This window comes from Saccostrea echinata, unplaced genomic scaffold (genome assembly GCF_033153115.1).
Source record: "Saccostrea echinata isolate AGI-Se365-2 ecotype Australia unplaced genomic scaffold, CSIRO_AGI_Sech_v1 ptg000040l, whole genome shotgun sequence".
NCBI lineage: Eukaryota > Metazoa > Mollusca > Bivalvia > Ostreida > Ostreidae > Saccostrea > Saccostrea echinata.
The window spans coordinates 6,053,689-6,197,867 of NW_026889789.1; the positions used below are offsets into that span (position 1 = coordinate 6,053,689).

Sequence of the window (144,179 nt, forward strand, 5' to 3'; positions counted from 1 at the left end):
GATTTGAACAATTTAGAGTGTACACTACTTGAGGATGCTTCCACATAAGTTTCAGCTTTTCTGGCTAAGTGATTCTTGAGAAGAAGATTTTTAAAGATTTCTCCTATATATTTCAATGTAAAACTTGGATTCCCTATTGTGGCCTCGCCCTACCCCCGGGGGTCATGATTTGAACAATTTAGAATCTACACTACCCAGGATGCTTCCACATAAGTTTCAGCTTTTCTGGCTAAGTGATTCTTGAGAAGAAGATTTTTAAAGATTTCTCCTATATATTTCAATGTAAAACTTGGATTCCCTATTGTGGCCTCGCCCTACCCCCGGGGGTCATGATTTGAACAATTTAGAATCTACACTACCCAGGATGCTTCCAAATAAGTTTCAGCTTTTCTGGCTCAGTGGTTCTTGAGAAGAAGATTTTTAAAGATTTTTCCTATATATTTCAATGTAAAACTTGTATTTCCTATTGTGGCCCCGCCCTACCCCCGGGGGTCATGATTTGAACAATTTAGAATCTACACTACCCTAGGATGCTTCCACATAAGTTTCAGCTTTTCTGGCCCAGTGGTTCTTGAGAAGAAGAGTTTTAAAGATTTTTCCTATATATTTCAATGTAAAATTTGGATTCCCTATTGTGGCCCCGCCCTACCCCCGGGGGTCATGATTTTAACAATTTAAAATCTACTCTATCCCAGGATGCTTCCAAATAAGTTTCAGCTTTTCTGGCCCGGTGGTTCTTGAGAAGAAGATTTTTTTATGACCCCACCCTATGTTTGTCTTTTCTTGATTATCTCCCCTTGTAAGGGGACTTGGCCCTTTATTTTAACAATTTAAACTCCCCTTCCCCCAAGGATGCTTTGTACAAAGTTTGGTTAAAATTGGCCCAGTGGTTCTTGAGAAGAAGTTGAAAATGTGGAAAGTTTACAGACGGACGGACGGACAGACGGACGGACAGACGGACGGACGACGGACAACGGGTGATCAGAAAAGCTCACTTGAGCTTTCAGCTCAGGTGAGCTAACAAGTATACAGTTGGAAAGTCTTAGCAACAAATGTTGAAATGTTATGGTCAAGGTTAACGTTGTTGTGGAGAAACATACGATATACAGACATACAGACAGCCCAAAACATATGTGCCTTCGAATCTTTAATTACAGGGGCATAAAATTCCAGGCTATAACTTTAGACTTCAAACTTGCAACATTATAGAAGGGGGTAAAGATGGGATCCACTGTAGCAAACACTTTGATTTGTCGTCCGAATTAAAATTATTGACGATGTAAAACTCTATATACATGTAGCTATTTTTAGCAATATGCAGGAAATAACACCCCTGCATTCTTTAGAGAAAACCAAACTCTGATTTGAAGTAATGTTTCTTTTAGATAAAGCAAAATTATTAACTTTCCAAGTTTATTGAAGATTTAATTATTTCTGAATTATTCTCCTAAAAATGCATCATCCTTTATTTGAATAAATTTAAATCATCTTCAATCAGGTTTTCTGAATTACGAAAGGAATATAGAGTAGACGACTTTCAATTACATGATAGTGTCCCCTGTATTTGTGGGCATTATAGGATATCAGAAGATGCCAATTTCAAGACATAAAAGGTATTAAATAGACTATTAATCGATCGTTTATAAAGAGTCTTTGTCTTTTCTGTTTTTTTTCAGCCAAGGGTTTAAAGAAAACAGAAGTGTATCGATGCCAAAAGAGAGGACTGCATCTGTAAAGGGTATATAAACCTTTAATTATTCAGCTGCATATATTCTTCATGTCAATTGGGAACTGAGAAACTATCCATAATGTTAGAAAATATGTTTAATGTGTGTAATCAGGTTATAGTTGATGCTAATATAGATAAAGAATTTTTTAGTGTAACGACTAATGTACTATTACATCATGAATAAATAACCAACAGATAGACTGAAGAAAGTGGTCTTAAAAATATACTTGTAATACACAGTGAATCCTCTTTAATCCAAATTATCCAGATGCTTCACTTTCCAGTTTGTAGAAAAACTTGTATTTGTTTGAATCTTGAACAAATCCTAACCAGAACAGAAAATCTGCCATTTTTATCCTGTCCTCTGCTTTTAACATGTCAAACGGCTCAGTGTACATAATCTTTCCTGGATCCTCTGATGTTCCTTTGTCTCCTGAATGTAAGCTCTCTGAATGTTCTTTTAACATTTTCAGGAGAACAAAAATCAACTACAACAGAAGGCATAGCATGTACTAATTGAAGATGAACGTTAAAAAAGAGGCCCATGGTCCACAATGCTCATCTGAGTAGCCTTTTCTCATCTGTTCTTCAGAGGATTGTATAAAATTTTAGAACTTTCTAACTGGGAAAAATTGTGACTCCATATAGTGGTCCAACTAATCTCTGAATTATTTTTTCAAGAAGGATGATTAAATATTGATATGACAAGCATGGTTATGTCTTTACGAAAATAGAGAAGATTTTATTCATGTTTTCATTTACATGCAGTGTTAAAAATTTGATCCCTAATTTTATGCAATCCTAACATATGGTACTTTGGGGGGGGGGCGGAGGGGGGCTTGAAAAGAAAATTTTGAAAGGTTTACTAAAAAGATATCTTTAAGAGTTACTACTGGAACATAATACATTTGTTTTAAATACCCATGAAGAAGTCAAAAAGAAATAAACGTCAAAAGTCTGTACTTTCTTTAAAGGAGATTAGAGTAAGCTACAGAGTTTAAAACCAAAATTGCAATTTAGTAATTTACAAAAAAAATGCATTTGATAAGGCCAAAAAAAAATTAATGAATAGTGTCTCGTTCACCGCTACATCAGGTCAAACACTGCCGCATTGATCAATTTTATTGATCTATTGAAAAAGGAAATAACTCATTTTTCTATTTTTCCAAGTTGAAAAGAAATTTGAGTTATTCCCCTTTTCATAAATGCAAATAGATAGACGTTTTTATTAGATAAACCATACATTTCTTGTTAATACAGTAATTTACGAATTAACTTTGTTTGGAATAACATTATTTAAAGTAGAATACATATTATAATTGATGTAAGAGAACAAAAAAGTAAGAATCGGATGATTTCATTCAATTTGTTGAACAATTGACATGAAAAAAATGGTATAACACCTGCTTCAAAAAAAAAAAAAAAAAAAAAAAAAAAAAAAAAAAAAAACCTGCCTGCCGCATTAATTTTTGAAATTTTTGGCCTGAGAAACTATCAATTATTTTTTATGGCCTAATGTATGTAGTAACATCTTTGTAAAATGACACTGAAACAAAAAAAAATCTAAATGTTCTTAGAATTGTTATATTATTTCGTATACTCTATTGTCACTCAATATATTGGTTCATTGAAAAGAATTCAAATTCAGAAGATAAGTAGTCCACGTAGAAAAAAGCCAAAATAAAAAAATAAAAATTAAAAAAAAAAAAGATGTTGAAGAACGTCAAAGAGCAGCAACTAGCACTACAATTTATTATTGCACATGGATAAACTTCAGGAAAAAAACTCGGAAAAATGTAGAGGAAGCGGTAAAGATGTCAAAAGTTAACAAATAATGATAATGTACTAATCTAAGATTTCTTGATTTTAATCCATTAATCCAAAAAGATTGCCACTGTCCCTGAATATTTTGAACAGCCCTCAAACACTGTAATAATGATGAAAATTATTGATACTTTTTTTAAAGAGGTTAGCCTGAAAAATGCAAAGCCTAGTCGTCTTCGGGCCCTTGATGCATATACTATACAAGGAAGCTTAAGCTTTCATACATTTTTTATCTTTTCTAGCAATTTGCCTGGTCCTGTGGCTCTTGAGAAGATTTTTAAATGACCCCACATTATTCAGTTCATATCTTTATAATCTCTCCATGAAATCAATGGAGAAAAACTTAATCCCCTTCAATATATAAAGCTTTGTGGCATGTCTGGTTGAAGTTGGTCCTGTGCTTCAATCTTGAGAAGAAGTTGAAACAGAAAACACATGACAGAAACAGGCACCCTTTGATCAGTAAAGCTCACTTGAGCCTTTAGTTAAGGTGAGCTAAATACAGATTAAATTTACTATTATCTTTTGTTTGTACTATGAAGGCAATTCTTACTTTTGTTTCCATGCAAAGGATGTCTAGAGAACTGGGATAGAATAAAGAGTATTTTAACTGGCCGAGTAGCTCTCCTCCAACTCGTCCCATAATGTCGTCTCCTACCAGCTGTCTTTTATTTGTTGCATCTTGATTTAATGGAGCTTTTCTTACCTAAAATTTAAAAAAACCATATCTGACTAAACCTTTTCTTCCGTTCAAAAGCACTTGTCAGGAAGTTCTTACTTGAAAACTAAAATATCTATCTTTGCATTAGTCCAAAATATCTAACATCAAATATCAAAATCGTGAAAAATGTCTGGAAAAGTAAGATATTTCGGACCTTAAACTTGGAATACATATGCTTAATAAGTGAAGATGGACTTTATACAATCATTTTAATTATTTTACTTGATAATAGTGAACTTATTACTATGTTTATTAAACCATGAAAGACATCTAATTGTGTAACAAATACAATGACCGAATAACGTAATTATTAATTAATTAATTTTATGAAAAATTATTATCTGCTAAAATAGATTGGCACATATTGTTGGTACAAGGAACAGTAATTTGTAATGTTATTTTGTAAGGGATTGGTCGGAAGAAAAAAAAACAAACGAACTCTTGGATACTTCGTAATGAAATTTGAAAGGAAATGCATAATTGCTACTTCTGCTACTATTTAGGAAGAATAAAACTGAAAAAAAGTGAGAAAAAAAACCTTAGAGCCAGACTTCTTGCCATGATTCAAAAGTCACTGCAGAACTCATGAATATCAGTAATAAATATACCTTGATTGGGGGACATTATCATGTGTGGGATCATTGTCAACAGACAGAACTACATGTACTGACAAGCGAAGGTACATGTAACAAGGTGGTCAATAGACAGCAAATAAAAATTACTTACAAAAATTTATATCCAGGACCATGTATAGATGCCCTATTTGCTGGGAAAACATACTTTAGAAAGTAAATTTCCCATCTCTTTTAAATATTTTGGCTTTCTAGAACCTTTTGGACTTATTTGCTCTTTTGATTTTAATTCGAGTTTTACAACCCTTTTGGACTTATGCAATATTTGGAGTTTAATATGACAAATTTTGTATATAGATTTATTCTGATGACATTCCAAGACTGGTGTTAAAAAACGTATAAAATTACTGTGATATATTAAACTTTATAATAAAAACTGAGATCTTTTGTAACAAATCTAGTGTTCTTTACAATGTAACATCTGCCTGCAGTTTAACATGATTGATTGATTATAATACATTTACATTCATATATCAACAAAATTTACCTCTATAATAATAAACAAGAGTTCTTCAAAACTCTTTCCGCAATGGTAATGATACATTAGATCAGGTGTATTCCTCACAGTGTGATTCTTAAAAGTAAAGTACCTCTCAAGTAAATATCTGAAAGGAAAAAATTATAATTATAGTATTTTAAAAACACAACTTAGATGAAGATATCAATTTTCAATGTAAATCGTTACATAGTGACAAAATTGGGAATTCTTTGGTACAAATGATGAAGAATTTTGTCACAAATTTTACAAAATTGGGAAGGCTACCCTACAGTACCTCCACTGATCATTCTGTAAGAAACCTTTAAATTGCGTTAAATCTGATATTTTTAAAATCCAACATCTATGCTTTTTTGGGTTTTTTTCTGAAAATTTCCTTTACATTCCCAAGTAAAATGGTAAATACCTATTCCAGCATCACCCAATTCCTAAGTGCCATAAATTGAACAAATATGAATTTGCATTACAAAGACTTTTTGCCTTACACACATATATTCCATTTAAAAATTTGATTAAATATTGTTGCTCCACAGACTACAGTTTGAATATATTTAAAAATGCACTAGGTTGGGTTAATTACATAATAACAGTTATTTAAGAAATGAATTTAATTTTTGAAGATTCATGAGGACATGAACTACGACACTTCACGCCGGCATATTTCATGAAGCGCGTTAGCGTTTCATGATAAATATGCCGGCATGAAGCGTTGTAGTTCATGTACCTCATGAATCTTCAAAAATTAAATTCATTTCTTATATTTACATTATTTTTTTCCACAATTTACGCCATTCAACTGTCATTTTTAAAGTAAAATGGTTTGCACTTTAGTTTTGACGTCAAGTACGGTATTATGACGTAACAATGGAGATATTCCTGCTCATCCATGGTAGTTCATGAGAAAATGAACAGTCTTGTAATTTGAAAAGAATCGTAAGGAAAAATATTTGGAAATGTAAATATAACATTATATACTTACCCTTCTTTCAAAAAGAATATCTTTCCAAATGATCTAACATAATGCAGGCATATGTTTTCAGTGGTGTGTGCACACCTTGTATCATCATAACAACCATGTGACCATTCTTGCCCTCCTCTTGACCTTTCACCTCTCCTTTTCCTTTTTCCCCTCTCCTTCTCTATAAAAGGATACTTTGGTTTTAGAAATTTTCCCATTTCCATCAATGCAAGAGTTTCCTGTGCAAAATCCCTCACAGCTACATTCAACAAAGTAACAGACTCCAAAAGAAATTCCTCTGTAGCAGGTTTCAAGGCACTGTGAAATTGTAACAGAACAGAAATATTATTTGATTCCCCTTATTTGCTTGTGTTTTTTCTCCATCAGCCATTTTTTGTTATGTCAACCTATTATTAGATTATATCAAATCTAATAGAGAAGTTGCACTATATTTAAAAGTTCTACCAATGGATTTTTCCTTTTGGCTGAAACATTCATGCCTTATATTCCTATAAGTGTATCCTAATCTGAAACAAACTCTTACTTAACATTATGAAAAGGAGAGTAAAAACTGAAAGTTTACCTTGTACCTTCATATGTCCTGACACTTAACAAAGCTCAACTCTTTAACAAAGAATCTTGCTTCAATGATTTTACATACAATATTTACCAAAAATTGTTTGTATAACTGGTCAGCAATAACATAGTAGCCACTGTGTCCCTAGGGTGCATGATTTGAACTTGGATCTGCTATCATTTGTTAAGGCCAAAATGAAATTATTGCTTGTCAGGAATTATTGCCTCCCACCTCACGGAAATGACATAGGTACTTGTGGACAGGACCCCCCTCCCCCCCAATATTCAACCCCGGGGATTTTTGGACATTTTTTTCACAAATTATATTTATTGCACTTATTCATCATGTGTTCCATAGGAAAAAATCGTGAAAACTCCGAAATAATCGTTCCACACAAAAATATCCCACTATACATAATCAGAAAGAAAGGTATGCCACTCCAGTTTGTTTATGCTGTACCCCCAATGGTCTTTCTGGGTTTAAAAACATGTATTTATTTTATTTTAACCTTAAATGTCGGTTCACACTGTCTCTACTTACATTTCTGTCTTAGTTCATGCTATTGGATTGACTCTGCATCTCGTAAGAATCCCATAATTTCTCCTTAAATAGCATTGCAATCGGTGCATTGAAAAATCCTTAGGTACATGCAACGGAAGTGCATAGAGAATATATTACCTATTATGATAACACCTGAGAAAGATTATTACGTCAGGCCAAAACTCTCTCGGACGTTATCATAATAAGTGATACATTCTTAGTGTACCTCCGTTGTGTTTACCTAAGGATTTTTCCTTGAAAAACTTACTTGTAATCAAAAAGTGCATCCATCTTTTTCCATGTCATTTCGATATTTTTCGTAACCTCCTTTTTAACGTTCTCTGTCTCTCTGTCTTTATGCTGAATTTTAACCAATTTTTCAATTTTTCTCATATCATATGAAAATGTCAAACTTTTTTCAAGTTGTTTCTTGAGAATGTTGGTAATTTTGCCGGGATCAGGAGTAAATTTTTTTCTCATTTCTAAAAGCATCCTTCACTTCTTCAATAAATTTTTCCAGAGGTTCTGGCATATCCTCATAAATGATATTTAAGTTCAAAAGATCTTTATAGGTCAGTTCGCTTGCTGAAAAGTTTCCTGAATTATAACTTGCAAGTCGACTCTTTAAGCAGTTTGAATCTGCTTCATCTTCATCCTCACTCCAAGTACTATACTCTGATGAACTTGATGGTGCATGTTTTTTTCTTCGCTGCATGGATGCCTTACAGGAGCTCAGTGTTTCATGTTCCATGTCCTTTTAGAAAGAAACAAGATGTCCAAGGGCCTTAATGGTCACCTGAGTACAATACAACAATTTAGAGGATCCATAAACTGATAAATGAAGCTTCATTGCTCAAAAGCAAGAAAAATAGTATAATGATTAGCATCAACAAAATAATTGGTCTAGTATCTATCTGTCCCCCATTTATCACTATTACCATGCAGACTATTTAACAAATTGTCTATTTTTTAACCCCATACTATTACTTCTCACATTGGCCTCTCTTGGCCTTTGAAGAACATTTAAAAAGATAAGTTATTTTTGTCTTATTTTTATTCATCTATTATTTCCAAGTCTATGTGATCATTAAAACCGTGAAAATACTTACAATAAATATTCTTGCATAATTCTCGTATTCTATTAACCTTTCAAATTCATGTTTACAGTGATTAATTATCAAAGGTTAATGGCAAAAGGGAATAACTTTGCTCTGCAGAATACAAGTTAATAGAGCCCTGGCCTGGACCAGAATGCATGACTAAATGGTCCAGGTGTCCAAAATTCTGGTAAAAATACTTTAATTTGCATATTAAAACTTCTACTCTGTTTGCCTCGAATTTGCCCAGAAGCATATAACATTTTCAAAGAAATGCATCTTCACTATATTATAAAATAAATAAAGCCCCAACCTTACACCAGAACATCTGACCCAGGGGCCATGAACTCACTTTCTGGAAGAAGCACCTTCGCTCATCATAACTATACACTTGTTTCTTTGCTTTATAACCAGTAGTAGAAAACAACATTTTGAAAGAAATTATGCATTTTCACTAAATTATCAATAGAGCCCCCCCCCCCACCCTTCACCAGAACCCCTGACCCAGGGGCCATGAATTTCAAACTTTTGGAAGAGTCATTCTTCCTTATCATAACCATGCACTTCCTTTGTTTGAATAATATGGTACCCAGGAGCAGAGAAGAAGATTTTGAAAGAATTTATGCATTTTACCTATATAATCAATAGAGCCCCACCCTAACAACAGAACTCTTGATCAGGGGGCCATGAGATTAACAATTTTGGAAAAGGCAACCATGCTCATCATGACTCATTGTCACTGTGTACTTAGTTAATTTAATATCCAGGAGCATAGAAGAAGATTTTCAAAGAATTAATGCAATTTTACTATATAATCAATAGAGCCCCACCCTAACACCTAAACCCCTGACCCAGGAGTCATAAAATTCACAATTTCTGAAAAGGCAGCCATGCTCATCATAACTATGTTCTTATTTACTTTATTTAATATCCAGGAGTGGAGAAAAGATTTTCAAAGAATCAATGCATTTTAACTATATAATCAATAGAGCCCTGCCCTAACACCAGAACCCCTGACTCTGGGGCCATGAAATTCACAATTATGGAAGAGGCACTCTTGCTCATCATAACTATGTACTAAGTTACTTTATTTAATACCCAAGAGTAGAGAAGATTTTCAAGTAATTAATGCATTTTTACTACATAATCAATAGAGCCCCACCCTAACACCAGGACCCCTGACCCTGGGACCATGAAATTCATAATTTTGGATGAGGCACTCTATGTACTTAATTACTTTATTTAATACCCTGGAACAGAGAAAAGATTTTCAAAGAATTAATGCAATTTTAATATATAATCAATAGAGCCCCGCCCTAACACCTAAACCCCTGACCCAGGATCCATGAAATTCACTATTTCTGAAAAGGCAGCCATGCTCATCATAACTTTGTTCTTAGTTAGTTTATTTAATATCCAGAAGCAGAGAAGAAGTTTTTCACAGAAATAACACATTTTCACTCTATAATCAATAGAGCCTCACCCTAACACCAGAACTATTGATCTAGGGCCCATTAAATTCACAATTTTGGAAAAGGCAACCATGCTCATCATAACTATGTACTTAATTAGTTTATTAAATATCCAGGAGCAGAGAAGAAGATTTTTAAAGAATTAATGCATTTTCATAATACAAGAGGCCCAAGAGCCTTATCGGTCACCTGAGGACAACAATTTAGAGGATCCATAAACTGAAAAATGAAGCTTTGTTGCCTAATAGCAAGAAAAATACTACGATTATGATCGACAAAATAATTGGTCTAGTATCTTTCTATCTGTCCCCCATTTATCACTATTACCATGCAGACTTTTAATAAAATGTCCATATTATTACCTCTCACATTGGCCTCACTTGGCTTTTGAAGAACATTAAGAAGATAAGTTATTTTTGTTTCATTTTTATTCATCTATTATTTCCAAGTCTACCTGATTATCAAAACTATGAAAGTACTTTTTGTATTATACAATTAATGTTCTTGCATAATTCTCTTATTGTATTAACCTTTCAAATACATTATCCACAGTGATTAATTATCAAAAGTGAATGGCAAAGGGAAATAATTTCACTCAATAGAATACAAATTACATGTAATAGAGCCCTGACCAGGACCAGAACACTTGACTAAATGGTCCAGATGTTCAAAACTCTGGTAAAAATACCCTTGCTCATTAAACTTTTACTCTGTTTGCTTCCAATATGCCCAGGACCAGAGGAGATTTTCAAAGAAATAATGCATTTTCACTATTTAGCACGGCCCTACCCTAACACCAGAACCCATGATCTTGGGTCAAGAAAATTTACAAACTTGGAAGAGGTACTCTCATCATCATAACTATGCAATTTGTTGAAGATTTTCAAAGAATTCACACATTTTCACTATATAATCAAATAGAGCCCCCCCCCCCCTTTAGAGAAACAACAGAACTCCTGGGACAAGATTGAAAAATTTTGTAAAAGCATCCTTGTTCATCATAACTATACACTTAGAAATTATGAATTTTCACTATATAATCAATAGAGCCCCCCCCCCCCTTCATCAGAACCCTTGACCCAGGGGCCATGAAATTCATAATTTTGAAAGAGGCAGCCATGCTCTTCATAACAATGTACTTAGTTAGTTTATTTCATACCCAGGAGCAGAAAAAAAGATTTTCAAAGATATAATGCATTTTCTCTATATAAACAATAGAGCCCCACCCTAACGCCAGAACCCCTGATCCACGGGCCATGAAATTCACAAATTTGGAAGAGGCAGTCATGCTCATTATAACAATATACTTAGTTTATTTCATACCCAAGAGTAAAGGAGATTTTCAAAGACATATTGCATTTTCACTATATAAACAATAGAGCCCCGCCCTAACGCCAGAACCCCTGACCCAGAGGCCATGAAATTCACAATTTTGAAAGAGGCACCTATGCTCATCATAACTATGTACTTAGTTAATCTATTTAATACCCATGAGTAGAGAAGATTTTCAAAGATATAATGCATTTTCATTATATAATCAATAGAGTCCCGCCCTAACACTAGAACCCCTGACCCAGGGGCCATGAAATTCACAATTTTGGAAGAGGCAGTCATGCTCATTATAACTATGTACTTAGTTAATCAATTAATACCCTGGAGCAGAGAAGAAAAATTTCAAAGATATAATGCATTTTCACTAATATATAATCAATAGAGCCCCGTCCTAACACCAGAACCCCTTAACCCCGGGGCCATGAAATTCACAATTTTGGAAGAGGAAGCTATGCTCAACATAACTATGTACTTAGTTAGTTTATCTAATACCCAGGAGCAGAGAAGAAAATTTTCAAAGATTTAATGCATTTTCACTTTATAAACAATAGAGCCCCCGGCCCGCCCTAACACCAGAACCCCTGACCCAGGGGCCATGAATTTCACAATTTTGGTAGAGGGCTCAATTCTTATTACAATCATGCCAACAGTTTGACTGCTTGATGTCCAGGAGTAAAGAAGAAGATTTATAAAGATTGCATCAATTTTGATGGTTTTAGCCCCAACCCTCAGGCCCCAGGGTCAGGGACCATGAAATTCACAACTTTTGTTCCCCTTTACCCATAGTTGCTATATACCAAATTTGGTTGAAATTGGTTGCTATATACCAAATATGGTTGAAATTGGTTGAGCGGTTTCAGAGAAGAAGCTGAAAATGTTTAAATGTTAATGCACGACGGACGACGACGGACAAAAACAGATAGCAATAGGTCACCTGAGTGACTCAGGTGACCTAATAATCAATAGAGCCCCACCCTAACACCAGAACCCCTGACCCTGGGGCCATGATATTCACAATTTTGGAAGAGGCTCTCTTGCTCATCATAACTATGTTCTTAGTTACTTTATTTAATACCCAGGAGCAGAGAAAAAGATTTTCAAAGAATAATGCATTTTCACTATATAATCAAAAGAGCCCTGCCCTAACACCAGAACTCCTGACCCTGGGGCCATGAATTTCACAATTTCGGAAGAGGCACTCTATAGACTTGCTCTTCATAACTATGTACTTAGTTAGTTTATTTAATACCCAGGAGCAGAGAAGATTTTCAAATAATGCACTTTCACTATATGATCTATATAGCCCCATCCTAGCACCAGAACCCTTAATCTGGGGCCATGAATTTCACAATTTAGGTAGAGGGTTCTATGCTTATTACAATCATGCTAACAGTTTGACTGCTTGATGTCCAGGAGTAAAGAAGAAGATTTTGGAAGATTGCATTATTTTTGGTGGGTTTAGCCCCATCCCTCAGGCCCCAGGGGGGCAGGGACCATGAAATTCACAAATTTTGTTCCCCATTACCCATAAATGCTATATGCCAAATTTGATTGAAATTAGTTGAGCGGTATCAGAGAAGAAGCTGAAAATGTTTAAATGTTAACACACAGTGCACGACGCACGCCGATGGACGAAAACGGATAGCAATAGGTTACTTGAGTAAGTCAGGTGACCTAAAAATCCACATCAGAAATTTATATCTGAACAACAGGCATGTGGGGAATGACAATCATCCAAATAACCCTGTTTTTGGAAATGTTGAAGATTACAGCAAAAATTATATATGCCTTTCCTTGATGATCACCTGCGTGCATTAAGTTTCTTAACGTGCTTAACCTATGGTCACTTTGGCCACACACAGGGCTTAATTCTGGATTCCAGAAACAATTTTTTTTTTACTTTGATGAGGTCTTTATAATCATTATAGAATCTATGCAGTTTATCTTTGCTTGTCTGCTGGAAGTTACCCAACTGGGGAGCCTGAATCATGAATCAGGAGTCATGCAATTAATGCTTTGATCATGTTGATATATGCATTTCATGCTAACAGGTTGACTGTTATATTTTTTAAACATGTTAAAGGCTGCATCCATTTTGGTGGGTTTTGCCATACCCCTTAGACCCTTGGGAGACAGAGAGTGATTTTAAACAAGCTAGGATTGAATTGATTAAGCATGTTCTAAATGTGCTTGATATTATGTAAGTATATACACATGTATGTAGCAAAATCTCTAGCAATGTACTTAATTTAGCCAATGCTGCCTTCCGCTAGAGGTGCTAAACAGGATTCACAACCAAAAGTAAGGTAACCTTTACAGCATATCGTACAATCATAAGCAAAGATTTTTTTAAGTAAGCTCAAATAAAGAGAATAACAATTTACTTTCCGCTTCAATCAGAAACAAGAGGCCCATGTGCCACATCGCTCACTTCAGCACTTTTGCTAGGAAAAAGCAGATATAGGTTCAGTAGTTCCAAGTCAATCAGAAACAAGAAGCCCATGGGTCACATTGCTCACTTAAGCACTTTTGCTAGGAAAAAGGAGAAATCGGTTCAGTATTGAAAAGTTTAAATATTAGTGGGGGGGGGGGGAGGAGGAGGGGTTGTGTATGATTTGAACAAACTTGAATCTACACTACCTGAGGACTAATAATGGCATTTTCCATTCTTAAGAAGAACATTTTGATTGAAATATACAATTCCTTTTTATAGATATCATCTATAACAGTTATGGCCCGTCTATACTCTTGAGAGGTTATGATTTTTTACAAATCTGAATCTACATAACCTTAAATGATTCTATATTATTATGATTAATCATGGCTTTGCTGTTCTCGAGAAGATTTTTAAAGATTTTTCCTATGTATTCCTATGCAAAACTTTGATAACCCATTGTGGCCCAAACCTACCCCTGGGGATTATGATTTAAACAAATTTGATTGCACACTACTGAGGATGCTTCCATATAAATATGACAGTAACTGATCATGGCTTTGCTGTTCTTGAAAAGACCAATTTTAAAGATTTTTCCTGTATATTCCTCTGTAAAATGTTGATTCCCATTTGTGGCCCCATCCTACCCCCGGGGGTCATGATTTAAACAAACTTGATTCTACACTACTGAGGATGCTTCCATATAAATATGACTAATCATGGCTTTGCTGTTCTTAAGATGAAGATGATTTTTTAAAGACTTTTCCTATGTATTCCTATGAAAAACTTTGATCCTCCATCGTGGTCCCACTCTACCCCCGGGGGTCATGATTTGAACAAATTAAAATCTACACTACCTAAGGATGATGCCATAGAAGTTTTATATTTTCTAGCACAGTGGTTCTTAAGAAGAATATATGTAAAAGATGCCATTAATTTTCACGATTTATAATTATTTCCCCTTGGAAGAAGATGTGGCCATTTATTTAAAAAACAAAAACAAAAACAAAAAAAAAAACTTGAATTCCCTTTACCCAATAATACTTTGAGGCACGTTTGGTTAAAATTGGCTAAGTGGTTCTTGAGAAGAAGATGAAAATATGAAAAAGTTTACAAAGACAACAACAATGATGACAGACAACAGACAAATTTCGATCAGAAAAGCTCACTTGAGTCTTCGGCTCAAGTGAACTAAAAAAAAATGGTATTCTCTCTAGACGTCACATTTGCTTTTGTGGTATTATACTTCGTGAGAAGTACACATTCAGGTACATAGATGTATTCAATCTACAAGATTTATCTTTTCTGGTCCAGTTTTTCTCGAGAAGCTTTTTAAATGACAAAGGTTGCTGGACACACTTCATTCAGAAAACCTCCGTTGAGATTTTGGTGGAGATAAGCTAGCTATAGTAAGCAGGCAGACACCAGTGAGACTGACTTTGAAAAAACTTCAACAGTAAACCCTCACCTTAACCTCAGTGAGCTTATAATCATAAAGGTTCAGATGCGAAATAGTTTACCCTTCAAAAAGAGTGTTGCTATATTTTGAAAATATTGTTACACTGGAACGGAAAAAATAATATAATTGAACAAATCTGAATCCCCTTCACCCCAGGATGTTTTGTGGCAAGTTTGGTTGAAATAGGCCCAAGTGGTTAACTGTTATGGAGAAGAAGTTCAAAATGTCAAAAAGTTTACAAATGTACTCGACACTAGAGAGACAGACACACAACTACCACTCTTTGAATAGAAAAAAAGCTAATGACCTTCAACTGACCTTGTTCTTAAAATAAATCGATCAAATTAAATTTTTTCACGTATCACTTAGTAATCACTTAGTAATGTCTTCTTGAATCTGTGAAAATTTGGTTAAATTTTAAATAAAATGAATTTGAAAAAGAGTCCCTCCATAAGCCTTTGTCTAAGGTTACTCACTTAAATCTTTGTCTAAAGTTAGCTGACAAACCCATTATTATTACCGAGCTTGCATCTTTATCCTCTTTAAGATCACTTGCTGTCCTTTTCCGACTTCTGTCTGCTTGTGACGGTACATATTGTCGTTTTGTACATATTGTCGTCGGCGACAATATGTACCTACCCTCACTGCACATACTGTCGTCCAACGGTACATATTGTCGCCGGATGAAAAGTTACACATGTACATATTGTCGCTGGCGACATTATGTGCCTCACCCTCACTGTACATATTGTCGCTCCACATATATTGTTGCTTAAAGATTCCTTTTGTTGTTTTTTAGTAATTTTGTGAATGTAATTGGTGTGTGAATCACACTGACGTGTCTCGTATGTTATTTCATGCAGCGTGTTGTGACAGTACATTTTGTCGTCCTGTTCATATTGTCGCCGGCCACAATGTGTACCTACCCTCACTGCGCATACTGTCGTCCATCAGAACATGTCATAGGACAATGCATGGCAATGCTCCATGTACATATCATTAATCATTGCTTTGCTCTTTCTGAGAAAATAATTTCCATATACATGATTGTATTCATATATAATTTACTTCTGGTTATAACACGGTATTTGATTGGATAAAAAATTTACTTTATATCGTATAAATTGGGTTGCCTACGTCACAATGACTTGCGTCAAAAACGTATCGATCCGCCTTACTTTACATTTAAATTTTGTACAACCTGAAGTCATTTTTTAAGGACAATAATCTTTTTTCTTACACTAAATGAATGAAAATAAAATTATAAGGAATGAATTTAATAGCTACCCAATTTATACGGTATAAAGTGGGTTGGAACAGTTTACGCTTTTATTTAAACCGCTTCGCGGTTTATAAAGCGTAAACTGCCCCAACCCACTTTATACCGTATAAATTGGGTAGCTATTAAATCCATTCCTTAAGTAAAACTTTAATCGCCCATTGTGGCCCAATGTACCCTAGGCCCGGTTTGATTTGAAGATACTTGAATCTGTACTACCTGAAGATACTTCCATTTAAACATCACTAATCACGGGCCTACTGCTGCTTCTCAGTGGCGGATCCAGAAATTTCAGAACGGAGGGGGTGGGGGTGAGCGGCTCAGTATTGTTTTTGAAAAGCAAAAAAGAAGTCATTTGTATGTAAAGGTGTGTTACTGTATATGCTAAATAAATTATGAAATTTTAGCTATAGACTAAATTGAGAGTATAATTATTATACAATTTTTTACCAAAACCACAAAAAAATCAAACCGCCAAGAGGGGGTTGAGAAGGGGGGGGGGGCGTTGCGCCGGTGCTTCATCTGTCTTTGGTTTTTTAGAAGATTTTCTGTATATATTCCTATGTATAACTTTGATTACCCATTGTGGACTTATCCTACCCATGGGGTTATGATTTTAACAAAATTAATTTTATTTTTGTTTGTTTGTTTGTTTGTATGTATAATGTCCCTCTCGAGTATTTTTCATTCATATGGAGACGTGACCACTTGCCGGTGGAGGGCTGCAAATTTATACCTATACTTGACACACAGGGTTATTGAGGGATCTTTTCCGTGCCAGCACCTCAAAATTGAACGTACGCTATGTAATGAATCTTTCACATTACTATCTTCTGACCCAGTAGTTCTTGGAAAGAAGATTTTGAAAGATTTTTTTTTTCAAATATTCTATGAAAAACTTTTATCACCTTTTGTAGCCACACTCTTCCCCCTAGGGACATGATTTGAATTAAACTGAATCTACACTTCATAATGAACTTTTCACATAAGTTTCAATTTTTCTGACACAGTGGTTCTTGTGAAGATTTTTAAAAGATGTCACTAGATTTTCTGAACTCCTTCCCTTGAAAGAGGACATGGCCCTTCATTTGAACAAACTTGAATCCCCTTTATCCAGGATACTTTCAGACAAGTTTAGTTGAAATTGACCCAGTAGTTTTTGAGAAGAAGCTGAAATTGTGAAACGTTCACAGACGGACGGACGGTCAGACAAAATGTTATCAGAAGAGCTCACTTGAACTTCCAGTTCAGGTGATCTAAAAATTAACCCTAATACCAATTATATCGGCACATGATTGTATATATAAGAATAACGCAAAAAATAATTTTCAAATCATCATTACTACTGAACAAAAAAAACCCTAATACATTACATGTATTCAATCTCCATGTATATATTAAGAAAAAAGAATAGGCTGACTTATCATATATCTGATGAATTACGGTATCTTGACATATATGTATCATAGTGATGTACGTCAATTCTGGACAAAATTTTTTGACCAAAAAGTTTTCTTCCTACAGTATTGCTAGTAATGCTGTCTGTCTCCTCCGTGTGTGTGTGTGTTTGTCAATCTCTTTTTCCTTTCTCAAGTAAATATTCGTCAAAACAATATATCGACGACAATATATGCCGACCTTGACTGCACATATTGTCGCCGACGACAATATGTGCCGGTGCTTGACTGTACATTTTGTCGTCCATTATGCAGGAGGAAAATAAGGCTCGTCTCGGTACATATTGTCGCCGGCGACAATATGTACCGATGGACGACAATGTGTGCAGTGAGGGTAGGTACATATTGTCGCCGACGACAATATGTACAAAACGACAATATGTACCGTCACACTGCTTCATTTGTCTCAGGTACCTTAAGAGACATTGGTTATCTACAAAATTATATAACAAATTTAATGCCTAATCATTAATTAATGTCAACCTTATACACAAAGGCATTATAGTATTTTTTCACTCCAATTTGTTAAGTCATGTATTGAAATAAAACATGAAAATATATTTCCTTAGATGTTGAAGCACATGAGTTTGTTCACGTATTGTGCTTTGCATGACAAGCTTCACATTTTGTGAAAGTGCAGAAAAGGGAGAAGAGAAATCAAAAAATGGCCAGTGCAGGATTTTCTGACTGATCAATCAACCTGCAAACTTTTACATGAAAATACACAGTCCAATCCATTAGAAAACAGGCCGTTGGCCACATTCAGCTGTTCCCAGCACCTAGGGTAATATATTCTGGTGTATTGACTGATCAGACATGAAATAACTGCATACTATATGAGTAATAAATAGTGTTGATACTAAGGAGAATCATGCTTAAATTTGCACTATACAAGATTTTCAGATCAATATCATTACACTGTAAAAGAATTGTGAATCATCAGAATGGAGTCATCCTTACCTTAGCACACGTGTCTGGATAAAAATGAGACGGCTACTGATCGTTTTTATTGTAGTAAATAGTTCCCTGTCCTTCCCGTGTTTCCCACAAGACGGTGAAGACCATGTCAAGCTGCACGTCAATCGGGATCGGAATACCAATATTTGCTTACTGTATGTAATTTCGGTTTGCCGTTTATAATTTTTATTTTTATTCCATATGATATGATATCTGCGTAAACTGGACGTTAAGATCATGGCCAGTTTAAGAAAATTTTCTGCTCACCTGCTCAGAACACGAATATGTCATCCAATGTTGCTTGACCGATGTGACAGTTACAAGTATAAATCGGTTACACCTGTAAAATATCTGACAAATTCTGTACAAGGAAATCAACAGTCTTACACATTTAATATGTCAAAGGTAATTATGATTGATAAAAATATTAACTTGTTCCATTGTAAAATGTTCTAGTTGTAAGTGTATAAACTCCAGATTTATTTGATTTTAGAGTTATTTTCACAGGCATTTGTTCCGTAAACGGGGCACCCCTACTTATTTTACATGTAGTAGGGGTGCCCCGTATACGAAACAAGTGTCTGTGGTTATTTTGCAAAATTATATATAGTGTTTGTACCTTTTAATTATAGTTAGTAAATTTGATTTAACTGATTAGTGGATAACTTGATTTTTTCTCATGTAAATTAAAGGTACTAAACTTTAATTATGATACATGTATCTTTGAATTGCTACCTCTGTACATTTATGACTGAAATTCTAAAAATATTTTATTTTATTTATTCATTTCTTTATTTTTGCCTGCAACACAATGATAACAACTAAATATAATCTCTTCTTTTTGTGAACAGAATTATACAATAAGTAGACCTCTCTTATCTGATGAGGTTAAACAGGTCTGGGCGGCCTCCGTTTTTGGAGGATAGCTAAATTCAATATGGCTGCCGAAATTTTTACCATATATGGAAACCGCGTTGCATTGTGGGATAGTTTATCCTCCGATTTCAGAGGATAACACAGGTAATTTTCAAACACCTCGTGCCTACCTTTAATCAAAAAGTGCAAGCACCAGAGTACATGCAAATAAAAGTTCAAACATTAAACTATCGATTGTATGTGGCGATTTGAGATTCTAAGTCTAGATATTTTGCAATTTATTTTCAAAGTTAGCACTTTTTGCGCTCCACTATTACTGAATATTTCTTGTTATTTGTTTTATTTTTTATGATTTTTCTCTATTTAGACAAATAGAAAAGGACTTTAATGTTTCTTTTATATTTTCTTTTAATTAAAAAAAAAGGAAACAAAAAAGGAAACGCACATTTTAAACGTATTTAAAACGCAAAATATACTCTGCTTTATAATTTAAGCAAATAAAAGTATAAATGTATTGAATGAATTATTAAAAAAATAGATAAATAAATTGAATAGCATAAGTAAATAAAATAAATAATTTGACATGTTTACTAAGAAATTAACATATATTCATACAGCCATGTGTATACATAAACAAATAAAATATTACAAAGTGATGTGCTTAAGAATTATTAAATGAAAGAAATAATAAATTATTAAACTTAATTTTTCAAAAAAAATTGTTTATCAAAATTTCTAAACTGCTTATCACATAATTACGGTACTGGAAAATCAGCTGGTTCAGATAATTAACCTCAGTCACAGGCAGGTAAGTGCAATATTTGTTTTCCAAGCTGTATACCGAATAACTGATTGACGGCAATTACAAAAATATAGTTATATTAATTTAATATCTGGAATTACATGTATCCATCATCATATGAAATTGTACCTTTTATTTGTTTTATTTCGAAATCAGCGTACGGTTCATAAATGCAAGAGTTGCTGTTATTTGTTTGGTTAAGAGTTAACTGCCCTTAGTTTTGAAAATTCCGGTAGGTGGCAAGACTGCTATCCTCTGTTTTCAGAGGATAAAATCTATCCTCCAAAAACAGAGGCCGCCTAGACCTGTTAAAAAGGCCCAGGGGGCAAAGAGGATGGGGGAACCAACCATTTTCTCTAAGATTGTCGATAAGTCAATCCCAGCAGATATCATATATGAAGATGAACTGGTTTGTTTAGCTTTTTTGCCATACATGTATATTGACAGATGTAACTCGTACCAGAGACTCAACTCAGTCAAGTGAGCTTTTCTGATGAAATTCTGTCAGTCTGTCTGACTGTATAGTTTGTTAAATTTTCTTCTTGACTTTGGGTTACTGCAGAAAAAAATCAATTAGATCCATGTCCAGCAGTCCAAAATTTATCTTTGCTCAGGCTTTGCTTAAAGAGATTGCGGCAGTCACTAAAACTAAAATCTAAGGTTCATTCGTAGTTATCAACGTTATCAGTAATAGAGATTGTACTACTCCATTTTGAAATTGTATTTTAGGAATAGGTAGTTTAAAAAAAGGTCAGTTACATGAAAGTCGAATCTTTGATTGCATGATTGCAGAGATTTGTAACATTAGAAGGAAAAAAAAATAGTTCAAGACAGACAGAAACCAGAGAGTCTGTAACTATCATGGTAACTATGAATGTCCAAGATACAGTTTATCTGAAGCATGTACTTTGTAGCATAATTAGATTTATTTTATTGAATTGATAAAGATGATAATCATACTATGATTTGATTTCTCTGATTGTTTTATGTTCTGCTTATTTCTGTAATTCTATTTTTAGTGTATGGCTTTCCGAGACATTTCACCACAAGCCCCAGTGCACTTTTTAGTGATTCCAAAGTCCCCAATACTAGGAATCAGTGATGCAGTCATACAGGATAAAGAGGTCAGATAACTCATAGTTTACACTAGTGAAATTTTACAATATGTTCATCATTATGTATTATTAGCTCACCTGAGCTGAAGGCTCAAGTGAGCTTTTCTGATCAAAATTTGTCCATTGTCTGTCGTTGTTGTTGTCATCGGTGTCGGCGTCGTTGTAAACTTTTCACAATTTCATCTTCTTCTCCAGAACCACTGGGCTAATTTCAACCAAACTTGGCACAGAGTATCCTTGGGTGGAGGGAATTCAAGTTTGTTCAAATGAAGGGCCACGCCCTCTTTCAAGGGGAGATAATTACAAATTAGTGAAAAATTAATGGCATCTTTTAAAAATCTACTTCTCAGGAACCACTAGGCCAGTAAAGAAGAAACTTATGTGGAATCATCCTCAGGTAGTGTAAATTCAATTTTATTCAAACCATGACCCCCGGAGTTAGGGGGGGGGGGGGGGGCACAATTGACAAGCAAATTTTTACATAGGAATATATAGGGAAATCTTTAAAAGTTTTCTTCTCAAGAAACAGCAAAGCCATGATTGGTCATATTTATATGGTAGCATCCTCAGGTAGTGTAGACTCAGGTTTGTTCGAATCATGACCCCTGGGGGTAGGGTAGGGCCACAATGGGGGAGCAAAGTTATACATAGTAATACATAGGAATTTTAAAAAAAAAAATCTTCTCAAGAACATCAAAGACATGATTGGTCATATTTATGTGGTAGCATCCTCAGGTAGTGAAGATTCCAGTTTGTTCAAATCATGACCCCCAGGGGTAGGGTGGGGCCACAATGTAAGAAAAAAGTTGAACATAGGAATATATAAGAACAATCTTGAAAAATCATGCTCTTAAAAACCAGAAAGCTAAGATTGGTCATATTTATATGGTAGCATCCTCAGGTAGTGTAGATTCAATTTTATTCAAATCATGACCCCAGGGGGTAGGGTGGGGCCACAAAGGACGTGCAATGTTTTACATAGGATAAATACGAAAATTCTTCTCATGAACAGCAAAGTCTTGATTTGCCATTATCTATTTGGAAGCATCCTCAGGTAGTGTAGATTCCAGTTTGTTCAAATCATGACCCCCGGGGGTGGGGCCACAATGGTCTAGCAAAGCTACTTATAGGAATACATAGGATTTTTTTTAAAAAAATCTTCTTCTCAAGAACAGCAAAGCCATGATTAGTTATATGAAAGCATCCTCAGGTAGTGTAGATTCAGATTTGTTCAAATCATGACCCTCTGGGGTAGGGTGGGACCACAATGAAAGTTCAAACTTATAGGAAAAAAGCCACAGTTTAGCAAAGAAATGTATAAGCATCCTTAGCGTTAAATCAAGTTTGTTCAAATCATACCCCCTCCTTTTTAGGGGTAGTTCGGGGCGACTTATGCATTTATACTTCTCAAAACTGAACTTATTTCTGCTTATTTCCTAGCCACAGTGCTCAGGTGAGCGATGCGGCCCATGGGCCTCTTGTTTTATTATTATAAGGTAGTAGGAGGTGTACCTTATTCACCTTGTATGTTTGTCTGTCTGTATGTCAGTCTTCTCAAGGTTTGGCTCAACATGGATATCAGTTTCTGGATTATCTCACAAGTTAAATAAGCCACCTTATTGTGCTGATACATGTATGGTACATCTACTGAAATTTTACTTGTAATATAATGCAAGCTCCTTATGCTGCATCTGACCTACATTTTATAAATGCTTCAGTGACTAGTTATGAAGTTAAGAGTTAAGGCCTGTTCCTGGCTTATTACCAGACGGTGGTAATAATATTAAATTAGCACTCATGGCAGATAATTAAGGTCTTCCGTTTCCAACGGAAGACCTTCTACTGATTGTGATGATTAAGATTATTCTTATTATTCTTTTTTTTTTTCCTAGACGCCAACTTTGAAGCTTCATATCTTCCTCATTTCTGAACGGATTTTGTTCAAATTTTCAGAGCTTTTAGACTTTACAAAACACTCTCAGAATACTGTAATACAATTTGGAAATTACCTTCTGTTCACGAGTTATTCCCCTTTGATTGAAATTTTTATGCCTCTGGTTTCCAGACAAGGATCGGAAACTGTAATAATTGGAGCACAATACCATTTGAAATTGAGAAGAAGAAGCATTGAAGTTGTGCACATCGGTTTTTCTTTCTTGATTTTTGCATTAAAAATGGCGCTAGAGAGGGGTCAAAAGTTAGAACGCAGAAAAGAGCAAAAATTTTGACATATTTTCCTTTATATCTTTAAAACTAAAAATAATTTGTTAAAACATGTAGAATAAAAGTTGTGCATAATTCCAAGAGCTTTCATTTGATATCATTTAAAAGGGGCTGGCCCCTAAAATTAGGGAACTAGAGCCCTTGAAAGTTTTCGATTTATAACTCAAAAACGGTAAATATTTCGATATGGCTTTCGGAATTAAAGTTGCTCTTTAACACATTATTGATCTCATAAAAATGTTGTTTTGTTCGAGTATTGCGTAATATGTAGGTAAAAAGCAGGTCCCGTAAACAGGTAAGCGTTTTCAATCGGCAAGTAAATCAGAACTCTTCATGTGTATAACTTAAACAAACTTGCTATAAATAATATACCCTACTGTATTTAATGTTAATTTTCTTCTAAATAAGGTTTTAAACGTGTTCTGTGGTTCGTTTATAAATTATTTTTTACAACTTTCTTTTCTTTTTTAATTTAGTTTTAAAGGGAACAACGTCTTCAAATAAAGGAAGGAATTAAATGTATCTATATAACTATGTAAGTAATATTAAACTTTAAGCATCGAATAATTAATGATCATTAACTGTACGCATTTTATGTTCTCCATGTTCACCTAGATGTTTTTAGTTATGTAACACAACCCGCGATCCCACGTTGCCGAGGTCACCATCGACCAGCCACCTGTGGTCATAAGCCATGTAAACAAAACAAATATCTGTGAAGACTGTGATCACGTTTTAAATCCATCGTGTAGAAACAACGACTAATGAAACATTGTGTTTTTTTTTATTTATTATATATTGAATCTTTAAGATAACTTAATCTCATCTTTGATTTAATCTTAATTTCAAACACTAGTGCATAAAATCATTTCGAATTTTAATCGCTTTTACCGGTCTGTTCACTGTCGACACAGCAATACGATTTAAAAAAAAAAACAAAAAAAAAAAACCAAACAATTTATTTCTCTGTCCCGTGTAATTGCATCTTTGATTTAATCTTAATTTCAAACACTAGTGCATTAAATCATTTCGAATTTTAATCACTTTTACCGGCCTGTTCACTGTCGACACAGCAATACGATTTTTTTAAAAAAACAAAACAAACAATTAATTTCTCTGTCCCGTGTAATTGTATTCTATTTCAATTGTAATTGAAAAGGTGCTAAGGCAAATAATTGCAATTAGTGATGGAAGTATTAAGTATTAATACTTGTGTAAAGTATAATTTTTACTATCAGTCTCTTAATTGTTTCTTCATTTAATTTTTCATTAAATATTAAACTATATACATCAAATAATACTTTTAAACATACAATAATTCACGCCTTCTTACAGCACAGTTTACATTCTGCTCTGTCGCTTTGTAACCCAGTCTTCGTGCACACGTGGCCGCAGAGAGCCGGGGTCATATCGGTGTTAAAATACATTGTGTACTCATAGTGATTAATGGAAAATTGGGTTTGAAATCATTTCGAATCTTACATATTATTTTATTTTACTCTACCTCACACTTATTTTTATCAATCCTTACCACCCGTGCATTTATTCATTTCAAGTTTTACGCATTTTAATTGCCGACTTAACCATTAAGTTTGCAATAATTTATTTTTCTGTCTCGTGTTTTAAACTACATGTACACATGCATGATAATTGTAAGTGAAGGTGACTTTTTCAATTCTCGGCATCCTCACAATGTCAAGGTATTTCGGAACCTTAATTGACATTGTGAGGATGAATTCTCGGGAAAATCGAAAAGTTTTACGGATACATACATACATGCATGCATGCAAGTACAGAACATGCTCTTTTTATAAGCACGATCATGAATTTGAATGTACAAGTGTACATGTATATGCAAGAGCGGCCCAAATGTACGCATATCGAGTGTTTAAAATACAGAGAAATACAAAATCCCCGGTCTCTGTTTTACATTATCTTTGCAACAAAATATTGGTTAATCTGAAATCAATTTTATTGATCTATAGCTTATTTTGAAGTAAATTATTGGTCCACTGAGTTGATAATGAGTTGTTTTTATAACGGGTACATTTAGAGTATTCCGAATCACTTCTTACATTTTGACTGTAAACGATTTTATTAACAAGTTTATAAATGGTTGGTTGGTATTAAAGGAAAGCCAATTCAATGAAAAATCAAATCTACATTACACGGTGAGTCTATCTACGATACAGCGGCCCTGACAGGGGTTATATTTACATCACCTTTTTAGTGTATTGCAGGTCACTTCCGGGTATTTCGAAACACCTGGTAAATGGTGGCTAAAAACAGTCAGATAACAACATTATAATTAATGAATTAGTTGGTATTGTTTACCAAAAGTATCAAAAAATAAAAAGAATTATTTTCTTGTTGAATGTTGTTGTTTTTTTATTAAGTTATTAAAGCCCCCCCCCCCCCTTCTGTAGACACACTATAAAACAACATTCTCAGAGGCGGATCATGCAGAAAAGCAAATACCAACAGAATATTACTTTCTGAAATTACCTGATTGTAAATTGTTGTCCTGTATATATAATCATGATAATTATGTAATTTTTTTTTTTACCTATGTGATTTTTTTAATGCAAATAATTAACATTGAACTGTCATAATTCTACGAGTAGGCTACCAAATAATGATATAATGATGATAAAAAAAATTGTGAAAAGGAATTAAACCAACTCATTTTTAGATTTCATGATTATCAAGAATGACGTATATGCACTGCATACGTGTACTCGTACATATCAACATTGATGCTTTGTCAAATCATTACTTTCATACCCCTTGCAATTAAGAAAAACAATGTTATAAAAAAAATAATAATCTGTCGACATATAACAAGTATACATGTAGCGTGTGCAATTTATTTGGCTAGGGGCAAGTACACACGTGGTTCAAAACTGTAGGGGGCTACAAATGCGGCCATAACTAGTATATTTTTGAGGTGTTATTAAAAACAAATAATACTCACAAAAGCTTATAAAATTGCCGTTCTATCGATACCTTATATGCCATGTTTCATCCACCAACAACGTCACGACATCGATGAGAAATACCATGCAACGTTTCTACATGGGCATTTTCTTCGAAAGGGATAGGAAGTTAAAGCTGAACACGACTCGTAAATAGGCATACGCCATTTTCGATATTATATCTACGATACATCAACACCAGGGTATACTCTCGCATTCGTTACACCTGACTGCTTTATTATCGCGTGGTATCGGCGTGGAATGGCGACCCGTGTTCGTGCTGGTTATCTTGCATTACCTTTGTTTACATTTTATTGTAGTTACGTGTATCTGTGTTTGTTTGTATACTGCACTGACCTGTACAACTATAATTGTAAGTTTCTTTTGTATCTTACTTTCCTGCATTAGACGAGGTATTACAGTTATTTTTGTCGCTACCGAGTGCTGTATAGCATACGTCCGTCTACACCGGTGTCGACTGATTATACTGAACAGTGTCCAAGTCAGGCCCTTTATATAGGGGTCTTCAGATATAGCGAGAATCCGAACAAAAATGGCGGACACATTGCTTTTACGAATCATGTTCAGCTTTAATGAATTAAAATAATTAATTCTTTTAGTTAATGCATTATGTTTACCTCTTTATTTGTTGTATGCAATAAGTATAGACCTTACTAATAATGACTGTTTGGTTGTCACACCTGTGCATGTGTCGTGCGAGGTACAGCGGTAAGGTAAACTAGAGCCGAGCTCGTTGCAATGCAACGAATAGGTCTTCCGTCGGAGCTCCGGACAGAACATAGCGACCTTGAGTCAAGGTCATGCAACATTTTAAGGTTATAAACAATCCTGTAAGGGGCATCAACTTCCAATGTTTCAACAGTAGAAAGACAGTAAAAGAATGTAAAATTCCCCTGTCAGTGAACTTGAACTTGTCCAAATAATCGTGCGTCAAGCCAGGACACATTCTGCAGATGGTTAAGAGCAAACACCATCTGTATGTCATCGACAAAAAAAAATTCACAGTCACGTATTCTTTCAGACTATTCATCCAAAACATCATATTCTAAGTGACCTCGAATTTAAGTCAAGGCCATTACACACTTTGGATGATATATTTATCATCTTTTCAGTGAAATGCAAATGCATGCAATTTTTTCTATTACAAAATTAAAGACCTTTTTGTTTGTTTGTTTGTGTGTATGTTGTTTAACGTCCCTCTCGAGAATTTTTCAATCATGTGGAGACGCCACCATATTTGCCGATGGAGATCTGCAAATTTTGTCCTATACTCGGCACTCATGGCCATTGAACAGTGAAGGATCTTTTTCGTGCCAGCACCTACTGCCAGACGGGACTTCAGTTTATACGGTCTCATCTGAAGGATCGGTCTCTGCGTCCCATAGTGGGATTCGAACCTGCGACATAAGGATCAACTCCTTAATCCACGACTCTAGAGGAGACACTGTTACCACTGCGCCACATGGGCGACTAGACCTTTTTGAATTTTACACTTATTATATCAGTGACCTGGAACTTGCCTAAATGACCTATTTTAAGGTCAAAAACAACCTTTGAACTAATTATGAGCTTCCAGTGATACTCAATGACCAAGATATTCCTGAAAAAGAATATTGCACTTTTCTGTCAGTGACCTTGAACTTACCAGAAAGACCTTGGATCAAGGTCAAAACACATCCTTGGATCATAAGCAATCTCTGTATCAAGTAATAGCTTCCAGTGATTTTATATTACAAAGTTGTAGCATGGAAAAAATCTGAGAAAAAGTTTCCTGTGTTCCTCCCACCCCTTATAAATTTATAATCCAGGCACGAGTTTTGCCACTTCTTCTGCCAATCTAGTACTATGTTATCTCAAACCGGTGGATCATAAGCAATCTTTGTTCCTAGTATGAGCTTCCAAAATTATAGCACATACAGTAATCTTACACTTTTCTGTCAGTGACCTTGAACTTACAGGAATGACCTTGAATGAAGGTCGTGGCAAACCCTTTTTGTCATAAGCAATTCCTGTATCCAGTGAGCTTCCGGTGACTCTCTATTACAGATAAATGAGTCGGACAAAACTTTGCTATTTTTTTAAGTGACCTTGAACTTGCCGGAATGATGTTGGATCAAAACCATGACACACCCTCGGATCATTAGTAATCTTTGTACCAAGTATGACCTTCCAGTTTCTTCATAACAAAGTTATATCCTAGGCAAACTATCACGTACAGACGGACAGTGTGATTCCAAGACTCAAAACACCCCCATCCCAAACCAACACACTTCGTTTGGGGGGATATATAAATTCCTATGTTAACTTATGAACACTCTTTCCGGCCCAAACCTTCTCCCTGGAATCAAGATTTGAAAAATAAAATGAATGTATGCTATGTTGGAAATTTTCCACAGATTTGATCAGGTACCAACCAAGTTCATTTCCCAGAGAACTTTTTAACATTGTTGTTTATTACTTTTATTTACATTTGAGACGAATTTTCTGAAAAGAACTGCATTTATTATACGAACGGCCCGCCGTATTCATGCTATGTTGTGACGCGAAGTGACCTAGAAGCTGTTTGGTCTTGAGAGTTCGCCTCGCTCCAACATTTGAATACTTATATTGCTGTTCAGCAAAAAAAAAAAAAAAAAAATGATCGCTACTGAGAATGATCTTACTATTATTGTATGAGTTCTTTATATGAAGTCAAAAGCGGTGATATCGTCTTCAGTTTACATACCTTCAAAGGAATTTCGGGTTAAAAAGGTAAGCGTGATTTTAGGCTAATTAAAAACATTCTTCACACCGAAGAAAGAACTAATGATCATTTGTTGAACGAAAAAAACATATATGATTCAATAATTTTATCTTTTTCATCGCTTTAACGGCTTAGAAGTTCCGAAACCAGTGTCACCGGGACAGAAATATGTAGACAAGATATCATCTCGCTGTGTGATACGGTCACGCCATGATCTCTGACCCCCTAATAAGTTTGTACAGAATTGAACATATTTTCTCTTCAAATAGATTCATCTAAGAAAAATATTTGCAAATGTAAATAATAAAAATTGAAATTATTTTGTCATTTTTTTACGATCGACGGGCCTGCATTTCAAAGAGAGAGAGAGAATTTCTAGCTAGGTCTTTGAATAACAGTGACATCGGTTCAGAAAACCAGGTCCCTAGGAATGTACATGTATATAAAATAGGCAGTGCCTTTCTCTCGGAATTCATCACCTGCTTCTGTAAAGCTCCATCCTCACTTGTACTTACATAACCGGCTGCGAAGGAAAACATTCTATTTATTTCGGGGATGGAGGTATACGTATAGCGATGAGGCAATTTATTCACCTATACGTTCATTAAATATGAAGATTGCTTCTGAGTATTTGTATACGATCGCACGACTTTCGTGTTAATTTATAAAAGTTAGATTATGTAAGCAAATAACTAAACTAACTTTTGTTCTAGATGATTTAAATAATTACTTAGCCGTTTGTAAGTTTTTTTTAACATTTGTAAGAACCACTTTATTTTAAAAAACAAATAATCGTCCTATTATGGGCGCCCATGATATATTAGACAGGATGTTTAATTAAAATATAATTCAGATATCGATATCCAAGAGAAGAACACATTCTTTTTTTCAGTGGCGGATAAAGGAATCTAGAAAAGGGGGCCCGACCAGTTTTGGGTCGGGGTAGGGCCCCAAAGCCACATAAAAATTGATTTATTAAATCTTGTGTATATTTTGGATACAAAAAGGGGGCTTGCAGGCCCCCTGAACCTCCTCTAAATCTGCCAGTGTTTTTTTTTTTTTTTTTTTTTTTGTTTTCATTAGTCAGCCCCCGGGCTGACTAGTTACGGTGGGATAAAACTGCAAGTACGCTTGCATAATTTGGAATTTTGGGAAAAAGATGTACACGACTTGTTCTAAAGAAACTCGTGCTATTTGCTCCAACCAAAGGGCGTGATTCTTCACAAACACCTCTAAACAAAGACGCGACCTCGATCTATTTATAGACTGCATTGTTCTTCGTCGTTAAAGAAGAGATTGTTCTAAGTGGGAAATATGATACTATGAAAATATTTCAGTGCTTCTTATAGAAGATGAGAAGTTTATATGCAGAGCACATTTAACACTTGATATATACCCTCAATCGCCGTTGCAAGTTCAAGGATTTGTGTGTATTCCTCTGAATGCCTGATGCAAGACTCCCTCGATCAATACCTTGCATTAGACAGGTACGGGTCGGAATTCACACAATAATCCACTTGCACAAAGGTCCCAAGACAGTGAAAAAAAAAATCTCTTTACTTTAATGATGAAAGTTATGAAAACGTCAGAATATCACTTAAGATGTGTAAAGTCTTATAATTTACACGATGATAGACATGTACATGTAAGTGCCGCTTGTGCACGTGAACCGCGCCCACAGGTGAGAAACTGACCACAGTAGAACTGCGATAGTTGAGAGAAACTGCGCGGATTTATAGACAGCCCCCCCCCCCCAATTAGAGAGAGTGAGCGAGATGGAATCCAGTATCATTTTAGGGTATACGTACTGTATGTATAAAATATTTTGAATCTCCAGTTTATTACTTTATTTTGGAAGCAATTCTTTTCTTTCCTAATAACACTAAAATGGATGCTTAAATTTAGAAATTGAATTAAATATACATACAGTATGCACCCTCCCCCTTCCCCTATCATGCATTGCCTCGAACCTGCACGATTAAAAAACTTTTATCTAATAATAATTAACACAATCTAACCCTTCCTTTTCAGCATCATAATCTATATTATTTATAGAATTTAACAGTAAAAATGAAAATGTATACATTCTTACACGTTCAATGATTGGGATCATAGTGGCTTTGTTCATTTCTGAGACGAACTTTATCTGATGTCCGCGCCTAAGAGAAATTAATTGGAGGTCATCATAATGATCACGATGTAGTTTAACTAAAATTTATTCTATGCTTTATTATTTATTATGTACAGAATTATGTTACAAATAAGAAAACGACTGGGCGAATTTTAACTTAGACGACAATGACTTTTAATGAACACAACATGATGGATAAAACAAATCATATACCATCACAAACCAAGAAAGAAATTTTCTGTATTCCAGTGGCTGACTCTCAGCTTTTTTTAAAAAAAGCTAATCTTGTTATAAAGACTTGCAGAATAAGCAAAATACTCCAGATATTTAATAAAAATCTCGAACCCGATCTAAAACGCGTTGACAAAGTCAAACCAGACGGTTTTAGTTTTTAGGGCATTTTTACAGTGATATGAGAAAAGTCTGATAATTGCTGTTAATTTTAAGAAATAAAGTTCGTCATTTTTCAACCTCGTTCAGTATAATATAATTTACTGATAATTTTTTCCTTTAAGGAGGAACACATGGGCGAAGGATAAAAAAGAGGTATTCTGCATGTACGTGTACACAACATTGTTATTGTGTACTCGGATTAAACCGAAAATCCTTCGTTACATTGTATTTGGGTATAATTTTCACATGTTCTCAGGCGAATATTCATTTATTTTTATCTGTCTAAAGACAATAATTTCAGTTGATAGAGAAATGTTTTTATTTCATCGTTTTTCTCCATCCTTTTGATTTACACGTTTGCTTTGTACACAAAAGCGTGTGTTCATTTATACCGCTGTTTCTACGCGCTATCGATATGATCAGGGAGAACATAATATTATCCAGCAATTTATTTTTATGAAAACACTCAATGAAAACATATTAGGTGAAAATATATATACCGATAGTATCTTTATATCTTATTAGTATATACCTGTTTAATTGCAATGTAACCAAGCGTAACGATCGCTGGCCAGGACTTTTTTGAATATAATTTATAACCGTTATTAAAACAACTCGTCAGCTGAGCGGACCTATGATTTAAACAGTAAAATAGGGAAATTCCAGAGTTCGAAGTGTATTTATTTTGGGCGCTCTTCCACATAAACAAATAAGACCGCATTTACGCGTACTTACATGCATGTACCAGTAATTCGTATCATGGGAAAATTCAGTTTATTAGATGAAATAAAACAAATGCATAAGGTTAATCTTCCTAAACAACACGTTTTTAAAACAATCTCTAATATAACTGACGGTATAAAATAACAAAGAAATAACGGGATTGCGTAAACTTGTATTTAATTTGGAATGAGAACAAATCTTAACCGTCAAATCATTTATAAAACATACTTCGTTTTCCAGACACTAATTGTCGTGCGTAATCTTCACATGCACTGACCAAGAGGTCACAAGTTTGAAATGTATGGCTTCTCATTGCGTGAGTTTTGTCAACACATGTCGGAGTAGACTATCTAAGCCAATTGATTCCCAAAGAAAACTGCATAGGAAGGTTTTTTTGTACACTTTTTAACGGGTAAAATTCATTCGACGCTCGATAGAATTTTCAAATACAAGTGAAATATTTAGGTTACTTGCGTCCGACCTAGTATTTTGTATAAAATAATATTGTAAGTTAGGAAGAAAATAATACAAACTCAAAAGTACTTAATTTTATTTTCGATTTTCCTGACAATTAAAAATGTGACTTCTACGTACAATTATCGTGATAATTATATACATGCTGTTTAATGTTCATGAAAGAAATAGCAACTCGTTAAATAATAAAATTAGAGAGATAAATAAACTGTTTCTTTAATACGCAAACAAAGTGGTCTTTTCGGCATTCAAAATGCACTGAATTTGAAGTCAGTTAAGACTAGTTGATTAAAACGAGCGAGTGATAAACAGTAAGACGAAATAATATGAAAGATTCTGAATGATTTTAAAGTAATTTTTCACAAAGCGCAATTATCTCGATATCGAGAAATACATTGTTTATAAAAATAAAATTAATATGCAACTTCCTTGTAATTCAGTGAATAAAATATAAATTGAAATGTACTAGCGACTTAATCAAAGATATTATAAAATAATCTGAAAGATTCAACATATTTATCCACTCATCACTTAGTTTACAAAATGTATTTGGAAAGGCCATTCTATGGTTTGTTTTGTGTATGACCTTAGGTCGCTGGATCACACGCCGATTGATCCCCGGTGACCTCCTTTGCCACGCGCTATCGAGAGAGGGGTTACATAATTGTAAACACATAAGGTGAATGTAAAAGGCGTGTACTTAATGGCTGTGAATAGTCTATGTTTAAAGTTTTGTTTTATTTTCTAACTTTATTGTTTGTTTTTATATGATAAGAAGAAAAGGTTATCTTTTTTCCCTGTTAAGTAGACTGGTTTATCCAAATTTGAAAACAAACGAAATAAAAGGGAAAGTTGTCAGTAAATAATTTAGAAATAAAGCTCAGAACACTTCAAGAACCCGATTCTAAAGAATATTAGCATCTAATGTAGCTAGGTTTATTATTTATAGTAAGTTTATTTTAATTACACGCATGAAGAGCTCTTGTTTTCTTGCTGAATGAAAACGCTTACCTGTATATGTGTTATGCTTCTAGCTCATTTAGAACACAAGACTCAAACAAAATAACGTTTTCTTGAGATCAGTAAGATGTTACCTAACAACTTTAATTACGGCAGCTTTTTCGAAATATTTCGATGTAAATGTATTGTTGCGTGAACAGACAAAAACAGCGATTAAAATTCAAAATGATTTTTATGCACCAGTGTTTGGAATTAAGATTATAAAAGATCGGTAAAGTAATCTTACTGATTCGATATAATTAAAAACATAACTTTCCATTAATTAATAGCTCTTTGTACAAAATTGACATTATACGCGATCACAAATACTAGCTTTGTTTATGGCCACAGGTGGCTAGTACACTGGTGACCTCGATCAAAGGCGTGGGATTCGCGCGTTGGGTTACATAACTAAACATCGAGCTGAACATGGAGACCGTAATATGCATACAGCTAATGATCGTGAATTATTCAATGCATACAGTTTAAAATCACTTACAAAGTTTGTTGTAATAATAAACGTAGAAAGATAGATTTAATATTCTCCGCTTTTGAACACTATTAATCTAATTTAAAAAAGAAGAAAAGAAAGACTAGTTGTAATAAATAATTTAATAGTGAACCATAAACTACGTTTTAAACCTTATTAAAAAGAAAATTAACATTAAATACCGCAGGGTATATTATTGATAGCAAGTCTGTTTAAGTTATACACATGAAGAGGTCTGATTTCCTTGCCGAATGAAAAACGTTACCTGTTTACCTGGCCAGCTTTCTAATACGTATTACGCAATACCCATGGTATACTCGAACAAAACAACATTTTCATTAGATCAAAAAGGTGTAAAAGAACAATTTTGTTCCCAAGATCCAGATCGAAATATTTACCGTTTTTGAGTTATAAAGCAAACACTTTTAAGGGCCCAAGATCCCTAATCATAGGGGCCAGCCCCTTTTAAATAGTATAATATGAAAGCCCTTGCAATTATGCAGAACTTTTGTTCTACACGTCTTAACAATATATTTCTAGTTTTCAAGATATAAAGGAAAATATGTCAAATTTTTTGCTGTTTTCCGCGTTCTAACTTTTGACCCCTCTCTAGCGCCATTTTTAATGCAAAAATCAAAAAACAAAAACCGATGTGCACAACTTCAATGCTTCCTCTTTTCAATTTCAAAGGGTTTTGTGCTCCAATTATAACCATTTCTGAGCCTTTGTCTGGAAATCGGAGGCATGCAAAATTCAATCAAAGGGGAATAACTCGTGAACAGAAGGTAATTTCCGAATTGTATTACGGTATTCTGACAGTGTTTTGTAAAGTCTAAAAGCTCTGAAAATTTGAACAAAATCTGTTTAAAAATGAGGAAGATATGAAGCGTCAAAGTTGGCGTCTAGGAAAAAAAAAAAGAATAATCTTAATCATCACAATCAGTAGAAGGTCTTCCGTTGGAAACGGAAGACCTTAATTACCGAGAGTCGCGATATGCGGGGTGATTCGGAATACCCTAAATGACTGTGGTCCATTGAATTTCTACTAGTAAATCAACCTGTCAAATCTAACATGGGCCCACATAATACGACTAAATTCGTTTCATGAATGAACTGGTTCTTAACAAATATATGTACAGTATACAATATCTTTTCTTTAGATCTGTTTGTTTATTATTTTCAATCACAATCTGCAGTACATGTATAGTTACACGAAATCCATGCACAACGGCGCTACACCTGTCAATCAAAATCACTCGATATTGTGAACTCAGTCTGGTGCTACGGCAGCATTTCCGAAGTGATTCAAAATATTCTTTCGGCTAATTCTAATTTTTCGCGTTGAATAATAATATTTTGGAACAAAGTTGGAATTAAGGCTTTAGCTGCATGCTGTGAATTTATCACACCTGCAGTCTGCGGAACAAGTTTGATTGAGATTTTTACTTTTCCTTTAAGATAAAATGATTAATAACATAATTTATGCATCTAATAGATACATATAAATGTACATGTATAGCTTTTTAAAAACAAGAATCTGTAATTGAAAATGTGAAAGTGAAGAGTTTAGGTAATAGTTCTTAACCAAAATTTAATGACAGTTCATTCCTTCCTAGACTCTATATAACTTTTAATTACGGCTGTGCCCTCTCCCCTTCAATTGATGTCTTATACATGCTTTTAAATTCTGTTTATGTATCAAGAAATTTCCACAGGTACTTGTGGACAGGATCCCCCCCCCCCCCCAAATTCAACCCCGATGTTTGTTGGACATTTTTTTCCACAAATTATATTCATTACACTTATTCATCATGTGTACCATTGGAAAAAACGAGTACAAGTACCTGTGGAAATTTCTATTTGCCCCCCCCCTCCCAAAAAAAACTGAAATTGCTTTCTACGGGCTTGACAACAGGTACTTGTGGACAGACACCCCCCCCCCCCCCCCGATATTCAACCCCGGGGCTTGTTGGACATTTTTTCCACAAATTATATTTATTGCACTTACTGATCATGTGTACCATATGAAAAAATCGTGAAAACCCCAAAATAATCGTTCCACACAAAAAATGCCTCACTATGTATAGTTAAAACATTAATTTTTCATATTTCTTGATGAAATTAACATTAAAAAAATCAACACAAAATTAATACCGAATTACATATCACTTGAATTTATCATAAAGCAGAAAATCTGTTCTGCGGGCTTCAAGGCCAGCTCAGGAACCTAAAGATATCCTCATTTTCCAAGTCCAGTACAGAACGTAAAATAAATGAAATAAATCACAGATCACTGGGATGAACTCAAAGAAAGAAGACTCTTGAGGAAAAGATATTTTGATTCGACTTATAGACTGAAATAAACGATATTCTCTTTTTGCCACTCTTTCCTGGTGCTCTGGGACTCTGAATGTAGGATCAGTATTTTTTTCACAGGTCCGTTGTACGGATTGTACGGGGGGGGGGGGGGGGCAGACCTTCTGAAAATAGTCTTTTGCTGTAGTTTTAATATGTAAATTTTGATTTAGTTGCTGCCTGCCCCCTCCCCACTCTTTGTTTCTCTACGGTCATACATAGGCGAATCCCAGCAAAAATGTAATCACCCCCCCCCCCTCCAACACACACTTTTTTTAAAATGTGTATTGCGATAGGACTTAAAATTGGAAAACATTTTCTGTAAATCTCTACATCGAAAAATATAAAAGAAATATTTTTTTTTATATTTCCTTTTTAAAACAACATAGATAATTATGCATAGCTAATTAAATACTGAATTGAATATTTATCTTTGCAGACAATATGCTCTGGGTTATAGAACATGATGTGAAAGCGTATCGTAAGGCACCTTGTAATCCTTTGGATTTTCAGATTTAAGGCCAATGCGAAAACCCAAAGACGCCGACATTTTTTTATGCTACTGTAATCGAAGATCCGGGGGGCATACAGTTTTTGTCCTGTCCACCTGTCTATTTGTCTGTTAGAATGTATTAGCCTCTTTGTTCGCAAAAACTTTAACTATGCCCATAAAATTTGATTGGTTGGAACTACTGCTTTCATATTTCTTATGTGTATTCCTAGTAACAAGGACTTCCTTCAGGTACCAACATATTTGACCTCTTGACCTTGAACTTGGAGTTTGATCCTCTTTTGCAAAATTTTACCAAACTATAACCTTGGCCAAAACTTTTGAACAGTTGGTGCTATGGCTTTTATACTTCACATCTGTATCCCTTGTGATAAGTCTCCTCCTTGGGTATAAATATGTTTGACAATTTGACCTTGACCTTGGAGTTTGACCAACTTTTAAACAACTTTAGCCTTGACAATAACTTTTGAATGACTAGTACTAGGGCTTTTATATTACATAGATAATTTTCTTGTGACAAGACCTGTCATTGTATACCTATAATTTTGACTATTTTACCTTGACCTTTGAGTATGTCCTACTTTTGAAAAACTTTAACCTTGGTTTTAACTTTTGAACAGTTGGTGCTAAGGCTTTTTTAATACCACATGTGTATTCCTTGTAACATTTAAGACCTTCCCTCAAGTAAAAACAATTATGATCCCTTGACCTTGGAGTTTGACCTAGTAAAATAGAATTTGATTGGCTGAGAAAGTCACGTGTCCATCATGTTTGCCCTGCAACAAAACGTCGTGTTTCACGATTGTGACGTCACAATTAAACGAGTGAGGAGTTGGATTGTTTATAGCGACGCTGCTAACTTCGTTCGCGCGGTAACAACAACTAAAAATTCACCCCAAAAAATCACCTTAATTAATGGAATTGCATACAGATAGTAGATTAAACGTTCTTTGTTAAAATGTTTGCACTTTTCAAAATTTGTTTATGGAAATACAGCTAACATACGTCATGAGACGTCACAGTCTAGACGTTCTAAATGTCTCGTGCTGTTTGAAGAGGCGGATCATAAAATTAAGTGAACAATGCACTCGCCCCAACGGTCGCACCGTCAACATATTATCGTTGATTGATTGTGCCGATTTAAATGTGTAAAAATGTAATGGTGGTGTTTGAATGTTACTGGTGTGATCACACAAACTTGTCACGTAGGGATTTTTTTTTAATGAAACGAGGCTATTGGTGTACCTGTAACTTACATCTCTTTCATATCGTTCTCATCAAATGCACGTTTGCTTTATTCATTGGATCTCCTTTGTAATTCCTGCATTTTGGTTAATTCGGTATTATAAACAATTTATTGCATAATAGTGAGGGAGACATAAAGATTTCTTCGCAAATGAAAAATCATATTTCCCTCGGGCGTTGCCTTTGGGGAGTATGATTTTTCATGGGCGAAGAAATCTTCATGTTGCCCTCGGGGAATATGATTTTTTATGGGCGAAGAAATCTTCATGTCTCCCTCACTATCATGCAATAAATGCAAACTGTGAACTTGTCAAGTCCGAAACACACAAAAGCACAAAAGGATATCGCTGATATCATACAGAGTGTATCATTGCCTTGATCAGGCCCATAGGAAGCAAATTCAGTTGTTTTTTTTTTTGGGGGGGGGGGCACAGCCATACATTTTCAGTTGACAGTTGAGGGGGCACTACTACCATAAATTTCCTGACAAGCAAAAAAAAAGGTCACCAACTACCAAAAATTCCTTGACAAGCAAAAAAAAAGAAGGTTATCAGACGTTTTTATTGAGGTGGCACAAGCTATAGTATCTATGTCTACTACAGTAATCTATATATCGGCAAAATTATTGGGGGCACGCCCCCCCCCTTCCTCGGTTCCTACGGCCATGTTGATTAAATTTAGGGTCACTAAGGAAAGAATGTTTTGACTGGATGAATGGTCTGAAAGAACATGTGTTAACTTGTCGAGTCGGTAACACATAGATGGGGTTTGCTTATAACCAGAGTGTATCATGGTTTGATGCAAGGTCATTTGAACGAGTTCAAGGTCATCAACGGAGAAACAACATTCCTTAACTGTCTTTCTACTGGTGAGGCATTGCAAGTTGATACCCCTTACAAGATTGCTTATAACCTTAGAATGTGGTATAACCTTGACTCAAGGTCACTTCTTCCTGCTCGCAGCTCCAACGGAAGACCTACTCGTTGCTTTGCAACGAGCTCTGCTCTAGTTCTTTAAATGTTCACCTTGAAAAAAAAATCAGCTGCTGCAACTGACTTTCTTTTTTTAGCTCATCTGAGCTAAAACCTAAAGTAAGCTTTCCTGATTACATTTTGTCTGTCTGTCTGTTAAATTTTCACATTTTTGACTTCTTCTCCAGGGGTCTGTTTTACAAAAGAACTTGGACCAAAATCTTAAGTTGTTTGTAACATTTTGCAAAATCAATTATTCTGTTTAAAATTGCTAGCTTAAAAGTATCTTTCTATATTACTTTTAAAAAGATTAAAACCATTTTCAATTTAATGTAAATTAGAAAGTTATAAGCGGGATTCAATTTTGGTCTCTGTCATAAGTTTTTTTGTAAAACGGGCCCCAGAACTAACCACTAGGCCAATTTCAATCAAACTTGCCACAAAGCATCTTTGAGTGAAGAGGATTCTTTCAAATGTAGGGCCACGCCCACTTTTAAGGGGAGATAATTAAGAATAAGTGAAAAATAGGTGGAATCTTTTAAAAATCTTCTGTAGAACCGTTTGCCAAAAAAGTTGTGAATTTATGTGAAACCTACACATAGTGTAAATTCAGGTGTGTTTAAATGATGACCCAGAGGATAGGGTGGGGCCACAATGGGGGATCAAAGTTTTACAAAGGAATATATAGGCAAAAATCTTTAAAAATCTTCTTCTCAAGAACAACAAAGCCATATTAGTCACATTGATACAGAATCATTCCCAGGTAGTGTAGATTCCAGTTTGTTCAAATAATGACCCCAAGGTGTTGGGTGGGGCCACAATGGGGGATCAAATTTTTACATAGAAATATATGGGAAAAAATCTTTAAAAATCTTCTTTTCAAGAACAGATTAGTCATGTTGATATGGAATTCCAAACTATGTGAAAGCTTCCTGAGGTGTTGTTGATTCTATATTGTACAAGACATGGCCCCGGGTTAGGATGTGGCCACAGAAGGGGATCAAAGTTTTACTTGGGACTTTATAGGAAATAAATTTTGAAAATTTTTCTTAAGAACTACAGTTGTCCCACACATATGCAAACATTGCTAAGTTGAGTAGATCAAATTTCTTTTTCAATTTATGCCCCATTTGTTTGAGTAAGATAAAACAGGGATAAAATTTGTTTACCTTATACAGGAAAAAAAATCATCTTAATAACTGCAAAGCCAAGTTAATTAAAATGATATTGTAGCATCCCCAATTTTAAACCCTTAGAGTTAGAGATGGGTTATACATGTAATATAGGGTCAATGATTATTTTTCATGGGTATATAAAACTCTTTTTTTTTGGCAATCTGAAAAAAAAGTAGAGCTAAAATTACTCAGGTGAGTGTAGTGGCCCATTGACCTATTTTTATGCTCACTAGCTTGTTTGAGGGTCAAACTGTACATAAATGTTCATTCTCCACTAATATTATGATAATTATCAAAATAAGCCTTAACCCTGTGGTACATCCTTATCCATTTGTTCTTTGTATGAAGCATGTATTGATTACTTCATCTGATTGTCTTGTTATGTGTGATTGACTCTTATTATTAAAGAACAGCATATATATATGTATATACATGTATAGTTAGAATAATCTAACTGTGTCTCAGAACAGGCCCTTGTTCAGCTGGGTCCGTAGGACATTTATCAATTTAACGATAGAACATTCTATATCAAATACATTTAGGCATGTTTTAACATATCTTAGGTGATACAAAAACCAAACTGACATATTGTACTTACATAAATACTCTATTTTCTTGATGCAGAATATAACTGACATGGATTTTATGCTTGATCAACTTGAGTTGAAAATAACAATTAATTTTCATCTGAAACAGTTAAATAATCTACACAATCCATTCCTACATATTTATTGTTTTAGACTGAAGTATAATTGTATGAAAAGCTACATTTGACCTACACTTCATTTCTGTTTAAAAATTTAGAAGAAATATAGAATTTGCCATCAGCTTAACATTTAAATTGTGCTATTTATCATGTCTATGTATGCTTCTTTTTGTGAAATACTTTCATAAAATGTATTAAGTGTAGTCACATATCAGGCCTGCTCGTTTTGAAATACACGTAGTTAGACTTAAAGTAATTAAACAAATGTTGATTATTGTAATATGTATAATATTTTGTGTAAGTAAAATTTCTTCTTTCAGCTTTTAGGGCATCTTTTATTGATTGCTAAACAAGTTGCAGAGCAAGAGAATCTATCAAATGGATATAGATTAGGTAAAGTAAAATATGTATTACATATGGTACACATAAACTGAGGTAAAACACATACATGTATGTATACACAGAAATAATACATTAAAATTTAATTACAACATTAACAACATATGGATACACAAAAAAGTTTCTATTTAATTTCATAGATTGTCTGCTCAAAGTATCCGTATATATCACCCATTTTGTTTCTCATAATTTATGGATTTCTGCTTTTTCCCTCAGTAATTAATGAAGGACCAGATGGGGCCCAGTCAGTGCATCATCTTCACATACATGTTATGGGAGGAAGACAGATGAACTGGCCACCTGGATGATATCTTGAATGTGGAGAACTAGAGATTATTAACAAAGTCATTATTCAAGATTTCATTTATTTTTTATTCTTACATGTATATATATATCTATTCTAAAGCTATAGAATCAGTAGTAAAGGAATAATATTATCATTATCAGGTCACCTGAGTCACTCAGATTCTCCGTTGTCTGTTGTCATGTGTTGAAATTAAACGTTGTCAGCTTATTTAGGGTTTTAAGGAATCAAGTAACCAATTTTTTTTTTTCAAAATTTGGCATGATTCGCAATATGTAGTGAAAATGCATTATTTCTTTCATAATCATCTTCTCTGCCTCGAAATATTAAGCAATCATGATAAGTGATAGTTTTAATGAGCAAGGGTGTCTCTTTCAAAATTTTTAAATCCCTGGCCTCCGGATTAGGAGATCTATTTTTAGGCTGGGATTCTATTGATTATATAATGAAAATGCATTAATGAGTCATTAATAAAAATTGTCTCTGCTCCTGGGCATCAAGGAGGCTGACTGAGTGCAAAATTGTAATGAGCAAGGTTATTTTTACCAGATTTTCTAAATTATGGATCATTTTCACCTATGATAATCATTGTAAATAATGTACATGTAACTGATAGGTCAATTGAATAAATTATATAAGAATTTTTAATGTATAATACAATAAAGTATTTTCATAGTTTTTAATAGCCAGGTAGACTTTTATCTACATAGAAATGAGTCAAAAAACTTTATCTTTGTATGTTAAATACCGGCCAATGTTAAAGAATATGATGGGGTTACTGTTACTATAATTCGTGCTGAAGTACTATTGCTGTGTGAAGTCTGCATGGTGTTCGTGATAAATGCGAGTCTATAAGCACTGAAAAGTACAGACATGTAAATTAATCTACATCCCTGATCATCCTATTTTTCTTAAGTTGCTTTTGGACAATGTATCTTCATGATCATCTATTAAGATGTTTTGTTTTATTCTTCTAAGGACCCTTTACGGTGTAGTATTATACTCTAGTGATCCTTCAGGCCCTTGCTATTAGGGCATTTACAGGGGTCTAAAATTTCAACAACAAAAAAGTGTAAATTGTGTATAAATATTTAGGAAAAATGTCAATATATTAAAATTAAAATACATTTAAATAGATAAATTTAAGAAATACAAGATCCTGACTTTCTTGCAGAAGCAGCATAGGTGAAATTACTTTTCAAAAAGTCAATATTAAATGGTATTTCCCCAATACAGACATGTCATCGGTTTCGTGAAACCAAAAAATGTTCCTGCTTTTAAAAGATCTAGGAAAATACATTTCAACGCCTTTCCGAACCTCGGAAAGGGTAAAAGAATGATTTTGTTTACATGTAAAGTATTGACAAATCCATTTTCTACCCTAACGTCGCGGAAATTTAGTAGGCAGAGCACTTTCTCTTTGATCGGAAGGTCGTGGATTCGAACCCCGCGGCCGCGACTGACCTAAGTCCATAAAAAATAGGTAGCAATTGTTCCTTCGCCAAGCGATCGGCACTTTGAAGTAAAAGTTTCTTATGTAGTCTTAAAAACCGAGGCCCCGTGTCACGGCAGGCGTAGGCACGATAAGGATCCCTGGATCACTGTTCAATGGCCCTGAGTGCCGAGTAAAGGTCTAAATTTGAAGCACTTCACCGGTACATGTTGATGTCTCTATGTTAGTGAATAATTCTCGAGGGGACGTAAAACAACATACAGCCAAACAATCATTTTCTACTCTGCGGCTGTAAAACATGTAAAATGTCTCCGGAAAATAAAGTGGTACAGTACCACAAGTAGTGAAATGTTACACATGTAAGACTTGTTTGGCTTTCTCTCTTTTTTTTTCTTTTTTTTTTTTTACTTTTTTAAGATAGGCTATTTTAGAAAAGTAAGTGTAAAAAAAAGAGCACGCTTTTGCATGTATTGCTCTATCATCCATCACCTTCTTTTGTCAAATTCTCAATCAAATTGTAAACATGTTGGCATGTTTATAAGTTGTTGAAACCAAGATAAAAATAAATATTAAACGTCAAAAAAAAAAAAAGCAACATTATAATAAGAAAGTTTACATTTAAAGGTACAGAAATAATTCACGTGATTTTAATGCGCACTTTTATATTCATTCGTTTGAAACTACACATCTTATATATATATATATATATATATATATATATATATATATATATATATATATATATATATATATATATATATATATATAAGATCATTACCTAAATTCGCCATATATACATCGTCAATGCAAATAAAATCCAAACCAAACACGGAAGGGCGGAAGGCTCACTATTTAGTCATTGTCCCCCCCCCCCCCCCCCCCAGGAGAAGTCTCACTATATAGCCAGACTTCCGGGGGAAAGACTCACTATGGGGGAAGTCTCACTACATGACACCGGTAGCAAGGGGGGAGGGGGGCTGGCCACCAAACATTTTTCTAGCCATAACTTTTTACTACTGAAAATATTAATGTTCAATGAAAATATGGTTGCCCCCCCCCCTTCTTTTTGTTGCAGTTTAGTCAAATAAGGGCCATGTACGTAGTGATGTATGAGTAAAATTTGGTACTGAAAGAAGTTGGACCCTCCTCCCCTCAAATAGAATTTTCGAGTTTGAAGAATTTTCCTCTTTTTTTTTTTTTTTTTTTTTTTTTGCTTGTCAAGATTTTTAGGTAAGTTATTTTTTTTTACTGGCTGCCCCTTTCAAAAACAATGCTACGTCTCTAAGTTTTATCTGTATTCGCAGTAAAAATTGCCAATATTTATATTCATGAATTTATTTTTTGAAAATTTCAATATTTTAGATTATTTTTGGCGATTGTTGATTTCCAATTTGCTAAGATGGGTAGGCAATATCAAGCCGACATTTTACGCATTTTTTGCCAAACGAGACATAGACAAAATAATTTTTTTTAAGTTATTCTGATGTCAAACACTGTGTGTTTACTAGAGATATTTATTTCTTTATTGAAAAGTGCTATTTCTATACAAAAAATTAATCCATATTCTCATAAGAACCGGGGGAAGTTTTTAGTATGCTCCGCCCTATAGCCTGGTTCCGGCCACGCCTACCCATGACGTTCCGCACTATTTTGCAGAGCATTATGGGTTGGCCGAAACCAGACAAGCCCCGGTCCCCAGAATCACGCGACTGCTCATGAACAGTTGTTATCCTGAAAGAAAGAAATGTTAGTACAGTGGAAGAATATATAGGGGTCCTGAAAAACAACTCGATTTATAAGGGTTTACTAGTAATTATCAAAATATTTAATATTTTTTATATAAATAAAACTGAAAATCAATCATCCAACAAATAACTTGAATAGAGTTATATTTTTCAGGTGACAGAAAATACACAATTATTTTAGAATTTTCATCATTGGTCCGGTTTTAATGACCCAGATTTTCTTAAAACGTGTTATTTAAAGCAACAAAAGCACATTTGAAAGAAGAAATGCTTATAAATAGTTAAAATATAATTTTTAACATCAGAATAATTTATAAATTTATTAGCTTTTTGTCAAAAATAAAATAAAATAAAAATGTCAGCTTGATATTGCCTTCCCATTTTACCAACTTGGAAATCAAATTTCTTCGAAAAAATTTAAAATATTGAGCATTTCGGGGCAATTTTACCGCATATACCTATAAACCTATAAGGAACATAACTTGAGAAATTTGGGTTCGATTGATAAAGTATTAAGGCAGAAAATTGAAAACTTTCGAATAACCTCGGCCCGGGTTTGCGTACCTAATTTTACCATGCAACACTCGCAGCGAACACCCTGCCACCTAGCGTTAGAATGCCGCATTAAATTCACACTACTTGTATTCGTCTTCGCTGAAATATTTACAAATCGGGGGTACATAAAAATTAAAAGGAAATATTAAAAGGAAGAAGAATGTGTAACAAATTTATTGACGTATGCATATTCCATGTTTTCTTATGCTTTAGATAAATAATCATGCAAAGTTTAAGCGATGTGAGGCAGACGACGAGAAAAGAGTTGCAAGCCTTCTCTCTTTTTATGTATCAGTCGAAAACGATATAATATTTAAAAATAGCATATAGAGACAAAAGAGTTTCATTATTGATAACATATAGTGCATATTTGAATACAAAAATAGGAAAAAGTTGACTCGACCCCAGATTTAAATGAAAGGGGGGGGGGGTGTCCATATACCCCAAGTGCCTGTGAAACAAACAACCCACAGTTACGGCATTTTTTTGGTATTGTTCTTGCAAACATTTTTCTGATAATTGTTTTAATTTTATTGAACTACATCAATAATGTATATAATTATGCAATAACAGTTATAATTATTTTAATTATGCAATAACAGTTTTAATTATTTTAATTATGCAATAACAGTTTTAATTATTTTAATTATGCAATAACAGTTTTATATCTCATGATGTTTATTGATAACTACGATGGTCGATATGGGCCGGGGCAAAAAGTAACCACGACTTGTGTTTGATTTGCCGGCAATTCTTAGATGCCGGCAAATCTTCGGTACATGCAATAGCAATTCTTATGTGTAATATTTAATTTAAATGCCAGAGAATATCAAGGTCACAGAAGTCAAGTTAACTTAACAGGGCAAATGGTTTGAAAAAAAAAAAACAACCAGAATACTGAGAGAAGTGAGGGGGGAAAACGCATATAAGCATTGTTTAAGGGGTTTCCAGACCCGTGCACTCCACATAAAAGTATAATATCTTTTAAAATTCATACCAACACATATTTTATTTGATCTTCAATAGTTGTGTTAATTTTTTTAATAACAAAGCTAGTGTTCCCTCAAATACTAAATGAACGCTGTGTACGCTGCCTGCTGATTGACGGCCCAGCTACATGTAGTCAATTGATTAGATGTTTAAAAAAATTGTCTGGTTCATAAACTACCAAACTACCATAAACACTTGTGAGGATGATCATGAGAGTACAGAAAATATCTGAATTTGTATTGTCCGTTTTTATCTAGGCTCCACCATATCCTAAGCAAAAATTATGAAAAACCACTTAATGAGGATGAAGAGCAGTTTACACTTATAGATTTGCGTAGGACCGATATACATTACACAAGAAATGTTTTATTTTCCTATATACAGATTTTTAAATATTCTGTTTAAAAACAGTGAACGTAACCCAGACTAGTGTTGAAATAGCCCCCGATCCCTACCCCCATCCCCCGTTATAGACTTAATTCTTTGAATTTTCGGGGAGGCTGCTTTGTAGCCAGTTAAATGTCTTGACTTCGCTTTGATATGAAACTGCTTTGTTGTTGTTTTTGTTTTTGTTTTTTTTGGTTTTTGTCAAACTCTTTGCCCAATTAAGATAACTTGACTTCTGAAACCTCTATATCCTCTGGCAATTTAATTAAATATTTTAAATAAGAATTGGCGGTATCTAAGATTTGCCGGCATCTAAGATTTGCCGGCAAATCAAACACAACTCGCGGTTACTTTTTGCCGGCATCTAAGAATTGCCGGCAAATCGAACACAACTCGTGATTACTTTTTGTCCGGCCCATATCGGCCATCGTAGATAACATTAAATACAGACTGTTAACTACTTAATAATTAATACCAATGGGTGACTTATTAGCATGCTTGATTGCTAGTTAAGTGTGTAAACAATCAAATCTGGTAGATACCACAGCATTACACAATTAATAAATATGACAAATTTATTTACTTAAAATATACACGTATTTTTTTCAGTTCTGAGTTCATACACTGTATGCATATATAGGTCTTAGCGTTATGAAAATACGTTCTGTACAAAAAATATAACAGATAACTCTTGTATATTAGGGAATCAAAGTTTACTTATAGCGAGCACAGCGAGCTCAATAGACTAACGTGTAAGAACAGAGAAAATTCGGAATGAAATCTGTACATACGTCAGGCAAATTTTCTGGGGCAACATTCCCAGAATTCCTTCGCTACCAGGGTTCCATGCGAAATTCTTACAAAACATACAAAAGACCAAAGATAATTATTCATTTCCGAGAGATATTTTTACTTTTCTTTCTTTGCAGAGAGCTTAAAAGAAACAAAAAATAATTACATCTACTCTGCAACGTATTTCATTTATTATTGCACAAGATCTTTAGTCTCGTTCAACCAGACCATCGGCTGTCTCCGTAAATTCCGACGTCATGTGACGTCACAGTCTAGACTGTGTCTCGTGTGGTTTGACGTTTGAAGAGGCGGATCAACGTTACAAGTGTAAGCTGCTATAGCTTTTTGATGGTACAACTGCGCTCGCCCCAACGGGTCACACCGTAAAACATATTATCTTGAAGATTTGGCAAAGGTATACGAGGGTCATTCAATAAATAATGCAACACACAGTTTATCATAATAAATGTAGATATATTAAATTTTATTTTTTTCACAGCTGTCATAAAAAAATTGTTTGGTTGCCTTCTCCCGACCGACTGACTAAACATGTTCCGACTCAAACCTCCAGGAAACAATTATTTTTTTATGCATTCCGGAAAATAAATTTCCCCACCTATCTACACACCCCATTTTTCATCTCGATTTGGGAGAGGGCAAACAAACATCATTTTAAAGTTGGCTTAAAGAATTAACTTTTTAAGTATGCATGGTCACTAAACTGAACTGAAAAACTTTAAAATGATCTATACCGAGAAGTTGAAAGGGAGAGCGTATACAAATAGTGCTTAAATACGTAAATCGTCAAAGAACTCGTATTAAAGATATGACTTTAATATGTGGAAAGACCATTGTTTTCAGATAGATGCAGAAATTTAATAGTAAAAGGAAGAGTTAAAATATAGCAGTCAAACCATTCGATCGAAATCTGTAGAGACACAAAAATTATATCAATGCTGTGAGCAACACGATATCTGAAAATGTCCGATTTATATCGATAGAAATTGCTAAGACACTAAATATTTCATAATCACAACAGTTTAAAGAGTTTTGAGAAAGGAGATAAATATACACGTACATGATAAAAAATACATGTAGTTGCCTTATTTCCTTACGGTAGAAAACACGCGTTAAATGTGCCAATGGTCTTTTCAAAAATTATATTTTTACAAAAAAAGATGATTTGATAAACTTGCGTGATAGATGTAGAACTATGGGGGCACTTTTTAAAGCCGAAAAGGGAGATCAGTAATAAAATGTGGAATCAGAGTGAAAGCTGCCGTCTTATTACTGTAAAGAGAAGCATAGGCTCCAAACATGATTTATTGGTTTATAGTAGTAGTTAGTAGAAAGGTTAAGCTTTTTACAGAGCTGTGCCATCCCCCATTTTCGCTAGATCTCAGCCATTGTAAGATCTTTTGAACCCCAAAACGCATGAAAACAATCAAAGGATGACTGTTCAATTCCAGATATGTCATGGGAGGTGTTTTTCATCGTGTCTTTTAGGATCCCTAAGATAAGTATGCTGAGGTTTTCTTGTCATGGGTAGAAATACCTTAGACATATGTAAAGAGTAACAGGGAATACTTTGAGGGATTGAAACTATTAAAAATCTGTATTAAGTATTTTTTTTCTCAGATGACCTTATGCATAATTTATTAAATGACCCCCGTATAATGTACACTATGTGTATAGATTCGAAATAATAGTATGCAATATATACAATGTACTTTGCCAGTTTGTTCATGAAAATACAAAATTAACTCTGTGTCATTAAGTTGACATATAGATACACATTGTGAACTAGTTTTTATAAGCGTATCCTCATATATTTTCAAACAAATATTTGAAACTGCATGACGTTTTTGAAAACCTTACTGCTGATATAGAATTACGATTCGTCCAAGTGTAAAGCGTTTGTGAATCATTTCAAACCAATTAAACAGTCCAAAATTTAGCAATAATTTGTAATTCTGAAAATTATTTGCCGTCTCGAGGAATCGTTTCAGTCTTCAATTCCCAATATCTCGTCAACTCCATGGTATCGATGATATGCCGATCAGTGACTGAATGCAAAGGGCATATCATTTTGCGATCTTCTTTCGGAATCCTTGTTTCCGGTAAAAAATGTTTCTCGATATCCATTGCAATAGTTTCTATCTCGTCTGTTTGACATCTGAAGCCTCTAACAAACTGTATTTTTCTGTTAAATGATCTTGAAAGATTCTCCATCATTTCCTCTATTTTTTTTTGAATTGTGCATACTTGTGCTTTTTCCAAAACGTATCCTGCCACCGGATGAAATACTTGAAGTTGTATAGAATCTTTATTGACGGATAAAACAATATTGAACTTCATATATGAAAACAAAGCAGCGTTTCTGTATAGGCAAGATGTACCATCATTTTCGAGTACTTCCAAACCATTTTCTTGCATACAAGCTACAACAAGGCGGAAAAACAAGAAAAATGGCAGAAATTCAAATTGATAAACAAGGATAGATGATTTATTATCCGATTCGTTGATGATATCTAGAAGTTCTTTTTCTATTTCTTTACGATTCATGCAAGGGACATAGTGGGATTCTCTACCAACAGCAAGCAAACCAAGTCTTTGCATAAAGTTAAGAAGTGATTCCTCATGATATTGTAGATATCGTTCATCTCTCTCACAAGATCCGCCTTTGACATTGTAATTTTCGTCTTCTTTCTTCAGCTTTTTAATTAACTCTTCATCCTTATGTTTCCAGATTTCTATCAGAAGTTGGCTTCGTAAATTTCCAGTTTTGTAATATTCATCCCAGTCCCCTTGGGTCACAGGAATACCTTTAAAATGTTTCTTGTCTGTGATGATATGTTTGAAGGCGTCAATAAACCATTGAACATCAATAATTACTTCATCGTCCAAACCATTTTCATTAAAATATAGAGCTTTTCCAGCATCATGATAATATCGCAGCATATCTTGTGTTCCCTTTTCAACTTTTTCAGAACCTGTCTGTCCTTTCGCAGCAATCTCTGTTACTTCCGTTGTTATTTCTGAGATTTTCAGGATTCTCTTTCTTTGTTTTTTCTGGTTAATTTCTAAACCAAAGAAAGACCATTCTTTTGGAATGTTTTCGTTCCATCTTGTTTTGGAAGCTATATCGAAGAAACATGTTTCCAAATCATGGAGAGGTAAAGTAAAATCTGCACAATAAACGTTATCATCTGTGATGTACTGTGATAAATTAGATGACTTTGGAAACTGACGGCGCAAGTTGTCAATCAGTTCCTGTGTATCCTGCATTGATAAAAGATATTTATCCAATTACTTTTCAAGTGATAATGATATACTAGCTGTTTTCTCTTTCTGTTAAGACATGATTTTGGAATGTGAATTTCTATCTATTTATGTTCCTTATATAAATCATCATTCCCAACTACACAAAAAAGATCCTGGAGTCATACATTTTTAAAACCATCCAAAAAAACATACAAATTGGAGGGGAATCTTAATTGATAAAAATGATTGTATAATTGACTTTCTAATAATGCTATTATTATACATGTATATGCAAATAATCCAAACATTCATGTATATAATGTAGATCTAGTAATCGGTACCATGGTAAAATGTATTTTATTCAATAAAGACATACATATCACTAAAAGATTACATTGCAATAAAACAAAGAATTAAGTTCTTTTCAATTAAAAAAAATCTTACGATGGTGTGTTGTAAATGTTCATTAGATAAAAAAAAAAGAACTTACACTGAACTGTCTGTTTTTTTCTTCCCAATGTGTTGCAACAATTAGGACTACGGGTTTTGAATCTTTTTCGTTGTTGGAACCACAGTAGGTATGTATAGACTTTATCCAGAACACAAAGTAGTCTGCAATTAAACGATGAAAATGCTCCTTTTTAATTTATATTACGGAGAGAATTTTTTAAAAAAAACTTCAATTTACGGCTTTTTTCAGCACTCCTAAGTTCACTCATTTAAGCTTAACAAGATATACATGTAACATACGACGAGTCTAACAGACAGTAAACATTTAATCAGGATCGTCTTTTTATTGAGTCTGATATAATATTTCTTTTTTTAGTCGAGCTTTTATCAACCGGTCAATATTCTGAAGTCTTTGTCAAGTTTTAATCACGGCCAGGAACACGTTAAGTTCCTAGACAGTACCGTTGTCAGAAACCTTTAAAGTTAAGCACTGAAACTGGTTCGTTGTCATGAACATACAGGTGAGGTTATGATAAAATCCGTCCGGTGTCATGACTTGAGAAGACAGGCTGTAAGAAGTTTTTCATTTTTCAAGTTAAATTATCTATTACAATGTCTGAAATTGCAATGGGAAACAGGGCTGACACCCTATTTGGTGCTGTATGAATATCAGCCGTTAAAAACAAGTAATAAAAGAAGAGTTTGCGTTGGCGACATTAACTCTGTTGAAATCACTTGTGGATTTGATTCGTTTTCCTACTGAGATGTTATATTTTTCGTAAATAGAATATAATATACACACCAATTGGTGCAGACAGTATCAAGACATGTTGTAAGCCTTTACAGAAAAATTGAGAGCAAATTAAAACTGAAAATTTTGATTTATTTCAATTTTTGTCCGTTGTCATGACAAGATACGAAAATTCAGTCCGTTGTCATCGGTCCGTTGTCGCTACTGTATTGTATACACTACGATCTTATGTTGTTTTAGGTATCGTTAAGCATGCCATCAAAAAGAGGGGTGTGACGGTACATATTGTCGTTTTGTACATATTGTCGTCGGCAACAAAATGTACCTACCCTGACTGCACATATCGTCGTCCATCGATACATATTGTCGACGGCGACAATTTGTACCTTGACGAGCCTTTTTTTTCCTCCTGCTTAATGGAAGACAAAATGTACAGTCAAGCATCGGCACGTTTTGTCGTCGGCGACAATATGTACTGTGACCATTGGCACATTTTGTCGCCGATATATTGTGTTGAATATTTACTAAGGTCGTGAAGAGAGAGAGATTGACACACATACATAGAGAAAGAGAGAGAGAGCTAGACACACAAAAGGATAGACAAAGTGTTTGGCTGATAAATAAGTAAACAAGTTGTATTTATTTAGCATTACTCGCAATATTGTAGGGAGAAATGGTGTTGCTCAGAAAACTGTGTCCAGCATTGGTTTACATGACTTTGATATGTCAGAATACCGTAATTCTTGAGATATCTGAAAAAATCAGTCTATTCTTTTTTTCTCGTTATATATACTTGGATATGAGATTGAAAGTTATTTGTTCAGTAGAAAAGTCATCTGGAATTCTTTTTTTTTTTTGCTTAATTCTCATACGAGTGCCGATATAATTGGTTTAGGGGTTGACATATTTTAGCTCACCTGAACTGATAGTTCTAGTGAGCTTCTTGTGTCGTCCGTCTGTCTGTCGGTAAACTTTTCACATTTTCACCTTCTTTTCGGGAACTACTGGCCAATTTCAATTTTAACCAAACTTACCAGAAAGCAAACGTTGATAAAGGGAGTCAAATTTGTTCAAGTTAATGGTCATGACCTCTTTCAAGAAAGTTCATGTATAGTTAAGAATTAGTGAAAATTTAGTAACATCTTTATATAATTTTCTCAAGAACCGTTGTGTCAAAAAAGTTAAAACTTATGTGAAAGCTTTTATAATTATTATAAAGTGTAGATTCATTTTTATTCAGATCATGTCTGGGAAAGGGTGGGGCTACAATAGGTGATCAAAGTTTTAATAGAATATTTAAGAATAATTCTTTCAAAATTTTCTTCTCAAGAACTTCTGGATCAGAAGAGATGATACTTATGTGAAAGTACACACATGAAGTGTACTTTTAATTTTTTAGATTCTGACCCGAAAAAGATTCCACACTTTTCAATGGCCCTGAGTTCCGAGAATAGGTCTAAATTTTTGGCCCTCCAACGGCAAGTGGGATATTAAAACAACAAACAAACAAACAAAAACAAAATCAATTTTGTTCAAATCAAGACCCCCATAGGTAGGGTGGGGCCACAATTGGTGATAAAAGTTTTCCGTTGAAATATACGGTATACAAAAACTCTTTAAAATCTTCTCAAGAATCAAAGGCGGATCTAGCACCGGCGCACCCCACCCCCTCCCCCATCCCTATCCCACCCTGCCCCCTCCGTTTGATTTTTTTTTCATTTTCTTTGCTTTTGTAAATTCTGTTTTGTTTTTAACCTGTATATACTCTCAATTTTGTTCACAGGTAAAATTTCATGATTAAATAATATAATTAACTTATACAGTAACACTCCTTCACACACAAACGAATTTTTTTTTTTTTTGGCTTGTCAAAAAAAAATCTGAACCGCCCCCCCCCCCTTTCCCCGTTCTGAAATTTTTGGATCAAAATATTGAGAACAGCAGTAGGCCCATGATTAGCGATGTTTATATGGAAGTATCCTCAAGTAGTGTAGATTCAAGTTTCTTTAAATCATGACCCCCGGGCCTAGGTTGGGGCCACAAAGGGCGATCAAAGTTTTACACAGGAATATATAGGAAAATTCTTTAAACTTTTTCTTCTCAACAACAGCAAAGCAATGATTAGTCACATCTATATGGAAACATTGCCATGCATTGTCATGCGACATGTACTAATGGACGACAATATGCTTAGTGAGTGTATGTAAACGTCGCCGGCGACAATATGAACAGGTCGACAAAATGTACCGTCACAATCACGCTGCATGAATAGCATACGAGATACGTCAATGTCATTTACACACCGATTACATTTACAAATCCACCAAAAACAAGAGGCCCATGGGACACATCGCTCACCTGAGCACTTTGGTTCGGAGTTCAGTATTAAAAAGTTTAAATATTAAAGTGAGGGGGGGGGGTATGATTTGCATGAACAAACTTGAATCTACACCACCTAAAGATGCTTTTGAACTAATATGACTAATAATGGCTTTGTTTTCTAAAGCAGAAATTTTTATTGATATATCCTTTATAACCCTTTGTTTAACAATGATCCCCTGTTTGGCGCCTCTGTGGGATCATGATTTGAACAAATTTGAATCTACATTACCTGAGGATGCTTTTATTTTATGATGACCAATCACGTTTCTGCTGTTCGTGAGAATAAGATTTTTTAATGATTTCCCCTATGTATTCCTATGTTAAACTTTGATTTGAATAAACTTGAATCTACACTACCTGAGGATGCTTCCATATAAATATGACCAATTATATGGCTTTGCTGTTCTTGAGAAGAAGATTTTTAAAGATTTTTCCTATATTATCCTATGTAAAATTTTGACAGCCCACTGTGGCCCCATCCTACCCCCGAAGTCATGATTTGAACAAATGCTTCCACATAAGTTTCATATTATCGGCCGTTGCCTTGCCCAATTTTTTTTTCGTCGGCCGACCAATTTTATGTATGTCAGTCGGGTCAAGTTATTTTTTTTTTTTTTGGCGTCTGTGGTCGATTCAATTGAAGCACTCATTGAATAGTCCGTCCACCAACCTTCGATCATCGGCCGACCATCGGCATACAGTTTTTAAAGTCGGTCGTCAGTCGGTCGACATTTAGGAATTGGGTTTTCGTACAACTGTGGACCGATGACGAAAATCAAACTGCGGCCTTGCGAACGATGATCGGGCGACGGTTGGCCAAATTATAAATATTTTTACTTTTAAAAGTATCGGTGTTCCTAGGAATTAATGTGACTACTCTGCGTCGCCCGATACTAGTATCGGCCGATCATGTTCATTTTAATTTTGTTATACTGATGATATACAAGGAATTGTGTATGTTTGCATACTAGCTAGGATGCAGGTTCCTAAGAGAAAATGAATTGAAAATAAAAACACCGCTGAATAGTTAGCACGTTGGTGTGAGCTGTTTTAAGACGACCCCGAGATTCAAATATATTTGTAATATGCTTTGTATTTTTTAAAATAAAGCATATATTTGATCATTTCTGTTGCATTTTATTGATTTACTTACATGTTAAGAAAAATGACACCGGACCAGATAAACTTAACATGTACTGACAACGGACTTTTTGCTTATAAATTGCGATTTCTTAAAACATGTTAGCTACAAAAGGCTGTCAGTTGCCTAATACATTGAAATTGAAGTTTCTCTTCATATTTTAAAATAAAAGTACCATTTCGATGAATTAAATATAAGAAATATATAATTTACCAGCTCACGATCATGGCTTCACTCATGGGCATGTGATCGCCAACCAAAACTCCTCAAAATGTATAGTGGATATAGAATACATAAATCTTTGTATGGAATACTGAATGTTGTATCTGTTTCCCAAAATTCAAATTTATTCTTAGAATTTGTCAAAAACATTAAGATTTAGGCATTATGTATTAATTCTTGTATCTTTTGCATGACACCGGACGGATTTTATCATAACCTCACTTGTATGTTCATGACAACGAACCAGTTTCAGTGCTTAACTTTAAAGGTTTCTGACAACGGTACTGTCTAGGAACTTAACGTGTTCCTGGCCGTGTTAATGTTTCCTTATAAGTCAATTTTATTCGAGTATTTCACTGCAGGTATAATGAAAAAAATATGATTATTGAACACTTGGTGTTTAATTTAAAGGATGACAAAGCTTTCCTGAGTAAAAGTAAATTAAGAATTCTTTTTAAAAAATTTGATGTAACTATTTTGCTGTTCGTTTCATTATATACAAAATGTTCCCAAACTTCGTTGGGGAACATAATTACTAGTATACATCTTTTATCTGTTCTTCTATTGATAAACAGATATTTTAAATGTTTTTCTTCCTTTTTTTGATCATGTACACGTATCAAAGGTAAAACCTTACAAATGACACAAATACATGTAAGGCAGACAGATAGATAAAGTAACAGACAAAATAGTTATTGAAATCCTGAAATCTGGTTGACTTATATGAAATAATTTTTGTGGAGAGTGAATGCAAGAACAAAATATTACAATGCAATGTGTACGATACCCAGTGAAGGAATAATCAAAGCTTACCTCGTTCAAAGATCATAAAAACATTTTTCAAAGGTGAAATAACCTTCATCTTTGCTAATATTTCTCAGGCACGTCACAAAATTAATAATAATGTTATCCTGAAATCTGGTAAGGGATAATATGCAATAAGAATGCTAGATCAAAATATTACAACACAATACAATACCAAAAGATGGAATAATCAGAGCGTGCAATTACCTGTACATTGTATTAAAAATCCAGACGGACAAACAAAAAAGAAAAACTTATTTACATTGTTGAAAGACTCTTAAAATATAAATCAAAGGTGAAAAATCCTTTAAGTTTGCTTATATTTCAATGAATATGCTTAGATTTTATGAAAATTCATTCCCTTCTCCTTAATTAGCCACATTTGTGTTTCAGGGCTGATTTAAAAAAAATAATATTGTGACCAATGTACTATTTTTAAAAATATTTTTTATGAATAAATAGGATTACCTTGAGATATACAAAAGCAATGAATTTTCGTCCTCAATTTAAAATTTTCGATTCTTAAAAATTATACAACAAAGAATTCACATAAAATTAAAAAAAAAAAAGCACGAGTTTTTATCTATTCGGATATATACAAATCAGCACCCCCACCCCCACACCGAGCCCCATCCCACTCAGAAAAACTTACTGTTTGCATTTATAAAATAAAATATTCTATTGCCCCTGTTGCTCGGGAGAGAAAAGATAAATTCAAATCAAATGAGAAATTTGAATAATTAACCGATTTCCAACAAGAGACCCAGGGGCCACATCGCTCACCTTAGCACTGTAGCTAGAAAAAAGCAAAAATCAGTTTAGTATTGAAAAGCATAAATGCATAAGTGGTCCCGATCTAACCCTAAAAGGGAGAGGGGCGGGGTATGATTTGAACAAAATTAAATCTACACTGACTAAGGATGCTTACATATTATTCTAAATTGACTAACTGTGACTTATTTATACAAGTTTAAACTTTCATTGTGGCCCCACCCTAGCCCAGGGGTCATGATTTGAACAAACTTGAATCTACACTATCTGAGGATACTTCCATATAAATATGACCAGCCGTGGCTTTGTTGTTCTTGAGAAGAAGATTTTTTAAAACTTTTCCTATATACTCCTATGTAAAACTTTGATCATCCATTGTGGCACCACCCTACCCCTTGGAGTCATGATTTGACCAAACTTGAATCCACACTACCTGTCAATGATTCCACATGAGTTTCATCTTTCCTGGCCCACTGGTTCTTGAGAAGAAGATTTTCAAATATTTTCCCTATATTCTCCTGTGTAAAACTTTGATTGTCCACTGTGTCCCCACCCTACCCCTTGGAGTCATGATTTGACCAAACTTGAATCCACACTACCTGTCAATGATTCCACATGAGTTTCATCTTTCCTGACCCAGTGGTTCTTGATAAGAAGAATTTTAAAGATTTCTCCAATATACTCCTATGTTGAACTTTGATCATCCATTGTGGTCCCACCCTATCTCCGGGGGTCATGGCTTAAACAAAGTTGAATCTACACTTCCTGAGGATGCTTCCATATAAATATGACCAATCCCGATCTCTGTCTTTCCAACAACAAAGATGCGCAAGTCCAACACATACTTTGAAACATAATTTTTGTTTGCATCGAAAGCTTTTATTCTATAGTACTTGCAAAGTGGTGCTAGATCATGTGGTTAACATGAATTGATGACAATTCCTTGATCGCATGTACAAAATGTGAAAATTTTGGTAAGGTTTCATACGAAACTCTGGAATATTTTTTTTTTCAGTTTCAGGAGAATAGGATTCTAGTAGAACTTTTCATCTTTGCTGTTCTTGTGAAGAAGATTTTTAAAAGATTTTCCTATACTGAAACGCAAAAGAAAGGGAACAAGCAGTAATCTACAAATATTTGAATTTTTTATCTAATATTTTCAAAAATGAATACACTAAGGTAAAACCCGATTTGAAAACATCAGAGATTTGATAAAAATGTTAAATAACTATCTTTTAACTTTAGAAAGTAACCAATGACTGTTAAAACACCCCCACCTCGGCCATACAATTACAGCGTGCAAAAATGCAATGCGCAACAGTTGCAGCTTGATTTCTACGATGTAATAGGTTAATCAATCTCGAGATCTGAGCGAAAGAAATATTCTTTGCCATTTTTAAATGCCTGTTTTTTCAGATGATGAAGTCGATTTTTTTCAAGCCAAGCGCAGTATAGTAACCCTTGGACTTCCTGTCCAAGGAATGTCGTTCATGCTAATGATACGTAAGAGTCTGTTGAAGCGTGATGTGGGTCATATTTGCATCTGCAACTCTTCACCAGATTTCACACTTAGAGCAATGGATATGCTTACTTAAGTCATTTTCAGGAAGCCTTGGCATCGCTTATAGTAAAGAAAGGGGAATTTATTTTTCGGAACATTGCTATATTACTTACAAGGTTAGCTTTTAAAAAAAAGCTGAGAGTCAGCCACTGGAATGCAGAAAGTTTCTTTCTTGTTTTGTGATGGCATATGATTTGTTTTATCCATCATACTGTGTTCCTTAAAAGTGATTGCAATCTAAGTTAAAATTCGTCTAACCGTTTTCTTATTTGTAACATGCATAATGCTGTACATAATAAATTAAAAAGCCTAGAATAAATATCATTATCATTATGATGACCTCCATGAATTGGGCGCGGACATCAGAGAAAGTTCGTCTCAGAAATGAACAAAGCCATTAAGATCCCAATCATTGAACGTTGACGAATGTATACATTTTCATTTTTTTCTGTTAAATTCTACAGTGATATACATGTAGATTATGATTAGGTTAGAGTGTTTTAATTATTATTAGATAATTTTTTTAATCATGCAGGTTCGAGGCAATGCATGATTTGGGAAGGGGGCAGGGGTGCATACTGCATGTATATTTAAATCAATTTCTAAATTCAAGCATCCATTTTATTGTTATTAGGAATGAAAATATTTGCTTCCAAATTAAAAGTAATAAACTGGGAATTCAAAATAATTTTATACATGCAGTACGTATACCCTAAAATGTAACGAATGATGTCTACCATCAAAGCAAAACTAGATTAACATACTGGATTCCATCTCGCTCACTCTTTATAATTGGTTTGGGGGGGGGGTCTGTCTATTAATCCGCGCAGTTTCTCTCAACTATCGCAGTTCTACTGTGGTCAGTTTCTCACCTGTGGGCGCGGTTCACTTGCACATGCGGCACTTGCACGTCTATATCATCATGCATTATAAGAATTTACTGTCTTACAGTGGTCTTCTGATGTTTTCATAACTTTCATATTCTTTTTTTTTTCACTGTTTTGGGAACCTTTGTGGCAAGTGTGAATTCCGACCCGTACATGTCTTATGCAAGGTATTGATCGAGGGAGTCTTGCATCAGGCACCCAGAGGAATACACACAAATCCGTGAACTTGCAACGGCGATTGAGGGTATATGTATCAAGTGTTAAATGTGCTATATATGTAACTTCTCATTTTCTATCAGAAGCACTGAAATATTTTCACAGTATCACATTTCCCTCTTAGAACAATCTGTGTCTTTAATTTCTCGTCGAGAACGACGAAGAACAATGCAGTCTATAAATAGATCGAGGTCGTGTAGCGTGCATGAAGAATCACGCCCTCTGGTTGGAGCAAATAGTACGAGTTTCTTTAGAACAAGTCGTGTACATCTTTTTCCCAGATTTCCAAATTACGCAAGCGCACTTGCAGTTTCATCCCACCGTAAATAGTCAGCCCGTGGGCTGACTAATGATGAATAGATACAATGAAATCCTTAAAGCCCCCATACTATTGACAAATGTTTTGTTAAACATGCACTTTTTGATTTCTGTTAAGCAGACTCAAACTTAACTTCCGGTAATGGTATGAAAATCATTCAACCGCAAAATTACCGATATTTAAAAAGTTGAAGATGTCCTTACTTTTTAGATACAAAATTATATCCTTTATGTAATATTTCCCTCTAAAATATGATGTTGCGTTTCTTTTGCGTTTCAGTATATATATCATGTATATTCCTATGTAAAACTTTGATCTTCCATTGTGGCCCTACCCTACCCAAGGGGGTCATGATTTGAATAAATTTGAATCTACACTATCTGACAATGATTCTACATGAGTCTCATCTATCCTAGCCCACTGGTTCTTGAGAAGATTTTTCAATGATGCCTTTAATTTTTGCTATTTCGTAATTATCTCCCCTTGGACGAGGGTATGACCCTTCATTTGAACAGAGAATTCCCTTCACCTGAGGATACTCTATGCCAAGTTTGCTTGAAATTGGCCCAGTAGTTTTGGAGAAGAAGATGAAATTGTGAAAAGTTTACGACAACGATAACACGATAACGCCGACAGAAAACAGAAAAAGAACTGCGAACGATAGTATTGTTCTCTCGCCTACCCCCAAGTCAATTTTTAAAAGTTAACACATTTGAATGATTTTTCATAATTATAAGAGATATTTATATGAATTTTCATAGGACATTAGTTCTTTGGGAAAAGAAAGAGAGATAACTCTATAATTTTGGTAAAACTTGTGTTTTTCACTATAGAAATCAACGGAAAATGGAAAATATTTTTAAAACGTCTCCCCCCCCCCCCCAAAGAAACGAAAATTCCTTTTTACAGGTAATATAGACTGTCATTTCACAATTTCATAACAAAGCTTTTTGTGTTTCACGGGGGGGGGGGGGGGCATATGTCTACAGACCAAAAAGTACAAAAATGCTTATTTTTTTTTCCACCAATTTCAAAGGAGTTTACAACTAAAACATTGTATTTTATTAATGATATGTGCTTAATTTTATATGCGTTAAACATTTAAGGAACATTTACTCATATCCAAGAATATTTTAAAATGTGGTGATGCTTTAAACCCCGATTTCAATGGAAAATATTATCTACCCCCACCCACCCCCCATTTAAAGAGCTGGAATAAGGGGTAATTAACTACTTAACACTGTTATCAAAATTATCAGTCAATTACCATTGAACTAGTCTTTGCATTCAACAAAATTTTACGGCCAAATTGCCATTAGTATTAAATTAAATGGGTTTAAAAAGTAGGCGGGAATCGAGAGTTAGCGTGCGTAGTTCTTTCGATCAGAAAAGCTCTGGTGAGCTAAAAAGTGTATTCTTGTTGTTGGAGATCTTGTTTTTGTTTCATTATTGCTTGTTTATATGCAATGGATTGAGTGCATTATCTTTTCTTTACAATGGAAAAAATATTGTAAAATGTATGGTTTAAAATGCATGAAATGTATGGTTCCCTATCATTATCATGATTGTGAACTTAATAGATTATGTGCTTGAGCGCAAACGAAGACGACAAAAAATAAGAGAACTGACATATGAACTGACCAATCATACATTGTCATTCGTAATGCATCTCGTCATGTTTTTTTCCCAATACATATAATCATTAAAACAGTAGTAGGATTTACCGAAAATGTTTTACGGCACCTATTTGAAGATCAAACATGTAATATTTAATGAGAGGGACAGAAATAACATAAATGTTTCGTTGTCAAAATTATACCTCCATACGACCATCCAGAGAACACGCTTCCATCTTGATCACACACTTCTTTATCCACCTTCTGGTCAAGACGTTTAGAAGCGTCCACCACCACTACGTAGAAAGCTCTCCTGGTCAGGTAAATCTGGTGACAGGCGTAGTACGCACACTGTCCCCCAAAGTCAAAGAATGTCAAAGTCTTTTCGGCGCCAACACTTGTAGTATATGTTTTCCCATTGTTGTCCTTGTTTTTCTTTGCTAAAAAAATCATCACAAAATCAGTATTTCTATTTTTCATTTCTATTTTTCAAAATCAGCATACCTCACATTCTGTCAATATTTTGGTATTATTACACATTACAGAAGCAATGGCATGGTGTTTTGACTTTCTATTAAAATTCATAGTAAAAAAACTAATTAAAAATTTTCTTTTAAGAAATCAAGTGCTAAAATCACAATGCTGAAAGTAATTTATTAGCATGATTAAGCACAAGTTAAAGTATATCATATTTTTAGTTTTGTGTAAGATCTCTCTCTCTCTCTATCTATCTCAAAGGCTTAAGATGGAAAACCATTAAAAAATGTGTTACCTCTTAATGATTTTGTTTCATCACATATATCAAATATTTCCTCATGCACCTCCAATCCCTCAGTAGATTTAACGTCCTTTATCACATCTTCACTACAACCAATCAGACGTTTAAGTAGCGTGGTTTTCCCCGCCCCAGCACATCCTACAATCATCCCCCGGGCATGGTGGACTGTCTGTGTTCCTCTCTTAGCATACTCCACATACCGCTCTCTGGCCTCCTGGTCCCATCGTAGTATTTCTTTTGGGACACCCACTGTATCATATGAAATTAATGTATCAAAGAATAAATCAGTAATTCACAATACAATTAATACATTTTTTATACTCCAGTCTCAGGGAAAAAAATGGAATTTGACAGCTTTAGCTTTCCAATATCAGGTTTCAAATGAATGCAGTTATTAGAGCCTCAAAAATATGAAATAAAATGACCTCTTTTACAATTTTCGATAACTTCATCTTAAATGGTGTAGAGATCGATTTAATTTATAACTGTACCTACATTTATATTGTACGAAATGATAACATGTTTACTTTTGCATCCCATCCTCCGTATTATCTGGTGTTCTATTCAAGTGTTTTTCTCTCTTTTTTTCAAATAATACCACTCTATTCTTAATTAAATTTTATATGAAACTCATCAGAGAAAAGGATGATGATGTCCAAAGGTTGATGGACGATTGCAGACAATAGACGGGAATCCATAGCCGACTGACTCGAATGTATTAAAACTAATTTGATATTAAACTCTCTGCTGGGTATTCTATTATTCGTGAGTCAAACATAGATTGTAGAGAAATTAAGTTCCCTAACGTGTGTTTCTATATTTATTATTTATTTCAGTGGGTTTTTTTTTTACACTTCTAGACATATTTTCAAAACGAGGACAACATATACATTTTTAGCACTCTAGCTAGGAAAAAGCAGAAATAAGTTGAGTATTGAAAAGTTTAATAAAAGGGTTCCGGGGGGGGGGGGCTTATGATTTGAACAAACTTGAACCTACACCACCTATATATGCTTTTGAATTAATATGACTTTATATTGGCTTTGCTGTTCTTAAGAATATTTTTGTATTCATATATCCTTTATATTCTTTTGTATAACTATGATCCCCTGTTAGGTCCCCTCTATACTCCTGGTGGGTCGTGATTTGAACAAATTTTAATCTACATTACTCGAGTATGCTTTAGTTTTATTTTGAACAGTCATGGCTTTGCTGTTCTCGAAAAGAAGATTTTTCTTATGTACTCCTATGAAAAACATTGATAATCCATTGTGGCCCCACCCTACCCCCGAAGGTTATGATTTGATTATTCTACCCTGCTGAGAATGCTTCTATATAAATATGACCAATCATGGTTTCGCTGTTCTTGAGAAGAAGATTTTTAAAGATTTTCCCTGTGTATTGCTTTGTAAACTTTGATCGCCACCTGTGGCCCTACCCTACCCCAGGGGGTCATTATTTGAACAAACTTGAATCTACACTACCCGAGGATGCTTTCATATAAGTATGACTAATCATGGCTTTGCTGTTCTTGAGAAGATGACTTTTAAAGATTTTACTATGCATTCCTATGTAAAACTTTGATCGCCCACTGTTGGCCCACCCTACCCACGGGGGTCATGATTTGAACAAATTTGAGTCTACACTACTCCAAAATGATTCCACATGTTTCAAGCACAGTGGCTCTTAAGAAGAAGATTTTTAAATGCCATTAATTTTTCACAAAATCATAATTATCTCCCCTTGGAAGAAGACGTGGCTCTTTGTTTGAACAACTTGAATCCCCTTTACCAAAGGATACTTTGTGGCAAGTTTGGTTGAAATTGGTTCAGTGGTTCTTGAGGAGAAGATGAAAATGTGAAATGTTTACAACAACGACAGCGACGACGACAGACAACGGACAATTTCGATCAGAAAACCTCACTTAGTTGAGCGTTCGGCTCAAGTGAGCTAAAAAAGAGGGCAACATATACATTTTTAACTACAGTGCTTTTAAAATCTTTGGTTCTTTCAGTTTGAAATGAAATAATAAACATTGTATCCTTTAGGGTTTCAGAATTATTTCTGATAGAATTATAGATATTGTCCCAGGATAATGAACAAAATCTTGGACTCTCATAGAATCTTGCTCGTGGAATCTACATTCTTCATATCAGTGTACTTTCAGTGCTTATAATTTCACAAGCAAACTTGTAATAGGAAAAATCTAAGAGACCGCTCTAAATTTTTCGAAGAATTGGACCGGTAGGGTCAGGAACTTTTTTCATATCTTCAAGTAATGGGGCTGAGACTTTTTTCAGTTTATGATCATGGGACGTAACTTTTTTTTATTTTAATGAAAAAAGATGAATCAAAGAAAAAAATATTCAAAACTACAACAACAAACGTTGAAAAATCTAATACACAAAAATTCAAAATTTATCTATGTAATATTAACAGTATATAGAGATATCATTAGTATCTTCTCCTATTTGTTGCAGATGACTGTACTGCACTAACTTTGATGATTTTAAAAAGTAATGAAAATCCTTGTTTCATCTTCTTCAATATATGAACCTAAAGTTATTATTAGACAAGATATTATTCTTGATATGCTAGCAGCTTGACCCACTGTCTATGGAACATACTACTTAGAGAACGTGATTTCTTTCATGATCCACATCACATACATGTATATAGGACCATCTCTGTGGTAGATAATGCATTCTTGCATACATTATAGTATTTATATGTATCCCTTTATAATACATACAGTAAAACACGCTTATAGTGAACACACCTGTAATGAATTTACGCTTACAGCAAAGGGATTTTAATTCCCCTCGACTTTAAAATTGTAAACTTAACGGATATAATGAATTACGCTTATAACGATGCAAAAGCTTCACAATGTTGTTTATTAGATGAATAGCAAAATGTTCACACAAAAAACGTTAACCAAAAGTTCAAAAAGATACCAAAAAAAACCCCACAAAATACGATATTAATCCAGATTCAATTAACATATTTACGCACCTTAAAAAAGAAGTATTGACATACGAGGATGTGCGAATTAAAGTTAAAAGAAACGGAATCACAATGTTGTTTATTAGATGAATAGCAAAATGTTCACACAAAAAACGTTAACCAAAAGTTCAAAAGATACCTTGATTTAAAAAAACGCAGACAGTGATGTTTTGAAAATTAAAAAATAACGCCTGTCTGAAGAAAAAATTCCAATTTATTGTTTTGGATTTAAAAACTTAACTCAAAATAATGTTTTATCTTTAGAGAAATATAAGAAGAAATTATTAAAAAGAAATTGTTTATTGTTATGATACACATGCAGAATATGTTTACACATGCATCACTTCTGCATGAATGGCGACAGGCGCCGATTAAGGCCAACTAACAACTAAATTGTATGACAAACGAGATGACTTCAGTTTTTCCATTGTCAACTTTGCTTATTTATGTAGTAATATTCCGCTATGAAATGCATATGGTGCTTACATGTACGTCTCCCAACTTATTCGATACTCATGGGCGAGATGGTATCAGAATAATCATATATATTTCACAGGTACCTGTGGACAGGAACAACCCCCACCCCCCACCCCCGAAATTCAACCCCTGTGTTTGTTGGACATGTTTTCACAAATTATTTATCTTACACTTATTTATCATGTATTCCTTAGGAAAACTCAGGAAAATCCATAATTAATCGTTCCACACAAAAAATACCCCATAATACATTATAAGAGAGAAAGATATGCTACTCCGGTATGTTTACGTTGTACCTTCGCTGGTCTTTCTGGGTTAAAAAAAACATGTTAATATTTTATTTGAAGATAAAATGTCGGTTCACATTGTCTCTACATATATTTCTGTCTTAGTTCATGCAATCGGATTGACACTGCATCTCGTAAGAATCCCACAAATAATCCTCAAACACGATTACAGTCAGTGACGTCGCGCAAGATACCGGTGTTACTTAACGTTACGCTAATAACGTCACAAAATGCGTAAAATAATGCACAAATGTAACGTTGTATTTTCAACCTTGTGATAATTTTTTATTCTTACACCAGATATTCATTAATATGGTTATGATTTAAAAAAAAAAAGGGGATTCAATACATGTTTACATATACTATGACATGTAAGAATATATTTACAATTGTATTTATACGATTAAAAAAGAGATACAACATTACCACATTGTCTACATAGTACAAGAAATCTAGGGCCCGGGGACGCATTTTAACACAAAAAGTACATATCTATGACATAAAAAATTCGTTTATTCCATTCAAATCGCGTATATTCGAATGGACCCCCTCGTCTAAAGATAAATATTGACCCTTTCGTCTAATTCGAGCAATGTAAATTACGGAAGTTGCCGGTACCACGGTATTTTTCCGGCTAGAAGTTTATTGTTGTAGTACATGATTTTTTCAAGAAATGCTGGAATTTCAAATTAACATAATAATGATTTAAACGTTCTATTTAAATATCTATTAACTCATTTCCCACTTCAAACTGCGAGATTCATATATACATGTAATGCATATAAGACAAAGAAAAATCACATGTATGTAATGAATATCTATATTGCTAAAAATGACTTATATACGTAGGTCTGATGGGCCGGGTGTTGTATGTTTATTTGTCTAATGAATGTAAAATTATGTTATATACAAGTCACTATAATAAAATATTTACTTACTTACTTACAGTCCCACCATGATCTAAAGTGAAGTTGGAAATGTCGAGCCCCTTGACTCAGCAGAGCTATTTCAGGATTAAGAAAGTTTCTAATATATACATGTACAATTAAGTCTCATTTTATCTTATCTTGGGAAAATTCTTTCATTATTATTTTAAGACAGCTATAGAGGTATCCTAGGTAGATGTTACTGGTAGTCCATTGACAAAATTGAGGTATTTGTCTTGAAAATATCCGCAGATCTAGAACACCTCCCTTTTCAAGTTTAAATATGATGTTGTTTAGGCAATTGCAATTTTTTTTCTATGTTTAGCGTCCTCCCTTAAATCAAAATCCTATCTTTTTATCCGGGAAAACATACAAGCTGAAAGGGGGAAAACACATCAACATTATAAAAATAATTGTAGTATTCCTCATCATCATCTAAGAATTTTACTTGCATTGTAACAAACATAAACTATTAGTTTACTGAAAATACATTTTTGGTACAAAACTTAAAAAAAAAATGCAATGCCAATCTCAGAATGGTAAATTGTGTGGCAAATATTTGTATTTATACATTTTTGGTGCGTGTTTATTACAAAATTATAACTTAAAAACAAATCCGTCCGCAGACGCTTAACATAGAAAAAAAACAAGGAATGACCCTTGGTATTGGTACCCGATATCTCTGTATCCGGTCTAAAATAGAGAGGATTGAGGGTATTTCATAAACCACATGAAGTGCTACCAAGAAAAATAAATAAATCGAAAATGGTAACGGACACTTGAATTGTTAAACTTAATACATGTACATTAGGTATGTTGGAAAAGAAAATTAAGTCGCTTTATATGCAGTACACTGCACTTCCGTATAATTTCTGACACATACATGTAAGACAAACCACTGTGTTAAATTGTACTGTATCCTGGGATGATAGTCCACCACTGGTATGGCAGGCCCTCGGGCCTCTTCATTGAAACTGAATGAACAAGAATGAAAAAAAATGTTTATTTTGTACCCGATGTTTCTATATTCGGTCTGATATAGAGAAGATAAAGGACCATTCAAGTACCACAGAACGTGTTTCCAAGACCTTAGATATATATCGAAAATGGTAAAGAACACTTGATCCGATAATCTTTACACATGTATATTATAGCTATTTTTGAAATAAAGATTTAAGTCACTTGGATATCCCTTTAATGTAATACAAGTATATCAGTGCATACTACTTTATATGCAAAAAAAGACTGTACTGAATACTTTCTGACACATGAGAAAAACCATTATGTACAACGGATATATGTGCTCTATCCTGGGATAGTAGCCGACCAGTGGGATGAAATGGTGATAGTTTGTTTTTATTTACATACATAATCAGTGTAATCTTACCAGGATGCCGCCCCCCCCCCCCCCAAAAAAAAAAAAAAACACGCACAACTGAACCCTTTCTAATATTCAGTGCTCTCGGCTCTGACCTTGATTAGGCATACTGTTCATGTTTATGCGAAATTTAAGAGCTACTGAAATTTCTCCTTTTAGAACCAGGAGAGATGAAGAAAAGTTCCTCTATCTTGTATTTAATTTTAATCTTTCTACTTAGAACGACATTAATAAAAAAAAATATCAAACTTCAACTCCTGGTATTTTATGGCAAATATCATGCTCGCCGTCTTTTTTTTCTATTTGAGAACAGAGAATGAACATCCACTCATCAAATTCTGACATGCTTTCTACTTTGATCTCCACGTGAAATACATATTTGTAGGAAAGGGGTTAGAAGCCTTTCCTTAAGTGTGTTAGAGATGAAGCTGGATTTCCCATACATAATATTGAAAGGAGGTGTTAATTTACAAGAAAAGTTCATTTTACCTCAGAAATTGAAAGAACTTTTTTTATATTTACAGTTATTTATTACCTACTATTATATATTCTCTCTGGAGTTTATAACGTGAAAAATATATACTACTAAAAATAAAGAAAAAATAATAATAATAATAATAATAAATAATAATAACTTGTTGGAAAGAATTATATAATACATTTTTCTGATATATATACATTATAAAATTTCAGTTGATATTATTTTTAAAACAAAAATATATAAACCGTTTCAAAATACTTTAAAATTATTTAGTTACACATTCTGTGTATAAAAGTGACATTTAATTATACTACTTGCTTGTGCTCAAACAATTCATTTAGGTTATCATTGGTTCTTTTTAGATAAGCCTTTTATCAAATCCTAACTGATGCATTACATTTGACATGATAGAGAAATGATACTCACAACATTCACTGATACTGTCATGAATCCCCCAGTCAGACACGGTACAGTGTGTGATGATGTCCAGCTGTAGTTTGTCTATGAAGAGGTCGTACATCTTCTCCGGTCTGTTCGGTACATACAGACATCTCTCTCCCTCACTCCTCTTACACCGCCAGGACCTGCAATATTCTGATATCACGTCACGTGACGCAGTGGTCAGGAAAAACTCCAGATCATTGTCCTCCACCAAACACTCCGTAACAAAGGCGTACATGACGTCATGTCTGACATCGTCCGATTTAAAGGTCATCACACCGTTATGCGTTTCTGTGATTCCATTAGGAAGATCTACCAAGCCATCATCAGAAATATCAGTGAAATATCTGTCTCTGATTTTATCCCTTGTGATTCTGTGTGATTGTTCATTGAGATTCAGTTGATATTTCTCAGTTAACAGTAAGCAGTACAGTAGACATCTGACTTCTGGTGAATAGTTATGATGTTTATCTGAAATTGTGAAATTTAAACATTAAATAACATTAAAAGGTTTAAAGTCATAGATAACCAAAATATCATTTACCTTTCATTCCATATCATCATACAATATTGTATTTTTCAACTGAATATAAATGGCACTAGACTCAAGCTCTTGTCATTTGTACTAAAAGCTGAAGACAAAACTTGTCAGTAGCGGATGATCCATGCGGATTAGGGGAAGGGGGCATATACATGTAATTTATATAGAGAATAAACCAACAAATAATCCTTCAACTAACCCAAACCCAAACCCGGATATAAGAATTCTCCGTAAAGTTGGTAGGTAAAGATAACGGATGATCGATTAAAACTGTCTTTTTGGATTTATATTTTGTATTCAAATTGTACGAATTATATGTATAAGGTATACGTATAAACCTAAGACGGTTTATCAAAATCCCAAACCGATACACAGAATGATTTGAATCCGTAATAAGACTAGCTTCATTACCTTGACCTCTCCCCTCCTATCCCTCCACATAGAGAGATAATGGAGGGTGTTTATCGTATGGTTTTGCTAGACCTATAAATTATTATAATTTATAAATGACAGCAGAGTGTAATGGTCATTTGGAGAGTGCTCACTTTATACAGCTTTAACTAAAAATTACTAGAAATTCTTTTCATTTTTAATCTTGAGTGTATATTAGGCCAAAGAAAATAATAGTCTTGTTTCCTGCTACGAGCCCGAAAAAAAGGGGGGAAGTAGGTAGGAAAATTATTTTATTTTATTTTTTATTTTATTATTTTTCCGACTGCAATTTTTGGATATGAACTAATGCAAGATCAAATTAAACATGTCACAGGTCAATATTATCTTTTAAAATTATATTCATGTCTTTTGATGCATAACTCAAGTGGTATTTTATGAAAGTCCATAATTAAAACAGAGAATTTCAGGGTTAGGGTTAGTAGGTTTATTTGTCATATTTTTATATACAAACAAGAGACACTTATGTCCCCCTCCCCCAAATAATTGGAATTTTTCTAAGTCCAAGGGGCATAACTCTGTCCATAATTGCCCAAAACAGAACTTGATCAGATATTCTTATGATAAAATTGTATACCAAATTTCTTTTCAGTATGTGCAACCTCTGCGAAGAAAATGAACGGAAAATGAAAGGAAACTGCAAATAATTGGAAGTTCAGGGGGCATAACTCTGTCCAAAATTGCTCATGGTACCCAAAACAGAACTTGACCTAGATATTTTTATGATAAATCTGTATACAAAATTTCATTACAGTATGTGCAACCTCTGCGAAGAAAATGAACGGAATCTGTTGGTGGACCGACAGACAGCTGCAAAGCAATACGCACTCCCTTCTTCGAAGGGGGCATAAAAATTTACAAAGGTATAATAAACAAGATATCATTGAGATGGTGGCCATCTCAAAGGGCCCCGCTTTCAGCAATGAACATAAAAATGTAAGGTAGCTGAAAAGGGTTTATTTTGAAGAGGAACATTTGTGTACTATTAAGGGATGTGTTGTTTGAGTCTAAAGGGCTTCTATGTCATCCTTTTTATAATAAAAAAAATGGCACGAAAATCACAAGTGTTCCATACCCTCTATCAAAAACGGCACAAAAATTACGAATGTTGCATATCCTCTATCAAAATATGGAAGGAAAATCACAAATGTTTCGTACCCTAAGTTAATTGGTAAAGTTTGAGGCTGACTGGACTTAAGGGAAAGAAATTATGCATCAAACAAAAATTTTAAACAGAGAGGCTATTTTTGACCTTGACCTAGAAACTTTGTTCAAGGTCACTGCACATCCACTGACCAGTGGCACTCTGTGAGTGAAGTATGAACCACATTGGACCAAGAGGAGAGAAGATATGCTCCTGACAAGGATTTTTCATATAATTCTGCTATGACTTTAACCTTAGACCTAGAAACATGGTTCAAGGTCACTGCACATCCTTTACCCAAAGGCACTCTGTGGGTGAGGTATGAGCCAGATTGGGCCAAGGAGAGAGAAAATATGCTCCGGACAAGAATTTAAACAGAGAGGCTATTTTTTACCTTGACCCTCGACCTAGAAACTTTGTTCAAGGTCACTGCTAATTCATTGACCAATGGCACTCTGTGAGTGAAGTATAAGCCACATTGGACCAAGGGGAGAAAAGATATGCTCTGAACAAGGATTTTTCATATAATTCTGCTATGACCTTAACCTTAGACCTAGAAACATGTTTCAAGGTCACTGCACACCCTTTATCCAAAGGCACTCTGTGGGTGAGGTATGAACCAGATTTGGCCAAGGAGAGAGAAAATATGCTCCGAACAAGAATTTAAACAGAGGCTATTTTTGACCTTGACCCTTGACCCAGAAACTAAATTCAAGGTCAATGTACATCCATTGACCAGTGGCACTCTGTTAGTTAAGTATGAGCCACTTTAGACCAAGAGGAGAGAAGATATGCTCCGGACAAGAATTTTCATATGATTCCGCTATGACCTTAATCTTTGACCTAGAAACATGGTTCAAGGTCACTGCACACCCTTTACCCAAAGGTACTCTGTGGGTGAGGTATAAGCCAGATTGGGCCAAGGAGAGAGGAGCCGAACAGACGGACGGAAGGACAGACGGACAGACTGATCACTATAGGGCGCCCGCAGAGCGGGGCCTAATTATTATAGGAACTGCATGGATTTGAGGCTAACAAATCAAATTCAACTAAATTAATACATATAACATGTAGTTGAGGGTAACATTGAAAATATTCATCGGGATTCTCAGGAAAACCATTGTCGACCGAAGCACAGTTTTACGTAATAGTAATACATATTGGTTCTCAGTTATTCCAGAGAAAAAGCTGAAAATATTCAAATGTTAACACAAGACGATGGACGAAAATCTATAGCAAAAGGTCATCTTAGTGACTCACAGAATCAGAACTCTTCGATGTGCAGTGAATAGAGAGTTATTAAGGTAAAATATCACAAACATTTTTTTCTTCCAAAATTTAAATATCTTCGCTTAAATTGGTGTCATTTTCACTAAAGAAATGATATCTGTTTAGTTTCACAACATAAATTGATGTTTGGCTGTTCAAGCTACAAAATCACTCGGAACGCCTCTGCCGATTCGTACCTTAACGTGTTTAATATTGATGAAGGTGACAGAATCATCCGAAGTCTGCCGAATGTCACATAATTTGGTGAAGAATGAGAAAATGTAACTTTACAATACCATAAAAGTTCTAAAAATGTATAATACGTTGTTCCTGTAAAGTTTCTAGGAATATTTTCAGGAGTCATTTTTACACAATCAAAATTTATAATTAAATTTTATATTAAAAGAAATATTGAAAACAAGAGGCCTATGGGCCACATCGCTCATCTGAGCACATTGGCTAGGCAAAAGCACAAATCAGTCAATTAAACAAATTGCTTTGTTGTACATGAGAAGATTTTTTTTACAAGAGGCCCAGCGGCCACATCGCTCACCTGAGCAATGTGGCTAGGAAAAGAGGAAAAATCAGCTTAGTATTGAAAAGCTTAAATGCATAAGTGGTCCCAACCTAACCCTAAAAGGGAGTGGAGGGGGGGGGGGTATGATTGAACAAAATTAAATCTACACTAACTAAGGATGCTTACATCATTTTTTGACTAACTGTGACTTTTTTCTCTACAAGTTTGAACTTTCATTGTGGCCCCACCCTAAGCCCTGGAGGTCATGATTTGAACAAACTTGAATCTACACCACCTGAGGATGCTTCCATATAAATATTACCAATCATACAGTACCAACCAGACCCAACCTGACACCAAAGCAGTCCCAGAAAGCAGTCCCCGGGACTGCTTTGGGACTGCTCTGGGACCGCTGTGGGACTGCTCTGGGACCGCTATGGGACTGCTCTGGGACTGCTCTAGAAAGTCCCTGGGACTGCTTTCTGGGACTGCTTTGTTCACTCATGCGTGATAAAAGGTTCCGAGTGACATGATAGCTCCGCCCCTTGTGTATTCTGAATTTGCAGCTCCTTGTTGTTGTTTTGTTTACTTTCTGCAGAGAGGTGTTTAAGATAAAAGCAAATAAAAAAAAAAGAGTAATAATTTCTTACAAAAATAAAATAAAATAATAGAGATAGTTATACATGTAATTACTAAATGTCTTCAGAGGGCTGTAAATTTACACAATTGTAGTCTAGAATTAATTTTAAGAAAATAAAAGTAGTTAAAAAGGGAAGTCAGGGGATAATTTTTATCCCTTAAATTAAACTTCAATACAGGTGTTTGAAAAAAAAATTATCTAGGCCTATTTAATAAATTAATGCTGTCAAATTACATATGTACTCAAAGTTTGCATTAACAAACAAAAAGCAAACAAACTTGTCATTTCAGTAAGATACATGTATTCAGGAACGTACTGTACTGGATTTTTTTCTTAATTGAAAAAGCTAATACCATGCTTAAAAAAGAGCACTCCATGCTATTTTTTACCACCCTCAAATAAAACCTAATTATTTATTTAATGACCATGAAATAAAGTTATTTTACCATTCTTCTGTCACATAAACAATGTGAACAATTATTCGGGGACTTAATATTTATGAATTAGTTTTTAATTTATAAACAAGTCATTAAAAGAATACATTTATTTAAAAAATAAACATTTGAAAATATCGGGAATTGTGACTTGTTTCTTATTTCTTTTGTTTTTGTTTACGTGGCCGGTTAATACAATGGGATTGTATAAAATGGTGTCCACACCTGAGGTTTCAATCGCCTTTGGGCATAATTAGCAGAAAATCAATGCATGTTATTTGGGTATCAGTGTTACACATCACTGAACACGCTGGTCAACATTGACACTAATTTCAATCTATGTCCTTCAAAAAATCTTAGTTTCAATAATTGTGTATAAATTTATTCGGGATTAATTTTGAACATAATCTGAGGGTTCCATTTGCGTGATTTACAGATGTACACTCGAACATTTATATAATAAAACACTTAAAACTGAGAATATAAAGATAATTAAATTGGGAAGTCATTGAAAATAATCATGACTGAAATATAATACTTAGCAATGTTTAACAAAGAATTTTTCAAAAGCTCCAATACTTAAGAAAAATGCATTCAGAGAATAGTATGGGAATCGGCCTTGCTCTATAATTATTATTATCTATTTAAAGGTAATTCTGGTATAAAATAAACAATTCAAGTTTAATTTTCTATATAAAAAAAATAAATATGAAAACCAATATCAATCACAAAAATAAAGAAATTAGTTTATTTTGGTTAAAAACTAATATACCAAATAATTGTGTTTAAATATTCATGTTATTAATAGGTGTGAACGTCTTCTTCATTCAATAATTATAATTTGTTTCTATATGCGTACTGTGATTTTCTTAACAGTTCAGAAATGACTGGCGCATAAGAATTGTAAATATGTGTTGATACTACTCAGAAAGAATTGCACATCAATTTCAACTGCCTTTTATATAGTTACATTGTTTATTGGTAATCTCATTCTGAGTAAGCTCCGCCCATTAAATTAATTAACCCCGCCCACTGGGACTGCTGGGACTGCTTTCTGGGACAGCTGGGACCGCTGTGGGACTGCTCTGGGACCGCTCTGGAACTGCTCTGGGACCGCTCTGGGACTGCTTTAGCAGTCCCAGAAAGCAGTCCCCGCGACTGCTCTGGGACTGCTTTGTGTCAGGTTGGGTCTGGTTGGTACTGTAGGTTTGCTGTTCTCGAGAAGAAGATTTTTCCTATATATTCCTATGTAAAACTTTGATCCTCCATTGTGGCCCCACCCTACCTCGGGGGGTCATGATTTGAACAAACTTGAAATCTACACCACCTGAGGATGCTTCTAAATAAATATGACCAATCATAGCTTTGCTGTTCTTGAGAAGAAGATTGTTGAAGATTTTTCCTCTATACGCCTATGTTAAACTTTAATCTTCCATTGTGGCCCCACCCTACCCCCGGGGGGGGGGGGTCATGATTTGAACAAACTTGAACCCACATCATCTGAGGATGCTTCCATATAAATATGACCAATCATAGCTTTGCTGTTCTTGAGAAAAAGATTTTTGAAGATTTTTCCTACATACACCTATGTAAAAATTTGATTGTCCATTGTGGCCCCACCCAACCACCAGGGGGTCATGATTTGTACAAACTTGAATCTACACCACCTGAGGATGCTTCCATATAAATATGACCAATCATAGCTTTGCTGTTCTTAAGAAAATTTTTGAAGATTTTTCCTATATATTCCTATGTATAACTTTGATCGTCCATTGTGGCCCCACCCTACCCCCGGGGGTCATGATTTGAACAAACTTGAACCCACATCATCTGAGGATGCTTCCATATAAATATGACCAATCATAGCTTTGCTGTTCTTGAGAAAAAGATTTTTGAAGATTTTTCCTACATACACCTATGTAAAAATTTGATTGTCCATTGTGGCCCCACCCAACCACCAGGGGGTCATGATTTGTACAAACTTGAATCTACACCACCTGAGGATGCTTCCATATAAATATGACCAATCATAGCTTTGCTGTTCTTAAGAAAATTTTTGAAGATTTTTCCTATATATTCCTATGTATAACTTTGATCGTCCATTGTGGCCCCACCCTACCCCCGGGGGTCATGATTTGAACAAACTTGAATCTACACCACCTGATGATGCTTCCATATAGATATGACCAATCATAGCTTTACTGTTCTTAAGAAGAAGATTTTTGAAGATTTTTCGTATATATCCCTATGTAAAACTTTGATTGTCCATTGTGGCCCCACCCTACCACCGGGGGTCTTGATTTGAACAAATTTAAATCTACACTACCTGACAATAATTCCACATGAGTTTCATCTTTCCTGGCCCATTGGTTCTTGAGAAGAAGATTTTTCAATAATGGCATTATTTTTTTGCTATTTCGTAATTATCTCCCCTTGGAGGAGGGCAAGGCCCTTCATTTGAACAAATTTGAATCCCCTTCACCCAAGGATACTTTGTGCCAAGTTTGATTTAAATTGGGCCCAGTAGTTCTGGAGAAGAAGAAGAAAATGTGAAAAGTTAACGAAAACAACAACGACGACGCCAACGACGACGACGACGACAGACAACGGACAAATTTCGATCAGAAAAGCTCACTTGAGCCTTCGGCTCAGGTGAGCTAAAAAGATTTCCCATATATTCCTTTGTAAAAATCTGATCCCCCATTGTGGCTCTTCCCTATCCCAGGGGTCATCATTTGAACAAACTTGAATCTACACTACCTGAAGATGCTTCCATATCAATCTGACTAAACATAGCTTTTCTGTTTTTGAGAAGAAATTTTTTTCTATATGTTCTTATGTAAAACTTTCGATCCCCCATTGGGCCCAACCCTACCCCCAGGGTCATCATTTGAACAAACTTGAATCTACACTACCTGAGGATGCTTCCATATCAAAATGACTAATCATGGCTTTGCAGTTCTTCAGAAGAAGATATTTTCCTATATATTTCAATTTACGACTTTGATCCTCCATTGTGGCCCCACCCTACCCCCGGGGGTCATGATTTGAACAAAATAGAATCTACACTACCTGAGGATGCTTCCACATAAATATGAACAATCAGGGCTTTGCTGTTCTTGAGAAGAAGATTTTTAAGGATTTTTCCTATATATTTCTATGAAAAACTTTGATCCTCCATTGTGGCCCCGCCCTACCCCCGGGGGTCATGATTTGAACAAGCTTGAATCTACACTACTTGAGGATGCTTCCATAAAAATGTGATTCATCATGGCTTTGCTGTCCTTGAGAAGAAGATTTTTAAGGATTTTTCCTATATATTTCTATGTAAAACTTTGATCCTTCATTGTGGCCCCGCCCTACCCCTGGGGGTCATGATTTGAACAAACTTGAATCTACACTATCTGAGGATGTTTCCACATGAGTTTCATCTTTCTTGGCCCTGTGGTTCTTGAGAAGAAGATTCTTAAAAGATGCTATTAATTTTTCACTAATTCTTAATTATCTCCCCTTGAAATAGGGTGTGGCCCTTCATTTGAACAAACTTGAATCCCCTTCCCCCAAGGATGCTTTGTAACAAGTTTGGTTGAAATTGGCCCAGTGGTTCTGGAGAAGAAGTCGGAAATGTAAAAAGTTTACAGACAGACGGACGTACAGACAGACAGACGGACTACAGATAAAATGTGATCAGAAAAGCTCACTTGAGCTTTCAGCTCAGGTGAGCTAAAAATTAGCGATGAAACTCTCCTGTAAGGGAGATAAGAAAAGAATTTGTTTGTGGCAAGTACATGATCATTAAATTACAGTACTATCAATGAAATGAAAATTTTCGAAAACGTTCAAAAGCTAGAGCAGTGGCGTATTTTCCATATAGGCTAAAAGGCTGCAGCCTACACATCATTTTTCAAGTTGTAAAAATTAAAATATGTATACTACAGTATGGTTGAAGAGGGGAAGGGGGGGGGGAGATGATCAGAAAACGTGTACTTTTTTTAGGACGTCAAAGGCGAATAAAAATGTTCTTAGCAAGATGCATTTTACAATATCTAACACTGAAATAAAATTGTCTACGGGATATATTTTTGTATTACTTGTATAAGGAAAACATATCAAAATAAAAAGATATTGTTTAAAATTGCATTATTAAAAAAAACTTTCTTTATTACGTAAGCACTGTAAAGGGTAAAATTGTACAGAGATAAAATTTCTTAAGCGGTAATGAAGATTCTATTTTCATTATTGCTAAAAATATTTTTATACTACTATATATTCACTGGTCAAAAGAAAACCATGTTTTTTTAAAGTTCGATTAAAATATTCCAGGTAAACGCCGAAGTTTTCCCTCCATTTTATTTGATACTTAGACCAGAAAACATGTAAATATCAGGGATAGACATTAAGTTTCAGATCCACTTGCCCTTCAGGCAAGTGATCTTAGACTTTGACTTGTCCGAATGCTAAACTTGGTTGCCCAAAATTAGGAAAGAAATTACGAAGAAAATTATTAATTTCTGTAGACGTAATGATCAGAAAAAATGTGACCAAATACACAACTGTCAATTTGGCAAGTTGAGCTACCTGAAAAAAAAATTTCGATGCTGTATTTGTACATAAATGTATACCGCTGTACTTGTAAAATTTAACCTGTTAACACGTACTGCCATGCAGCATTAACCCTCCATTTCCTTTTAATAAAATTCATATTTTAAAAAAAAATATTTTCGGTAGGATCCTTTTGTGATTCGTGATTTTCAGAGATAACTGTGAAGCAACGCTTAAGGAAGATAGTTGCTACGAAACACATCTTATCTTGATCAGGATACATTGTGTTATACTGTACTTATATATTCTGTGCGTAAATAAATAATCTAATTTACAAATAAGAAGTTAATAAAATTTTGTTAGACATAGCATATTTATTACGAAAGAAAATAACGAACCCGATTTTTAAATGAACGGTATAATCCAGAAACGCTTCCAGGGAATTTCAAATGCAAAAACATTGTCAGTCAGGTGCGTGATGGAAATCAAGTTTCAATTTATTCTTTTATTTATTAATTAATGTAAACTAAATCAATATGTACATTAAAATGTATGAGAACAATTCACTTGCCCGATCGGACAAGTACGTCGACAATTTCACCTGCCCAAACTGAGAATTTGCTTGTCCCGGGCAATCGGACAACCATTAATGTCGATCCCTGTAATATACATAATTTATATTATAAGCGAACCCAAATATACCTGTAACTTTCATTTTCACTATATAATATCACGCCATTTTGTTCTTTTTCCTGATTTTTTTTTCTTGGTGGGTGACCACCCCCTTAAGATAACCCTTCTCGTACTAGCACTTTGCGCCTGTTTTTCGGCTCCACATTAGCCTACACATGAACAGAAAGGAATATACGCCACTGTAGAGTATGGGAATTTTTGTAGCTTACATTTACTAAGATTTATTCTTAAAGAAAAGTGGAAAAATTACCTATGACAGATATTTCATTTATACTTTTTTGTCCCCTCCTTTCACTGAAAGTGGGGGATTTTAATTTCGGTCTGTCTGTCCGTCTAGCTGTCCGTCTTTCTGTAACACTTTCGTTTTCCGAGCGATATCTCGAGAAGCTTTTGAGCTTTTTCATGAAATTTTACACAACAACCCCCGATGGCCTAATGAAGAACCCTATTGATTTTGAGGTCAAAAGGTCAAGGTCATAAATTCTGTCTGATTTTTTTTTACACTTTCGTGTCAACCCGATATCTATTTCGAGAATCCTTTGAGCTTTTGAAATGAAATTTTATACCATAATTCCCTGTGGCCTAAAAAGAACCCCTATTTATTTTGAGATCAAAAGGTCAAAGGTCAAGGTCGTTAACTCATACATTCTGTTTATGTGTTAAACTTTCATTTCGGGCAATATCTCAAGAAGCTTTTGAGTTTATGCAATTAAATTTCATACCATATCTACCTATGGCTCCACCCGCCCTTCTTTAAGTGTATGCCACCCCCCCCCCCCCCGCCCCCTAGATTTCCGCATGCCCTTCTTTTTTTCCTTAAGCGGAGGACACAGATTCTCTGAATTGGCTAGTTTTCAATGAATTTGCATAGACTTAAGTGTTTCTAACAAATATTTTGTGAAGACAAAGTTTCCTGTTATAAAGCATGTTTGAATGCTATGATGTCGTTGTCTTACTTTTTAACATTTTTTTTTTATTTTAGTAATTGTTTTCAGAAACTTGAACAAGAACATTTATTATTTATGGAATTTATATTTATATACTAAACACTGGTATTTTAATTTCTGTATCACGATACGTATTTCATAATCACATTCCGGTTTACGGAAATAATCCCTCATCAACCCTCCCCCCCTTTAAGGAAAAAAATGGATCCCTTTTTCAGGTAAGTTGAATTTTAAGGAAAAAAATGGATCCCTTTTTTAGGTAAGTTGAATTTTTTTTTCTCTGGCTGCCCCCCCTCCCCCCCTTTCAAAAACGATGCTATGTCACTGTGCTGGGGGGAGTAAAATGTTAAGGGAGAATTCCATATTCATGGAAAAATTACTTAGGATGGTTGATATTTAGGGGAGGGGGGGGGGGGGCTCAGTGACCATATTTAAGCTTTTAGAGATGTTCATTCTCAAGAAACTTATTGTGACCAACGTTGCATGATCGATACATCTAAGGATATATATAGTCTACGCTGAGTAAAATAACGCAAGGTTCCCTGTTTAGTGTACACTTAATTATCAATGTCAGACAGTAAAAAATTATCCCTCACCATCCCCAGGCGCGTAGCTGCCTACACGCGAGTGCGTACACATCATTTTTCAAACAAACGACTAGGGGAGAGAGAGAGAGAGAGAGAGAGGTTCAAAGAAAATATCTCATAACCATCCAACAAGTATTCGTATTTCGAAATAAATTTTGTGTAAAACTGTTCCGATTTCAATTTATATTATTATGATTGTATAATAAAATAATAAATCATTGCTCAATCCCAATACACTATTTATTAATTTGTAATTGTTCTTTAATACATTGATATTGTTTTGAAAAGATTATGAGATCAAACACATCGCTGAATGCTATGATCTACTATATATCTATTATATGTATATATGTTTTATATGTTTATGTACTTCATGTACCATTTACATGGTTTTTGAGTGAATAAATTGAATTGAATTGAATTGAACTAGTATATAATTTAGAATACAATATTTTTTGTTTAATAATTAACATTTAGTATACCCGCTTTTGAACCTGTATATGATATCAATATATCGTTTAAATATTAAGCCTAAACTTCATGTACGATAAGTTTCCATGGAAATTTTAAAGTTTGTGTTAAAATAATTAATATTACTACGAGTATGTCTGTTATTTTGTTAACACAATCTATTTGGCATAATTTTTATTTTGCAAAAAAAAAAAAAAAAAAAAGAATGAAATATTTGGTAAAACTCAGGAGCTTCTGGGCACTCATCGGCAGTTTAGGGGGGCCAGGGGATGCCCCCCCCCCCACTTATTTCAAAACCTAACCTTTCCCCATTGAAAATGTTCATTGAAAGGGTGACCCCCCCCCCCCCTTTTGTTGAAGCGTAGTTAAACTATGGAAATTCGGGAAAGTATTAATAAAATTTTAATTTGTGAAAGTTAGAACCTACCCTTAACCCCTGCCGTTCTCTGCGTACACTTCACTTCCATTCTGGCTACGCGCCTGATCCCCCACCGTAAGGAAAATAAAGTTGGTCAGTATTTTGCAGAATAAGGTTTAGTTCCATGTTTAGTGTGCACTTTTTTGTTTTTATTTATCGAAGTCGCACAGCTAAAACTTATGTGCCCCAACTACTCCCCGTGAATACTGTAAAAAACCTAAAGGAAACTGAATAAAACACTTCAGTTATATTAATTTTCTTACTTGGTTTTCTGTAAGCTTTGTTGTCGATGATGTAAATGTCATTGTGTGGATGGAGGCCTATACAGGATCTCACGATGTCGGGTCTAGCGTGCACATTGTATCTCCAGATCCATGTCACGTGATCTACACTGTCCTGTGAGCTTCCTTTGTAATGTACAGTCTCCCCTTCTCTTCTTAGATCCATTAAAAATTCTTTTCTTTTATCTTCAGAGTCATTTATTATTTTGTTTGAAACATTCACTGTAGAAGAAGACGAATATTGTGACAGTGTTAAATTTATTAATTCAACTAAAATAAAATTAAGTATAAATAAACATGAAGGTACATCTAATCTCCGAAGAAATCGATTTAAATGATTTAATCACCATTTACTAATTTAGTTCACAATATTTTCACATGTACATATATCTATAGGTTGTAGAAGCAGTGTACAAAACCTATGAAATAAATAAAATAGTCAATATCTAAGGATTCATATCATGAAATATTTAGAGTAATGCTGACTTTGTCTTATTTATAAATATATCAATCTGCAGAATTCAATTAATTACTTGAAACATTTTCTGAAATCTGAAAATAATTACATATATCTTTACACTGACTTACATATCTGGTGTATGTCATCATGTATACTTCTGACCTCCATGGTGACGTGAGTCAGTATGTTCATCTGTAGACGGCGTATCAGTAAGTAATCAGAGTAACCAGTACTCAGTGAGTAACCAGAGTAACCACCACCAGTGACACACTTCTCTCCAGGTTTTCTGTTGTATTCCTCTGATCTCAGGTACACACTGGCTGTGTCATAACTACTGTAAAGGAATGGTATATAACGCTTTATTGATGCTATCCTATACATTGTCTCATCCTTTGTGTCCTCCGTTATCTTGTCCTGATCTTCCCAAAGATAATCACGTGACTTCAGTCTATCCAGAGTCTGCTGTGCTTCCTCACTTGTTACAGGATTCTCTTTACGGCACACTTTCTGTCGTATCTCATTAAGCATGTCCAGCCACTCTGTGTAAGTGAAGTCAGGAGGACCGGAGTCAGAACACAGAAAACAGAATAACACGGACACCTCGTCATCAGTCAGTGTGGAGAACTCATCTAGAATATAATGAGTAACTCAATATGAAATGATACATGTACATATATATAGTTTAAAGGCCCTAGATTATTTTATTGAAATTACTGAGTGAATACTTTTTGAGGAGTGGTTCTTATAACTCACTTCTTGTTTTTTACTTGGAATAAAATTAAGAGTTGCCTTAAAATTTTTCTGGTGATCAGAAAATTGTACCATTATATAGGCCAGATTAAGTTAAAAGTGTGTTTGAAATCACAAGTGAAGGCCAGTACAATTTATTAAGCTGTTGAGATCTCTCTCAAGCAGTTAAATTAAATTAAAGATTTTTTTTGATAGGATAACTAATTGTTGCAAATTCGATTCATGTATATTATCTTGTCATGGGCAAGCATAATGAACGAGATCCATGGGCGGATCAAAAGGGGAGTCGGGAGGTGGAAGGTTGTCCTCCTTACCCCCGGAATTTGTGGAGTAATTAAATGTATAAAGTAAAGTAACTAAAAATGGCCTTGGATCCCCCTCCCCTAATAGAAACGCAGATCTTAATTAAATTTGAAGGAAAGGTCACAAATACGGAGGTACATTTAAGACACGTAATTATTTTTTAAGATACCAGGAAAAATTTATCTCGAGAAAACGAGATATTATCTCGTGAAAACGAGATAAAATCTCGAGAAAACGACTTATTATCTCGTCAAAACGACATATTTTCTAGTTAAAACGACATAATACCTCATGAAAACGACTTATCTCATGAAAACGACATAATATCTCATGAAAACGAGATATTATCTCGTGAAAACGAGATATTATCTCGTGAAAACGACTTATTATCTCGTAAAAACGAGATATTATCTCGTGAAAACGAGATATCTCGTGAAAACGACTTATTATCTCCACTAGACAATATGTCGTTTTCACGAGATAATAAGTCGTTTTCACGAGATAATAAGTCGTTTTCACGAGATAAATATTTCCTGGTATCTTAAAAAAAATAAAAACGTGTCCTTAATGTACAACGTACATAAGACCGCGGAACATTGGTAATATGCAGCTTACAGTGTACGTCATTTCCATCTGTTAGTGTCAAAACATTTGATGATAGGTAATGAACTGGAGGAGTACCATCCGGCGCAGGCGTCCGCATGAGAAACAAGAGGCCCAGGGGCCACATCGCTCACCTGAGCACTATGGCTAGAAAAAAGCAGAAATCAGTTCAGTCTTGAAAGGTTGAAAAGTTTAAATATAAAAGGGGGGGGGTTCATGAATTGAACAAATTTGAATCTACATTATCTGAGGATGCTTCCATTTAAATATGACCAATCATGGCTTTGCTGTTCTTGAGTAGAAGATTTTTAAAGATTTAACCTATGTATTCCTATGTAAAACTTTGATCACCCATTGTGGCCCCACCCGACCCCCAGGGGTCATGTTTGAACAAACTTGAATGTACACTAACTAAGAATGCTTCCATATGAATATGAATATGCATATCATGGCTTTGCTGTTCTTAAGAAATAGTTTTTTTTTTAAAGATTTTTACTACGTGTTCCTATGTAAAACTTTTATCACCAATTGTGGCCCCACCCTATCCCCGGGGGTCATGATTTGAACAAATTTAAATGTACACTATCTGAGGATGCTTCCTTGTAAATATGACCAATCATGGCTTTGCTGTTCTTGAGAAGAAGATTTTTAAAGATTTTTTCCTATATATTCCTATGTAAAACTTTGATCGCCCATTGTGGCCCCACCCGACCCCCAGGGGACATGAGTTGAACAAATTTAAATGTACACTATCTGAGGATGCTTCTTGTAAATATGACCAATCATGGCTTTGCTGTTCTTGAGAAGTAGATTTTTAAAGATTTTTCCTATATATTCCTATGTAAAACTTTGATTGCCCATTGTGGCCCCACCCTACCCCTGGGGGTCATGATTTGAACAAACTTGAATCTACACTACCTGAGGATGCTACCGTATAAATATGACCAATCATGGCTTTGCTGTTCTTGAGAAGAAGATTTTTAAAGATTTTTTCTTATATATTAATATGTAAAACTTTGATCGCCCATTGTGGCCCCAACCTATCCTCGGGGGTCATGATTTGAACAAACTCGAATCTACACAATCTGAAGATGCTTCCATGTAAATATGATCAATTATGGCTTTGCTGTTCATGAGAATAAGATTTTTAAAGATTTTTCCTATGTATTCCTATGTAAAACTTTGATCGCCCATTGTGGCCCCACCCGACCCCCGGGGGTCATGATTTGAACAAACTCGAATCTACACTATATATATATATCTGAAGATGCTTCCATGTAAATATGACCAATTATGGCTTTGCTGTTCTTGAGAAGAAGATTTTTAAAGATTTTTCCTATATATTCCTATGTAAAACTTTGATCGCCCATTGTGGCCCCACCCGACCCCCGGGGTCACGATTTGAACAAATTTGAATCTACACTATCTGAGGATGCTACCATATAAATATGACCAATCACGGCTTTGCTGTTCTTGAGAAGAAGATTTTTCCTATATATTCTTATGTAAAACTTTGATCGCCCATTGTGGCCCCACCCGACCCCCAGGGGTCATGATTTGAACAAACTTGAATCTACACTACCTGAGGATGCTTCCACACAAGTTTCATATTTTCAAGCACAGTGGTTCTTGAGAAGAAGATTTTTTAATGATGCCATTAATTTTTCACAAATTCTTAATTATCTCCCCTTGGAAGAAGGCATGGCCCTTCATTTGAACAAATTTGAATCCCCTTTACCCAAGGATACTTTGTGGCAAGTTTGGTTGAAATTGGCCCAGTGGTTCTTGAGAAGAAGATGAAAATGTGAAAAGTTTACAACAACAACGACAACAACGACAACGACCACAACGACAACAACGACGACAGACAACGGACAAATTTTGATCAGAAAAGCTCACTTGAGCCTTTGGCTCAGGTGAGCTAAAAAGCATTGGATTGAAATTCTACCTTGAAATCCAACTCAGATACGCTCGTAAGCACATTGATTCTGATTTATAAAGAGGACAAATGATTTCAGTTTCGCAGTAGCTTAAAGTATATATTCAGAATTTTCTGCGCAGTGTTTTTAAAAAAAAAATTAAAGAGGACAAACTTTAGATTCTTGTTGGGGGAGGGGAGTAAAGATCTTGAAAATAAATAAGAAAGTTTTCGAGTTTTGACACATCCAACCAGGCACGTACGTAGTTTCAGGGAGACTGGGGGGGGGGGCTACTTTTTTCCAAACTTATAACATTTTCCTATCGAAAATGCTCAAGGAAAGGCTGGGTTTAGCTTATAGTAAAATCATGGTAAATTTGTATATTTTATTAAATTTTGTTATGAAAGGAAGTCATAAACATAAGGGTGACCCCTCCCCCCCCCCCCCCCAAAAAAAAAAAAAAAAAAAATTCTGGGTCCCAGCCTGTAATTGATACTGGTTTTAGTAATTCAAAAACCCTAGCTAGGCACAAGTGTATTGTCAACACTTTTCTGCTCTTTCGTACAATGTGAGGATCTGGTGGTTCGAAAATGCTCTCGGAGTATTTCAGTCATTATATTTATAAAATAAATCAATAAAAATGACACTGAACCCTTCCCCGAGGAAACACCCATGACATGTGTGTCTTTGAAAGATTCCGAATAAATTACTAAATTTTTCTAATGTTCTATATTAATTCTATACACTGCTAAAGCAACACAACTATCTACAATAAAACTCGTTTACTACGAACACGGATATAGCGACGTTTTTTGCAATCCCCGGCAAAATTCTTAACTATTCAATGTAAAATTTTACAGACATAACGAGCTCGGATATAGCGAATTTACGGCTGTAGCGAACTGATTTTGTGTCTCCTAGAAGTTAAATATAACAAAATTTACATCTTTTATAACGAAGTTTTAAAGATCTTATTTTTTAAAATATTGAACTGATAATAATTTTGTAAGTATAAATATCTGAAACTCAATTCATTCCAAAACTTTTGAACTCCACGATAAATTTAATATTTTAAACTTCCCTTAATACATTTGATAGTCATGCTTGAAGGGAAAAAAAAAATGATATAACGAATTTGCTATATATACTTTAACGAATTCGTTATACAGTACCCGCATCGTTATTCTTTACAATTCTATCGTGTCCTATCGTGCGTTTATCCTATCGTATCGTGCGTGTATCCTGTCGTATCGTGCGTGTATCCTATCGTATCCTATCGTATCGTGTTTTGCGTTTATCAGGTTTTGCGTTTTCTATCGTGTTTTCCGTTTATCAGGTTTTGCGTTTATCGTGAAGATCGTTTATCAGGTTCTATCGTGTATCGTGTTTTGCGTTTATCGTGTGCATTCGGAAACCCTCGCTTTTTATCTTTACATTGCAAAGAAACACCCGAGATATCTCGAGTTCATCTTTCGTTTTGTTAATTTATTTAGGATTAATCTAACTATTGAACAAAAAGAGAAATTAATACTCTAACTCTGGTATATTTTTTTAAGAAAATAAATAAATAAATAAACGTCAAGTACCGTCACCAAGCAGAGAGCATAGATCGAAAGTCAAATTCTATTTTTGTACATGAAATAATCGATCTACTATTTAGAGTTGTTGTTTTTTTTTTTAAATTTGTTGATATGTAAGAAATATTTTTGTCAAAGATAGAAAATAATATTATAATCCCTTTACACAGTCAGAGTCACAAAAGCGAGACCTTTATTAACTTTGTTTTGATAATTATAGAAACATAAAACATTATAGGTATGTGTGCAAAAAATAAAGTATGAATAAAAAAATATCAGTATCTTTATTAAGGCTATCCTTTTTATCAATAACGGGAACATAAATTTTGTCTATGCGCGCAAGTTTTGTTCCTTTGTATTATTATTTTTCTCTGATAAGTATATATTATAATATAGATGTTTGCCATTCATATTTAACTACTGCATTTAGAAGATGTAAAAAATAAATAAATAAATAACAAAACCACACAAATTTTTATTATACATCTTACCTACTTCGGCCGAACATGAAGTAATATATACCGTACATGTAACTTAGTGACAGGTGGAAGCGCTCCCGTGACAAGAGAACTGACACCTACCTGCCTAATCAGTACACTGTCTTCTTGTCAAGTCAAGACCCCCCCCCCCCTTTCCCCTACATGACCGGCCCGTGTGTATTCAACGTAGACATGCATACAAATGTACCTGAACTCTAGCTCTCACCTGGTGTCAAGTATTTACCTTGAACCCTACTGGGTTTCAATGAAATGCATCTACTTATTTTCTGGATATTGTTCATAATTTTTATGAACAACACTTAATTAACAATTAAAGATTTTATACTAAGAAAACTGGTAAATGTACACTTCCGTTACAGATTAAAAATTGAATAATTGAATCAAATAAAATATAGGCGAGGTTTGTCCTCCAAACTCCGTTGATTTAGTTCATTTGTATATTTTTATGTAATTTTTATAGGTTTACAGTCATAAACATGATTGGTGTGATCAAATAAAAAAAATGTGCTTGCGGTACTTCTGGATCTTAGGGTTTTCTGTGTTGTCTGTCGTTGTTACATGTAAAGGCGTCTCAAAGATACATGAAAAAAAAAATCGCCCGGTTCTGCTTTGATACACAAGACTGGTAAATACCTTATATTTAATTTTATTCGTGTTTATCGATTGCATATAATACGTGACTATATTGAAGAAGTCAATATATATTTTAATTTTATTTATTTTTTTTTTCAGGGGGAGGGGGCTTTTTGAATCGGATTTTTTTTGGGGGGGGTTATGACCCCCCTTCCCCGCTGACTGTGCCTCAAATGGGGGTAAGACTTTCATAATTTACAAAGTTTTGTCTAATTTTGCCGATGTCGTCCTATATAAGATAAGTTTTGTAACAATTATTACAAAGTCTAATAGCAATAATTGACAATTATTCAATCCGAAAAAACACTTGTCAAATTGTGGAAATTGATTTATTATTTATTTTTTGTGTGTGTTCTAATATGTTGTAAACAAGTGTACGTAACCATTCAATGTTATTTAATACAAAGTTTAAGTACCAATAAATATATTCATATACATTGTAAGCTTAGTTTACACGTATCTATAGTAGATACAAATTCTGTAATTGTAAACGCTTATAACACAAGCACGCTAAGAAAGCAGTGTCATTTCTTTGGGGGCGGCCGGCTGGAGGGGGGGGGGGTCTAAAAAGAAATGTTTTGAAAAGCAAACAAAAATGGCTAAAGACATTATTATTGTCGATGGGCAATATTATATAAGCATTATATTACTACTGTATACTACACATGCTGGTACACTGTAACATTTTTTTTGTTTATACGACTGCATGCTCCCTTCTAGCTTAATCTTACAGGCCTATAAAAATACCAAAATAAATACAAAAGAATGGAAATGCGATATTTTTTCGGATAATAGATGATGACAGATCTAGTGACGTTTATTAATTTTATTAAATTCGATTTTTTTCGCAGGTCTCCTTCCTCATATATACATATACAATGTATGTACTTGGAATGTACTTGGAATATGTAAATAATTTCTATGTGCACGGGATATGTGTGACATATATATTTATATATAGGAGAGATTAATTATTCACAGTCCAGAGCACGGTCTGCCTCAATGCAACTAGCAATTTCAGCAATTTTAAAACTTAAAAAAAAAATAATTAATTTATATAAAATATAAATCAAATTCGTAAAAACTTGGAGGAGAAAGCATCAACCTTAAATTAAAATAATTATAACAATAATCCCCCCCCCCCCCCCAAATTATGACTAGTATTTTTTTTTTTTTTTGGTTGTAAGATTTGAATTATTAAATACAAACTATTAAAGGCGATTTTGGATACTTTGCAGACTTCTAGCAAAAGATATTGAATCCAAATATTTCATATTTTTTTACATGTTTTTCCGTAAAAATAATCAATGTTTGTTATGAATTTCATAAGGTTTTATTTGTTAAAATAATGAATATATTTATAGCGTTTCATGAATTTATTGCACTTGGGTGTAAAACTTCGCTTGTCTACGGACTCAGAATTGAAATTTAATGATTCGAAGGAATTTTCGACATTTGTATAATTACACAAAAAAATCGCCTAATTTCCATCATAGAGAAATTATTCTTAAAATAATTACAGTTTGAATTTGATGTCGATCAATTTTATTGACAAAAACACCATATCTTTTACAAAGCATAATAACTTCAAATGTTTAATCATGATAAATTAAAAATGTTTTATCATTTCGATTTGCGGCTTTGTAAGTAATTAAAATTATCATACTATAGTATATCAAAAAGAAAACTTTTCGTCTTGTCAAAAAACGTTTCGCATTTTGAAACAATCCTATCAGGTTTTGCGTTTATCCTATCGTGAAAATCGTTTATCAGGTCTATAGTGTTTTGCGTTTATCGTGTTTTGCGTTTATCCTATCGTGCGTGTATCCTGTCCTATCGTGTGTGTATCCTATCGTATCGTGCGTTTATCCTATCGTATCGTGCGTGTATCCTATCGTATCGTGTATCCTGTAAAGAATAACGATGCGGGTACTGTAAGGATATAACGAATTACGGATTTGCAGGTCCCCAGAACTTCGCTATAACCGAGTTTTGCTGTATATAAATGTGATTGAATTATTAATACATGTATTTGTTTTATACTCTAATGGATATAAACATGTAGCTTCATCTATCAATGAAATGTAATCTTTGTTTCTGTATAATTGAAAAGCTATTTTAAAGAAGATGTTTAAAGCTCGGCAAATGCATTTCTTTTCTTTTTCTAGATAAATGCTCACCTGATATCTTTGTCTTCCACTCGTCGTAATGGCCCACGAAGCGTAAATCTACGAGAGAAAAAATACCAGAATTAGGCATTTCAATAGTCCAATTCATTCATTCATCTTTTATTTTCTCTATAAACTAATAAAGAGTGAACACTTAAATAGCCATACGCCATATTATTTTTCACAGGGTTATTTTAAACCCTTCGTATTCGTTACACCTGACTGTTTTTTACCTGGGGCTCGTAACCATATTGTAAAGAGCCATAGCTGCCTTTCCGAGGACACGACTCAAGAATGTAAAAGGAAATCACTCGTTACTATTTATAGATATACCTTTTTCAATTCCAGATCAAACGATGTAATATGCTTAGAGGACGAGTGTTATATTTTCATAATTGCAAGTAATATGACAATCATTTCACTTGTTCGATACTCTAATTCTGAGACAAAAGATTTAGAAAATCATTAAAAACTAGAAAATCTGCTGTTGCAAGCAATTTTATAGCGTATGACACCCCGAACTGAACCATAAGCTGCAAGATTGTTCCAATGCTTAAAAAAGTGATTATATGTAGAAAAAGCCCCCTCCTCCCTTTCCACACACAAGCTATATAAAAGTATATGTTATTATAATTTATATTATTATCTGAAAATTGGTTTTGAGAGACCTGATTGGTGTAAAATAAAAAAAAAATTCTCTGATATCAGGAATAACAAGAAGGCCTTCCGTAGAAGACGGAAGACATTTAGTTAATTAACAGAATACCAGGTTCACGTCAAAACACAGCTGAAGCAAAATAATTCCTGAATTTTCCTCTTCAAATCGGGTATTTTTACATAGGACAGGGGCTATTTTTTTATATGAGATGATAAAGTATGTGTAAACTTTCTAATAGTTTAGCAAAATCATAAACGTACATTTCCGGTGTACTATATATAAACAGTAGTGATGAGGCCTTCAGTCAAGTGCGGGAGCGGATCCCAGTTCAAATTAATAAAAACGATGGAAATTAAAATTTTAATGATACTAACTATCATTGAATGAAGTTATTCATATGCAAGTAATCTTTTAACAAGAAATTGTGAAATACTAATGAATACAGCTGACAATCGCTACTTTTTAAAGATAATTTAATTGTAAATAAAATTATCAAAAATTCTATAGACAAACAGAAGAATACTGAATGCTGCTAAAATATCAGATCACATCAGCGAAACTAAAGTTTATTCATGGAACTCCTAAGATCTTCTTCCATTGTAAGTTTTATATCTGTGTATTGACCTATAGCTGTCTTTAAAAAAAGTGTGTGTGTGTGGGGGGGGGGGGGGGTTAAACTATGACATGGTCTTCTATATTTGAAAAGAGGAAAATAAAAATAAAATGCGCCCACCAGATATATACCATATACGTTTCTATGGCATTAGGAAGGTTTTCCGTCTCCTAACTTTTATCTCTACACTTCGTTCCATGTATACTGAAGCGCTTCAGTTCCCGTAAACTATTTAAATGAAAGTAAAATGAATAGTTTGTAGTGTTTAAGAAACGTTGGTCCTACGTTTTTTGGAAATTCTAAGATATTTTATTTGTTCTAAATCATATCAAGAAACTGGTAATATATATAAGCTGTATAGATTAGCCTTTACGTACCCTAGGAATATTAGGGGAAAAAAATTAGGAAGACAAAGAAATTGAATAATTTATAGTTTTAAAAAGATCAAGCATAAGCGTTTATGCAACGTTTTTGGCCGCTGGTATCAAGAAACGGCAAATATGAATTTTTCAGTTTTTAAATAAACATCCTTTGAAAATTTAATATATATCCGCAGGAATGTAGGTGTTGACCTTTACTTCTGTGAAGTTTCATAAAGATTTACTAAGCCTTCTACGAGAACGCTCCAGGACAAAAGTAAGGTGAATAAAAAACAATTAGTGGTCCCGACTTCCTTCCGCCAACCGTCATTCTATTTTATGCAGAAACCATTTTGATACATTGAAAGGAATGTTTAAAAATTACACGCTTCTGAATTCAAATTCTAAAAGACAAAATACTCTGATTGAGAGTGACACAACCAGAAAAAAAACACATCCAAAAACGGAAGATGCTCTAAGTCAAATTACAAAAGAACTGCGAACGATAATATTGTTCTCCCGCCTGCCTACAAGTCAATTTTCAGAAGTTAACACATTTGAATGGTCTTTCATATCGATGTAGATATTTATATGAATTTTCATAAAGTATTACTTCTTTGGGAAAACAAAGAGATATACATGTAACTCTATAATTTTGGTAAAACTTGTGTTTTTCACAATAGAAATCAACGGAAAACGGCTGATATTTTTTAACCCCCCCCCCCCCTCTGCGTGAAACAAAAATTCCTTTTTACAGGTAATATGGACTTTCATTTCACAAATTCATACCAAAGCTTTTTGTGTTTCATGGGAATGGGACATATGTTTGCAGCAGGGATGGAGTCAATTATTTTAAAAAGTAATTAATTAAATTACAATTACTTTGACTTTTTCTTCAATTAAATAACAATTAGATTTCAGGCTTTCTAAGACGTGTAATTCATTAAATTACAATTACTTTGCAAAAGTAATTAATTAAATTACAAATTACATTTTTAATTTTTTTGAAAATTTTTATAATCCTTAATTGTCAATTAGTATACAAAACATCATTTATTTGTATATAAGCTCAGCCTCTGCACAAACAGTACAAGAAATAATATGCTATAGGCACTGTGTATCATTCTGGTTTAATTTATAACATTTATTTAAAAAAACAATAAGAATCTCTTGAAGAACTACCCAGATCAGCTTGATGCAGTTTCCACCACACAAACCTACATGTACAAAAATTGCATGACTTATGATATTTGATTAAAAGTGAGTATTTTAATAGAGTGAAATGAGTCGCAACTGTAACCCCTTAAATTAAATAATTCCTTTGAAGGTAACCTGAACATCCTAAATTGCTATTTATGTAATGTTGAACAATTTTACTTCATAAATCAGAATTGTACAGATAGAAAATTCATTCATAAAAATCTGTTTAGATGTTTAAATAATTATCAAATTGAAAGTTTTTCTTTTCTAAAGCTAGCGGAGCATTTTAAATTCAAATAATTATCTCCACTGACTTTGTCTTCTAAATCATGGAATGATTTAGAGGAGTTGATTTGTTTTGATTGCAATTTAAAGCTGTGATCTGGAGGGCAATTATCTCTTCCCAACAAGAGAGAACTTAATTAATGACACACACCTTCTTTTTATTTATTATTGATCAAACAACAAAGATTGAAATATTATAAATGTGTGTTTCATAGCTGAATAGACCTAGGAAGGGTGGTTCAAAATTCATATTTATAAACATTGATCAAAAAATTCAAAATTTACATAATGATTAGAAAGAAACTAGTTTATTATTATCAATCCAATCATTTAATTATTTTTTTGTAAGCATTAACCTAAGATTTTGTATAATTGAAGGATTGAGGATATGTTTAACAATAAAATAAAAACCAGTAAAATGGAGAGGTAGTTGACGATATATCATAAATATATCATGAATGTGTATTATATAAAGTAATTGAATGTAATTGAAAAAGTAATTGAAATTACATGGTATTTTTTCAGTGTAATTAATTAAATTACAAATACAAGTAATTGAAAAAATGTTCAATTACAAATTACTTCCAATTACTTCAAAAAATGTAATTAATTACAGTCAATTGCAATTACTTTTTTCAATTACCCTATCCCTGGTTTGCAGACAAAAAACTACAAAAATGCTTATTTTTTCCACCAATTTTAAAGAGGTTTACAACTAAAACATTGTATTTTATTAATAATATATGTCTAATTTTATATACGTAAAACATAAGAAAAGATTTAAGGGACATTTATGGATATCCAAGAATATTTTAAAATGTGGTGATACTTTAAAGCCCGATTTCAATGAAAAATATCGTCTACCCCCCTTTTTCAAAGAGCTTGAATTAGGGGTAATTAACTATTTAACACTAGAATTAAAATTATCAGTCAATTACCATTGAACTGTTCTTTGAATTCAACAAAGATTTTACGGCCAAATTCCCATTAGTATTGAATTAAATGGGTGTAAAATGTAGGCGGGAATCGAGAGTTAGCGTGCGTAGTTCTTACAATCAGAAATTGGTAAGCTAACAAAAGACATTGAAAGAAAAATATACAAATTTCTCAGTTAGAAAAAGACATCACTGCTAGACAACAACAATTGGAATTTTTAGAACATACATTAAGATCTGAACATGAAAAACAAATGCACTAGTTACAACAAAAATTTGAAACAGAGTTAGAAAACACAAAAGCACACTACGAAAACACAATTAGTAAAAAAAATGACAGCAAAGGACGAAGAACTTGCAGGGATGGAACAAACACTTATGGAACAAGACAGCAGGTGGGAAAGTAAACTACAACATTTAGAAAATAAAATCAAGCAGCTTGAAGATGAAAAAATCAGTCGAGAATTAGACAAGTTAACCCCACAATGAGTTTACAGAAAATCGTCATCGGTTAGCCTTGACACCAATGAGCCAAAGGGACCAAGTCCACCAAAAATGTCTACATTTGATGGAAAGAGTGACTGGAGACCCTTCTTCACACAGTTTCCCACATTGCATCAAGATACAAATGGTCCGATGAACAGAAACTGGACAAATTTGTTCAGAGTCTTCGAGACAAAGCTTTGAAATATTTCAGTTCCAGACCAAGTTCAGATCAGAGAAGCTTTAAGAAACTGAGCGCAAAAATGAATGAGAGATTTGGCAGGAAAGACCTGCCTCATATTATACGAAGACAACTTGAAGATGTCAAACAAGGTCTTGAGGAATCCGTAGAAGAGTTTGCAGATAAATATTTGGAAATGACAACAGACGGATACCCAGAAGCACCAGAAGACTGTCGACAAACTGTTGCAATAGATGCATTTTTGAGAGGCTGCACAAATAAACAAGCTGCACTCATTGCCATGGACAACAATCCACCCACATTAGACATTGCAACACAGTACATAAAAAGTGCAATCACGAATCAAATGCTTATTTTAGGTCTTAAAAAGTCTGAAACAAGAAGGGTAAAGTTTGAGAATTCAGAGAGTGAGGGTGAGGATGATGAAGAGAAATTTAACAAAGTTAGGGCTATTTACATTTACAACACAAAACAAACATCAACACCATGCACAGAACAAACGAAAGTGTCAAGACTAGAGTCAAGGGTCAAAAAATTAGAAGATGACACAAGAGAAATAAAAACAAACATTCAAGATATCCTAAGAATTTTAAAATCCTCTAGTCAGAAAAACAATTACAGATCAAACAGTAGAGAGAATGCAAGATTTAGATCTCCTTCAAGTAGCCCAAGCAGACAAACTTGTTTTACGTGTGATCAAGAAGGTCACTATGCCAAAGACTGTCCTAATCGTAGGAATAGGTCACCATCACCCCAGTCTAAACCTTTAAACTTCAACAGGTTGGAGATGTAGGCCATTCTTTTACCTATTCAGATACATCAGACAGGCCTCGTCCTAAAGTAAAATTTAAAATACAAGAAATTGAACTTTACAAAGATGATAAATTGAAAAACACCCTTTATGTCCCCTTTACTGTAAACAACATAACAATTGATGCTGTGATAGATACTGCAGCACAAGTCACTGTTATGAATTATGAACTTTTTGAAACCCTCAAACCCAAACCAACACTGAATAAAGAAATAACTTTAAAAGGGGAGGTAAATATAATATCATCAAAGCCAAAATAGCAGAAAAGGTTAAGTTAAGAATAGGGACAATTGTACAAAGATGGGATATAGTGGTTGGGGAGATTGCAGACTCATTATTATTTGGCCTTGATTTTTTGAAAGCACACAACAGCATTATCAATATGCAAAACTTGACTTTTACATTGGATCAAACATCAGTACCAATCACTAAGATCAAAACAGAGAGTTCTTAGAATGATGTTCAAATATACAGAATTTCTGTACAGTAAAGAACTGTCATCTCACCTCAAACAGTTCAAATTACACCATTAAATGTTGACAAATCATTCAAAGGTTCACTTTGTATTGAAACAGAGAAAAAGTTTTCAAAGGGTATTATGTCTCCCGGTTCTGTGATAAATTCAGAACAAGCAAGAATTCCGTTTAGAAATCCAACAGATAGATTTGTCACTTTAAAAAAGGGTCAAAAATAGGTTTTGGAATGGGAATAGATGAAGCAGTTGATATGGAAGATGACGAACAAATATCTGTCAATAAAATTTACATAGATCACTCCATTACTACCCATACTTAAGAAAATTTAAGATCGCAGTTACCACCTCACTCACAAGACCTATATGATAGATCAATCACTAACTTAAAAAAGAAAGACCATTATGAAGTTTTCTTTTTGTTAAATAGATTTCAACATGTTTTTGCCAAAGATGATTTAGGTCTTTTAAATGGGGAGATAACTCGTAAAATTAACACTGGTGGAGCAAGACCAATCAAACAGAAGTTGTGTAGAACACCAATGGGGTTTGAAAATGAAGAGAGAAAAAAAACACATTGAGCAAATGCTTGAAAAGGGTATAATTCAACCCTCCAATTGAATTGAGTGGGCCTCTCCTCCTGTATTAGTGAGAAGGAAAGATGGGAAAATGAGATTTTGTATAGACTATAGGGCCCTTAACAAAGTTACAACAAAGGATGCTTTTCCCATACCAAATATACAAGATTGTATTGACACTTTATACAGTAGTTGCAGAACTGCAGCGCTATGGTTTTATATTCTAGTCTTTGAGTATAAGTTTACAGATCCATTAATGCAAAAACGGTGCACTTTACGACGCAAGATTCTCTGCGCACTGTTGCGGAGAATTTCTCCACTTTCCAGCACTGGCCATCAGCTACTTTTCACTCACTGATTCTAGACATAATTTATTGCCAACCTGATTATTTTCTCCACCTCCTAAGTCCTAACCCTTTAAGTCGTCTAAAAAGACAAAAAAAACCCGTCATTTTCATTTTTTTTTAATTATTGTATTTGGTAGGATGGCAGAAAAGTAAATAGCATCATATTTGCATTACGGGATCTGTAGCGTTATGGTAAAGACATTTATAAAACCATAATCCTACAGTTCTGCAGCTATCCCTCCAGATGTACTTATCCGACAAACTCATGGGGTTGAAGGGATGGAGTAAAGGTCGGGGGTTCACTTTCTTCATATTTAGTATACATGACATGGGTACGACATCTTTGTTAATAGGGAATCCGTAGTTTCGAGAGACAGGGAGTCATTTTTGAAACTATATAAATTTCGATAACTCAGCTCTAAATAGCTCTGTGGGTCTAGTCTTCGTCCTACCTGGATCTGCTACTAAATGTTTCAAATGAAGTTAAGTGGGCTGCCCTGAAGTCTCCGAAGGGTCAAAGGCGAAGCCTAAGTGAGGACTGGGGTCGAAGCTCTTGGAAGCTGTCCAATTCTTAGAAATAAGACGTGTACATTAAAACGTATATTTTATCAACTTTCAATGATATTACTTTTCAGAACAAAAAATGAAAATTTCACGATGGCGATACTCTTATTTTATCGAAATAATTAATACTTTAAAAAAAATCAAAAAAAAAAAAAAAAACAAAAAACAAAACAAAAAACAAAAAAAAAATTCGGAAAGATTTCGCCACAGGTAACGTACATGTCAAATTATCAAAGCTCCGTCCTATCTTCTCTAGCATATTAAAAAATGTTTACATGAAAATAAAAGTTCTGACAAGTATGTTAAAATTCAAGTCAAAGTCCGGAGGTCAAAAACTAATTATTTTGAAACTATATTCTGATAGATCTTGTCATATGAAATGCAATTGTGAAATACGAAATTCTCATTTTCCTTCATTCAAAAGTAATGACCAAGGTAAATGTTTTTGTGACAGACAAAAATACTGGGAAACGGACAAAGGGCAAGGTGGACAGATTAATGAGATTTGATATACCAACATTATTTTCAAAAGCAATGGAACATAATGATTAAAAAAATTAATGACAATCTGAAGAATACTTGATGAATCAAATTCATTTTATATTTAATTTATTCTTTTTATTTAAGCATTGAAACAGATAAAAATACTGTTTCAAATTGTGCACACGTGCCTCAATATGTTAGGGCCCTAGCCAGGAAGGTACATGTATTTGATCCCCCAGCATTAATTCTCTTAACACCCTTGATCCCCAGCTTTAACTCTCTTAACACCCTTTTTAAGTATAAAATCAAGCTCAAAGGTGGACAGTCAGAGCTCCCCCCGCCCCTTCTCCAGGATTTTCAGATGCGAAAACAACAAGGGAGCATCCCCTCGCTAATAATATATATCTATAAATCAAGGCAGCATTCAACATCGGCCCCGAAGAAAATTACGTCACTTCCGTTTCCCACAGAATTAACTCCTCACCTGTCTTTTTTACATTTTGTATATTTATTTCCAGGACAATTGACTTTTTGTAGGAGACGATATATCCGCCTCCAGCCAAAGAAAAATAAGATCAACAGACAGATGAAAATTAATCGCAAACAAGCAAATTCAAAGAATTGTGGTCCCTTCGGTGTCTTAGTGGTTGAGATGCAAATATTTATTTCATGTTTGTGTGTCCTATCTTGTCTGTCCACCATACAAAAATTATGTAATAGATAAAAGCTTTTCAAAACTTCATCAGACTTTAAAATTAAGGACATAATGTCAAATATCATTAAACAAACCTAAGGCTTAAGGTCTTGACAAAAGTAATTTTAATGTGGAATTAAATATAAAAGCGGTGTCTCTTTCGGAGCTTACGTAAAAATATTTGATAATTAGGTCAAACTTCTAGGTCAAAGCCATGAGACAAATATGTAATACCTTTCTAATACCTTTCTTAAAATAATTCTACATGTTAAATATGAAAGCCCTGTCTTTTCTGATTCAAAATATATTACCAGTGTTAAAAAAAAATCTAGATTTAACTTTAAGGTCAAAGTCACGACATCAAAAATCAGAATATATTCAAAAGGTCTAGAACCAGGTAATTCACAAGACATTTAAAAAATACATTCCATATTTTCTCTCATAACTGCCGAATAAGAAGAGATGAAGGTTTTATATTTCACATGTGCATTACCTGTTGCAAGCTTTTTTCCAAAATATTCTATGTATTTTTTTTACCCATAATCTAGACCTTGAAAATGTACCTTTATAAATTTGCTATTTTTTTTGGATGATTTAGATAATGTTTAGATAATGACAAACCACAGAGTACTGTACATAAACTTTCAAGAGTTGTCATAATGTAGCATGAAAATTATATATGCAATGTTAAATATGAAAAAAAAAAATAAATAAGCTACCTGGAATTTTAAAGCAAAAAATCCTCAAATGGACGTTCTCATACAGCAAAATTACATTATTGTGCTTCAACAAAAGTTGTGTCATTAGCATACCATGATGAAACTAAATATTAATGAGTAATGTTACATATAGTCAATGCATAGATAGTAGTACCATTCATAAATAGCCCTATTTGGAGACTATCTCCCATAAGGTATTCAACGTATAATGAAGGGATGTTGAACAATTTTTATTCATTTTAAACTAGTTAAATATGTATTTCTAGATAACGATGAAAGTAAAATAAACCTAATTCACAAGAGTGAAAAACAATTAAGAAGTCCTCGTTTTGCACCTTAAACCCTTGAAGAGTTACATGTATCTGCTCTTGATGAAAAGAAGAAAAAATATCTATGGTAACATATGTACATTTTCACCAGGAGATTTGTATGAAGTTTAAGTTACTTTTAAAATATCTTAAAAACACATGTGCTGCAAAAAGAATTCAATGTAAATTTCAAGGTGCAATAAGTAATCAGTTATCGACATTTTGAAAATTCTTTGGTGGAATATTTTCATTTGATAATGGCTTCCAAATGCCACCATGATAAAAATATCAGACCATTAATTTGTTAGGTACAAAATATGGTCGTTATACATTGAATACCTTAACAATGTAGAGGACATGTCATGAAAATTAAAAGGCAGTCAAATGGTTTTAACAACAGAAATGTTAATCTTAATTAGATGGAGGTGGGGGCTTTCTAACAAGAATCTATTTAAAAGGTAAAAACTTTTATGCATAACATAAAAAATTGAATTTTTCAACTCTAATAACTTGAATAACATATTATTATCATTATGAAAAATGATTGGTCTTGAGGTCAATCGAGTTTCATGAATATAACTCACCGTAAGAATCGTCACAAATATGGAAGATTCTAATCTTCAAATATATGCATTCCAATATGCATGCATTACTAGTTATATTTTGATGCTTTATCCTAAGATGGAACTGGTTGGTGGGGTCTAATGTGATATGCGTTGGAACTACATGTCTAGTAAATCTTTGGAGACTCATTAAACTTATTTTGCCTGTAACTTATTTTAACATTCATTATGATAGAGCGTTGGCTCTAGTGTCGCGGAATAAGGATCCATTGTGTAACGTTTAGACCAATCATTCGGATGAAACCGTATGAACCGTGGTCGAGTGTCAAAATGTGTTTAGCACGAAAAAGATCACTCGCTGCTCAGATGCCGTAATTAATATTCCGAGTAAGGTCTGAATTTGCAGCCCTCCACCGTCATGTTGTAGCGTCTCAATATGAGTGAAAAAATTTATGAAAGGACGTGAAACAAACAAAAAAGTAGCCCTCATTGATACGGCAAAACATAAAAAAATGTATAAATGAAATATATGGAGATAACGAACAGTATTCAAGCTCAAAAGTCCATTAAACAATACAAAGTAGGAGCAGAGCAAACACGGACCTCCAAACATCAGAGGCGGGATCAGGTGCCATGGAGGAGTGAGCATCCCCTGTCGACCGGTCACACCCGCCGTGTGCTCCTTGTCAAAGTAGGAGCAGAGCAAACACGGACCTCCAAACATCAGAGGCGGGATCAGGTGCCATGGAGGAGTGAGCATCCCCTGTCGACCGGTCACACCCGCCGTGTGCTCCTTGTCATGATCGGGAAATAACGGAAAAATCCGTCGACAATTCAATGTGTAAATAATGGCCTAACAATTAGTATGAAAAACGTCAGTAAGCATTTGACTCAATGATAAATTGTATTTGCTGACAAGGTCACTGTATCGACCATAGAACTTACGAAATGATGACTTTAAACGAGACAACTGATATATTCTTGTTTCATCAACTTATTTGTCAATAATTTACCTCGTTTTAGAAATTGTACATACGTAGAGCATGCTCTTGCGTATCGAATCATCTGAGAGATATATACCCCGTATGCAGGTGATGAAGGTATATTGCTGCATAAGTCAGGGAAGTTGACGATTGAAAAGTTAAAGTCATCACGTTTATCAAAAATCTTGGTTGTTAGATTACCATTAACGTCTTTTTCAAGTAAAATATCCAAATGTGAAACAGATGTGTCAGACTCTGTGGTATCTTTTATCTCAAGTTCACATGGATTTATCGTATCGACATAAGAATGGAAATAGCCATTGTTAATTGACAATACGTCGTCGATATATCTAAATGTCGAGTTAAAGGCCACAGCAAGTGTTTTCCTCTTTTCACGTACAAGATTTTGGAGAAATTCTGCTTCATATGTATACATAAAAGGTCTGCTAATAACATGGCGCAATTGGTACCCATGGGAATTCCAATAGACTGCTGGAAGACCTGGTTTTCAAAAACACACAGATATTGTCAATCAGAAACTCAAGCATCTTTTTAATGTCAACTTCAAAGTACCTGTGTGTACAATCAGAACGTTTTTTAACAAAATAATTTTGCAAATGACCAATGACAAGGTAAGTATATTTACGAGTTCCATTTTTATTGAAAAAGCAACTGTCAATGATATCAAAAAGCCTGGAGTTTAATTAATAGTGGGGAATGGTTGTGTATAAAGTTGAAAAGTCGTAAGTATTTAAGCTGTTGATTTTGGTAAAATCTTGTGATTTCAAATTTTCCAAAAGTTCGTTGGAATTTTTAAGTATCCACAGCTGATTTACACAACTTCTCGAATATACTGTTGCACAGTACTCTTGAAGTTTCTCCTTCATCACTGTTAATATTTGAGTGAGGAGTAAAGATAGAGGCTTGGTAGAACATTTACTGGAACCCGCTATGTATCTTTGTTTGTAAGGATTTTTATGAAGTTTCGGAATCCAATATAAATATGGTAATTCAAATTCATTTTGGTTGTTTGGAATATTAAAAATATTCAAAACTGGCATTTGATTTTCAAGATTGACTTCCTTAGAAAGGGAACTATAAGTATAAGTTGGATTACCACTTGTAGAATTAATTCAAAGTTCCTCTAAAATACATTCAATATAATGAGCCTTACAAACAAAGACAATGTTGTTACCTGTTTTGTCAGCAGGGACCAGTACGTAATCGTGTAATCTATCTAATTCTTTTTTCACTTCTGGATTATTGAATACAGAAGGATAGATGGTTTTCATATTGCCTCTCAATCTTTTAATGCGCGATTTTAACATACATCTGATACATTTAATCCATTCTGACAAAGTGTCAAGGTCTTCTTTTTCATGTCTGGCCCATCGCCTGGTGCAGTTGAAGGATCTGGGTTCCCTAAATTTAGACTTAAATTTAAAATTAGTGATCTAAGGTCCTCATTATCAACTATATTTACGTCACCAGTAATAACGTGTCCAGCAGGACTGTAGTCATAGGGCGAAGAAGAACATGAACACGATGGAGGATTATGTTTCAGATATTCGATATCCATGCTCTGTAAAGTTTTCTTGTAATTAAAAAGTTTGGAAGCAATAGTCGATGTATATTTGTAGGAAATACAAGGTGTAGTCTTTAACTTGAAATATGGTGGAATACAAGACTGGACCCTTTTGTGATTAAGAATATTACTTATGTTAACCGCGTCAGTTCCTTTGTTGGCATATTGAAGTTTAAGGAAAAACGGATTCTTTTAGCTGCATTTTCTACAGTAAAACGCTGGGCTTTAATAAGCCTATGATTGTCAATATCCATAATTACAGATCCAAAATGATTAAAAAAAAACTCTTTAAGCCATCCTTGCTGATCTTATTTTGCCCATGTTCTGTCTTTAAGAATGATATCTCCATATAAGCTATTCATGTACTCTTGGTAGTATTTTGGGGATGAAGGTTACCAGACAACATATAACAAAGGCTCAAAGCAAGATGTTTTTTGTAGCTCAGTCGGTAGAGCGCTCGCTCCGTGATCGGAAGGTCGTGTGTTCGAATCACGGCCGCGACTGATCTAAGTCGATAAACAAGAGGCCCATGGGCCACATCGCTCACCTGAGCACATTGGCTACACACAAATCAGTTCAGTATTGAAAAGATTACCGGGGGGGGGGAGGGGAGGGGGGTTGAATTTTAAACTACCTGATGATGCTTCCATGTCAATATAACAAATGGTTTTGTTGTACTTGAGAAGATCTTAATATTTTTCCCATATATTCCTTTGTAAAATCTTGATCCCCCAATGTGGCTCCTCCCTATCCCAGAGGTCATCATTTGAACAAACTTGAATTTACACTACCCGAGGATGCTTCCATATCAATATAACTAAACAAAGCTTTTCTGTTCTTGGGAAGAAGTATTTTTTCTATGTGTTCTTATGTAAAACTTACGATCCCCATTGGGCCCCACCCTACCCCTGGGGGTTATCATTTGAACAAAATTTGAAGTTACACTACCTGAGCCTGAGGATGCTTCCATATCGAAATGACTAAACATGATTTTCATTTCTTGAGAGGAAGATATTTTCCAATATGTTCCTATGTAAAATTTTTGATCCCCCATTGTGGCCCATCCCTATCCCCGGAGGTCAGCATTTTAACAAACTTGAATCTACACTACCTGAGGATGCTTCCATATCAAAATGACTAATCATGGCTTTGCAGTTCTTCATCAGATGATACCTTCCTGTAAATATTTTCTATTTCAGATATTGATCCTTCATTGTGGCCCCGCCCTACCCCAGGGGGTCATGATTTAAACAAACTTAAATCTACACTACCTGAGGATATTTCCAGATAAATATGATCAATCAGGGCTTTTCTGTTCCTGAGTAGAAGGTTTTTAAAGGTTTTTCCTATATATTTCTATCTAAAACTTTGATCCTCCATTGTGGCCCCGCCCTACCCCCGGGGTTCATGATTTGAACAAACTTGAATCTACACTACCTGAGGATGCTTCCATATAAATATGACTCATCATGGCTTTTCTGTTCTTGAGAAGAAGATTTTTTAAGGTTTTTCCTATATATTTCTATGTTAAACTTTGATCCTCCATTGTGGCGCTGCCCTACCCCGGGGGTCATGATTTGAACAAATTTGAATCTACACTACCTGAGGATACTTCCACTTGAGTTTCACCTTCCCTGGCTTTGTGGTTCTTGAGAAGAAGATTTTTAAAAGATTCTATTAATTTTTCACTAATTCTTTATTATCTCCCCTTGAAAGAAGGTGTGGCCCTTTCTTTGAACAAACTTGAATTCCCTTCACCCAAGGAAACTTTGCGGCAAGTTTCGTTGAAATTGGCCCAGTGGTTCTTGAGAAGAAGTTGAAAATTGAAAAGTTTACAGACGGACGGACAGTCAGACGGATTACAGACAAAATGTGATCAGAAAAGCTCACTTGAGCCTTGGCTCAGGTGAGCTAAAAATAGTTAGTAACTGTTCCTTCGACAAGCGCTAGGCACTTTGGAGTGAATGTTGCAGGTCTTTCAGATGAGGCCTTAAAATCCGAAGCCCCGTGTCACGGTAGCGTTGGCAGGTTAAAGAGCCCTCTCTGCTCAGTGGCCCTGATTGCCAAGTAAAGGTCTTAATTTGAAGCCCTTCAACGGTATATGGTGACGTCTCTCTATGAGAGAAAAATTCTCGAACAGGACGTAAAACAACACACAATCAATAAATCAAGATCTTTTTTTCTACGCAGATATAAATTTCGAAAAGAATTGGATTCTACTTCATCTCTTATGCCTGAGTAACATTTTAGCTGATGTTGGGTGACTAATTTTTTTTTTCTCTGATAAAAACATAAACGGACAACGTTAGTATTGGGCGACACGAAAGCAGTGGCATTGCCGATGACTGAAAAAGTTTAAATACTGTTTTTATATGTCGTCCAATAATCGTGCGATTATCGAGAGGTCAGCTGCAGTTTGGCTTTCAGCATCGGCCACTATGTATACACAAATGTCGACCGTCCGACCACCGACCTTTCAAACTGTCTGCCGATGGTCAGATGATGATTGAGATGCTGACCATGGACTATTTAAGTGCTGCTTAATTTGAAGCAGTCGATCATTGACGCAGGGAAAAAAAATAACTTGACTAGCGGTCACAAATTTTACCGGCCTACGAAAAAAGAGAAAAAAAAGAAAAAAAGAGGTCAAAATCGGTAAAAACAGCGACCGCCGAACTGCCGGTTGTCACCCGTGAATCGGCTGTTGGTCGACTTTGAAATGTCAATTGGTTTTGCCGATTATACGAAAATATATGAAGATTTTTTTTTTCCTACCGTAAAACAGTTCTTCATCGTCGTCACTATTATTGTCTTCTACACGGCCATGGTTGACATCCAGCTCTGTGGGTACTTTATCTACAAGGTTTAGAACAAACAAAAACCAAGTATGCATATGTTTAGTGTACAAGCATCTCTCTCTCTCTCTCTCTCTCTCTCTCTCTCTCTCTCTCTCTGATTTCAATTCGATGTAACAATTTTAATGCCAACACTTTTTAAATCGCTTACAAGTACATATTAATTCGATTATATGTACTTTAAACACAAAATATTGAGCATATATATTGATTTTACTTCTTACCATCGTCCTCAGTTATACTAGTTGACAAAGTTGGGCGTACTAACTCAAACTCAGTAATGCTATCAAGGACACCAGACTGTGTGATATCATGGACTCTTTCTTCTGGTTGGATAGTGAAACTTGTTTCCTGTACATTAATTGTCCCTTAATAAATAGAATCATATTGATACCATTTGTATTTAAATTTTGAAATCAGTTTACGTTTGTGTGAAATAATTTACATGCATGCTCTTTAAAGTCCTTCTGGCATTTGTGTCCAAGGGATTGATTAATTATCACTTCACAAGAAATTTAACAATCCAAAAAAAAAAAAAATTCAACATTAAAATTTTGAAATAAAACGTATATTTTATATACAAATATAAAACGTAATCTTCATAGTTACCAGCTTTGTCAGTATTATTTTTTTGGAGCAATGGATGTCTACATTCATCATCACCAGTGGTATATCTTAAGTCTCTTTCTTCTGATGCTCTAGTTTCGTCTTCATATAGTAAATGAAATGTTTCTGATTTAATATACTAGGACCTTATTCAAATAATTTTTTTAAAATTATTTTTAGCAAGAATGTATTGCTGTAACCTATGTTAGAGGCCTCTTTTTCTACGATGAATTCTAATAAATCTACAATGATATTGATAGTTTTTAAACTAAAGTTAATAAAAAAAATCTTGTAAACAGTTTTCAATGGTTGAAATACTTTATAATCATGAGTAATACCGAATTATCGTTATTTTTTAGACCCTGTAACAACAAAATTCGTTCTTGTTTGCGACCATTTGTTATTTTATGAACGAAAACTATGACGTCTTAAATAAGTGTAAAATGGTTGTAAATGATCATCCAAAAATATTGAAAGTTTATTACAATGAATAAAATCCTAAAACACGATGTACGATATAGCTAGAAAATATAAATTACTAAGTTGATAAATTGATTTTTATGAGGGGGGTGGGGGGGTGCGCGTATTACGAAAATTAAATTAAAAATGAAAATGAAGTAAACTTGATAGGATTACTTTTTACATAACCCTAACAGAAAATAAGCAAAGTTAACAATTATAGTAAATAAATATTCTTATACTTTGATTTACAGCTTCTCTTTATAAGTTTTTTTTTTTTTTTGGGGGGGGGGGGGTGGACCCTTCATACCTCTTAAATTTAATACCTTAATATAAAAAAAAATGTACGTAAAAATAAAGTAAAGAGAAAAAAAAATTCAAATTCATACTAAATAAACAGATATTTTGAGAGTAAACTACAATAAACTATAGTAATTTTTGGTCAGAGTTAATATGTTATAGAATTTTATCTACAAACAAAAATTTGAGATGTCTCCGTGGATGTCAAAAATGCTATAATTCTTTATTCATTCAAACACATTCATTTATATATGATTGCGCCCATGACAAAAGGGCCTTATGGCAATTTTGCTAAAACAGAGAAATAACGTCATAAAGATATGACGTTGCAGACGGTGAGCGTCGACGCAGATTTTTTTATCCACGTGTTTTACGTTTTGACACGTCTAGCTCACTTTTGTCGTTGTTCTCAACATTGAAATAATTATTTATTTTCATTTATATCTTTTTAATTCACGTCTTAATCTTCTAGTCCACTGATATTAATTAAAATATTTAGAATTTTATTCGAGACCCGTTTCTTTACTACATGTTATTGTAGCTTTTTTTTGTCTCTGATCTGGGCTATATGCATTTCCTATACATGTATATAGAAGCTTCAGACAAGGTGATTTTCTGGATAATTGAATATGGATGAACGAATGCGATTTTGCTATATAGACAAATTGAAGTTATTTGTTAGACACGTGTATATTATCAAAATATTGCAGAGGAAATCGTTTTCCTGTATAAGATCCGCCCCACCATTCTCAACACATCGATCATGTAAACATTGAAGCAATGGTACATCGTGCATAACTTTTTGTTGTAAAATGCTTTAATTGCCAAAAATTTGAAACTGATCACACCTCTTCCAACAGAAAAGAACAGTATTCTTGTACGTTTTCACAAATCGAGCAAAAGTACGAACGAGTGACAGACGTGATATTATTTTTAAGAGCTATAAATAAAAACAAGAGAGGTAACTCTGACAAGCGAGATACTAGAGAGGTTCCAGAGAGGGACTTTTCTTTAACACCATTCAAAATCAACAAACTCATACAAATTTGCTCCCGTAGTTTAAAATATATTTTTTAAAATCTTACTTATCATCAGTTAGAAAACGTTTTAATTGTAAGTATTATATTTATATTTTCTTTAAAAGTATTTTTGAAAGTGCATGGAACTAGCTGGTGTCAAAGTGAAAGAGAAAAAAAAATATGGAATATAGAATAGGAAATAGTTGCTATATTGAACCAGACTTTCATTTATTTTTTAAATCTGTTACATGTGCATCTATTTATTTTAACATGAAATTATTTTTTAAAATAACTTGAATTTTAATTTATTTTTTTTTAGTAATAATGATCATAAATTTAAATAAAATAAAATTAAAAAAAAAATTGTTTCGTCTTATTTTTGTTGTTGCCACTTCCGATGTAAGTACTTGAAAACAAACAAAAACTACCGAATGAAATAAAATTGGTCTAATTTTTCTAGGTTAAAAAAAAGTTCACATGTATGTATACCTGATGTGAGAGAGAGAGAGAGAGAGAGAGAGAGAGAGAGAGATGTTACAGTTACATTAAATCCAGTTTAATAATACAATGTGAAATGTGAAACTTTAATGAAAAGGCGAATTTTCAAAAACACAACAATATCGTATTATGAAAAGAAATATCTATCTCTTTTTTTTCTTTTGCTGTCTATTTATTTTCAGTAACTCGAAAATATAACATTTTGGTACTCGTGTTGTACATACAAAAGTTCAGAGTTTTTAGCTTTATCTGCAGTTTTTAGTCACTTAAAAGTCAAATATATGTAATCCTTGTCATTCATAGAATCTCAGCACTGTATGTCATTACAGTTCTATTATCAATCTAAAACTCGTTTTCTTATTAAAACTTAATATACAATAACATTTGAAAACAATAACATTAGAATTTCATACGATAAAGAAGCCGCGAGAAATAGGGGGGGGGGGGATTCTACACACACCATCACTTAACAATGTTTACATGTACCTAAATGTGTGCCACATCGTAAAAATTTGTCATTTAAAAACTCAGCCAGTCAAGGAATATTATGAACCAGTCGCATTTAAATGACTGGATATATAAAACTTTCAATTAATTTTTACACCCACCCCCCAGCCGAAAAAAAATCTATTAATTAATCTGCATGTCATTGATTCATTACGACAACATATATATAATTATTTATGATGTATTTCTTTAAAAAATCTATTTGATATTATTTTTAAAAAATGACATGTTGATTTCATTCAAAGTTCGGATAAAATTTGTTGAAATGATAATAAAATACCCAGTGTATACATGTTCTTCTAAAACCATTTAATTTTACAAAATCAAACAAAATCGTTATTTTAGGATGCAATTTTTCTCATGATTAACCAGATTTGATAGCAGTTAAGTTTCCAGTTCCAGGCATGTGGAGCTCATGATCGCTGTTTGTTTTGAAAATGACTCTGCTCATATACATGTACGTAAGGAGAGAGTTCAAGTGCAAAAATAAATTGAGGAATTATTTCAATATTATTTCAAACCTAACCAAATGACGTATTTGGAGGTTATGGGGTTGGTTGTGGGAAGGCATCCCCCCCCCCCCCCCGCACACCTAAAATGTAGGAAGATTTTTAAAAAACGACAACCCTCGTATGCTATTAAACTCATGTTAACTACAAGTATTGCATGGTTCTGGCATGTTTCTGTCATTTAACATTTAATCCCCCCCCCCCCCCCAAACAATCCAACTACTGGTCAACCTGGATCTGTTCCTTTCATTAATGCATGTGAGTTATTTTTCATCCATTTGTTTATAATTAATCAACCTTAAAATTAAACTTAAAATTAATTATTCCAAAATTTTTCTTGCTGTGACTGGAAAAATGTGTATCATTTCAATTTTAAAAAAAAGTTTTGTTACCACATGCGGGCAGAAGTCCTTCTGATTTTTTGTTTGAATTTTTTTTTTATCGAATATTGCTTAACATGCAGTGTATCAACTTAATGTCCTTAAATTGTTGTACAGCGTATACGGTAACTCACTACATTTCACAAATTTTCTGTCTAATTATATTTAGAAAACAAAAACAAAAAAACAACAAATTTACACTACCCACCAGCATCTATTTTATTGTTGTTCCCGAGAATTTTTTTGAAATATTTTTTAACTTCACATTTTGAAAGAGATATCATTTATACTGGATTCACCCCCCCCCCCCCAAAAAAAAATAAAAATTGACATCTTGTCCTATCGAAAGCCATGCTTAAAATGAGACGATTTTCGAGTGAATTTTACAGGTTTCTCAAACGATTATTACACAAGATAAATACTTTGGTTTTGAGAGAATAAATTGATATTGAACAGAAGCCGCTTGGTTTTCCTGACATTCCAGCATAGTGAAATATAAAACAAACAAACGAACAAACACTCATAATTCTATACATCACTGCATGATGGATAATAGTTAATACAACTATTTATTATCATATTATACAATTATTAAAAGAGACAATGACTCAAAAATGTTTCTGGAAAAGCTTAATAACATACATTTATTACCGTAGTAACATTACAATGCAAAGTGAAAGCCATGTTCACTCTGAAAGCTTTTGACGTTGGTGCGAAAGTAAAATGACGTCATTGTTTACCTGTTAAAGTATCATTGATATAAATGAAGAAAAAACCTACTTAGAGTTGACGTAGGGCCATAAAAATTCAGATTTGGCAACTTCTAACCTTGCTCTATTAATATGCATGAAAAACTTAAAATGTGTAAAAATTGCCATAAGGCCCTTTTGTCATGGGCGCAATCATATGTGTTTGTATTGTGAATCGACAAAAATATTTCCAATATTTCCGAATCGGATATTTATATGCTATTAGATAACACATGAAAACAAAGCTGAGCCATTTTTTAAAATATTCAGATGTGTCTATAATTCTTCAAAAAGAGAGCATTATAGGCAATATGTAAAAGAATTCATACTGGTATTAACAAGGACCACAGACAAACTTTGGAGGAGAAGAAAAAGAAATGGCTATCTTACAATGTACATGAGTAACACAAAGTCATCAAATATAACTTACAAGGGATGATAGTATACTTTTGAATAAAATTTTAGTAGCTTTTCAAAAATTATCCATTTATATTGAGTAATATGAGAGAGAGAGAGAGAGAGAGAGAGAGAGAGAGAGGCGGTATAAGAAACATAGATACATTGATTTAGACAAATTTTTAAAAAACAAATATATTCAAATATTTTTAGTGCATAATTTTTGCAATATTTGGTCGATCAAGATGGTTGTCCCTGAAGGTTTTATCCTGTCTAATACGGTAATTTCGACAAGTTGCGAGCAACACTGGACACACATTTTTACTTAAGATTAACATAAGATATTTAGTAGCTGTCTAAGACATTTCTTAGGAATTTTTCCTGTGATACTTTCGGAATAGGGGCTAATAAGTGAAATGCGTCCTCAGTATATCTTATATAAATATTGCATGTAGTTGAGTGTAACAGAAAATTTTCACTCCAAGAAAAAACCAACCGAGGGGTGAAAATTTTCAATGTATCACTCAACTACATGCAATATTTATTATATTATACTGAATTGAACCTTGCGCGCATAAATTCTGCGCAGTCACTATTTTTTTAATATCACCCGTCGTCAAGCAATGTTGACTGTGGCTACGCTGGAGGGCGTGGCTTCATCATTCAGCGGGTAATATAGTGATTTTTTACAAATGTTTCTTGACGAATCAGATTCAACTAATTTACATGAAAGTATAATATTAGGAATTAAAATTCTTATTCCCAAGATAGCTTCGTAAACATGTCTCCTGGACAGGAAAGATTATGAAAGGTCAGATGATTTCACGCCATGTATATAACAGTATTTTCGTTTATAATGGGGAAGGCCATATGGATTTTTAAAAGTCTTAATTACATGAATTGAACTCATTGTAGTATAATTTTCTCCTTTCACATACAGTGTATAAGTAGATTTTAATAAAATACAGTGACCAGCTGAGAGAGACAATGCACCTAGGCTATTACTCTCATGTACTATAAAAGCTTTTGGAAGTAATGCGCCGCTAAAAGTTAATGGGAATAGGTAGTAAACAGTGTACCCTTACCCGAAATTAAGTTATATATCTTATGTATGGTCTTTTTTCTTAGCATTTCAGAACTTCATTGACCTGTGTGGGGTTTTTTGTGAATAGTTGGGAGAGAATTTAAAAAAAAAGACACACACACACAAAACAAACAAAATCAAAACAAAAAAAAAAAAAAAAAAAAAAAAAAAAAAAAAAAAAAAAAGAGAAAAAACAACTTGGAACAGCCTTCTAATCAATGTTGTTTTTTTCTGTTATATCAAGTTAATGAAAGTGAGACTTGCTATCATATTCACAAAAAAAAAATCATTTTATGGAAAAAAAACCTACTGGGATAAGTTTCTTTTGGTTCATTTTTCCGTCTTTGTTTTCTTTTCCATATAACAACGCTAAGGAACAAGAGTACGATGAGAATCACCCCCGCACATATCCCTCCAGCTATTACACCAATATCGGCGGCTTCGGCATCTTCGTAAGTGGATGTATGAATATTTTCTACTGCTGTAGTGTTGTATACGTCAAGGCCTGAGGTTATTCCAGTTGTAAATATTCCCGATGCGTTTAAGATATGCTGTGTTCTGTACAAAAATATTTTCATTGACATAAAAAAGAAAATCTCATCCAATAAAATCACATTCAATATTATAAATGAATTTACTTACGTAACCGAACATGAAGGGTCGGCAAGATAACATCGGTCTTGTATATTAATCCTTTGACATGCAGGATCTAGGTCAATTAATTATGAAAAGAAAGTATATTCATATGAACGGTGGTTGTTTTTATGTCACCCAAACATAAAATGTAAATACAGTTAGTTTTTCTCTTACAATTGTAATTTTCATTGGTTCTGTATGCCTTATCCGGACAACCTGATAGAAATTGTAAGCAGTCACGTGGAAACAGTTTTCCTTCATCAGTCTCCAAACAGAAGCCTTAAATACATAAAAAAATATACATATGACAAATATTGTAAAACATGAAAGACTGTTTACACTAAGATATGCAAGTTTTTCCTGGTGATATTCTTTTTATTTTATTTTATTATTTTTTTTTTTTTTTTTTGAAGGGAATGGTAAGGGGTGATGGACTTTCTTTTGATACATGTCGTTTGTAAGCAGGTTTAATTATTGGTTATTGTTTCTTGAATACTTTCCAAAATATAATTGATCTTTGCTTAACCGAAAATATTCATACTAATTGCTCACCTCTTTGTACTATCCCCATGATTCCATTGTGACATAGTTCTACCAGACCAGTCTTCTCTATGTTTGGAAGACATATATACTGATCATTACCATACTTGTCACGACCACAGCCAAGTCGTGTAGATGCTTTTGTAACATCAGTGAGGTTCTTTGGGCAAGAGTCGACAGTACCGTCCATAGTTGATTAGGAAAAAGGAGTCTGAAATGCTAACTAAATTGTAGATTATACAATGACTCCTTTAACTTAAAATGCAATAATTATTTAATGAAATATATAATTAATTTAGATGAGTTCAATCATTTTATATTCTATGAATATGACAAGAGGCCCATGGGCCACAACGCCCATCTGACTAATTTTGTCCCTGCTATTCTTTACCAGATTTTGCACATGGTAATACGTATTTTGGCCCTATCCCTAGGGATAATGATTTGAACAATTTAGAATGTACACTACCCATGGAAAGTTCCACATGAGTTTCAGTTTTCTGGCCCAGTGGTTCTGGAGAAGGATTTATATTTAAATGTGAATTTTTTCCCTATTGTGGCCCCATCCTATACTTCTGGGGGCAATGTAGAATCTACACTACCTCTGGAAGCTTCCAATTAAGTTTCAGCTTTTCTGGCCCAATGGGTCTTGTTAAAGAAGATTTTTTAATGACCCAACCTTAGTTTTTGTCTTTTCTTGATTGTCTCCTTTGTTAGAGGGCCTGGCCCTTCATTTTAAAATAAAAACTATGTACTATGTACTAATTTTGGTTAAAATTAGCCCAGTGATTCTTGAGAAGAATTTTAGGATGTGAAAAGTTTACAGACAGACGGACTGACGGACGGACAGCTAGACAGACGGACGAACAACGGACAGCATGTGACAAAAAAAGTCAATTGTGCTTTCAGCTCAGGTGAGTTAAAAAAAATTTATACAAAAACGTTTGCCTCAATATCTCCAAAAAGAAAAAAAATGAACAAAAATTATTTTTTTTCCATAGCATGTATGCCATTACACGTTGATAGTACCACATTTAAAAGTGCGTTTTTAACTAATTAATTGATCGATTTTATTATTAAACTATTCTTAGCCAAATTACACGTACGTTAAAAGCTGTAGTGTAGTAGAGATGTTTACAATCTAACACAGATTAAAGAAAGAAGGAAACAAATAAACAAAAAATACAAACTATTTTATATATTATATTTTTGCATTCATAGGAGCTGTACAAATGAATAACTGATAAAAAAAAAAAAAAAAAAGTATGACTAAATCATCTCGACTGTTATGCTTTCCCTTATAAACAATACCTTACATCCCGCAAAGAGATAAATGAAAATTGGTAATAATAATATAATTTCATAACATCATGTCTTTTTGTTTGTCCCAAGTTTATAGAAATCTCTCTCTCTCTCTCTCTCTCTCTCTCTCTCTGGAATGCGGATGATGCAGTGCCCACCTGCGTATGACTATGTAGACCTTTCTCGAGTTATTTCATCTGATGTGTCTTTTTTCTCGTTATTAACATCTGCTTATACCTACATGTTACGATTTTGCGCAAATTTTATATACACTGTAGTTACTGTAACTATTTAGAAACACGAAATCATGCTAATATTATGAATGTCGGACTGTTGTGACAGAAAAAAAAGATTGTCAGAGGGAAGTCTCAAATTTCATTAGGCTAGAAAAATTCGGAGAGGGTGTCCTATCTTTTGATATTACAGGTGTGTGCAAGAAACTACATCCCCAAATTCTCACTCCCCATCCCACATCTAGTATATGTATAAGGAAAAATAATTAATAACCGGTATTATTATTTTTATTTTCAAACGGATATAACTAAACCTACTTCAGTACGTTTACTTTAAACTGCTATAAATGTTTGAAACATCGAACAATTATTGAATTCGATGTCCTTTATTAATTTCTCTTTTCTATTTGTTTCATGTACAGTCACGCGGAATATATCTTTTGGAATCTGAATTTTATTAATAAAAAGCATCAACATTTTACCAACAAAAAAAAAATGCTAGAATTAATTACTTCAACACTGTAGGAAGTCTCGTAACGTAAGGATTTGCACTTCGTCCTTCAAGGTATGTTATAGTCCTAAGATAGCTTCATATACACATGAACATTTTCTTGATAAATACAGTGGTTCTAAAAACTTTCATACTTTAACCACGAATTAAACGTATTCATCGCTACCACAATAGATTTCATGCAGAGTACATACCCTGTCATCTCCTATCATCTACTGCCAGTGAATAAACACTAAATATTCAAACTTAAAACGAAAGTAGATTTTTGATTTTCTTAGACGTTATTCTTATAAATAAAATTTTCAAATCAATCTCTTGTTAATATGTTACCTGGTGTAATTATCTCTCTACTTCAGTTACGTTTGTTATCCGTCAACTGACAAATAGGAATCGCTGAACGTGTACCTTCCATAGCTGTTTAGTGACCTTCACCTTTTTTTTTTTAAATATCCCCAATATACCTGTATTTACGAATGCACAAATGTGTTTAAATTATTTGAAAAATTCCTGTGACCTAATTTCTGATTATTCTTATAGACTGAGATTGTTTTTGTTTTTTGTTTTGTTTTGTTTTTTGTTTTTTGTTTGTTTGTTTGTTTTTTTGTTTTTTTTTTTTTTTTGGGGGGGGGGGGGGTCCTCTAATATTAATCTGCAATAAGTAAATACAAGATTTGCATGGATTTACTTCGCGTTTTTTTTCTTATTCGTTCAATCAAGAGGAATCTTTTGCAGGATCAAATGAAGTGTGGGTCGGTTGAACTGCTGCTCCCACTGTCAGATAATTGCTATCATTATTTATAAGGTCACCTGAGTCACTCAGGTGATGTATTGCTATTTTTTTCTTCCTTTGTTGTGTGTTGTGCGTCAGTTGTAAACTTTTGAACATTTTCAGCTCCTTCTCAAAAATGGAAGAACCAATTTCAACCAATTTTGTTATAGATCATCTATGGGCAAAGAGACACAAATTGTGAATTTCAACCCCCCCCCCCGCCGGGGAGGGGGGGGGGGCTGAGGGATAGGGTCAAAACCATCAAAACTAATACAATTTTCAAAAAAAAAAATCTGCTACTTCACTCCTGTACATCACGTAGACAGACTGTTGGTTAAACAAGAAGGTTGAGGTCTATTGATTACATAGATAAAACGCTTTAATGCTTTGAAAATAATCTTCTTTGCGGCTGGAAATTAGCAGATAAATTAAGTGCCTAGTTATGACAAACAAGGGTGCCTCTTCCAAAGTTGTGACATTCTTGGCCCTTGGGCCTTGGATTTTGGTGTTAGGGTCGGGCTCTAATGATTATAGTGAAAGTGAATTAAGTCTTTGAAAATCTTCCCCTGAGCAGTAAGCAAACAAACCAAGTACATGGTAATGATAAGAAAGGTGCTTCTCCTAAAATTATGTATTGCATATCCCCTGGGTTATGATCAGGGTGTGTTGGTGTTTGGGAGGGGTTCTGTTAATCATATTATGAAATATATAAATTAAAAAAAAACCTCATTCTATGACCCTTGGTATTAAGCAGACAAAGAAATAGCATGGTTATGGTGAGCAAGGATTCCTCTTCCAAAACTTTGAAATTCATAGCCTTTGGGTCAGGTTTTTTGGTGATATAGCGGGGTTCTCTTGATTAAATATTGAAAGGATCAGGTGTTTTATTGTTAGAGCAGGGCTCCATTGATTATATAGTGAAAAGGCATTGGATCTTTGAAAGTCTTCTCTCTGTTCCTGGGTTTTGGCATATGAACTAAGTTCAAAGTTATGAAAAGCTAGGATGCTTCTTCCAAATTTGTGAAAGATGGCTCCTAGGACAGGGGTTCTGGTGTAAGGGTTGGAATCTATTGATCATAAAGCAAAAACGTATTAAGTCTTAAAATAACTTCTTATCTCCGATCCCCCTGTAATATTTAGCAGACAAAGTATAACTACATGGTTATGCTCAACAAGGATGCCTCTTCCAAAACTTCCAAAGAATCTTCTTGTATGACCCTGGATATTTAGCAGACAAACTGATAGCAAGGTTATAAGCAAGAATGCCTTTCAAAAACTGTGAAAGTCATGTTCCCTGGGTAAGAGATTTTGATATTAGGGGAAGGCTCAATTGATTATATGGTGAAAATGCATTATTTCTTTTAAAATCTTCTCTGTTTCTGGAAATCCAGGAGACAGAGTATAATGTTGTAGTGAACATTGGTGTTTTCAAGAGATTTGTGAAATTCTAGACCACTGGGATAAGTATTTAGGTACTGGGCAGGACTTTATTGATCTTGTAAGGAAATGTGTACGCCACTGGGAGAAGTTATTTCCCTTTGCTTATCACCCATGATAATTACTCACTGTAATTCTATAATGTAATTGATAAATCTTTTGAGTGAAAAAAAACTTTATAAGAACATTTAATGAATCATAAAAAAGTACCTTCACTGTCAAAAGAGAGCTGAAACCTTTCTGAAACATGCCACAGGTACATTGCCAGGGTTGGGATGACTTTAATGTAAAATGTAAAACGTAATGTAGAATGTAAAACATGCATTTATTAAGACCATATGAATGTGTATTTTTTTTGCTATTTAACAAAACACCACTATTGTATAAAAAAAATATTTTTTATGGCATATATTTTTAAAATGCTCATAGTTGAATGCATTTAAAGAATGATTTATAAAATTGAAATTAACAATGAAACTTACCAAAAATATAGTAAGTTCTTTATTTTCTCCCTCCAATTTAAAGTGATACAAAATGAGTTTAATTATCTTAATATATTCATTGACAAAATATACATGTATCAACACTAAACATTAAAACAATTTATTGTACCTCTACTGATTTTTTCCCTGTATAACATTAGATCGTTAGATGTGACCAATTCCCTAGAAATCGTTAAGAATGGACTAATCCCCGTGTCTTAGTCAAGTGAGCTAACCTCTGCTTCGAAAGCTAATTCCCGGTTATCTGTAATACTCTAGATTTTACTTTTACATAAGTATAATATGTGAATGGACTAATCCCCGTGTGTATGTTCAGTAAGCTAATCCCTGCTTTGAAATCACGCTATCTAAATCCTCTAAATTTTACGTTTGTATCGGTATAATAAAACAGTTAAAAGTATATCATTGAGGGAGTTAGCAAGATTCCAGTTCCCCCCGACCAGGATTATTTCCCGAGGCGAAGCCTTGGGGAACTGGAATCTTGCTAACTCCCTCAATGATAAACTTTAACTGTATAATAATAGAATTTTCATAATAAATAAATAAATCCTAAAAAAAAGAAAGAAAAAAAAAAATTCACAAGTCAAGTTTCTTTGCAAAAAAGTTATATTTATGTTTTTAACCTACCGGGTATTCCATAGTTATTCAATTTAGTATTGTTCAAAGATCAGTATTTATGTATGGAAGTTGAATCCTGTGTCTTCAGTGGCTTGGAAACTGTGACCATCTTAATTAATGGCACCTCGATCCCTGTTGCAAGTGGTGTTCCAGGCAGTGAATGACTTTAAGACCAGTTATCATGTCTGGATTTAATTGTGACAAAAATGAATAAAATATCTATACACAGACATGCTTTGTTGTTAGATGTCAATAAAATGATTAAGTCAAATTTGTGTCAATTTTTTCATACTGGTAAACTCTATCCAGAGTTTGAGAAATGTACCAAAATTTGATAAATCATAGCAAATTATGCAAAGAGAAAGTTTTTAAGAAGATTGATTAGCTTAGATGATTATGAGAAGAAGATAAGTAATGACTCTAATATACTACTTGATTCGTATCTGACCCCACTTGTTGATTAATTATGTGCCAAAAAATACCCCCCTCCCCCTTTAATGGAATGCCCTAGGAGAAATTGCAGATGGCCACTATTTTCTTTGTGTACAATTTATTAAGACAAAATAAAGTCAATTCTTCTATTGATACATTAAAGTTCAGTATCTGTAGTTTTAAACAGCAACTCCATAAACTACTATTCTTTATTGAGAAGTTGATGGCTCGTTTTATAACCAACCCCCCCCCCCCCCCCCACTTGGGGGAGTATAAAACGAGCCATCAACTTCTCAATAGAGAATACATAAATTACATTATTAAAATTCAAACCCACAAAGAGGAACTTCAGAAATTAAATGAAAAATAAATCAAAGAAATGCATTTTTATGCTTTCACACACCAAAATGTTCTAAACAAGAAGAGGTTGGAAAGTAAGCAGATGGGAATTTTACCTGCACTGCACACAGAAAACTGTTCCTCAAAATATATCAGATAGTTAGCAAGCCACCATCTCCTTCTTATATAAAAGAAATTTCCTGCGGTCCAGGTGCCATCGTCCACTCAGTCTAAGGAAGCTGAAAGATAGATGTCCTCAAAAGTACTTAAATAAAAATGAATCAGAAAAATATGATGTAAAGAAGGAACGATACAGCCATGTTTTTTCAAGTTTTCTTTAAGATGAATTATTTACATATCTGCTACGCAGCGGATTTCTTTTTAAATTGATTCCTCCAAGGGCGGGGTACATATTATACACTTTTGAATGCAATTACATGTAAATACATTAAAGGTCCAATGTGATACATGCTGCAGCAGGTAAAAGTCATGCCAATAATTCATGAAAAAATCAGAAGCTAAGTGTTCAATTAAACAATTAAAGTTACATTGTGTTGAAATTCTGCATGTCTGGTTATTTAGTCTGAGGGAAGTTACTCTAAGTACAAGAGCTAGATAGAAATAGAAAATGAGTTGTTGAGGGCACGCAAGGAGAAACTAATACCTGTGTGCAGCTACATCAAAGAACTTATTCCCAAACTCGTCAGCCTGCAGTCTAAGGGAAGCAATCCAGAGGATCACACATCCTACGCAGACATAAGATGTCAGGTCCATGTGGTCCTCAGTTTTACATGGGGGTGCGCCCAATGAAAAAAGACCTTTTCAATGCCACCCCAATCATTCGAAAAGATACCACAAGTGCACACCTTTAACCCTTTCTCTGCCGGTGCATTTTACGTGATTTTGGAGACCTTTTGACATAGCATTATCAAATTATTCCTAACCTTTTTATCCAAGGAGAAAGCTAGGCATAATGCATACAATTTTGTAAGGAATTTCATAGAGATGATATTTCATGACTATTCAGATACCCAATGACTGACCTTATTAGTAGAAATGGAGGTCAAAGGTCAAATAAGTGCAAAATTTTATCGAATTTTTCGATACAGTTTAATCTTCAAGCTAAAAATTTAGAATGATGTATGTTGAAATAGGAAATTTGGAATATACTCACAAAATAGCATTTTACTGTTCTACATGAATCACATAATTTTTTTTCAATTCTGCATATAATGACTTTAAACGGGTTGCTTAGCAACGGGGTATTTTTCAATTTTCGGTCAGCAATTTTCCTCTCTTTTGCTCATCCTAGACACATTTATGCATTCCAACACATTTCAAAGCCAAATATGAGGTCAAAAAATTAAAAAGGGACATACAGCAGATAAATTGTCTTAAAGTTTGACCTCATTAGAACTAGTTTTATGAGGTCAAAGGTCAAATAAGTGCAAAATTTCATCAGCTTTTTCAATACATTTCAATATTCTTGCTCAATTTTTTTATACAGTGGATGCTGAAATAGTAAATTCTGAATATACTTTCAAGAAGGAATCAGAACTGCAATATCAATACATAATTTTAGTTCAAATATTTGTTTAATGACCTTTAAGTGGTTGCTAAGCAACAACATTTTCAATTTTTTGGCTGTATACATTGTATGTTTGATATCGCTCATTCTAGACATTTTGTGTGTATTCCATGATATTGTAAGTAAGATATGGGCCAAAATAATGTAAAGAACATTATAAAATTGAGTATTGACCTTGACACTTCTGTTCTTAGTGGGGTCAAGGTCAGATCAGAACAGAATTCTGCATTAAATTGCAAGTATATATCAATTTTGAAATGCTGCAATCATTATGATTATATCATCTTATAGTTGATGTAAAAAGTTGTGAACAACAAAGTCCTGAGAGAAATTTGATAAAGTGAATTAATCTTTTTTATTTTGCATACCTTGCCATTCCAAAAATACATCTAAAACATGTGAACTGAAGTAAAATTCATAAGATGCCATTGCATGTAATTCAACCTTAGTAACACACATTATTAAAATAATATGGTAAATATCATATGGTAATATGATAAGCATGAAGAAACCTCATGAGATGGACAATGGATGGAACTTGGAATCTCTTTTTCAAATAAGTGGCTTTTGCATCATAATCCTTCCATTCATCTTATTTATGCGACATGCATTTGCTCATCTTTGCAAGCAAAGGATTCTGGTCTGCTACTCTTCTCACAAACCCTTAGCCTGTCATGCTATCAAAAGTCAAGATTGTCTAAATCACCTGATCTCGAATCACAGCTTGTGATTCATAGAAATAAAGAGCATTTATAAAAAGTGAAGTATCTGAAGAATAACTAACAAGCAGATAGGTTTATTTGTTAGTAAGTTGCAAGTCTTTATCTGCAATATACAAAATGTAGGTTCCAGATTACATTATGTGCACATGATCTTCACATTGGATGATATGCCATAGCAATTTAAAGAATGGAATGTTATCTTATGAATCATTGTTTACAGAGGTTTTTATTACTGAGACTAGAGAGTCAAGAAATATCCTGAATGAAGATATCGTCATTTACTATAGCACTTGCTGATTGGTCAAATGATGTCAATAAACTCCAATCAAAACTTGTGAAAAAAAATCCTGACTTTTGATAGCAAGATAGACCAAGGGTTTGTGAGAAAAATAGCAAATCCCTTCACTGGTGAAGACTGCATTCACTAGCCATGTTTGATGAGAAACATTTGACTTGGTCTTTTAAGGCAATAATAAATTGACAATGCCAGTAATTAAAAAAAATGTCAAAAATTTGAAGTACAATTTGCAAACAGGGTTTCTTGTGTTCTAATTTTAAAAAAAAAAAAATCACAACCACAATATCAAGTAATTTTTTAAAAACAGTACTTTAATAGTTTCCACCAGTGCAATTTTGTTAAAATTTATAATGCATATTGACTAGCAAATTAAACTGACAGATCCACAGGTCCTATACATTTCCTGAAAGATGTGGCTAATAAAGGTGTGGCAAAAATGACAAAAAGGTTTGGCTGATGTGAAAATTACATAACAGTAACTGCAACATGTATACAATCTTTCTGTTAAACAAAAACAAATCCATTTTCTTGATGCCATAAAAAATAACCTTTATTTTCATGGATTTTTTTTCCATGACTTTAAATTTAACAAGAAATAATAAACTAATTGATTTCATTACAAGATTTTCTGGTAACAGTGCTTAAGGGGTACAATAAAGACTTGACGTCATCTTGGAGGGAAAAAATAATAATAGATGACATTGGCAATATTTAACGCAAAACTGTTTAGTCAGTAAGTAGAAAATGTTATGTTTTTATCCAAATATACAAATCCAGAAATATTGCAAGCTGAATTCTAAATCAGACTGATTTAATCTTCCACAAAATGTTGAAGACCAGAGCACTTTTACTTTGTGGACACAATTCTTTCATTAACTGTCATTTCTCTGAAAGACTGGAGGAACTTCTTTGACTTGTCCAAGACATGATCATTTTCTGTCAAGTACATGTAATCAGTTTCTACCCTGTAAAAGATTTAAATATTTTGAAACAGATTATGTGAATTTACATATATAAAATTAAGAATGCTACAATTAATACATTGATATAATTTTCCTTTTTAAATTAAAAGTATATATTTATTATGTGATTCATATAGTTAAGGGGATGAAGGACACATGGTCACATGACTTTGTTAAACTACGTCATAGTCTCCATTTATATAAGTGCAAAACGTATAAAGCATCAGTTCTTGTATAAATTTTTGACATTTTTTTTCTTTAATTACCATCTTATATTAAAAAAAATAAAAAGTTTAACATTCTTGTAAACATTAACAAATTATGAAAAAAGATTGATCCACTCCTCTGTTTCTTTAAACTGCGCGTCCAACAAGTCGGTGACGTCATACACGATCTGCTAGTACAGCAAGATCATACTCGGTGAATACAAGGGCGGTATTATTATGTAAAAACATGTCATAATCAGTATATGATGAAGTATTTTGAGAAACGGGGAACACAAAAATTATTTTTGCATGGCTGATGACGGAAATCTTATGTAGGTATATCTTATTTCGCTTATTTAGCTTACGTGTGACGTCATAGTTGGTTTTTCCCGTACTCGAGAAATGTAAACATGACAAGTTTTTGTCCTGCTTATGTCGTCTTTAACGATGTCCTGTGAAATATTGAGGTCAGCTTCACCATTCGAAATTTTTACAGTTAATCAATAATTTGAATGACTTGCATTTCAACGTAAATTTAAAAATATTGAATGATAGGATTTTTTGTAAATTACGTTTTTTGTTGTTTAAGTTGTCTTAAAAAGTTCGTAATTTTCCCTATCCAGATGCGGTGTGATAGATGAAACTTGCCTTTTCGAATTTTAAACCCAATTCATACTCTGAAATATTTTAAAAGATACATGTTCACTTACATATTTTTCATATATGCTTTAAAAATCCAATTATGGACAGAGTAATGAGCCCGGAAACATGGAGGATTAAAACTCCACTTAGATACTGTAGGGCATAATATTTGTCAATCAATATCTCTAAAATAAGGTAAGAAACCTAATGATATAACTGCTTTAAGATATGTGGGACATACTTAATAAGAAATATACAAAATATAAAAAAAAATGAATGACAAGTAATTTTTCAGCTAAAGGTCCTTCTTCCCCTTACAATGTAAATGATTTGGTTAAGTCAGTGTATCAGGACTGAAAAATAATCAAGCCAGTAGTAAACCATCATTATTGAATTATTGACCTAAAAGAAATAGCATACCTGGCTGTGAGGGTTGTTAAGAAAAAGGACACATTAATGGACTGAAAACTGTTGCTTCAGGGCAAAATTCCTGGGGCAAGGCTGTTCGTGTACATGGGAGTGTTGATAAATAGCCATCCGGTGAATATAGTTTGACCACCCATGTATACATGTACATAGCTTAAAAATTGAGAAAATGGAAATTCTCACCACATTTTTCACAAGATTGAAAATACCAAAGCAGTCTATAAAAGACAGCTTGTTCCATATCTGAGCATAAATTCGAATAAATATATATTGTGTGTTCAAATAGTGTCCTAATATGTAGAATCATGGATCATAAATATCATATGTATCATACACTTTTTTCAAAATATAAATCAATTTCTTATAAACTTGTGTGAGTGCATTATCAAGAGAATGCAATTAAAATTTCACTTAAATTAGAATTTTATAGATATAGAAATTTTCACCAAAACAAAAATTTACCTGTTCATTGGTCATAATAAGCACCTGTGTCCCCACATAATGGTCCTTCTAGAGCATGGTAGGGTTAGCAAGTGGGTCTTCACAGATGAGAGTACTGAAGCATAAAAAGCCAGCACCCTAAAAATTCAATGTGATAGTGTTACATGTTTACACACATACTTACAACAACTCTCCATTATTATGCCAACTTGAATTTATTTTGAAATGTACTTAAGGGTGGTCGTCAAAAGCATACACTTCAAAAGCAACACAAAATTGGCTGAACTAGTTTCAATCTAAAATACGAGATACAAACACCGAAACAGGGTAACGCCTATACATGAAGATCTAGTACGTGTGTACATTTTGTTTTCATTTGAGCGTGAATTAATGCGTTTTAAAGACAGTTTTAAACTCTTCGGTCAATACTTACTCACCTCTAATACCAAAGGAAATACCGTATTATTTGAAGCATTGATGTGAAATAATCATGAAAATTGACGTTCAGATCATCATCATGTTGTTGTGTACTGCTACAGCGGAAACATGTGGTAATCTCAATTCGTAATAACTCTTACAGTGATGAGTCGTGTAAATGCGAGTTTTTGCAATCGTGCTTGTTTCAAAGTTGTTGAATTCCGTGTCAGTAGAGATCGAATTAAATTTCATATTTTAAAGAATATATATATTAACATACAGCAATATTAACTTCAATTTTTTTTCGATGTAAAGACGTTTAAGGAATGTACATTTTTTATCAACGTTATTGTACATGTAATATAGATAAATAAATTCATTATATTAAAAAAAAACTTTACAAAAGATAGTATATATTTGTTTGTTTAAACAAATTATTTTGTATTAAGCTTTTATTTCATTAAAAGTATATATATAAATAGTATTTATAAAACGATATGTTGTTCCTAGTAAGACGCAACAAAATCGACCTTGACGTTAAATATTGATCGCCCCCGATATTTCTACAAAATTATGCTAAGGTCACAAATTAAAATTACCGTAATTAAATAAATACCGAGAGTAAGAAGACCAGTAAAGGCTTGTTGAAAAGGAACTTTTCTCTACTTTTACCAGCTTTATTTTGTTTTCCCTATTTCAGTACAGAAATACACGTAAAGCTGAGCTATATTTAAATATTACGAATAAAAACGAGAAAAAAACGCATATGTGCAAGAAAAGTCTTGTTTTTACAAAACATTTTAAAGTAATAACAATATTTTTTACATATTTTAAAAGCAGAGAAAATATGCTTTAAGAATATATCATACTTTCTTTATTAAGTTAATCAGGAAAAAAATGTCAATCGTCGGGAAAATCGTCAATTGCTTTGGAAAATTGCGCCATTTTCAGAAAGTCGTGTATGTCTTCAAAGACACATAAATTTTTGCATAGTTCAAAAGTAGAGAAAATTTCCAAAAAAATGATATATAGTTTATATACCTTTATGCTATCATAGAATAGATACGGACATCTTGTTTTCGCGAAGTCGTGTTTTTACGCGCCATCGGTCAAATTGACCGGTGTGGAAGTGAAGGGGTTAAGCTACTAACATTTGAACGCTTTTGTCCCAAATACGTGTACGCAATTCCAAGCAGCATCTAGAACATTTTACTCTCTTCCGGGTATTTTCCAGTCTGCACACATATTCTTTTAAAAGCGCGGCGCGGTGCTCCAAAACGTTTGATGACACTGCCATTCTTGACTTTGTTTTTACGCATTGGTCATCTATAATTAGCAATAAAACAGATGTGGTCCCTCCAATTTAATACAAAATTTCGCAAATGACGTTTCTTGGTTATTGTAACGGCAGGTAAATTATCATAAATCTTTCTGCACTACAACAGTGCAATTTTTATTTTCCAAAATGAGTCTATGCAGGGCTCTAATTGGAGACTAATTTAGTCACCATGGCGCCTAAAAATTATGATTTGGGCCTAAAATTTTTCTATAAGTCGCCAAATTGGTGATCATCAAATTACAAAGCTATAAACATTTTCAATTATTTTTTTATTAAGAGCAGAAAAGAAGTTAAAGTTAGCAATGGAGTTGTCTCTGTATATTGATTTATATTTTAGTTTTTAAATTAATGCTTAAGGAAAAATTAAGAGGTCACATAGATGCCTGCTATGTAATGTAAATGTGCGAACAAGTGACATGCTCCGTAAAGCACGTTTTATCTAAATGAAATAGCTGTACCTTTTAAAGAATCATCGGAAAACACAAAATCTTTGCATATTTACTGGAAAATACGTATAGTTTTTTCTGCAGAGTTTAACTGGTTTCGTGCAAATTGCGCGCTCATTATAGAACTTGTCAGCAAACTTTTCTAACAACCCATGCAAATTTTAGTCCCGTTCTTTTTCTAATTTGTTGATTAGCATTTTCATATATGTAGATGTATATACGAGGGGTGATCAAAAAGTTCGCAAACTAATTGAATTACTTCCTTAAAGAAATAAAATGAGGTTTCAGTGTTTATTATTTTTTAAAGTAGTGCTCTCCGATTTTAATACACATCTGCCATTGTTCTGCCCATGCTCGAATCACGTGATCCGGGCAGTCACGTGACATGCTCCGTACATGTAGCAGTCTGTTCAGAGAAGCTAATGGATTTTTCCGAGTCTTGTATTTCTTATCATGCAAGCTATTTTTTATAACAAGAACAGTCCATCTGTCAGAAATGGCCAAATCTCGGCAATAGGATGGGTGGATAAGGATATCCTTTCCCACAATTAGTATGATGACCCATAACAACCCGAGTCCTCTGTCTCGGGAGAGTCGTTTATCCAATGTGGATAAAGTATGGGCGCCTTCTTTTTATCATATCTCATATGTTTAAAATCTAAAGTAAACGATATTTTAGGGATATGATAATATTATTATTAAGATATTCAACCATTATTCTTATTGTAACAATGTTTCGTATCAAATTGCTCAACTAAGGACACGTCTTTTCCTCGTCTTGCTTTCGCTAGGCAACAGAACAAACATTATTTTTAACCATCTCACTGTCTTCACTTAAACAATCAATCCAATTAATGATTGAAATTCTGGGAAGTCCTTTGTCTTCATTAACCTTGTACAAATTTTCATATTCTACTGCAAACAAATTTCCAAGATATACGTTAAACTTTACAGTCGTTCGTTGCTCGAGTACGAATGAGTCAACCATTTTTTGTAACAAGTAACCTACATATTGACGTCATTTTCACTTTGTGACGTCAAAAACACGGAGCAAAACATTATTTAACATCTGTTATTTACAGAACATGTGTATGACTATATGTGTGCCAAATTTCATTCTGATCTGAACTGTGGTTTTGTAAATATAGAAATAGTTCGCGAACTTTTTGATCACCCCTCGTACATGAAGTATAATTTCCGTGAAAAGAAAAATTTAAATGTAAAATTTTATAGCTTACGTTCTTGACTTGAAACAGTACGATATACATAAAAACATAATAACAGCAAATAAGTCCAAACCTTTTGAATATATATTCATTTCTAGTTCGTTAAAAAAATATATTCTAATTAAATTCTACGTCGGATCTCATTTATGTAGTTAAACACAACAGTATCAATTCCCAGTTATCGAGTATTTGACATAAGTTGCCAGAACATAACTTATGGATGTAGAAAAAAGTTTTTAAGACGATCTCGACAAATCATAAACTTCATAAACCGTTTTACTACTACCGGGTTCAATTTAAATTACCCTATTTCTATCATTGTCTAATTTCAATACAACCGTGATTAAAATCGATCGATTGAAAAGTTTAAACTCTCTTGTGTTCGGCACTCTCGACTTTATAACGAAAAATTCGTCTTTCCAATTCTTTTCAATAGGTTAATTGTTGTTTGGTTCCAATGATTGAAACAAAAACTCTGAAGTTCCAAGGAGTAAAAAAAAATCTGAAGTTTTAGTTACAACTATCTGTTGGTATAATGTTTTGTTTTCATTGCCTACATGCATTTATTCATTGACAAGTAGTAATTAATCTCTAGTATGGTACATTTATTTGCTCAAACTGTCTTATTTTAGAACGTCTGATTTGTATGTTATACAATACATGTTAGTATTTTCGTTTTATATGACATTGGCCCCAAAGTATCAAAGATTTAAAGATTGCATAATGAATAATGATAAATTACAAAAATAGGTCACTGGGAACTAAATTTGGAGACACATTTTTGCCTTTAGATATAGGTTTGTGGACCCTGGAAGTAAAAGTGTTTAAAATATATGTTTAAATCTTTGAAAATGATTCATCTTAAAATTCAGAAAGTAGGCTGTGGTGACACCCTTTTCAGTTGACAAATCTCGTAGGCCAAAAATACAGTAACTGACGACGTTGGACGATTCAAAGCTTCTTAGTATCCAAAAATAACTGAAATGTTTAAAATAGGCTAAAACTTTAGAAAGAGGATCAGTATGACCTCCTTTTTTCATTGTTAGATCCTGACACCCAAGATGCTTAATTAATAAAGTTTGGTGATCCTTCGCATAACCATGTCCACGATATGCTTGTAAAAGAATTTGATAATGAAAAATGATAAAACTGAAAACATAGGTCATTGTGACCTTCTTTTAGACTAAATATCCCAAAGTCTTAAGATGCATAAAATGAAAGGTTTGATGAGTTTTCACAAATTATTTTAGGTGAACTTTAAGTTTTCTTTAGACCTGTGCTCTAGGGTTATGCTTTGATCAATTTTGTTTCTACATCATATATACATCCCTAAGGATGTTTGGTGATAAATTGCCCAGTGGTTCTTGAGAGGATTTTTCAGCAACCACTACTGTTTTTATTTCCCTAGTTATCCTTTTTTGTTTAAGTTTACATCCCTATTTTTAGTAATAATGAAAGCCCTTAGGTCAAGGATACTCTGTGACACTTGACAAGCTAATTTAGAGGATTTTTTCCACCACTTTAGAGAAAAAAAGTTAAAGGAGTTGAATAACTGAAAAAATACGTCGTTGGAGAAAGATATGAAGTCAACCTTGACCTTTCCATCTATAATGTCAATAGTTTTTTTTTAGTGAAAGCGGGGAACAAAAAACACACACACACACACAGGTTTTTTTCTTGTATTTTCAAAATGCATTACAACTGTCAAATGTGCTAAAGTTGGCAAATTTTCTGCATTAAGTATTACTAGTTTTCAGCAGCTTTGTGAAAACACTGTAAATCGTTTTCAGCAGCTTTGTGAAAACACTGTAAACTGCATATAATCTCCCCACAACGTTTGTGCAAGCATTCTGTAAAGTCACTCGACTGTGTAATTTATCGAGCCTTTGTGAATAATGAAGGTCCTATTATGTTCAAAATGTCAAAAAATATAAAGTTATTAACCACATAAGTATCACCGTGCAGAATTGACCCTTTTTACAAATTTTCTTTTGAACTTTTATTTTCAACTTAAATACAATTTTTGTCAATTATTTTCATTGAAATTAGTTCTGAATCTTTATTTATTGTTGGATTACGAAATACCGAATTATTTACTTAATTGCATAGTGACACTCTCTGGACAATTGTTGAGAACTACAAAGGGACAGAGTGTTAACGCCGTTACTAATTTCTAATACCTTATAAAAACATTCATGTAATTATTTAATTTATCGTTCTTTCATGTCCATCTTATCAAAACTTTTCACAGATTGTAATTTACTCTACACATGTCATTTTGTCACTCAATTTACTAATTGTTTTCAAAGAACTCTTTTATCAGTATATATAGAAGTATCTGAATTGTATATGGCAGTTCGGAGGCCTGACGCATTACTGGCCACTTCCGTCTGTGTTCCCCGCATGTATTTCTTGAATGTTAAAATTGCTGTCCATCATTAAATTAAATGCTTTCATTAATAAACTCGGAAACTAAATTACCCGTTACTTTGGATTCATAATATGTGATTTCGGAAAGAGCCCTAGGAATACGGCACTATTACTTGCGGCCCGCAGCGCCATTCATTTCACTGCCAACATTCCCTCTTTCCCGATCAATGACATATAATATTTTTGACCCAAACTTCGCGGTCATAAATGGTGGATGAATCCTAAGGGTAAAACAACGCCCGGGGCTACTGCATATATTTTGCAGTAGTTTGATCCCGTACCTAATCCAAGCGAGTTTCTCTGCGTTATGTGGACCTTACAGCATGATGATGGACAACTCCCAATTTGGACCATGTTGGACGCCATGGACCTTTCCCCCAACGAATAATGGATAACACAAACATCGTTTCACCAAGTGCTTTAGATGTCACAGACCTGGACACTTCGCCAAGAACTGCACTTTTAGCAGCGCTCAGAAGTCAAAGTCGAATCATGTACGTGATCAGCACAGAATTCAAGAATACTTCGGACAGAGACAGCTTCTTAAGGAACTTCCGTTTAACAACATTAGAAATTCGGCTTTACGTAATTTTATGGACTTTTCATCTGTTCTTAAACACGAGCTTGCCAAAACAAAACAAACTGTGAAAGACTCCCGGGACAAACTGTTAGAAATAATTTCAAAACTTCGTAAAACAGAAAATGAATTGAAGTCGACCAAAAATCAAAATTCCGTGCTTCAAGAGACTTCGCAACAGAAAATCTCGGAACTTCAATCCAAACTGAAAACTAGCACACAAGAAATTAGTTTGCAACGGCAAGTCGGAGACCTGAAGAGACAACTCGACGGATCCCAACAAGTTATCAAAATGGCTTCGGAGCGGATTCACAACCTAACTCATAAAAATCTTCACCAAGTGGAAATAATTCAAGATCAGAAAGAGGAAATAACTCATCTAAGTTCTCGCAATTCTGCTTTGGAAGCTGCCAGGTCTAAGCATTGCCAGGTTATAGATGACTTACGCGAGGATAATCATCGGCATATTCGAAAAATAACGCAACAAAAGGAAGAAATTGAAGACCTACATCAAGAAACGTATGATTTATAACATGCCATAAAACAACATCGCGCAGTTATCGATGATTTACGTAACAAACTCTATCCAAATTCGTGCAACAGACACCACAGATGCACCCAGAACAACGACCGACGATACTACCGGTGACCGAGTCCATTCCAAACACGAGGATGTGTTTTCCCCGGAGCGAGGGAAACTATCACCGTGCAGAATTGACCCTTTTAACAAATTTTCTTTTGAACTTTTATTTTGAACTTCAATACAATTTTTGTCAATTATTTTCATTGAAATTAGTTCTGAATCTTTATTTATTGTTGGATTACGAAATACCGAATTATTTACTTAATTGCATAGTGACACTCTCTGGACAATTGTTGAGAACTACAAAGGGACAGAGTGTTAACGCCGTTACTAATTTCTAATACCTTATAAAAACATTCATGTAATTATTTAATTTATCTTTTTTTCATGTCCATCTTATCAAAACTTTTCACAGATTGTAATTTACTCAACACATGTCATTTTGTCACTCAATTTACTAATTGTTTTCAAAGAACTCTTTTATCAGTATATATAGAAGTATCTGAATTGTATATGGCAGTTCGGAGGCCTGACGCATTACTGGCCACTTCCGTCTGTGCCCTAGGAATACGGCACTATTACTTGCGGCCCGCAGCGCCATTCATTTCACTCCCTCTCTCCCGATCAACGACATATAATATTTTTGACCCAAACTACGCGGTCATATAAGCATCAATGAATTTATTTCAACTTGTGTTACCATGTATACAAATAAATGACTAGAATTTTATGGTCTATATATACAACACATTGCAATATAAATATTACCAATTAAATGTTTTGGAACATAATAAATGCTAAACATGATGCATTATACCAAGTATGTAAACTGTTTTCAAAACAGTATTAATAAAGTTCTTAGTGTTAAGGACATTGATAAATAATATAAATTTATATTATTTAACAATGTCATTAACAGATCTGATCTGATTTTTCTTTTAATATAAGATACAGGTTCGATTCTCAACAGTCATCCTTATGATTAAAATATAATGATGAAATTTATAAACAAGTTTAATATTCAGACTTGTCAATTTTAAATATAAAAACAAACTACTAATAAATGATCAAGAATTATAGAGCTGAGCTAAAACAATGGCATTTCTGTACTTCCTGTATTCCACAACTTCACTGATAATTCGCTTTTTAATGAAATAATAATTCACGTAACATTCATTCTATGCTGTAGGATGAACCTTGGGTGGGAATGCACTGTACCTTACTTTTTGTTACCTTATACCATATGTTATATTTCCAGGCAAAAAAATTTGTTTCTAAAAGAGTGATGCCCCTGAATCGTAGCCCATGACCAAGGTTAAAGTTTCTCAAAAGTAGTTACAGTCTCTGAAACGTTCTACTTTCCCACTTGAACGGTGAGCGAACGGTGAACGAACGCTGAAAGAACGCAGAGCGAACGGTGAGTGAACGATGTGTGAACGCTGAACGCAACTTGGTGAACGATGTGTGAACGGTGAACGGTGAGCGAACGCAGAACGCGAACGGAGCGCAAACGCGAACGCAAAGTGAACGGTGAACGAACGGTGAACGCAAGATGAACGATATATTCGGAATGCCTCTGATCTTTTCCTTGCATTGAAACTATTTTATTGTATTATAATGTCAGGTGCAAAAATAAATAAATAAATAAATAAATAAATAAATTATAAATAATAAATAAGTAAACCAATAAATGAATGAATAAATAAGTCAATAAAATAAATTCTCCAAAATTGTCCTAAGAAAGACGATGCATGCTCTTTAAGTTTTAATCACACGACTTTTATCGCATTAAAACATTGCAATTGTTGCCAAACGCTGAAGTATAAACAAATCAGAGAAAACTTCTGACTTATGAATTAAAGCGGTTATAACATCCATTCACATATCTCCGTGTCAGGGCGATTTCGTGTAAAGTAATGAAAAAAAAATTAATTACAAAGGTCAGTGGACGTTTTGCATTTATATGCTCGTATTTTAAATTTTTAATACAATAATATATTATGTGTCATTTCTATTTTTCATGATGATTTTTTGAGCAGACTTCTACATGTATATGTAGATGGCCGTGGTTATACTCGGACAAGATAATACAAAGATACATATTCATATTATTTGTTAGAAATTCAATTTTCGGAACTTGATATTAAAGTAATATGCTGTTATGGTTTTTATTAAACAGACAAATGAGAGAGAGAGAGAGAGAGAGAGAGATTCCGTTTTAGCCCCCCCCCCCTCCTTTCAGGCTTCACTAAATGTTTGTACCTATATCAAACAAAAACTCTGAATTTTTTTTCTAAATATATCAGACAGTGAAAGTAACTTTTTTTTTTATCAACAAATCATATCCATTTGTTTGACATTCATACTCGTTTTTATTTTCCTGCTTCAAGTTCACACGAAGTCCACGTGCTTGTCCTGTCAATCAAAATTATTCGACATTGTGCAGGTGTGAAAGTTTCGTCACATCGAAGACGAATTGCGAGTATTTCCATCAAGTTATAACATTTATTTTTATCATCTCTAGATTGGATCCCAACATTTGAATAATAAATGAATAAAATACATTGGGCATTAACACTTGAATTTGAAACACACTCTCTGCCAATTTCAAATACCACCGCCGACACGTATACATTTTGAACTACTATTGTTTTGTGACATTTTTAGATGCATGTTTGTTTTGAGACTGAATTTTTTGTTCTAAAGAGACCTTAACTTTTTTTTAAAATGTTAATTAAAATAATCTGGAAATACAGTACTGACTAAGTAACCAATCTAGGGGGAAAAGGGGGGGGGGGTATTAATCACATACAAAGTTACGGTGAAGAAAGAATTTTTTTCTCTATAACTATAGACTTTACATATTATAGTAGAGAAAATTCTGTAGTGCAGTACATTTCAAAAAAAATATTTCCTTCAACCACACTATCAATTTAATTCGCTCCAAAGATAATAAATTAACAGGATATCCGCAGTACTATGTATAACTCTCAGAACTAGTTCTATCATATTTTCTGTAGTAATTGAAAAAAAAAAAACGTGTTAGAAATCAATATTTTCGTAATTTTGCTGCGTAATTATTTGACTTGGATAATTATAACACCATTAACGATTTGTCGTCTTTAACAAAACAACAAAATGTTGCAGTGCTTGAAGTATTTGCACATTGCCCTTAGTTAAATTTAATATTTCAGCATCGTTCTACATAGGTACAGAATGTGCTTATAACAACCTTTTTTTCCCAGAGTAATTTAATAAATAACCTAACAGCTAAGTTAGAATAATAAAAATATATATCGTAGATATTTTTCAACATGTAATAATGATTCTTCAAACACGATATGTTAGTTATTTAATTAAAAAAACCTGTAACTCCTTCCCTACAAAAAGATACATGTAAGTCCTTTCACTTCGGAGTTCCAAATGACAATGAAAACTGAACGATAGGTGAACGCTGAACGCAAGGTGAACGCAAAGTGAACGGAACGAAGAGCGAACGCTGAACGCAAGGTGAACGGTGAACGCGAGCGCACGGTGAACGGTGAACGCAAAACTGTGAACGGAGAGCGAACGGTGAACGAACGGTGAACGCACGCTGAACGAACCATGAACGAACGGTGAGCGAACGGAAAAATGGGAAAGTAGAACGTTTCAGGAACTGTATACTCCATTGTAAATTAAGTGTAAAAAATGTTCGTACCTGAAGACAGGTCTTGTCACAAAGAATAACCGTACGAAATATAGAGACCCCAGCTATAACCAATCAGACGAAAAGGCCAAAGTAAAAACTTTTTTTTTCAAAAGTTGGTTATAGTGCAAGGTCAAAGTTAAGAGAGTCAAAAATGTTTGTACCCAACGAAAGTTTTATCATAAGAATTACACATGAAATATGAAAGGCCTAGCACCAATCATTCAGAAGTTTTGTCAAAGATGAAATTTCTCAAACGAAGGTCGAAGTCAAGACCTCAGAAGTTATGGTATCCAAAGAAAGACTCAGATTCAAGAAAAACATATATGAAGAATGAAGTGAAGCCCTAACATCAGCTGTTCAGAAGTTATAGATATGTTCAAGTTTTTCAAAAGTGAGTCAAACTCAAGGTTATGAAGACAAACATGTTGGTGTCCTAGAAAAGGGGCCTTGTCACATGGAATACACGTATGCAATCCGAAAGCCTAAGCAACAATCGTTGAAAAATCATGGCAAAGGTCAACGTTTTGTGGACAAACATACATGTACAGACGGCCTAAAACATATATGCCCCCGAATTTCAATTACAAGGGCATGAATTTCCAGGATATAACTTTGAAACTTGGATCATTAAATAAATAGGTAAAGATGGGGTGCATTGCATCAAAAGCTTTGAACTTTCCCACGAATTAAAATTATTGACCATGTAAAACTTAGATATCTTTAGTAGTATGCAAGATGAATAAATCTACTGCATTCATTAAAAAAACAAACTCTGATTAGGCGTCATATTTTTATTCCTCTGTTTTTGAAGATTCGGGACATACAACCGTTGGTCTGATCGTTCGTTTAATTGTCTGTTACAGTCCCTGAAACGTTCTACTTTCCCATTTTTCCGTTCGCTCACCGTGCGTTCACCGTTCGTTCAGCATGCGTTCACCGTGCGTTCACCGTTCGCTCTCCGTTCACAGTTTTGCGTTCACCGTTCACCGTGCGCTCGCGTTCACCGTTCACAAAGCGTTCAGCGTTCGCTCTTCGTTCCGTTCTCTTTGCGTTCACCTTGCGTTCAGCGTTCACCTATCGTTCAGTTTTCATTGTCATTCGGAACTCCGAAGTGAAAGGACTTATCTTTTTGTAGTTAAGGAGTTACAGGTTTTTTTTAATTTATTAACTAACATATCGTGTTTGAAGAATCATTATTTCATGAGGAAAAATATCTACGATATATATTTTTATTATTCTAACTTAGCTGTTGGGTTATTTATTAAATTACTCTGGAAAATAAATGTTGTTACAAGCACATTCTGTACCTATGTAGAACGATGCTGAGATATTAAATTTAACTCAGGGCAATGTGCAAATACTTCAAGCACTGCAGCATTTTGTTGTTTTGTTAAAGACGACAAATCATTAATGGAGATATAATTATTCAAGTCAAATAATTACGCAGCAAAATTACGAAAATATTTATTTCTAATACGTTTTTTTTCAATTACTACAGAAAATATAATAGAACTAGTACTAGTTCTGAGAGTTATACATAGTACTGCGGATATCCTGTTAATTTATTATCTTTAGAACGAATTAAATTGATAGTGTGGTTAAAGGAAATATTTATTTAAAATGTAATGCACTACAGAATTTCTCTACTGTAATATGTAAAGTCTATAGTTATAGAGAAAAAAAACACCGTAACTTTATATGTTTGCCAATCGATATGATTAATACCCCCCCCCCCTTCTCCCTAAATCGGTGACTTAGTCAGTACCGTATTTCCAGAATATTTTAATTAACATTTTTAAAAAAAAAAAAAAGCTACGGTCTTTTTGAGAACAAAAATTTCAGTCTCAAAACAAACATGTATCTAAAAAAGTCACAAAACAATAGTAGATCAAAATGTACACGTGTCGGCGGTGGTATTTAAAATTGGCAGAGTATGTTTCACATTCAAGTGTTAATGCCCAATGTATTTTACTAATTTATTATTCAAATGTTGGAATCGAATCTAGAAATGATAAAAATAAATGTTATAACTTGATGGGAATACTCGCACTTCGTCTTCGATGTGACGAAACTTACACACCTGTACAGTGTCGAATGATTTTGATTGACAGGACAAGCACGTGGACTTCGTGTGAACTTGAAGCAGGAAAATAAAAAACGAGTATGACTGTCAAACAAATGGATATGATTTGTTGATTTAAAAAAAAAGTTACTTTCACTGTCTGATATATTTAGAAAAAAATTTCAGAGTTTTTGTTTGATATATAGGTACAAACATTTGGTGAAGCCTGAAAGGAGGGGAGGGGGGCTAAAATTGAATATTACTCTCTCTCTCTCTCTCATTTGTCTGTTTAATAAAAACTATAACACCATATTACTTAATTATCAAGTTCTGAAAATTGAATTTATAACAAATAATATGAAATGTATCTTTGTATCATCATGATCTTGTCCGAGTATAATCACGGCCATCTAGAGATGCATGTAGACGTCTGCTCAATAAATCATATTGAAAAATAGAAATGACACGTAATATATTATTGTATTAAATATTTAAAATACGAGCGTATAAATGTAATTAATTTTTTTTTTTCATTACTTTACACGAAATCGCCTTGACACGGAGATATAATTATAAGTTACAACCGCTTTAATTCATTCTATAAATCGTAAGTTTTCTCTGATTTGTTATCAACTAAGAATAAACATTTTTATTTTCCAACTAAAAACAATATCTTTCATACTTCAGCGTTCGGCAACAATTGCAATGTTTTAATGCGATAAAAATCGTGTGATTAAAAACTTAATGTGCATGCATCGTCTTTCTGGGGACAATTTTGGAGAATTTATTTTATTGACTTAATTATTCATTCATTTATTTGTTTACTTATTTATTATTTGTTTTTTGTTTTGTTTTGTTTTGTTTTGTTTTTTGTTTTTTTTTTGGCACCTGACATTATAATACAATAAAATAGTTTCAATGCAAGGAAAAGATCAGAGGCATTCCGAATATATCGTTCATCTTGCGTTCACCGTTCGTTCACCGTTCACTTTGCGTTCGCGTTTGCGCTCCGTTCGCGTTCTGCGTTCGCTCACCGTTCACCGTTCACACATCGTTCACCAAGTTGCGTTCAGCGTTCACACATCGTTCACTCACCGTTCGCTCTGCGTTCGTTCAGCGTTCGTTCACCGTTCGTTCAGCGTTCGCTCACCGTTCAAGTGGGAAAGTAGAACGTTTCAGGGACTGTAATCTGTTTGTCTGCAAAAACATTAACATTGCCCATAACTTTTAAAAGGTAAGTGAGAGGGCTTTCATATTTTACATGGGTATTCCTTGTGACAAGACTTTTCTCTGGGTACCAACACATTTGACCTCCTGACACTTTATCAAATTTTACTCTTGGCCATAATATAACTTTTGAAAGGTTGGAAATATGGCTTTCATGTCTCACATGTGTATTCCTTGTTACAAGATCTTCGGTTGGGTACCAACAACTTTGAACCTTTAACCTTGTAGTTTTACTCAATTTTGGAAAAAAAAACGTTAGCCTTGGACATAGATACTAGGGCGTGCAAATGTGTGTGATAAGACCTTTCTTAGGATCCAACATTTCTTATCTCTTGACCTTGAGTTTGACTTGCATTGGAGAAACTTTAACCTTGGCCATGAGCTGCCATGAGGGGGGCTTCATTATTTCAGAAAGACATCTTTTTTGTTGGTAAATTTTCCGATGTCACTGAAATAAATTATTTCTCCGTTTTTTTTCTTTCTCAAAACAGCCTCATCCTTTTTCTTGAATAACTTTGAATAATCAGCAATCAGGTTTTCTTTAATACTTAAGAAATATAGTGTAGACGACTCTCAATTGCGTGGAAACCCCCCCCCCCCCCGGGGGGGGGGTATTTGTAGGCATTCTGAGACATCAAAGAATGCCATTTTCAAGACATACAAGATATTAAATTGCCTGTAATTAAATATTTACTTTATAAGTCTGGGTCTTTTCTGTTTTTCAGTCAAGGGTTTAAAGAAAAAAGAAATGTGTATCGATGCCATTCAATGGAGAAGACTGTATCTATGAAGGGTACATCAACCTTTGATTATTCAACTGCACATATTCTTCTGGAACTTTGGTGTAATAGTTTAGTTTAATATGTTTGATAAGTAAAATTATAAATGTCATGGGAGATGGTAATATAGTATTTAATATATGAATTCTCTTTCAAAACTCCTTAGATTACCCTTTGTACATATTTATCTTTAAACATTCATTAATACCGTATGAGGAACAATTTATACACTGTACATGTTTTATAAAATAACCAACAGATAGACTTCAGAAATTTGTTCTCTAAAATACATCTATAATATAGAGTGGAGCCTCACAAATTTGTACACTTCACCTTCCGAATGAAGTTTGTGTGGAACATTTTCATATATATAATTAGAAGTACAGTAAAACAGGCTTATATAGAAATGCCAGGGACGGACGATTTTGTTTCGTTATAAACGTAATTCATTATACCCGTTACACTCACAATATATTTTAGAGGCATGGGGAATAAAAATCACTTATTTCGTTATAAACGTAATTCATTATATCCGTTACACTCACAATATATTTTAGAGGCATGGGGAATAAAAATCACTTCGCTGTAAGTGTCAATTCATTATAAGCGTGTTCGCTATAAGCGTATTTTACTGTATATGTTTCAGTTATCAAGATGCCCCATTAATCCATGAATTGCTTTGGAACACGAGCAGCTGGATTAACAAGGTGTGAGTGTACTGTCAGAAAAACTTGTATTTGTTTGAATCTTGAACAAATCCTAACCAGAACAGAAAGTCCGCCATTTTTATCCTGTCCTCTGCTTTTAACATGTCAAACGGCTCAGTGTACATAATCTTCCCTGCATCCTCTGATGTCATCTTGTCTCCCGAAAGTAAGCTCCTTAAATGCTCTTCTGACATATTTAGGAGAACAAAAATCAACTACAATAGAAGGCATGGAATGTATTAATGGAAGATAAACGTTAAAAAAGAGGCCCATAGGCCATAATGCTCATTTGAGTAGCCTTATCCCATCTGTTCTTCAGGGGATTGTAAAAAATTTTGGAACTTTCTGATTGGGAAAAATTGTGACTCCATATCATGGCCCAAGAAATCTCTGAATCATTTTTCAAGGAGGATAATTAGATATCAATATGACAAGAATGGTTATGTCTTTATGAAGATAGAGAAGATTTTATTCATGTTTTTATTCACATGCACTGTTAAAAATGTTATCCCCAATTTTATGTCAACGTAATCTATGGTACTGTTGAGGGGGAAAAAATTGAAAGAAAATTTTGAAAGGTTTCCCAAAAAGATATGTTTAGCAGTTACTATTGGAACAAAATACATTTGTTTTAAATACCCATAAAGAAGTCAAGAAGAAATATACGTCAAAAGACTTTACTTTCTTTGAAGGAGATTAGAGTGCACTACAGAGTTTAATACAAAAATTGCAATTTAGTAAGTTAAAAAAAACAAAATGCATTTGATAATGTATATACTGTTGATCATTTTGTATTCTCTATTGTGTCTCATTATATTAGTTCATTGAAAAGAATTGAAATCCAGAAGATAAGTAGTCCACATAGAAATATAGGTAATCAGAGATTACAGAGTTCACCTCAACGAATGTTGTCTTTAAGTAAGGCAAAGTCCCATACTAAACTAATAATCTAGGAGTGTACATCCCTAGATGCAACATTTATGTAATTTTGGTCCGATTGGGCTTGCAGTTACTTGGGAATAGACTTATCTGAAAACTTAAAACTAGTCACTCATCCAGAAAATGTAAGTCAAATCCAGCATCCGAAGTAAGTTTTGAGACTGTTTGTCCCTTGATGCATCATCCATGCAAATTTGGTTCAGATAGGCCTTATAGTTACTTGGAAATGAGATCTGCTCCAAAAACTTTAACCTGGTTACTCATCCGGAAAATGTAGGTCAGATCCAGCATCCAAAGCAAGTCCAGTAGTGTGAATCCTTAGATGTATATCATCCATGCAAGTTTGGTCAATATAGTGTTTATAGTTACTTGGAAATGACATCTGCTGCAAAAACTTTAACCTGGTCACTCATCCGAAAAATGTA

At 33.9% G+C, this 144,179-nt stretch overlaps 2 protein-coding genes across 2 annotated transcripts; one reads left to right on the top strand and one right to left on the bottom strand.

Annotated features, from left to right (window-relative positions):
• Window positions 1–19,201: 19,201 nt before the first annotated feature.
• LOC133200552 (uncharacterized HIT-like protein Synpcc7942_1390) lies at window positions 19,202–43,273 on the top strand. Its single transcript, XM_061336335.1, has 5 exons — window positions 19,202–19,369; window positions 20,908–21,051; window positions 21,662–21,766; window positions 42,213–42,285; window positions 42,508–43,273. Exons 1-5 carry the CDS (start codon window positions 19,202–19,204, stop codon window positions 42,597–42,599), a joined length of 582 nt encoding a protein of 193 aa, XP_061192319.1. The 3' UTR covers window positions 42,600–43,273.
• A 4,671-nt stretch (window positions 43,274–47,944) lies between these two features.
• LOC133200553 (uncharacterized) lies at window positions 47,945–92,613 on the bottom strand. The gene is made up of 8 exons (XM_061336336.1): window positions 92,535–92,613; window positions 84,198–84,698; window positions 83,592–83,831; window positions 70,661–71,146; window positions 63,674–63,928; window positions 63,105–63,341; window positions 52,272–52,393; window positions 47,945–51,799 (listed from the first exon to the last, which is right to left on the bottom strand). Exons 1-8 carry the CDS (start codon window positions 92,611–92,613, stop codon window positions 50,498–50,500), a joined length of 3,222 nt encoding a protein of 1,073 aa, XP_061192320.1. The 3' UTR covers window positions 47,945–50,497.
• Window positions 92,614–144,179: the final 51,566 nt, after the last annotated feature.

Bases quoted from the DNA above. Each gene is read 5' to 3' on its own strand.
- LOC133200552 (XM_061336335.1), top strand. From the start codon at position 19,202: ATGGCCAGTTTAAGAAAATTTTCTGCTCACCTGCTCAGAACACGAATA. The intron at 19,370-20,907 runs GTAATTATGATT...CTCTGTTTTCAG, and splicing joins ACACATTTAATATGTCAAAG to AGGATAAAATCTATCCTCCA. The intron at 21,052-21,661 runs GTTTGTTTAGCT...TTCTATTTTTAG, and splicing joins TCATATATGAAGATGAACTG to TGTATGGCTTTCCGAGACAT.
- LOC133200553 (XM_061336336.1), bottom strand. From the start codon at position 92,613: ATGCCTAATTCTGGTATTTTTTCTCTCGTAGATTTACGCTTCGTGGGC. The intron at 84,699-92,534 runs GTGAGCATTTAT...ATTATATTCTAG, and splicing joins GTGGAAGACAAAGATATCAG to ATGAGTTCTCCACACTGACT. The intron at 63,929-70,660 runs GTGAGTATCATT...CATATGATACAG, and splicing joins TGACAGTATCAGTGAATGTT to TGGGTGTCCCAAAAGAAATA.